The 144,179-nt window shown below is 44.5% G+C and overlaps 3 protein-coding genes and 1 pseudogene across 4 annotated transcripts in view; 2 read left to right on the plus strand and 2 right to left on the minus strand.

Annotated features, from left to right (window-relative positions):
• The first annotated feature begins 8,254 nt into the window (after positions 1-8,254).
• On the plus strand, positions 8,255-8,763 carry LOC117060951 (annotated as a pseudogene).
• Positions 8,764-8,943: 180 nt separating this feature from the next.
• Positions 8,944-89,093, minus strand: WNK3 (WNK lysine deficient protein kinase 3). The gene is given in 40 exon segments (XM_033173878.1): positions 8,944-9,852; positions 11,458-11,660; positions 13,198-13,299; positions 13,758-13,969; positions 16,009-16,469; positions 20,775-20,890; positions 21,277-21,505; positions 22,242-23,092; positions 26,249-26,383; positions 29,370-29,421; positions 29,520-29,669; positions 31,559-31,675; positions 32,999-33,091; positions 34,874-34,884; positions 38,255-38,371; positions 38,374-38,806; positions 38,809-38,876; positions 38,879-38,905; positions 38,908-39,180; positions 39,183-39,230; positions 39,233-39,678; positions 39,743-39,844; positions 39,883-40,229; positions 40,231-40,375; positions 40,377-40,390; positions 40,457-40,483; positions 40,692-40,746; positions 40,748-40,935; positions 40,937-40,977; positions 40,980-41,082; positions 43,193-43,345; positions 45,234-45,427; positions 47,703-47,991; positions 50,319-50,538; positions 51,220-51,308; positions 53,646-53,803; positions 55,771-55,991; positions 58,692-58,864; positions 78,673-79,325; positions 88,802-89,093. Coding segments are annotated over 39 exon segments (7,515 nt in total). The 5' UTR covers positions 79,195-79,325; positions 88,802-89,093; the 3' UTR covers positions 8,944-9,522.
• Positions 89,094-97,184: 8,091 nt separating this feature from the next.
• TSR2 (TSR2 ribosome maturation factor) lies at positions 97,185-108,235 on the plus strand. 2 transcript variants are annotated; one of them, XM_033173322.1, is made up of 5 exons: positions 97,185-97,304; positions 102,680-102,770; positions 103,777-103,868; positions 106,669-106,842; positions 107,363-108,235. In XM_033173322.1, exons 1-5 carry the CDS (start codon positions 97,224-97,226, stop codon positions 107,474-107,476), a joined length of 552 nt encoding a protein of 183 aa, XP_033029213.1. In that variant the 5' UTR covers positions 97,185-97,223; the 3' UTR covers positions 107,477-108,235. The 2 variants fall into 2 exon arrangements, with proteins under 2 accessions (XP_033029213.1, XP_033029214.1); XM_033173323.1 differs by lacking the exon at positions 97,185-97,304 and having other exon boundaries at positions 102,686-102,770; positions 103,743-103,868.
• Positions 108,236-111,326: 3,091 nt separating this feature from the next.
• FGD1 (FYVE, RhoGEF and PH domain containing 1) overlaps positions 111,327-144,179 on the minus strand; it is a 43,729-nt gene continuing 10,876 nt past the window's right edge. The window contains exons 2-18 of the mRNA XM_033173047.1: positions 126,778-126,951; positions 125,848-126,022; positions 124,852-125,311; positions 124,002-124,091; positions 123,262-123,410; positions 121,820-121,976; positions 121,159-121,297; positions 120,017-120,075; positions 119,525-119,671; positions 119,315-119,407; positions 118,106-118,185; positions 117,823-117,853; positions 116,891-116,980; positions 116,503-116,628; positions 115,524-115,682; positions 112,971-113,114; positions 111,327-112,236 (exon numbers count right to left, since the gene is read on the minus strand). Coding sequence (XP_033028938.1) covers positions 111,985-112,236; positions 112,971-113,114; positions 115,524-115,682; positions 116,503-116,628; positions 116,891-116,980; positions 117,823-117,853; positions 118,106-118,185; positions 119,315-119,407; positions 119,525-119,671; positions 120,017-120,075; positions 121,159-121,297; positions 121,820-121,976; positions 123,262-123,410; positions 124,002-124,091; positions 124,852-125,311; positions 125,848-126,022; positions 126,778-126,951 — 2,525 coding nt within the window. The 3' untranslated portion in view covers positions 111,327-111,984. The remainder of the gene's footprint in view (positions 112,237-112,970; positions 113,115-115,523; positions 115,683-116,502; positions 116,629-116,890; positions 116,981-117,822; positions 117,854-118,105; positions 118,186-119,314; positions 119,408-119,524; positions 119,672-120,016; positions 120,076-121,158; positions 121,298-121,819; positions 121,977-123,261; positions 123,411-124,001; positions 124,092-124,851; positions 125,312-125,847; positions 126,023-126,777; positions 126,952-144,179) is intronic.

Raw genomic sequence — 144,179 nt, forward strand, 5'->3', positions numbered from 1 at the left:
AATGTCTATTCAGACCAGGTCTCTCCATAGTTTTAAGTTTGGTAATAAGTTGCAATTCAGCATTTTCTCTTTCAAGTCTATTTCTGAAATTCTTCTGTAATAAGACAGCTACTTTGAGATCTTGTATAGAATGTCCTGGGAGACTGAAGTGTTCTCCAACTGGTTTCTCTGTCTTGAGATTCCTGATGTCAGATTTATGTCCATTTATACTTTGGCTTACCACACCTATCAGCCAATCACCCTTCCCACTGCCCTTCTGAGTCATACCCCTCCCCACCCTCTCACTATATATAGGGTCTGGTGACTTCTGTTTCAGTGTAGCTGAAGAAGTGTGCATGCACATGAAAGCTCTTAGCATGGAGATACTGTAGCAGGCTTAACTGGATGAGGCTCTAACAGGTATTGCGCAGGTTTCAAGTTGCACCCAGTTGATCACCAAGTGGCTAATCCCCATAATGCAGGGATTGCCAGTGTGCCATGGTACCCTCCTCCATGTGTCCCCCTAGTGCCCACAAAGCCTCTTAGCCCCCTGCCCCCTTGCTGCCCTCTTGGGTTGGAAGGAAAGTTTTTCTTCCTTGAGAGCTGAAGAAGTTAGAAGAGTGGCACTATTTTTCAGCTCCTTTCAACTCTGCTTTTCAAGGCTCAAATTAATTCTACTGGATCAAAATTTTACCAAGATCCCTTGGGAAAGTGAGTGCATGTGTGCGCTTTCTTTTCAGTGTATGTGGTAATATTCGGGGGGGGGTTGACTAAATGATGTGATGTCCATGATGCTCACTCAAAAATCGGAATGTGCCCCACAGACCTAAAAGAGTTGGCTACCCTGTTCACATGCTTTGCTTAATGTCCAGTCTGATGAACAGTGCTGAAGAACTCAAAAACTTGTTCACTACTTTCCTAGTAAATATATTGCATAGCCATGGATTTTAGAATATTTTTTTTACCCCACATGACGGTTAAGGGGATTGATGGGGTTGGGGGACAAGATTTACACCGCCTTGTATGAAGGCCAAGATAAAATTATAGATAGTATTGCATAGCTATTCATGCCACAACAAAGTAATAATTTGAATAATAGAATATTAGGGAAGGGGGGTTCTCTTGTGACTGATCAGGACTGGATATAATCCATAACTTACCTTTAATAATTGAAAAATAAAGAATGAATCAGTTTTTTAAACAAAAACTAAAAGCACCTTTATCTAAGATTGTACACTACAGGTAGATAAGAAGGTGCAAACTATTACAGGATAAATTAAATAGATTGTTTTGATGCAAGGGAATGAGACTGCCCTGAATCTTGCTGTTTTCTTTTTCTACCTCTGGAATCTCTCTGGACTGCTGGTGTTTTAAATTTATATACACATTTAACAGATTTTTCTACCATCCTAACAAAAAGTTTACAGAGCACCCTTCAAAGTTACAAAGGAAGAGTGCCTATTCAGGACTTACTTCCTACCCCAAACTTCCATAGCACTTAAAAGTTTTCGCTCCTGGCCTTCTCTCCTGAGGATAGATAGATAGCCCCCTAGCCAATGTATCTAAAATGCAATGTATCAATGAATTAGTAGATGAATAAGTATTGCTAAGAAAGAAGCCACAATGCCCTAATATTTACACTGTATTTTCCAGCAATACTATTTATTTCCTATGGCTTTACCTCACCCCTCTTTAGCAGAAATTGCAGTAACATCCAGACTATATTTAATTTGGTTTTTTTTTTCAACACAGCCTTTATTTTCCTTTATAACAGTTTAAAAAAATATTTGTTAATGGTTGTGTACAAATGAAGTCAACTCACAGCTTGCAAAAATAATTAAAAAACACATGGAAACAACTGCTGATAAAAGACATTCGTTTTCTACCATAAAGTTCTGGGCTATGATTTTTCAAAAACTGAATGGGATGCCTCATCCCTGTTAACAATGAACCGGTCACCTGCATCCTCTATGCAGCCATAAAAATCTCAGCCTTAATGTAAAAAAGTAAAGAAAGGGTTTTTTAAAAAAATAAGTCCTAAGATGCTACATTAAAGTATAATTCACATACATAAAAAATATTTCTGAAATTCAGAAGTTGTTAGCAAGTATGGAAATCTAAGGAGACATTTATTCACAGCATATACCTGAATTAATCATGCTGTTTTATTAGGCCTGCATGCTCCTCAGCAATCTCTAGCAAAAAAAAAAAAAAAAAAAAAAAACAGAATGAAAGACCTTTTTTTTAAATAGAATATAGTAGTTTTAACTGAGAGGTCTTTTGTTTGCTTGTTTGAAGCTGCATTAGGAACCTCAAAGACAATTGCACTTCCAAAATGGCTGCCAAAATGTATGGTTAGGAGTTCTCTAAGGCATAAATGAACCAAAACAACACCCTTCTAGGATGCTTTGAAAATACAAAAACAGAAGTTTGTTCCTAGTCTTGCAAATTAAATCTATGGCCCTGGAAGGGAGAACTAAAGCCTTACTCTTTTGCATTTTCTTCCAAGAATTTATGTATATTTGTGCTTGCCTCTATCTGTGGTACAACTCGGATACTATATATTTTACCACAGATTGCAATAAAAATGTTTTCCTTGCTACTTGACAGGACAGGGACACCTCTTTTTCCCTCCTCTGCAGCCACCATCTTCCTTCTGTCAGATGGAAGTGAGAAAAAAGAGCTTTGTATATAACAAGTGCCCTACAAGGGGTCGGTTGAAGCATAACAGGCCACAACGTGCTCCACAGGACTCTCTGCACTTTCTGCACCATCACTAAGGGCTACTTCATGCATAATATTTTTTCCTACATACAGGTAATCTCACTGTAGGAAATGCATTGTTCATCATCATATGTGAAGTATATGGCAAGTATGCAGGTTCTTACAGGCACTGGCTTCCGAAGTCATGCTTTCTACTGACTTGCAGCAAAGCAGGTGCCCATGGCCATATTCCACGTTTTTCTACATGGAGATTGTCTCTACATAAGAAATACATCCCGTGAAGGAAGCATTTTCTGCAGGAGGACACAAGGCCTCCATTTAGCAGACAGTTTATAAATTCATGCTTGGCCTTTTAAAGATTTATTTATTTTTTTAATTGGAAACCAACTCCTTCCCCACCCCAAAAGAAAAAGATAAATGGTGATTTAAAAAATGGAGGGGATTTGTTCTTACTATATGCAATAATCATTGCTGGTTTACGCTGGATCAGTTCCATTAGCTTCAATGAGAGCTGCAAGGTGGTAAGTAGAAAATGCATAATGCCTTAGGAGCATTTTATTCTCAGGGCTCTAGGGGGAGCTGGGGCAAAATAGCATCCTGTCAGTTGTACCAGGCCCTTGTGAACAACTGTTCACATGCAAGGAGTAGAATTTGGTTTGGTGAACCAATTTTATTGTACCACACTGCTCACAGTTATAGCTTCTTATAGAATAAAATGTGAATAAATTATAGGTGCGGGGTGGAATATTGACACCATAAATATTTACTAAGAAGAATAGTTTTTGAAGACAACCAGAGGGCAGGGGATGACCCAAGTCTGTATAGTGACTCCTTACAGAATCAGTTTTGCTGTTCCACCATCTAATTGCTGTATAAGTATAAAAAAAACACAACCCTCCCCCCCTCGCAAAAAACCCCACAACAATATTCCAGGAGAGATGCTAAACTGGACTTCAGTTGATTAACTGAAACAACTTTGAAATCATACAATTCACCTTTAAAGAGGTACAACCTACAAAAATGACAGCACTTACAATAACAGTGTTGCTGGGTTTCAGAATTAAAAATAACCAGGAATGTATCATTTTATTGCCTAAATGCAACAGAAGGCCCCTGCCTTCCAAAGGTACCCTGCACACCTTGTCCAGAGCCTATGCCAATGTAACACTCCCAACACTTTAAACTTGGTTAAGGCATCAAGCTGCGGGATGAGACTGTGTGTTCCCTCCACATCGGTCTTAATCACAGTTAAAGATAACAGGTTGCATCCAACAGAGTCACTCAGCTGATGGTTAGGCTTCTTTCTGTCAGTGTAATAGGGAAGCAATCAGTTTTCTGTGATTCCCCCTGCAGCACTCCAAATCCCATCCTAACTGCTCCAGAGGATTGGGAGGCCAGAGCAGATTTGGGGGGGTGGGCTGCAGAGGGATGAGGCAGTAGCTGGAAATTGCTTCCTTCCCTGTTCCCACTGGAAGTCTCACCATCAACTGAACAAAAACTCTGGATCCAACCCAATGTCGGTACAAAGCTTAGCTGTGACTAATACAAAGGGGTTTGCTTTTATAATCAGAAATTTGGCTTTAGCTGGGAAACAGCAAACCCTTGTTTTAACATTAACCACTGTTGAGATTGGGGCCAACGCAAACTATAACTGTGAGTCAGGCCAGCAGGAGGGGAGGGTGGGAGGAATTTGCACCCCAAAAAAGTACAGACTGAAGATGGGAGTGAAATTGCACATTCTGCTGTGGATCCCTTGACCATGGTTAAGGGATCAGGAGCATTATGTTGGCACCGCCCTAAGTAGTTTAATTGTCAGCAATAATTCAATGCATATACAAAGGAAGAATTCCTTCCTAAACAAAGCAAGCTTTTTGCACTAATTTTTCCCATTGTCAAATGGAAGACTAATGAGGCAGTGGGTCACACACTTTGCTAAGCTGCCACAACCAGTTGCAACATACAGTAGACAATGCATGGACTTGTTCTCTTCATTCACATGTTGCTGTAAGTTTAACTCAATGTGATGAATAAATCTCTAAAGTCTTCCTTGTGAAAGTTAAATATCCTCCTTAAAACAGTAAACAGCTTGAGTGGCTAGTGCCAAATTACAAGCAGGGAAATGGGCTGGCGGGGATGGGGTGGGGGGAGTGAAGAGCCATGCATGTAAAAACATCTCAAATTTAAAACAGACAAGAAGTATACAGGAATGGTGGTTTAGTTCACAGCCTAGACTGAAACAGCACTAACAAATGAGGTAGATAAGAAAATGAAACTTTAAATGTAACATGGAAAAGCAACTCAGCTGGAATACAACTGAAAAATCCACCCAGTTATTAAAATGATACATTCCATCAATATCATACAAGGTTAGTCTCAAAGCATCACAGCAGAAAAAGTGCCTTTAAAACTCAAAACCAAATTCACAGTTTGATCCTTGTCAGGATTCAGGTTTGAAAGAACAGCAAAATGTAAGCAGGAAGGGGGGGGGGAGTGGATAGTAAATGTTTCGCATTCAATGTAGAGATTGAAAACCCAACATATAAAACATACCAAATATTTTTTCCTGTTTTGTCAAATGTACATTTCAGTGCCTCTCTCCGTTTTCTAGACTGTGGTTCACTCAGGTCTCCCCAGCTGCAGAGATGGGAGTCGGGCCAGGTTTGCCTATTTCCTCCGAAGTTTGACGGTGATGTGAGAAGAAGCATCACTGCCCACTGTGCACTGATTCGCCACCCCCTCTATTGTCACCGATGGTCAAATAGGCTTTGGTTATGTTTCAAAATCCCACAAACACATGTTTAACCAAAGAATTGTGGGACAGGAAAAAAAATCACGCACACTAAGGGCAACAGTGGCTCCATCACATCCTGGTATAGACTTATCCTCCAATTTCTGGCCACATATGGCAGGAAACCAGATGTTACAAAGTACACATGGCAGCTGCTGAAAACAGTAGCCCCACATACTTTTCAAGAAGAATATGTGAGCACAATGATGTCACATCACATGTTCCTTTGCCAGAGGTTATGGGGAAGAGGAGGAGAGGGGTGGCGGTTCTTTGGGGCAACAACCACTCACCCTACATAATCCTTAATTCCACCCTAGCTTTTAATGGCACAGACAGTGGTGCAAGCACTGGCGAACATAGGTTACTTCATGACCACCATTTTCTTTCCATTATCAGAAGTGAGACAGACAAACAAACAAACCATGTCAGGATTTGCAAAAGGGAGCCCCATATTGTCAAATGTGAAGCAATGGCTCTGGGAACTCCGAGCAGCATGGAATGGTCAGATGGCTCAATGCACAAGACACAACATGAGATTTACAACAATAAGCAGGAAACCTTGATTGGACCAATGGAACCCTGACACATGAACACCAGTGTTCAAGGACACATGCTTGCCATTTGCACTGTGCACGTCTGCCACAATAAACACTGGTGTACCACTGGTGTACCCAAGGCACACTCAATTGCTGGGGGGAATAAGGCCCTCTACCATTTCCTAGCAGATTTGTGTTTTCAAGGCTTTCAAGTCGGCTAACTTGGCAACAGTTTTCAAATACAGCACACAATTCCATGCTTTCCTACAAGTTATCCTAACTAGAAAACATGTATTTGTAGTCAAAGTGTCCATTTTAAAAGAGATAGCAGGGGAACATTTTAAAAAAAAACAACCAAACAGAATTGTGTTTCTATTTTGCAAAAAGAAAGAAAAAATACATAACACTGTTCTCTTAGTTCTTCAAACTGAACCCCCACCCCAAAGCATATACAGTATAATTCAGCTGCTGCAGATCCTAATGAGAGATGCAGCAATGCACTGTTTAAACATCATCAAACTTCAAAAGACTAGAACTATTTTTTTTGACTTTCCAGTAAAAATCTGAAAAGATTACTAAAGATTATCTATCACAAGGCACTGCAAATCTTTGCAGGCAGAACAAGGAGGCTGCATAATGCATGGGAAACAGGATCTTTTGTTCATGGTGGGGAGGGAATAGCCACAAAACTTCCAGAGGCTCCCAAATTCACGTGAGCTTCAAGTGTCCCTTTGAGAGGCTGAGTTCAAACAAGTAGCTTGTCTCTGCAGCTACTCCAAAAAAGGGGTGGGTGGGATTACAGGAAGGCCCAAACCAAAGTACTCTGATTTATTTAATCCCATCATTTTAAACAGGATTTATCTAGTTGAAGTCCAAATAACTTTACTGTAGAGAGATACAGCCTCCCTCCTCTTCATTCTCTAAATATTCATCAGCAAAGCAAGCCAGCTTCCATGTTCAACAACACTGCAAATCTCTTACAGCACTCCGAAGACAAACATTTAACTTTGTTAATTCAAAGTGAACCAGAACTTTGAAATATCAGCTCCCTGGCATATCAGTCCAGATATGTCAAGGGAGAAAACAGGTCAAGGTGTGCATCAGGAATATATTTCAAAGATTTTGGGGTCCAAAGAAATCAACTGCTACATGAAATATTACCTTGAAAAAAAGACTATAAGACTCAGTAAATTAAGACCTCCATAGTCTATGGCCCAGTTCGCATGTAACATTAAATAATAGTTTAAAATAAACTATGGTTTAAAGCACAGGACTATATCATGCAGGGGAGGAAACAAGCCAGAGTCTGGTTTGTGATGTGTGAATTCGGTTTGTGGTTTGTTTCCTCCAGACAAATCACGTGGTAAGCCAAGAATAAACCTTGGCTTCTATTCTCTGGGCAGGGAAAAAAAAAACCATAAGTGAGGATTCACATGTCACATCATGACAAATCAGCCTCTGCCTTACTTCCTGGCGCCGCAGTCAGGAATGGGGGAAGAGCAAGGTACTCATGTAGACTAAACCATAGTTTAAACTATAGTGCAACGTTGTGTTGCCCTTGGCCCAATTAGGTCAATGTAATTGACTTAGTCTCCTGCAGAGATGAACTTGCAAGCATGGTCCTTATAGAACAGCTGAAATATAATTTATAAAATAAGGGGGTTACGTGAGGTACAAGACTCCAGCAGGAAATGGCCTTTCATGCATGTAACCTATTCAGCATAGTTTTAGATCTCTTGCTATTTTTGAACACGCACATTTTCCTCTTTAAGTCAGAAAACCAGAAAGCCTGTCACAGCGGACCCTGGCACTACTTTCTTGCCATCATACATGCATGTACAACCTACTCAACTTTCAAAAGTTCTCGGTAAAGATGGGACTTCTTAATCTTGGCAGTAGGTGATCAAAGCACAGCAAAAACTTAGGTATTTTATGCTGCAAGAGACAACACTGATAAAAAGTAGGAGCATCTATCCATTCAAATCCACTGTAAGGCAGTCAACTCGATGCAAAACTCTGTGCACATGACCCTGTTCCAAGCATAACTTTCAGTCCTCAAAACTGTGTGAAGTATGGATCACAAAAGAGAGGCAAAGGGGTGAGATGGGAGATGTTTCTAAATACCCTTTGGCTATTTCCCACTCTGTTCCCACCCTTTCTGCAGCTTCCTCTCCTCCACAACAAATCAACTGCAAAATAAACTTTTAAAAAGCGACATCCCCGGGAGGAGACTGCGGCCAAGATGGCGGAAGTGGAGCAGAAGAAGAAGCATACTTTCTGGAAGTTCACCTATTGGGGTGTTGATCTGGACCAGCTCCTTTGACATGTTCTATGAACAGCTGATGCAGCTGTACAGCGCCCGCCAGCGTCGGCGGCTCAACCGTGGCCTGCGCCGCAAGCAGCACTCCCTCCTCAAGCGGCTGCGCAAGGCCAAGAAAGAGGCCCTGCCCATGGAGAAGCCAGAGGACAGAGGTGGTCAAGACCCACCTGCGAGATATGATTATCCTTCCGGAAATGGTGGGCAGCATGGTTGGCGTGTACAATGGGAAGACCTTCAACCAGGTGGAAATCAAGCCTGAAATGATTGGCCACTACTTGGGAGAGTTCTCCATCACTTACAAGCCCGTTAAGCACGGCCGACCTGGAATCGGGGCCACCCACTCCTCTCGGTTCATTCCTTTGAAGTAAGGGGATTTGGGAAGAGTTGTGTCTCTCGTGTAAATAAAATGGTTTCCCCCCCCAAAAAAAGCGACATCCCCCCAAACTCAAGTACTACGTTTAAGCCAACAGCCCCAAAGGATCCACTGAATGCCATGTGCGTAAGAGGATTGAGCTGCCATTATATAAACAGCTGTACTAAATTGCTCAGGAACAACAAGCCTTTCAGTAATAGGTAATAGGTGGCATTTGTGTCTCTTCCTTCAATGGTCCTCCAACTGTAAAAGGCCTGTCACTTGGGGTAGGAGAGGAGAGAATTTAAGACAGGATCCAGTGGCAGCAAATCTTTCTACAAATAAAATCTGCCCCCCCCCCGTCAATGAAAGCTGCCAATGAAACTAGGCAGAAATATAAAATTAAAAGAGGATCCAAAGTGTCACTTTCTCTGCTGCTCCCACTCCTTCAGTAAATTAACTCAAATTCCAGTATGTGAACAATTTAAAAAGGGTTACTATCAGCCTCAAAAACTCAAGGGACCTGGGGCCAGAATGACAGGGAAGGGTCATTATTAAGCAGCACATGGGCATGCTGTCCATCTCAGGAACAATGAGATGCACAGGCCAAAGCTCTCTCAAGTATGATATTAAAAAAAAAAAAATCCCCCCAAAGAATATTATATCAAGTATTCAAATAAGAGAATGCAAAGGCAATCTCCCACCACATTGCTGCTCTGGGGAATTCACCCCAAAATCCAGGCCGCAGAATGCAAGGCAGAGGAATGGAATCATGAGTTATAGGCACAGTCCCCATATCGATCATCCTTTTAGCCATCCGCCTTCATTTGGGACTTGGGGGGATGGGAGCTGGGTTTTGTACAGGTGATGCTGGAAAGGCTGGCATGCTTATCCCTGGCTGAAATGGTCCCACAGGCTGGGCAGGGACAACAACAGACTGCTGGGCTGTCCCTGAAATGCCCACCCATTGCACTGGGTAAGTTGTCCCTGTCATGGTGTTATACTGGCATACGTGGGGTACTCCATATGGCGATAGTGTGCCAGAAAAGGGGGACAGGGGAAGTCCTTGGGGTAAAGCAGCTGGTACGGTCCCTCGGATCTGGGAAAGCGAGGAAATCCATGTGGACGTGTAGCCCACTGTAGATGTTGTCGTCTTTAAAAACAAAAGAAACAAACTATTATTATTATTATTATTATTATTATTATTATTATTATTATTATTAAAAATTGTATACTGCCCTATACCTGCAGGTCTCAGGGCAGTTACAACAAAAAATCACAATATAAAAACACAAAATACATAATAGCAACAAAAACAACCCAATAACCACCCCGCCCCCGCCCCCCACATTTTAAAAGGGCATTGGACGTCAATCAGCCAAAGGCCTGGTTAAAAAGGAAAGTTTTTGCCTGGCGCCTAAAGGTGTATAATGAAGGTGCCAGCCAAACCTCCATGGGGAAAGCATTGCTCAAATGGGGAGCCACTGCAGAAAAGGCCCGTTCTCATGTTGCCACCCTCTGGAGCTCTTATGGAGGAGGCACATGATGAAAGGCTTCAGAAGATGATCTCAGGGTCCAGGTAGGTTCATATGGAAAGAGGCACTACTTAAAATGAGAGGAAGTCACTGCTTCAGTGGATTCTCTGCTGTATCTTCCTAACAAAGGAGCACAGGAGAGGATTGAAATGTAGGGAGTGAAACAACTCAACCCTGCTAGTGGCTAAGAAGTCAAATGAGGACTAAGGAGACCCAGGTTCAAATCCTCAAGCAGTCATAAAGTTAACTGAGTGGCACTGGGTCAATCATCATCTCTCAGCTGAACTTATTACACAGTGTCATTCTGAGGATAAAATGAGGAGAGCAGCCTGAACTCTGCTGAGCTCCTTAAAGGAAAGGCAGGAGCCAAATATAATAAATCAATCCTCATGATCACCATGAAAACTAAAAGCCTGGATTTTTCCAGTCTAACTGAACTAGAGATGGCTCTCAAGATGGTAACATTTCCAACTGTTGCAGAGACTCTTAAGAGGTGGGTAGACACACAAGGATGTTCCTTTCAGATCTTTATCTCTGTTCCAGGCCTTATAAAAGTTTCTAGGGAGAAGCTACTCTTTTTAGACACCTGCTCCCAGTTCTGCATCCTAGAACTGATTTGGTGCCTGTGTCCCCATTCCTCCATCCGTCCATCCTTCTGCTGCTTCCCAGGTCCATTAATGCAGCGGGGGGCGGAGGGGGGGGGAGAGCTTCTACAAATCTTTGGTTTAGATCATGTGTAGGCAAACTAAGGCCTGGGGGCCGGGTGCGGCCCAATCGCCTTCTAAATCCAGCCCACGGACGGTCTGGGAATCAGCGTGTTTTTACATGAGTAGAATGTGTCCTTTTATTTAAAATGCATCTCTGGGTTATTTGTGCAGCATAGGAATTTGTTCATTCCCCCCCCACACAAGGTCTGAGGGACAGTGGACCAGCCCCCTGCTGAAAACGTTTGCTGACCCCTGGTTTAGATCCACTCTGCTAGTCCTGAGTGAAGTCTTGGAGATTAAACCTAGGAGCAACCCTCTCTCCTCCCCTTCCTGAAGAGGTGATAATCCTGAGTACACATGGACTCTAGCTATTACACATAGTGCCTCCCCATAACGCCTGGGTTGTGAAAATGATTAAGTGGGGGTGGGGAGCAAGGTCACCCCCAGCAGGCCAACCGCTAAGGTATCTCAGCTTGCACAAGTTCACACCTTTATATGAAATTCCACCCCCCTCACCTCATATACTTTGCTCCAGCTGTCGGAGTCCAGCCGATGCTTGTTCTGTTTGATCTGGTTGAGACTTGGCTTGATAAGGGAGTTCCCCACCTTTTCTTTTGTCCAGTCGTCCACCAGTTTGTGCAAGTCATCTGTGAACATCCCTTTCTTACTGGCCGTAGTCTGCTGACAAGAAGCAGTGCTGCTGACGATGCAGAGCTGGTCTAAGGAAGTGGGAAATGTTTTAAAGCACATTACAGAAAGCTGAAACAATCCATAAAAATAGGATGTGCCGTTTGGGTCTCTTCCCACAGGGGCTGGTGTGGGTACATGTGCCCCAGAGTGGAGCGTGCGCGGGGGGAGGGTGAACGAAGCCCTCACCCAGCCTACACCACCAATGCTGCTGGAGTGACCTCCCCCTGCCACCAAGTGGGGCTGCACTGCACCCCTGCCACCTGCAGCCCTTGGCAGGCGCAACACACATGTACCCTAAGGGCGCACTCACACTGCCTTCCAGCTCTGCACCGCTGAGCAATGCTGCAGGGCTCTGTGAGGAGGATGCAACACGCATGCACCCCGAACAGGGAAGGGCACACGTCTGTTGCGTCTTCCTGCCACAGTCCTGCGGCATCGCAAATTGGCGCTGGGCTGGCAGGACGGTGAGAAGCAAAATGCCCGCCCCAATGTGCCCGAGATCACTGCCCCTCTGGCCCTACCCACGCAACGCCACTGGGAGAGGGGAAGAGCAATCATGAGAGGCAGGACCGTGGTGCTGAACTTCAAAAAGTACATATTTCCGTAGCAAAGAAAGTCAGATTTGCACTCTGAGTAAGCCTTGCCACTTCAACAGATTTGCATATATAAGCTTATTTTATTTTATCTCCAAATGTAGGTTGCCGTTTAATTTAGATTTGCTTTTAAATCAATGACAGGAGGAGCAGGGGGAGGGAAAAACAAGGGGATTTAGGTTAGGTGGCCTGGCCATAAAGTTTAGCACAGGAAATGGTAGCTGGTTGTGAAGGAGGGAGCTAGGTAGGTCAGTCCTACCCAATGGTGGGAAGGTTTGCCCACAAGCTCCAGTTTCAGGGCTTCTGAATACATTAAACCTTTAAAGCACGCCCCCCCTCAAATAATTCTGACACTGTAGTTTACCCCTCACAGTTACAATTGACAGCAGCCATTAACAAACTATACTGCTCAGAATTTTTTGAGAAGAAAAACGTGTTTTAAAGGTTTAGCCTGTGTTACTGCCTTGTTATTTCCCAGATTCTCAGCTTCACCATTTACACAGCATCAACACTAGATTGTTTGACAGGATGAGCAGAAACAAATGAACTGGAAAGAGGTGCATCCCCCAAACACTCGAAGATTGGAAGCTACAGAGTTTTGCGATCTTCTGCAATGCCTCTTGGGGGATGCACATGTATTGAAGTATGTGTCCCTTTTCAAACTCTAGATGTTTACGGCAAAGCACTGTATAAAATAAGAATCACCTCTCAGTCATGACAGCTAGAAACTTGTTTTTACAATCTCTCTCTCTCTCTCTCTCTCTCTCTCACACACACACACACACACATATTGAACACAATGCTAGCTATCAGATTCTGTGTTTGCATGGTGAAGTTGCAGAGATGTGAAAATTATTAGCCTGCAAAATATACATCTGCAATCCACAGACCTACAATGGAGTGGTGGTGTCATCTAGCAACAGGAAGGTAAGGCATTGGCATTTCAGAAGAGAAGAATGAAATGTGCAAATACCTTGGCTAGTCTCTGCTTGTGAACAGCTCTGGTGCAGCAAATGGGCCTGAATGCTCAACTGATAGTCTATCACAGAGGCAGCAGTGGTAGCACAACAGCATTCTGTAACAGCGAATGAAAGTTGGGGGCGGGGGGAAGCACACAATTAGAGGTAACAAAACTATGGGGTGGGAATGGAGAAGATGACAAACGAATGGATCTGTACCCAAGGGTAATATTTACAAAGCTGTCTCAGGGATTTGGGCACCCAACTAGTGACTATTGTCAAGAGATTTTTGAAAAGTTCAGCTCACCAGGGCAAAACATACAAAGGAAAGTGGCAATGGGGAAGCTCTCTAGACTTTTGCTGCATCACGTGTAATGAGCCAACAAGGAAATAATATAGAATTCCCATGGCAAAGAATGCAAAGTGAAAAGGAAAACTTATCTTGTGAACCAGACTCTTTCATGCATTCGTGAACTTTGGACTTTTCTTCTACATTAAGAAGGAACCCTTCAGCTTTGACAATTCCCTACTCCGGCACCCATATTCTGAACCACCTCCCACTCCCATCTCTTACCAGGAGCAACAATGCCATTGTCAACATGCGACAGAGACTGTGGCCTGCTACGCAGCTTGCTTTTGAAAGACTTGGGCCGGCGTGGAGACGACAGTTGCAGGGACATGTCAGAGGATTCTGACCTGCTATCTTTGATGGAGCGGAGCCGTTCATACAACTCCTGCAGCTCCCTGTTCTGTTGAGCCTGAAGGTTCACTACCTCCTGAATGTGTCTACACAGAAGAGGAACAGAACAAAGCCTTAGGACAAAGACAAGCCCTGGCCTACTCTATACCCCCTCAGAAGCCACTAGATGCAGGCAAAGGGTGATGGACCAGCTGTGAGACTTTCAGCCCAGGGAACAGGCAGAGACTTTGATTGTGCCAAGGCTCAGGGTTAGCAGCTCATTTACTTTCTCCTCACTCACATGGGTTGCTGTGGGAGGGGTGGGCCAAAAGGACTTCTTGGCACATGCAGTGCTCCTCCTGGTTGGCTCAACAGTTCCTAAGTCTGCCCCCCCCCCACTTGTAGCATTGGATTGTACTCTTTATTGAGACCTGGAACACACAGCATGTGAAACTTAAGCTGCTCCGCAGGGGAGGGGTTTCTCCTGCAGTCCATGTGTTCCTGGTATATATGACTATGGACTCAGCTAGACTGACAAAGAAAAAGCATTTTATATGCATTGTATATGCGATCTGACACTGTGACACCAGATGGCGCTGTGGAGTCCTGTCTTTCCCTACCGGATTTCCCTGTATGAGTTTGCAACGCATTTAACTGAATCGCTTCTTTGACGTGTCTCGATCCAGCATATGTCTTGAAACTGAGGGAAGCCAATGTCCCATAAGGTATCTGCTTCCTGTTTGCTGCTATGGCTAAATAGTTAGGGGACCCTTCTGTGGCGTCTCCAGTATGGGTTCATGTGCATGAGCTCCCTGTCTTTCGCCTCTGCAATGACTATTGCTGGCTCAGGCATACTAAAAGTGCATGGGGGTCATATTCCCTTTGTTGGGGCTTGCTCTTGCATCTCTCGTTTCCCAACCATGTTCCCTACACTGTGAGTTACTGGAGGCTGCTGCTGTCAATGTGTGGGTGTGGCCCCTCTTGGGCCTATCCCCCTCCCCTTTCCCCAAGAGGCAAAATGCTCCTTTTCTCCTTTGGAGGGCTTGATATCTCGTCCCTTTGCAGGCATTCTCCCAAGGCAGCAGTTCGGATGTTGTGTTACATGGCTTCTCTTTCCTTTCTTTTGTGTTGTGAAGAAAAACAGTACTTGTCAGCAGTGTGCAGTGTAAGAGGAAATGGGCGCCTCTGTTTAGGGATGCCCGCGGCTCTTGGTCACTCACACAGCGGAAGGTGCTGGGACATCATTGTATATTTGGCAGACTGCATGTTGCGGGTGGGGCAGGGGTGCCTCTATGTCAGCATGAGTCAGTTGGCTCTGTCTGGTGGCCATAGGGCATTTCCGTGACTTCGCTACATTGGCCACAATTAAATGTTCAAGTGCAGGTGGCGTTGCCATGGCTGCTGGAGGTGGAGCTGCTGCTGTGCCACCCTACTCTTTTCAGAGCCACGTGTCCCCCACCCGCCTTCTGTGGTGGGCAAGGGTTGGATATGGCAAATGTTGTGCCAGTGTAGTGGCAGCATCTCTGTCCCCCTAGGGTACTAGAGGATACGGTTGCTCTGCCCTACTTCTACTTAATATATCACACATCTATAGTAAGGCCTGCAGTGTTTAACAGGTTCACCTAGACTGATGTATTAATTAACTTTTTTGCTTGATTAAAAAGCTGCCCTTTGTTAACAAGGCAAAATATTTTGTAAGGTAATTATTTGTAAAGTAAGTACTTACAACTCTCTGGCTGAAAGTTCCTTCTTAGAAGAGGCATTGCTCCTTCTCTCACCCAGAAGGGAAGGCCACTTCTAAGATTAAGACTACTATGAGGCAAGTATACATAATCTAAAAAGAAGAAATAATGACCCCCCTTTCAGAATTAGTTTCCTTCATATGTAAATTTATGTAGATTCAGTTACATTGATTGGTTGTATGACAGATCACCTGAGAATTCCTTCCTCAAATGGCCATCCAATCTGGCTTGGAATCATCTGGAAGTAGCAGACCCAGACCCAGAAGGTTTGTGATATTATCTAACCTCAAAATCAAAAAATGAACGTAAAGTCTTACTCTGCTCCACCCTTTCCACATTTCAGTCCCTTGTTATAATGAGAACCTTGACGAATATGTTACAAGGCCCCATTTTAGTGCCCTTACTTCTCCCGCAAACGCTGCAGCTCCACCTTCAGGTCCTCATCTTCAATCTCAGACTCATCATCGCTGCTCATTGGGGAAGAGGGGGAGTAAAAGAGTGAACTGCGCCTCTTTATGTGGGTGCCATCCCTCTCCTCTTGTGACTGCTGGCTTCGCTCCCAGCCCTCCAGGCTACCACCCATGGGGGCAGAAAGTTCACTGTCAGAGCTAGGCTGCTTCCGCACAAAACTGCCTTTGGCCCATGGCTCTGAGAAGGACTGCATCCTGCTAGCGATAGCAGAGTTCTCCTCCAGGTCCCGCTGCTCAGGGGTGGTAGGGGATGCATCTGTTTCACCCATGGCACCAGCCAACATAGCAATTTCTCCTTTTCTGGGAGCCTCTTCTTCTGGACCAAGTTCTGAGGAAGGCGGCATCTCACAGGGTTCACTTTCTGAACCACCTGAAGCCTGTGGCACTGTGATGACCTGAAGCACACACAGAGAAAGAGAGAGGCAGAGAGGGAACGTTAGCTGAGTAGGTTCCCTTCTATAGAAAAGTTGGCCTAGTGTGGGGCAGAAAAATGGCCAGGATTTGGTCCCCAATGAATATTTTTTTACAACTGCAAGCCCAGGCAGCAGCTCCCACTTTGATATCTTCAACATGACACACTTGTACAACTGGGCCTCAGATTGTAGTTAAGAGTGGAGGAGGAATGAGAAGGGCAAGGAGCCAGGATTCTTGGGGTTTCATTTCCTTAGTTGGATTTTTAACCTACTTTATATCCAAAAGCTTAACCCGGGGAAAACATACATTTATAACAATATCATTTAAAATAGATTTAAAATATGAAATATTTAAAATATTGCATATATATTTTTAAATGTTCAACCACATCTTGCACAAATAAAAAGGTTTTGTGTATGTCAGCCTAAGAAGCTACTAAATGCACACAAAAGCTTTGACTTACATGACCTAAATAGGAGAGCAAATTCCTATCTTCCATTCAGAAAAAGGGGGAAACAGTGTATCATGTCATGCCAAGAGAGACCTGGACTACAGGGACATAAATGTCATCTGACCCTACTGCTAAAAAAAAACCCACACCAAACAAAGAATAAACTCCCCTCACCCAATGTATTAAATATCTATGAAGAAAGGACTTCAAAGAGAAAATACCAGAAAGACTAAGAAAACTGTCAATTAATATTCAGCTTCATAGATTTCTTTAAAAACTAATTTGAATTAGTATGCATTAATATGCCTTGCAAAGGCCTGCTAGGAGATCCTATAGGAACTGCAGCAAAACTATCCACAGTCAGTAAAAAACTGAGTGGTTTTATAAGGACTGCAACACATTGAGGGGGAAACAGAAAGAATGAGAGACAGACAGGAGAAAAATGTACCGCACAGCCCTTTTCATTATCTGAAAAGAACCCATAGCCACTGGTAACTCCTCTTTCAGACAATTTTTTACTAAGAGCTGTTTATCATAGGTAGTCCCCTCTAGTATTTGGACAACACTCCCTTGACTCATCTGGTCAAGCATTCTGCCACCTCTGAGACTGCTTGTTGCAGGATTTTCTCTAGTCACTGCAGGTAGGCAGACAGTTCCTCTCATCACCTTTGCATGTCGCTATGAAAGCTATAGATAAGTTCCTCAGCACTTTTCATACTCCCAAATGTAGATTCCAAAGCTTCTAAATATTCATGTACCCTGATTTGGGAGGCTACCTCTCTGGTAGGCCGAGTACGATACCTGTTGCAAGCCACACGTATTGCCAGAACACGGCTCAAGGCTCAGGGGAAGCTGACTGTAGCAGACACACTTACTGGTAGCACAGAGTCACAATAGGCAAGTCAGGGGTTTTTCAGGACCCTGGACAGAGCACCACAGATGGTGCTGGCTCATGTGCTCGCATTTACACACAAGGAGAACTGTTGCCTCAGCAGAGTGTAGAGGCTGGCTGATCTGGTATTGTTCACACTCCCTCTGAGGAACAGGAAGTGTTTTCAAAAGGCCACTGCCCAATTCTGCAGCCTTTGCCTCCTACTTTATGCAACAGTGAGGACTGTACTGGGCATGTGTCATCTGAGTCCAAGCAGCGGCGGAGCAAGGAGGCGGGGGGCAGGCCACCCCGGGTACCGCCCGGGGGGGGCGACACTCGGGCCGGCCCCCCGCCCCTGTGATCAGCGCCGCCGGCGCACAGCAACTTTTAAGGCTGCAGTGCATGAACAGCAGCACAGCGTCTGTGCTGTTGTTCGCATGCTGCAGCCCATGGAAGGGGTGCCGGCCGCTCGCGCCCGCCATCTTGGGTGGACATGCACAGTCCACCCGGGATACGGTGCGCGCGCGTTAGGGAGCAGCACCCCGCCCCCAGGGGGGTGCCCCTGCTTTGCCGCCCCAGACGGCAAAGCGGCTTGCTACGCCCCTGAGTACAAGGAGTCTGGCAAGACCTTGCAGCCTGAAAGGTTGTAGAGTGGGAAATGATCCCACCCCAAGTGGTGCCTCCACCTCCTTTATGACTTCCTTTGAGCCTAAGGGTGACTGAGGCAGAGAATGTGATGAGCACCTCCTTTTTTCAATCTCTAGTACTTGTCAGTCCTACATCAGTGCTGTAACATGCTTGAGTCATGCATCAAGTGTCTTCCTCCCCAATCCCTGGGTAACATGTACACAGGGGACCCTCAGTTTTCAATAAAGAGTAGCTTCAGGAAGGTTTTAGCATCCTCCCCAATATCTTCCCCACAATATGTATCATTGCAGCACTGGGAGCACTGGTTTCAAAGTAAAAACTGCCAGACCAGGCTGTAAAGGTCCCTGCATGGCTGCAAGAGTATTCTCCTATTGCTCTAGAAAGTATACAAGGTTTTTCCTCCCAGTAACTACATTTTGTATTGAATATACTTTTAATGACTGCTAAGCGTCCAGATTCAGTTTGGTGTATACACAATTGTCCCGCAGGGTGTGTCATTCAGGCAATGTGCCTTCCCACCTAAAAAGCAACCAACTCAACCTTGTACTGTCTCAAAGTTTCAGAGCCTTGCATAGATTTCCCCCCCCTACACCTGCATCACAATCTTCAGATCTCTGTTGACCAATGTCTATATGGCGCAATGCTTTCTTGGTGTCATGACCCCAATCCCAGACTCTTGCACTACCCTGAGAAAGATACAGATGAGGAAATAATACATGCTGCTCTAATTAGAGGGGCCCTCAGCATCTCTCCCTGGGCTCTCCTGGCCCAACAACGTAGCTCTCAACCTTCCTCAAACAATGGACCTCCAATAATATTGATATCCCTTCCTTGGCACAGGAATCAGTGCTTGCAGAATAGGACGAGGCCCTTTGAGGCCAACTATCTTGCGAGCCTAGTTTACGCCTCGGATGGTCCTAGCTCTCTGCTTTCCAAAACTCAGCCAGCAGGGCTACTGGGGATTTCCCAGGGTCCTGGCTGGCTTAGGCAATCTGTAATTATTTCCCCCCTGCTAGAAAGTTGTAGGAGTTATCTTCATTTACACAACTTTTGGCTCAAGCCCCCACTCAGGAAAATTTGCACCTCAATTTGTCTATTTGGGTAAAGGCTTCCCCCTCTCACAGATCTGAGATGCAGTAAAAATGAAAGTATTTAATCCAATTACAAAAAAGAAAGAAAGAACAGCATGAAAAACTGGCTGCTTTGTCTAATATCCTGTACACTCTGCTTACGGGGTGACCTTTAATGGAAAGCATTGTAAGATACATGGCTTGCTCCACAGTGATGATCTGACTGGTGTGTGGGTTTGTGGGTGGGGAGATGTTTCTCATATCCAGTCAGCAAACTGAACAAGAGTAGATGGAAAGAAAGACCCATGTCAGGTAGGGATTTTAGCTTACTTAGCTCAGCTCAAAGCAGTGATAAAACTAAGATGACAACAGCTTCTTTACTCTTCATGAATCAGATTAGCAAAGCTTGCAATAGTACCAGCCTCTTCCTTTCAGAAGAGTCGCTCACAGTCCTTTAAAAGCTCTCACATCTGGAGGCTTTGCAGCAAAAGATTAGCTCTGAGCAGCAACAAACTATGTCCCTGGAAACCTCAGTAAAAATGATCTCTCCTTATTCTAGTATTTGTTTCTTGCCACTAGGTGGCTCCAATTTGGATACCTCTCATTCCCTGAAGTTTTATACCTCGAAGAGTATGAGTTGAGTCACAATATGAAGCTGTGACAAAGATTTGTTTCATAAATGCAAACTATAGATAAACTTGGCAAAAGCTGAAATTGTGGTTTTCACGATAAATGAAATAGTGGACTGAACATGCATTATATAACTCAAAATTGATGCATTTAGACCAATTATCCAAGCCCTTTACTGCTTTAATGCAACGAACAAGCCACAGCCAGAATGCAAATCTACAACAAAGCTGTGGCTCAAACTTCAGATTAAATCAAATGCTTTATCTAGTTAAAATAAGATGGCTCAAACCTACACCAGCTGCAAAAAAAAAAAAATCCAAATATGGGGGAATGCCAGCAAAACCTGGTCCAGGAGGAATGCCTAATAGTCAACATATCAAAAGAGTTGGCAGGACAATGGTAAAATTTGCCTTCATTTTGCCTCCGTCACTGTCATGTCACACACTCTCCCAGAAGGTTGTCCAGATGGGAATGTGGCCGTCAGCCTGAAGACGGTCCCCCACCCTTGAGCTCTTTTGAGCAAAGCAAGATAGGAATGAAAACAAACAGCGGAAGTAAGGCAATCAATGCATGCATATTTGGATTTACATGATTTTATGGATTGAATTATACACACCTGAAATCGGCCTCGCTGGAATGATCCAGCCACAGATTGACCAGGTGCTTTATTCTGCACTGTTGCATGCTCAGAGAGAGAAATCCAATCAGGAGCAACATCGCCAGTCATCTCCTCTGTTGTGTAATTTATTTTATTTTTGTCGAAGACGAACACAAAGAAAAAGAACACAGTCAGGCAAAGCTGGGACGCTGATAATACTAAAAAGCAACATTGCATTATAAAAAGAATGATTCTATTATACATGTAGGCTTTTTATTTTTTTGTATCTAAAGACCTACACTTCTATGTGGAATGAAAAAACTGGTTAATCAAACTGGAAAACAAAGTGGTGGTGGGTGAAATGTTACACAAATGAGTAAAGTAGCAAAAATGTATAAATGGAAGAGGGCAGGAAATGCTAAAAAAAAAAAAAGTAGGGAGAGAGAAAATAAAACAACCATACTTAAATAAATCAAAACAGATGTTACCTAGTCTAGATCCCTGACTGTAAGCACACTACCTTGCCGGACTTTTGATTTCTTGAAAAAGCTGGTCTGCCGTAGCCTGTATGCCCAGCTTTTTAATTTGCGAGTCCAGGATTTCTTGCTAATAGGGTTTTTGAGACTAGGGCAAGTAAAGCTTAGGCCAAAATATCCACCTCCTGCATGCAGGTGCACAGCTCCACCACTTGATGCTGAAGCAGGACAGGCCACAGGGTTCTCAGGAAATGAAGCCTCCGGGGACATCTCCTGAACAAAAGAAGTGGGTGGGGAAGGGGACAGAAGAAAGTGGTGTCTGAATAATGGCAAGGGGGAGTCTTGTGCTATACAAGTTGAACCTTAAATATTTTAGAGCAGGGGTAGCCAGCATATTGTTGGACTACCAACGCCCATCATCCAGAGCACTGGACACCCTGGCTGGGGTTGGTGGGAGCTGAGAGTCCAACAACATCTGCAGGACTCCTAGTTGGCTATCTCTGTTTTAGAGATTGCTTTCTTGCTGAGGGTTGCACATTCAAATCTGCAAGCTCAATTAAGTGCCTATTTTTAAAAAGATCAATTTGTCAGGTTAAAATAGCCAATGACAGGTTAGGAGGTTATATGTAACTGCTCAACAATTTTACAACGCCTTTCTCCAAATAGGACATTTCCAATTCTTAGCCCAAGTAGGGTCTAGTAAAGTTCAGTTCTGTATTAATATAGGCAAACTGTTGCTGTAAAAATATCATCTAACTCCCACCCTGTGCATCTCTCCCAGCACTGGTAACCCCCAGATACCAGCTCTTCATAAAGAACTCTATTCTAATAAAACAGTGAACCAGGACAAAATGTTGGGATAATATGCCTGAAAAGGAAACTTACCTCTCACTTGCCAGCACCCATTAAGCTAGCAAATAGGTTTGTACAGCCACCTAGCATAGCTACAGATTTCTTGTTTCAGGAAGAAAAGACTTCAACCCCAGCCTATCTCCCTGTCAGTACTCACATGCATACAGAGATCACTGGGAGCAGAGGTGATAGCACTGGGCTCCCTCCTCAGCACTGGCAAACTGTCTGGATGATCTGCAGATGGGATCAGCATAGCCTGGGGGTCTGAAAGCTTGGTGGGGCTTTGCTGGGTCTCTTGGGGGGAGATAGTGTCTGGTGCATCAAGAACTGGGCCAGGAAGAGTTTCTTCAGCAGACGAGGAGAATGGAGACTCCAATGCACTTTGTGTGTCTTTCTGGCTCTCAGGTGAAGTGCCCGACAAGCTGTGTTCCTGATACAGAAGCGTCCGCAGCTTCTCATCCAGAGTTTTGATGTTGTTGTCGACAAAGTCCATCTTAGGGGGGCCCTCACTGTCTGACTCCAGAGTGGATGCAAAGGGGGCACCTTCTTGTCCAGGGGTCTGAGCCAAAGCACTGGTCTGTTCTGTGCTCATCGTGTTATCTGCTTCCTCAGTGGCCGGGATGTGGCAGGTGGTTGGTCTGGGCACAAAGGCCTCAGTGGGCATACTTTGCTCTGCAATGCCAGATGTTGGATGGGGTGTATATGAAGGTAAGTGAGTTTCGTCAGCCTGGGTCTCTGCCTCTAAAGACTCTGGCCAAGCAGAAGAATCAGAAGCAGTAACATCATAATTGTCACCAGCAGTGGCAGACAGCAGCTTATCCATGCTGCCTTCCACTTGGTGAGGAATTGCTGACTGCTCAGTTTCCAATGTTTGGGGTTCAGATACCATACTGTCACTTAGCTCATTTGAGCTGGAAGAGGGGATCGTTCTGTGCTGGCTGCTGAGATTTTCCACAGCCTGTGGACAATCCTGGGGGTGATCTTCTTTGGTACTCTCCTTTATATGGTCTGAAAACACAAAGAGATAAAACTGTTGACAAATAATACCCTAGGGAAAGCTATGTTGCAGTATGGCCCTTTAGAAGGATAAAACCCCTGTTAACTGCGGAGAGTGCCCCTTTTAAAACTTGCAATTTAAGATGGGATAGTTCTCAAAATTATGACTTTAAAAACCAGGGTTGCTGGCTTTAGAGCAGGGGTGGGTAACTTAGGCCAGGGGGCAAATTTGGCCCTCCTATTCAGCCCATGGGGCTCTCCACAGGTCACACCCCTTTCCACCTAAATGGTGCCTTCCTTGAGTGCTTCCTTGATGATGCCTATTGCTTGCCTGGAAGGAGAGAGGTGTGTACACATGTGTGCAGAAACCTACGCCTTTTTGCCTGGCTGGAACGCAGCCTACTGTAAGAATCACATCTGTTGCTCTGCCCACTTTTGCCTCTCACTTCCCTGCCTCCTCTCTTTGCCCGCACCCACCATATGGCACCGGGAAGGTTGCTCACGAGGAAATGCCTTGAGCTGAAAGGTTTCCCACCTCTGCTTCAGCAACAGTTCAGAAAAACAAGCCCAACATATCTGCAGCAAAACAAGCTTTTAGACTATTATAAAATAAATTCACATAATATTTTTATAAAGGAGTGCAATGTATATGATTATATAGATAAAACAAGCTCAAGGAGATGTATGTGTCCTATGAGGGTTTACTTGACAGTGTCAAGAGATTCCATCCTGAACTGCAATACATGAGAGGCCTGTCTATTTCAAGTCCAATATGGATCTTCAGCCCCCTCTTTTTGGGGACAACAATGAGTACTGAAAAATCCACCAGCATGTCAATGCACTTGTACCTAGCTTTACCTACTCTTCTCTCCCTGTGTGTACCCTGCGCTCTTCCCAAATCAGCTCCAGGGGCGTGAAAGAAACCCCGTAACAGGTTTAGGAGGTCCAGGCCATGCAGGGAGAGCAATGGGAGAAGTTCCATGGTGCAGTCAAAAGTCCTTGCACTGATAGAAGTTGAGAACCCAGCTATTTGTAGCCAAGGCCTCCTAACCACCCGAACTGTTGTCTGTTGCTTTTTGTAGCTGGTGGAAGAAGAAGAAGAAGAAGAAGAAGAAGAAGAAGAAGAAGAAGAAGAAGAAGAAGAAGAAGAGGAGTTTGGATTTGATATCCTGCTTTATCACTACCCGAAGGAGTCTCAAAGCAGCTAACATTCTCCTTTCCCTTCCTCCCCCACAACAAACACTCTGTGAGGTGAGTGGTGCTGAGAGACTTCAGAGACGTGTGACTAGCCCAAGGTCACCCAGCAGCTGCATGTGGAGGAGCGGAGACATGAACCCGGTTCCCCAGATTACGAGTCTACCACTCTTAACCACTACACCACACTGGCTCTCTACACCAGGGCTGTCTGCTGGAGGAACTTTGAGATCTAGTGGAGAAATGGGAACTAGACTACACTAGCTTAGGAATTCTATACAGCCTTGGTCAAAGGAGGTCCTATTGGGCTGAAAAGAGTAAGGTTGCTTCCTTTTCGTATGTGTGCCAAGGGTCTCTTTTTATCTTTTTTTCTCTACAAGGAGCACTTTGAGGAGTTCTTCATTAAATAGACAAGTCCCTCTGAAGTGGGCTTCTCACTGATTTGACCAGGAAGTTCACATTCCAGTGGCAGAGCCACAGGGACCTTCTAGCTACTGTGAATGTCACAGTGATCCTTAAAGAAGGCTGAACAGCACCTAGGTTGACACGGGAGTGAATGCTGGTGCCCTGGTAAGTCTGACCAATATTGTTGTCCCGATCCTTATTTTGCAGTATATCCTCCAGCCAAAGAACCGTAGCTATAGCAGCATTTAAAGAGGTAAAGACAGCAGCCAGAACAGGAGCCTCATGGGACTTTTTTTTTAAAAAAAAAATGTGGTCTGCCTTCTTTCCACTGGTTTCTCGGGAAAATGCGTCATTGCGCCTAGGGAGGATAGAGTCCAATAAAAGGGCTTCCACTGCAGCAACCACAACTGGGACTTTTAACTGTTCTATTGCCTGAGGGGAAACAGTATACAATCCTCCGAGCTAGTCTGGTGGCTTTTTGTTTGGTTGGCTTGGTGTTCTGAAGTGGGCTAGCCCATTTCAAATATTTTTATTTTTATTTTTATTTTTTTAACAAAGCGGATGGAAAGGGTACTTCTTTGGAGGCTGATCTGGTCTCCAAGGAGACAAATGCTGCCTGGGATGTCCGCTGAGCTGGCTCAGGAGGTGAGAGTTGCAAATCTACAGGTGATTTAGCTCTTGCTAATAAAGGTCTCAGTGGGAGGCTCCATAGTAGCTGCGGTGGGCTTCTTTTTAATTTTTGCTTCCTTAACTAGCCTAATATGTTGCATTTTCCCCTTTGTTTCTTGTTGGCTTTCTGCCTGCCTGAAGGAGCCATAAATGAGGAAGGGAAAGTCAAGAAAAAGAGACTGGTTTTTTTAAATTTTCTTTTTTAAGAAGAAAGAGGAAGTGGGTAGCAAAGGAACATCTGTTTGGGAGGAGCACGAAGTGTAAAGGTATGGAGTTGAGATTATTAGAAGGGAACAATGAAGCAATGCTCTCTGCTGGGTGAAGGCAGGGAATCAACTGGGGAGGGTTCAAGAGCATCGTATGCAGTAAGGAAGTTTGTCATATGTTACACATAAGAACAAGCCTACTGGAACAAGACCAAAGGCATCCTGTTCCAGCATCTTGTTCTCACAGTAACTAATCAGATGCCGAAGGGAAGTCCACAAGTAGAACATGAGTGCAACAGGACTTTTACTCTTGTGTTCTCCACCAACTGGTACTTTTGGTCCCTTCCAACTCTGCCATTCTGTGATTCTATTATTCTATTACCATGATTTATTCTATTACCACGATTTCTGTACTAGACAGGAGTTGCTATGCCAAAGGATAGAGAATGACTTCTTGCCTTCATGGGGGAAATGTTGAAGGGGAGGGGATTTTCCCCCACAAAGAGATTTCTGATCTTCAGCAGCATTAAAGACTTAAACCTGGAAACTTCCACTCTGAAACTTTGAGCCATTCTTACTTGAGACACAAAGCCTGAACTCAGTGCTGGCTACAGTTCCAAAACTGTACGGATGCTACACTTTACCACAAACAAGTCAAAATTGAGTCAGGCTTTCTACTGCATCACATGTTCACCTGTTATCTGACACCCCGGGGCAGCTGTAGTTGACTGTAGAAGAGTGCAAGGTGTCTGGGTTTCTCTGTTCCTTATTGTTTGATTGATGCAAAATCTCCAGCGGCCAACAGGGGATGACTGAGGAGCGGATTCACCTGTGAGGAAAGAAAGAAGTACAGGGGATGATCATTCCTCTACCATCTTTCATGTGCACAACAAGAAAACAAAATCCAGATGTGCTTAAACAGGACTAAGAGAACATCACTGCTGCTGTGAGCAGAAGCCATAGGGACAACAAGGCCTAGCAATCAGGATTCTGGAATTGGCCTTAAGGCACCAAGGCTGCAATTCTAATAGACTTAAGGAGGAGTAAACTCAATTGATCAGAGTGGGATTGTTGCCATGGACCCATGTGATCTGACTTTCTCCAGTTTCCATGGATCAGTGTACTTGCACAGGAAAAAATGAATGCTGCCGGTGAAGCCATCCTTCCTTGGCTTTGCCTGAGTTCTGCTGCTTTCCCCTTTTGATTTATAGGGACTACCAGAGCTTTCCAAACTTTTCATGTTGGTGACACATTTTCGCAACACAGTAATTCAGTTTTACTAGCAAACCAGAAGTTAAACTAACCCCTTTCCAGCCCTGGGAGGAGCACGGGGAGCATTTGTGCGACACACCTACACACTGCAGCCGACACACTAACGTGTCATGACACACACAGTTTGGAAAGCTCTGCTTTAGAGCCTGCATTGTGCCACACATGTACCTCCTTTCCCACCCCTGTCTTCACTGAAGCCAGTGTGGTGGTTAGAATGTCAGACTAGGGCCTGAGAGACCAGGCCTCAAATCCCCACATGGCCATGAAGATCACTGGGTGACCTTGGGCCAGTCACTGCCTCTCAGCCTAACCTACCTCACAGGGTTGTTGTGGGGGTTAAATGAGGATGAGGAGAACCATCTACACCACTTTGAGCTCCTTGGAGAAAAAAGTGGGATATAAATGCAATAAATAAATAAAGTCAGGGTCAGGCGTGTGTTGGTGCACTTGTTGCAGGTTTTGCCATGTCAAATTGTTCAGACGACAATAGGAATATTCTGTTACACTACTATTTCTCACAAACAGTACCACCAAATTACCAGAAACTAGCCTGTGACTTTAGGCTGCAAGTTAAGAAGCTCAAATCATTTTAACAAGAACATATGATTCAAAAATTATCCATGAAATAATAGGGCCATTATCCAGTTTCAGTACATTTACTTTTAATCCAGTATTTCCTTCTGGCTCAAGAAGAGAGGACTCTCGAATTTGGACCTGCATGGCACTGTACATCTCATTTTTATCACAGTGCTTATTCTGCTTATACCATACTGTATTAAGAACACTTGTTGGTATGAGACAAAAACCTGTAACACTCTGCCATTGGGAACAGTATCTACATTTATCGCTTGAGCAACGTTTGCCACCTTGAACACCATTTGGTGGGACACAAATTTAACAAACAAGTAACTGTAATATGTACTTCTTATTAGTAGTCTGAATAAACATTTATCAATGTGTTCAGCACAATAGCTTCAGGCTCTAAACATTCTTGATTTAAATATATATACTGTATATTCTGGCATATAAGACTACTTTTTAATCCAGGAAAATCTTCTCAAAAGTAGGGGGTCGTCTTATACGCCGGGTGGAGAATCTGCGGTCGAGTATATCTCAAACTCTATATTTTAACTGGAAAAGTTGGGGGTCGTCTTATACGCCCAGTCGTCTTATATGCCAGAAAATACGGTATATACATATCTTTGAGCAGCTGATCCCTATGCTATATCACAGTCTGCTTTTGAAAGGTTCTCCTCAGTTCCAGAATTGGCTCTGACAAGCAGTAAGGAAGACTTTTCTTTCAGAAACACACCCAAAGTTCCCCTTAATTGCACGGAACTATGGTTTGTTGGATCCTTGCCAAAGTGTTCCAGTCCTCCAGGGACACAAAAATATATATGCACTGGAGCAGGAAGAAATGACAAATCAAGAGCAGACAGCTGCTCAGCTTGTGGGTAAAAAAAAACAACATACCACTGGCATTGTTCTGTTGATACAAAGGTCATACCAGAATCAGAGAAAAAGAGATCATTCAGTGTTAATGGAACAAAGAGTAGCCAAGTAAAATGTTGGACTCTTCTGATCCGCTTGAAAAGTAGTCCATCATGGTAAGTAACTGCCTTCGTATCACATATAGGAACACAGTTGACGGTGTGCATTTCACTTTCCACTAAGAAAAATCCCATACATGAGAGAGCATCTTTCCCTCTTTCAACCATTGCTTCTGTATTTCTTAAATGGAAACTCAGCCTTTTAAATGTGCATGCCACATTCCACAACTGATGACACCACACGTGATATTTGCTACATAAACATGGGGGTATTTTTGTAGTCAACCTCAAAAAGTAAATTTTGAACTGGCTAGATTTTCAGCCACTTCAAACCACATCACCAACTGTAAGTTAGGAGTAGACAGCATGACGCCCTCTAGTTATTATCCTACTCCAGTCCCATCAGCCCCAAGCAACCTGGCCATGTAGTCCAACGACATCTGGATGGTACCTGATTGGCTATCCTTCTATAAGTATGGAAGCTGGCTTGTAACTTCACCTGCTTTAGGATAATGTAAGGAGTCACTACCAACCACAATGAAGGAATTTGGATTCTAGTTTCCTAAAGGTAAAATCCAGACCTTTTTCATTGCTCAGCTACATCAAACCACCCTCAGAATTGATACTAATTTGGCTATACTCATTAAGAACTTGTTTGTTTGTTTGTTTTAAATGTATATACTGCTTCTATCACACTTCTAAATGTCTTATTTCAGCCTTGAATAATGTCACTCAAAATCTTTAGAATCTTCCCAGTTATCAGGACCATTGCAGAGAATTAATTATATGTGCCAAGATGACTCCACCTAAGACGTGAACTACCATATAAAGATTTGAGAGACAAAAGTAAGCCTAACTGACAAGGAACAAAGCTTCTTTAGTTCCTGCCAAAATGTCCACTATTTTCATCACTTTCACCTTTAAGGAGGGTGGTTTTGTTTTGTTTTGTTTTGTTTGACCTTCAATGTTAAATGTTTTAAAATAGTTACTTACTGCCAGTTTGAGTAGATGCTGGGTTTATCTGAACTTGTTCAGAAGATCCTGTCTGAATTAAAAACGAATAGATAAATATAAAAAGGGAATTTCCCAATACAAGCACACACTTTCCCAGAAAAGTGGTATCACTAAACAAACATAACTTACTTGGGTAAGATCAGAAGGTGTAGACTCTGTGCCAGTAGTTCGCTCTTCAACCGGAAGACTGCGGATGATGTCCTGGGCCTGGCAAACAATAGCCTTCAGTTCATCAACAAATTTCTCTTTCTCATTTTCCAACACAAAGTCATCTTCAACCTAACATGGGAAGGAAAAAACAGGGTAGAAGATGTAAATGCATCTTCTATCACATTTTATACAATCAGAGAAATCTTAGCTTTCCAAAGGAATAAAATTGTTTGGCAGAAGGAAAACTCATATATAGCCAAAACAATTGAAATTGTGCCAGTGTAGCAAGAAGCCGTCTCAAGTTTCCCCAGTAATAGGGAAGGAACATACTCATTCTAAAATTGTATTGCTATACTTAAGTATTCCTTTTTCTAAACATATTATTTTGCAAAATGCCAAAATCAGGGGCCAGACCTCTTAATTATAATCCAGAAGCAGACCACAGGAAGAAAGTTTCCCCCCAAATCTGCTCACAGGTCCTGGCCTCACCCCCAGAAGCACCCAATGGCTCCCTGGGTGGGGTTTAGCCTCAGTGCATCCAATGGAATCCATTACCTGAGTGATGCCTGCCATCTGCAAAAAGGATAAAGTCTGCTATCACCCCTCACCCCTGCATAGTACTAGAAATCATGACTGTAGGGGGATCCAAGTCTTCAACAAACATCCCATTCTTACATGGGGTCTCCATCCAAGGAATGCTCAAATCCACACCTACTTAGTTCAAGGTGTGCTCCTGCATCAGGTGTCAAACCAGATTGAAACGACAGCCCCCTGCACCACATCCTCATAGGAGATCAATGTGCTCCATTCAGTATTTTCTGTAGTATTAATCTAAGGTTTTAATCCTATCATAGGTACCTGGAAACAGCTCCCAGTATTCTTGATCACTGGCCATGCTGCCTTGAACTGATGAGAGGTGGAAGCCACAACTCCATCAGACCCATCCTGCATGGCCAGTGATAAAGGATCAGGTTTGATGGGATTTGTAATCCACAACACCTTGAGCGGGGCTATACAAACCCCCTACCCCAGTTAAAAGATGTACAGGATCAGGCAGCAAATTTTATGTCCAAAGAAGAAATATGTACTATTGTCAAAGTCTTCAGCCACTTATTTTTTTAAAAAATTAAATTTTACTGAACAACAAAAGCAGACAATACACCCAAGAGAAAAACAAACATTAACAACAAAATAATATAAGTTTAATACAAGGAGCTTTTGATGATAAAGTCAAAAGAAAAATCAAAAATTCAGAAGTGAATGAAATGGATAAAACTATAAATGAGATATAAAAACACAACTTGTGCAATGAAGGAAATAGGAAGGGGGGGGGAGTGTCTATAAGGAGGCAAGACTTTATTCCAGGCTTTCTCAACCTCAGCCCTTCAGATGTTTTTGGCCTACAACTCCCATGATCCCTAGCTAGCAGGACCAGTGGTCAGGGATGATGGGAATTGTAGTCTCAAAATATCTGGAGGGCCGAGGTTGAGGAAGCCTGCTTTATTCCATTGAATTAAATGAATTTATCCAACCTGCACTCCCCCCCCCCCATTAGTTTCTAGTGTTTAGGACTAAAACACCATTTGAATCTTATTAACCCAAGGAACAACAGATGGACCTGCAGGAGTCTGCAGCAAACCTGAAATAATAACTTAGAAGGTTATTTCAAATGGTTTAAGGATTTTTAAAACATATGTCTTGAAGTCCTTACACGCGACGTTTCCAAAGGTGACAGTGCCTGGGAGGGTGAGTTTAGTCAGACCTCCATGCCCAGTTTTCATTGATTCCTCTAGCAGCCCCATTTTTAGGATCTTGCCCCAAAGCCTCTCAAAGTTAGTTCTCAAAATAATCTGTGGAAGTCAAGGGCATGTCAAGTGGAAGACTAAGGTTAGACCTCAGGGGTTTCCATATCTTGAGAAATGCTATGAATAAGACACAAGGCTATTGCACATTGTCCTGAACAACCCAAGCATCTGAACAAGAAATCTCTAGTGGAAAGCAGGCTCTATGAAACTTGCCATGTAGTCAGCAATGTCTTCCGGAGCATCTCCATCAACATCAAATTTAAATGTGACCATCTTGTTGTTATGAGTCTCGAGCTGGCACTCCACAGTGTTGTCCCCCGATGTTGACACCTGATTGAAAGGGGGGGGGGAGATTGTGTAATTAGATAAGAGTCAGAACCTGCCTCTTCTTTTCCTGACTGGTGTGACACCAATCCTGTAAAATGACAGCACTTGTCCAAAGGCTGAAGCAGCAAAGCACCAATAACTAAAAAGGTTCAACACTACCTATTATCTTTGCTGTTGTTTTAAATAGATAATTATGTGCACATTATATGTTGTCCTATAGTAGAATAATGAATAGATACGGATTCATTTCTGTGGAATTTGGCATCTGTTGAAAATGCCAGCACTTGATGGTCTTTGGGATTCAGTGACCTCAGTTTCAAATATTCCATTATAAGACTTTATAAGCATTTGGTGGAGGCTTGAAAATATACTTCTTCCCCCAAAGACTATATTCAATTTTTTCCCTCCAGTTATGACCTGATTCCAAATACCTTGCCTTCAATAACATTTGGAATGGATTCTAGATCCTGTTCACACATTACGTTGTTTTAAAAGCAACTGACCTGAACCCATTCCTTTCTGATCGTGTGAAGCTGCAAGAATAAACTTAAGCTAAAAAGATACACAAAAAAACAGTGAAGTATCTGCTATCTCTGACACTGGACAAACAAACCAGAGTATAAACATTAATTGTGTACAACATTGGATAAATCAATTGTTTTAATCAGTCCATTTTGCAAGTCTCAAAATTCATCCCACAATTTACCATTTGATTACCAAAGACTGATTCTAGGCAAATCTGATATTATAGAAGTCATAAAGGTGCTCTTTCTGCTCAAAAATGGTGTAAAGAACAATTTGCTATTCTGTTTCCCCATATTGAGGTGCCCCCTGAAATATGATCTGTGAATATAGAACTGACTGAGCCAAAGAGCTTCTTCTTAACATATATTAACCAGATAAACAAATGATATCTGGAGTCCAAGGGCAGGATTCAACTAAGTTGTTGCATGTGCAGAATGATAAGTCCCCGTACAATGGAACTTTCCATCCTCTTCTACCCCTGGCACGCCACCATTAAATCTGCTCTGGAGGGTTGGGGAAAAACCCAGAAAAGGTTTAGGGGGAATGCAGGGTGAGGAGAGGGTGGAAAAGTCTCATCGCATTAGGGGATCTCATTCTCTGGACACATACTCCAATTGAATTCCACACATAGTTGCAGAATTTATACTCATTATAGCATTGCTTACAATGGGAATTTGTAAAACGGTGGTAGTAGAGCCCAGATAAACAACCTCAATATATTTTCCAGACAGATATTATTCCATTGAAGTCTATTCTAGAGCTTATACATGTTTTTAGCCTAGATTTTTAAAACATACACACCTGCAGCACAGTGAGCTGAAATTTTGTTCCCTTCTCTGTTCGGGCGCAGGAAGCTCTCCGCTGCTTGCTTTTGTCTGTTTGGCCAATTTTCCACTTGGAAGGTCACATCCATTGCCACCTTCCTTCTGAATGGCTACATCAGGAATCAGTCTTAAAAGATAGGAAAGTGGTGAGCACTCTTAGAAGGAGCACACTGAGACACTTCTGAGGGGAACCTGCTCTCTGTACTTCTGAACATTAATTTAAGTAAATTTTCCTTTCCTTTTATCAACTAGCCCAAATGAGGGCTTGCATTACCTCATAGCAAGCAAACCTATTCAATATTTGAATAGGGAAATAGATCAAAGTAGGGCTGGCGACAAACGCTACTTTTATGTGAGTTGAAGGTGGCTAGGTACCATAGGCAGACATTGCTGTCCATGGTATAGGATATGCATTTATTTTGTCACACTACCATTGATGGTTAAACACTTAAATTCACATGGGTACAATTCACATGGGTGCCTTGGACTAAACCACATTTCTCCCAAGTCTCAACTACACAGAGAGAGACAGACACACATGCATCTGTAATGGGAGAATATTAGCTTAGCTTACAGGGTGTTGATGGTCCCCCTAATTGTATACATTACCCTATCCGTGGGGCAGTGGGATTTCCCTGGCTTCTTTCTAGGCCACTGTGGTCATGTTCAACATCCCAGTGCCACATAGATGGGACCAACAATCCCCACCCCTTCCATCAGCTGTCCTCTAGGCAATGATCAGGTGAGAAAGGCCCAGATTACTGCACTCAAGGTTACCTGCACACAAAGTAGGGAAGTAGGGAAGCCATGGAGAACTGGCTCCCTCACAACTTTCTATTTGTGTACGAAGTGTCTTCTAAAGTACTGCAAACACTCAGGAAAAAGCACTTCACAAACATTTTCTTACTATTGTTCTCTAACTTTGTCATAGTGATGCTTGGAGTGGCATGCAGAGCAATCTAATGCATAGATGGCACCTTGCCTCGATGCCAATCCTAGAGGATGCAGCCAATAGGCAGCCTGCTGGCATTTCACTTCTACTGCTGGTTTTGGTACATGTGGTGAACAGGATCCAGTCACGACGGGCTATATACTGCAGAACACACCCTAGCAACCCCAGTAAACAGTTTTCAACATACTACAAACTGCAAAAATAGCCAGCTAAAGCAGGGCCATGGCTGTACAAGAGCACAGAAAACTTCAGGAAACAGATGTGCAGAAGGGGGGGTTATGGGGAGACCAGGACTAGTGCTTACCTTAAGGTAATAAGGCACAGGGCTGACCCTGCAGCAAGTGGGTGGGTAACATGACCAGGGAGGAGGGAGAGATGGATGTAGCAAACCTTAGTTCTGTGAGGTGGGCCTAGGGAAGGTGCCATTAGCCCACATCTCATTTAGCAAAAGGTTTGGCACTGGCATTGAGGACTAGCAATCGCTGGGAATCCGAAACCTAAAGTCTTCCAGTGAAATCCATAAATTAAACTTTCTAGCACACTACTGCTTTGATCAGAAAATTCCTAATAGTTATCCTAAGTATTTACTTCCCTAAATTTAACTGAAGTCTTAGCAGGTAGAGAATGATGAGAGTTCCTATCTTTGTGTACATATGGTTTCAATAATGTTTCTTCCTACCACAACTCCGCCAGCTTTCTCTGGTTGAAGTGAACTCCACCCTTCTCACCCCTCTGCAAGCCTTGAGCTTGTCTTCACGGTATAGAAAATGGAGATGTTCACTAGTTTTGATCTCCATTGCACTAGCATTGCTGCCTTCCACAGGCCAAAAAAATTAACCTTGGAGCAGACTCACCCTTGAACAAATCTGCTTTTGAAACTGATGGCTGTTGTTCTGGTACCAAGAGGAAGCCTAGAAATAGGGAGGGAGAAAATTAATTATGTTGGTTCTGCATTTGCCATCCTCAATTGGATGCAGCGATACTAAGCAAGTTAAGTAATTACACAAAATGCAAACGATTTGTGTGCTTGAAATGGAACACAATCATACTTTTCCAGACTGACATCCTCAGGACTGGATCTGCTTTTTTTCTTCTTCTTCTTCTTCTACTTTTCTTCTAGTAGCATTCAGCACCAGTTCTAAAGATAACCTTGAATAATATCTAGCTCTCGAGATTCTATTCCAAGCTTTGCATTTGCTTTGAAAATATTTCCCATCCATGGTTAGGAAATATTTACAGTCTCAGAAATGTATGCTTGCTATTTGCAATCCCAGGAGAAAAAGTGAAAATAAAAGTCATTAAAGTGGAAGGCTGAGGCAAGTTACCCTACAGTTTAAGACATACATTCTCTAAAGATCATTAGCATGACCATAGTGGAAGGATAAAACACTCTAAGGAGGTTTATCCATAACATTTTTCCTTTGCTTAGTGCACTTTTTATGGAATAGACACAGCATTGTGCTAGATCACTAGATTACAGTCTATAATCCAGTACCCAGTTTGAAGGTGTCACAAATAGCTACAAATGACATTGGTGGCATGATTAGATATGCAGGAGAATGGAGAAACCTTTATCCACCGACACAACTGCAACAAGGAAAGTGCTGAGAACACAAATAAGCAACAGGGGATGCTCACAGATAGTTTCTCCTCAGAAATGAGAAAACAGGTTGTCTAGAACTGAAACTGTGTTGCTAACCCTAAGGACAAGAAGAGTTATTTTGTCAAGGTAAGCAAGAAGAGGTCTCGGGAGACGATGAAGCTAAGGAACAAGGGGCTCAGGTAGCCAAAAGAATGGGGAAGAGTCTGCAATGAACAGAGATAAAGTGCTTCCAGGTATGGATGATTTAGCAATCCCTTATCATTTGGTTCTGCTTTCAGCTGAAAGTTGAAGAGCAACTCAGCCTCCACAATTCTTGAAGGCAGACCCTAACACTTTGTTCTGCAGCCAGGTTCTGAGTCCCTCTTTTTCCCAACTCCAGTTACTGAGAGGGGGGGTCATTGGGACCAGGGGGGAGGGAAGACTATCTCCTCCTTCATGGTACTCCTTATCATGTTCCCCCAGTGCTGCAATGTAAGAAGGAGTGGGAGAAAGAATGCAACACTTTTTGGAAAGAGAAAGGTCAAACTGATAGAACTAATTCCTAGAGAGGAGAAACAAACCAGAGAGAGAGAAAGTAGCTACAAGAATCTAGAAAAAGGGTGGAACAATCATAGACCAGAATAACAGCACAGTAGCCCACCAATGCGCTGCTACTGCATGCAGCTACGGAAAGAGTTGAGAAAAACGTTGCCTAAGCTCATAAAAAGGAAGTGGAACAGAGAAAGGTGAGAGGAAGATGTTTTGTTCATGCCACCTTGCATGAGTAAGGGAGCAGTACATGTCAGTGTGGAAGCAGTCACAGAAACCTAAAAGAACAGCAGATGGTAGAAGCAGACGAAAAGAGACAGGGAATTAAGGAAGAAAGTGACCAACAAAAGGAGAGGAATATTCAAACAAGGCAGTCAAAGCTGTATTAAAGGGGGTGAAGAAGACTGCTGGGTGAACACTGCTGGTTGAAAGAAAGTGTAGCTGGACAAAGCAGGGCCAGCTAAGAGGAAGCAGGAAGAAAATAATAGAACCATAGAATTGGGACCACAAGGGTCATCTAGTCCAACCCCCTGCAATGCAGGAATCTTTTGCCAAATGTGGGGCACAACCCCAAGATTTAAGAGTCTCGTGCTCTGCTGACTGAGGTACAAGGCAACCATCAGCTTGGCAGAGGTGTGACTATAGTCAAGAAAGGAGGGACTAGGGTTGCCTTCTTTTTTCCTGACAGGACTTACTGGATTAGGAACAATTTTCCATTGTTTAAATCCAGTCTTGCAGTAGCACTCACGGAAGGCTATGCCTGCCAGTGATCTAAACCTTTGTCAAAAATACCACTTGTGAAGCAGATTAGAAGCACGCAAATCTGATTAGCAAGAAATTTAAACACAAACAGGAAACACTTTCGGTTAACTCTGCACCCTCTAGAAAGAACAAGAGTTTCTGGTTGAGTCTTGTTTGCGCTGAAGAAAATGTCACCACCATCCCATGCTAAACAAACCCAAGCTATTGGGGACTGTGTAGGGGAGAGAAAGTTTTTTTCTGCCGGAGAGCTGCATTTCCTCCTGGGCTGCCTTCCAGGGCCTGTGTGCCAGAAGTGGGATGGGCAAAACGCGGGCAGAAGCACAGATGCAACTCTTGCCTTGGTACACAGGAGGCTACACTCTGGGTTTCAAACCCACAACCTCAGGAAGCAAGGGGCAATCTGTCAGGGCTGGAGTCAGGCGTAGGGCAGCAACAAAACAATAAATCAATGGAGCTTTTATTCAAGGAAAGAAACCACAAGTCCGGCCTGTCGGTCTCTGCAACTCTTTCGAGGTCTTGCCCCAATGAAGCAGTTGCGAGGGCTGAAGATCCATGCCTTCCCAGTGCCCACTGGGGGACTCCTCCTCTCCAGCGTCTTTCCCACTCAGTCTCAGGCGGTGTCTGCACACAACCCGGCTCTGCCCTGCCCTCTTGATTTCTCTGCGTGTTCTAGGAGACCAGCGGGGAGATGAGCTGGTCGCACCAGGAGGGGGAGACTCTCTGGCTTCTTCCGCAGCCAGCCCCTCTGCCTTCTGGCCCCATTCCTCCCCAGCCCCATTTCTGTCTGTACCTCTGGACTGCTCTCTGCCACAGTCTCTCCCTTCTCACTAAACCCTGTCACCTCTTCTGCTTTACCCCCTTCTCTCTCTGACCACCCACCACCAAGTCCCTGGCTCTGAGCCCTCTTCCCTTGAGGGGTTCCTCGGCTGGTGCGCCTCCCACCATTGCTCTGCATCCAGCCAATCCATGATCGTATCACAGCTCAAAGGCGCTTCCCAGCCCAGATAACACACTCAAGCAAGCCAGGCAAGTGTGGAGGGGCACGACCTGGGGAGAGCCCTGACAGCCAGATACAGAAGCATGGAACAATCTCATCCAGTTTGGCCCTAAAGTATGCAATCACCATTAAAAAGTCAAAATACTTAGCCATTTTGTTGTGACTCTCTTTTCTTTTGAAGGTGGGGGGGGGGGAATCTGGGAAACAATATTCTTTTTAAACGAATGATATACCTGTGAAATGTCTGTCCTTGAACCGTGTTCTTGGTTGTGACTGTGTCCCCGCGCTAAGTGATGCTTGCTGGTTCAGGGCTGCTGCTGCTGCTCCAGAACTCTTTGAAGGGACCTGATTCTGGGCCACTGGCTCTGCAGGCAACACGGAGCCCTGGCACATTGGCGGCTGCTGCTGCACATATGCTGACTGTTACTGAGGAAGCTGTAAATGGTTGGTATTGTCAGGCCTGGCTGAAATGCTGGAGGTTGCTGGAGGAGGCTAGGACCATGCAAGTGCCGGGCAGTTCTGGCGGCTGTTGCCTTGCATAAGCTGGCTCTGACTGTTCTGGCATGGAAGACACCGTCTGTGGTGCGTTTGGGGCAGACTGTGGACTGTGGCGTTGAGGGGCTGAGGAATAGCATGCTGGTTTGAAGTCTTGATACGGAGCCTGTGGCTGCATTTGTGGGATAAAAGATGGCTGAGATGGGACAAAAGGGGCTTGCGATCCTGGCTGTTGGCCTTCTGAAAACTTGTGTCTCGCCTGAGGAGGCTGCAGCTGCTGGTGCCCTATGCCGGAATCCTGCTGGATCAGATATGTTGATGGCTCAGGCCGGAGCTGCTCAGAGGGATAAGCATGGGCCTCCACTGGTTGCCCTCGGCAAACTTGCTGCTCCATGCAGCCAGTGCCACTATCCTGCACCGTATATAACGATTTCTCAGGACCGAGCGCATGGCAAAACTCCGTTGATCTGCGACGTGTACTGCTAAGTGAGCCTGCTGGATCTCCGAGGCGGAACTAGATATGGTGCTGGTTGGGTTACGAAAGCGCCTGTCCTTGGTAAAAAGACTGCATCGGATATGTCGGTTGGTCCAAGGGCTGTCCTGGATACACTCCAGGGACTGCATAGACCATTTGCTCTGTGCACGGAGGCTGATCAGGCCTTGCATTGTGTAAGCGGACATGCATCTGACATGCTGCTTGCTCTGGTGCCTGGAGCTGGTTGGTGGGCTGCACTTGAGGTGTCAGCTGCTCTGAAGCGGGGAGTTGGTGGGGGGCCTGTGTTTGATATATTAGCTGTTCTGGTGCTTGCACGTGGTACTGGATGGATAAGCCACCTGCTCTGGAGTTGAACCCGAGAGCTCGGCTGCTGCGGCTTTTCTACAACTTGTTGAGCAACAGCTGCCAACTGCTCTGTAGAGCTGCCCTGGAAAGAAACTGCTCTTTGTTTCTGCTGCTGTAGAGGCAGGTGGTATAACATCTGTTGCCTTACACAAGGATGCTGATCTGTGGATTGGTGCATCTGAATAGCTTGCTGCTCTTGCTGCACCAGGGAAGGCTGTGCAGAAGCATCGAGGGCAGCGTGGGATACTGTGGGCACTGTGGAAGTGCAATCGGCTGTGGCACGGCAGAGACCTGATGTACTGGCACAACCTGCTGGGACTGCTGAATGAACCAACCTGCTGGGGAATTTGTGGAGATTGCTGAATGGAGCCCACTTGTGGGGGAATATGCTGAGACTGCTGTATTACTGCTGCCTGCTGAAGCTGTTGAATAGAGGACACTTGCTGGGGCTGCTGCATGGGTGCCACCTGCTGGGGAACTTGCTGGGGCTGCTGCATGGGTGCCACTGCTGTGGAACTTGCTGGGGCTGCTGCATGGGTGCACTTGCTGGGGCTGTTGCATAGCCACCAACTGCTGAGGAACATGCTGGGACTGCATGGATGTTGCTTGCTGAGGAACATGCTGGGGCTGCTGCATGGACATTGCCTGCTGGGAACTTGCTGGGGCTGCTGCATGGACATCACCTGCTGGGGAACTTGCTGGGGCTGCTGCATGGGTGCCACTTGCTGGGCAATTGCGGGGGCTGCTGCATGGATACCACCTGCTGGGGAACTTGCTGCATTGTCACCTGCTGGGGCTGCTGCATGGATACCACCTGCTGGGGAACTTGCTGGGGCTGCTGCATGGATACCACCTGCTGGGGAACTTGCTGGGACTTGCTGCATGGGTGCCACCTGCTGGGGAACTTGCTGGGCTGCTGCATGGGTGCCACCTGCTGGGGAACTTGCGGGACTGCTGCATGGATACCACCTGCTGGGGAACTTGCTGGGACTGGCTGCATGGGTGCCACCTGCTGGGGAAATTGCTGGGGACTGCTGCATGGGTGCCACCTGCTGGGGAACTTGCTGGGACTGCTGCATGGGTGCCACCTGCTGGGGAACTTGCTGGGGCTGCTGCATGGATGCCACCTGCTGGGGAACTTGCTGGGGCTGCTGCATGGGTGCCACCTGCTGGGGGAACTTGCTGGGACTGCTGCATGGATACCACCTGCTGGGGAACTTGCTGGGGCTGCTGCATGGATACCACTTGCTGGGGAACTTGCTGGGGCTGCTGCATGGATGCCACCTGCTGAGCAGTTTGCTGGGACTGCTTGCATGGATACCACCTGCTGGGGAACTTGCTGCATTGATACCAATGTGTTGAGGTGCCTGCTGTGTAGATGCCACCTGCTGAGCAGTTTGCTGGGACTGCTGCATGATGCCACCTGCTGGGGAACTTGCTGGGGCATCTGTTGAACTGACACCACCTGCTGGGGCTGCTGTGCAGCTGATACCTGCTGGGGAACTTGCTGGGGTTGTTGAATGGATGTAACTCCCTGTGGAACTGACGGCCACAGCTGATGGGTTAGGAAGAGCCTGTGCTAAACTTGGCATATTGTTGACAAACTGAACTGAAGGCTGCCCCTGCAGCACAGGTGAATGACCAGCAGGCACAAAGCTGGCAGAAGCATGTTCCAGTTCCATTGATCCTGCAGCAGCTGGAGCCTGACTACTGATTCTAGCAGCAGAGGTCAACGGTTATGTTAGCTGGCAGGTGTTGGTTCACCATCTGTGGAGCAGGATAGTCTGAGGGGAAGTGGCGGTCAAGATCTGCTGGGGGACTCCCATGATGGATCCATCCAATGTCTGCCCTTCTGCACTGTAGGATCCCTGTGCATCTGGAGCCTGGTGAGAAGAAGATATTTTAAAAAGTGGTTAAACGGATCGTCCTTTCTCCAAATCTTACTATAAGGAACCTCATCATCACCACCAAGACTTTAACAAAAAAGAACTTGTAGAAGGAACATCAACATTCGGGGATTTTGTATAAGTTAATAAACAGCCACTTGTAAAATTCCATCACCTTGGCAACACACATTCAGTGCTCCAAAATAACCACCTTATCTATAAGCTATATGAAGGGTAGCAAAAAACCACTAGCACTTCTATGCAATTTCAAGTGTTTCAGTAGCTGGACAACCCGTATTTAACTTAGCTATGTTCCAACTAGAATGAAGGAGTGGGATGATGGATGAATTCTTATGTTTAGGGTGCCTGAGGAAGAAACTATTTTTCATGAAGGTTGGTCCATTCCATGAATACATTCTACAGGGAGCCGACTGCCACTGCTTCATTCTACAAGCCTTTCCTAGCGTGCATTCAGTTCTGCTTAAAACAGAGCTCATAATTTATCATTCAAGCTTCTGCCTCCACTGCATCATATAAAAACTCATACAACTCTGTCACGGGATCAGATATTCAGAGCAAAGCATGCCTGCTCAGGCAGCTGCCGTAAGAAAAGGAGGGCAGCATCAATTCCAGACAAACCCAAAAATTACAAAGTGGTTTATCCCACAAGATGGTAAAGTAATGGTATAATTTATTTACAAAAGCGCCCATTTTGGGGTTAATTGTGACTAATGCATCTCAAGTGTGAGAACTCCTCGAGGCAAGAGTCACTTCTTGATGCTGGAATGTGGAGTTCTTCCATCCTCTCCCAAAGCAGTGCTTTTGTAAATAAAGTATAGCACCTTGTGAGGTCCACTATGACCAAACCACCACAGCCCCACCTATCAAGCTGTTTCCTCATCCTTGTGCAAGAGCCTTTCTGCACAATTAATTTTTATGCAACGTGCGTTTCTCCACCGTTAACTACAAATGTATGAAAGCAATGGGCAGAGAAAGGGTTGAGCACTGTCTTTCTTCTACCGCTTTTCCCTCCTAAAGCAGTTAGTTCAGCGTACCATTGCACACATTTGCATGTAATGCATACTTTGAGATAAAAGAGCAATACTCTGTACTTGAAAATGTTTGCACCACCACCACTGCTCCTGATGCAGACAGAACAGGGCCACAACTCAGGGGCAGAGCATCTCCTTTGCATGCAGAAGAAGGTCCTGAGTTCAATCTCTGTCATCTCCAGGCAGAGGCAGGAGAGACACCCGCCTGAAACTCTGGAGAGTCACCATATACACTACTGAGCTGGAGGGACCAATGATCTGACTCTGCATAAGTCAGCTTCCTATGTTCCAGTGATATTCTTTGTTATTATGACCACTGAATGGGGTATGGGTGCCGGAGTGCCATGGCACCTACTAGGTGTCATTGTGTGATGCCTTAAGACCAAACCCCCTGTTAAAATGCAAGCAGATGAAACATTAGATCAGTGTCTCCTCTTCCACTGCAGTGTTCATAAGGCAGGACAGTTTATAAACAGAAGCGGGGGGGGGGGGTGTATTTAACCCTTCCCTCGCCAAGCACTTTTCTTCTGCCAGTTTTCCAGACCAAGTTTATTTCAGAAAAATGCCTGTGAAATCCCCTGGGGGGGGGGGGTGAGCAGGCTGAAGTAAAAGTTTCAGAAGAAAAGTGACACTCTTTCTCCCCTGTCATTTCTTCATTGCAAATTGCCCCCTCTTGAGAATCCTTTGCAGTGAAGAAATGACCATCAGGCTTGTGTTACATACGGACATGTTGCAATGTGCAGTTTAACTTTGACTGTGAAGCAAACTCCAACACCTGCTCAACATTTGCTATCATTTGGGGGATGTTCCCCTCCACCACAACCCAGAGGCTGCGCAAGTGCCCCATGCAACTTCTCCATAGCGGACAGATTTCTTTTTCAACAGCAAGAACGTCTGCTACTTTATCTCCCACTTTACGTGATTGCCTGCTCTCGTCAGAGTGAAGTCACTTGTAGGCGTATGGCTCAGTGTCCAAGATGCCCTTGTGAGATGCTATTTTAATGATGGTTTGAAAGGACCATCAGGTCAGTCAGACTATCCCTGGAAGCCCTTACCAGCCTCGGTGTGAACTGCTGAAGTGCAATAGGAGACGCCTGGGCTTGAGGAACCACAGGGGGGGCCAAGCTGTGGGTGGGTAGGGTTGAAGGCTGACTCTGGATTAGTGGTAAAGCGCTGGGGTGGGCCACATTTGCTGGCTGCTGTTGCACCTAACAAAAAGATAATTAAATGGACCGTTCATAGAAAAACTAACTGATTGCCTGTGCTTCAGCTCTCCTGGTCTCAGCTGCCCTGCCTGCATTCTCCGGCAACACATTCTCCTGGGGAAATGATACATCATCCTGAGACATGTTACCCGCAGCACAGATTGTGAACCTATACCATCAGTGAGCCACACAAAACTCTGTTGTAACATTACTTACATTACTGCAGAATCCAACAGCTTAACAGAATGTATGGAAGGGCCCCTATGCATCTCTTACACCTTTCACTACCATTCTTAGGAAAACATTCCTCCTGCAAGGCGTCCCTTGGGATCACTTCCAACTCTACAATTCTATGATTCTACGAAAAGGCAAACTCAATGGATGATAAAGGGTGCCTCTGGATACACATGGTTGAACAAAGTTCAGGATTCCTCCCATTCTAGACTATCTTAATTCTACTACAGGCATAGACTAGAGAAACCTAGGACCTTTAAACGGTTGACTTCTATATATTTTTTAAAAAGACAAAGGCCTGGTCTATACACAGGATATATAGAAATAACGTAAACCGTGAAACCATTCAATCATGTATATATGTGCAACCGGAGGGGATGAAATACATAGCAAATGCAAATGTCTCTGCAGACATTGAGGTGTGTGAGCGTTTCAGCCTTGTTAAGTTTAGTATATGAACATGTTGATTAAGTCCATCCCTTGAAGAAACTACACTAGTGAAACGGTGATAACATAAGCTAGCCACCCGTCGGAGGACAAACGAGGACGCTTGAAAAACTTTAGCACTTTATTACATTGGACTCTTTGCACATTGCATGTTGCACTTTTTGAGCCTATCTGGCTCTTCAGAGACATTTGCATTTGCTACCGTATATCGCGGCGTATAAGACGACTTTTTAAGCCCGAAAAATCTTCTCTGAAGTCGGGGGTCGTCTTGTACGCCGGCAACATCATGCGATGTGACCCGGAGTTCCGCCCCACCACTGGCTGCATGGAGCCTCTCCCCGGCGCTCCAGCCGCAACCGCTGCCTCAGCCACCATGGAGCCCGGGCTGGGCGTGGGCGGCAAGCGCGGAGGCTTCCTGTGCGGCGACAGGGAGGTTCTTCCCGCTGCCCCAGGCGTCGCTGCCGCCGCCTCAGCAGCCGTGGAGGCCGTCCTGCGCTTCAGCGGCAAGCGCGGAGGCCTCCTTTGGGGCGACGGGGAGCTTCTCCCCGCTGCCCCAGGCGTCGCTGCCGCCGCCTCAGCAGCCATGGGGGCCGCTGTGCGCTTGGGCGGCAAGCGCGGAGATCTCCTGTGTGGCGCGGGGGACGCTCTCCCCGCCGCTGCCGCCGCCTCAGCAGCCATGGATCCCGGGCTGGGTGAGTATACCCCAAACTCTGTTTTTTCACATAAAAAGTTGGGGGGTCGTCTTATACGCCGAGTCGCCTTATACACCGCGATATACGGTATGTATTTCATCCCCTCCAGTTGCACATATATACAGGATTGAATGGTTTCACGGTTTATGTTATTTCTATATATCCTGTTATATTACCGTGTTGTCTGTTGTTGCTGCTGGTCTATACACAGAGCAGAAAAGGAAGGTAGATTGGTGGTAAATCATGCTCCTCTATCTGAAAAATCCATACAAGTAAATTTTATTTATATCCTTTTAACTTATATCCTACCATTAAGCTCAGGAAGTTTTATAATTGTCAGAGAATTCTGCATAGCTCTCAATTCTGTGTATCCTGAATCAACAGAGGCCGACTGTTGATACTGCCTTAGCTATCTTACTTTATTCCTTCTCTAAGACTAGCACAGTCACGACAACATTTCCGGAAACTCGATACAAGTAGTTCTCTTACCATATTTAAGAAAATGATAGGTCACTTACCCCTGCCATCGACTGGTAATGTCCCACCAGCTGCTGGGAAGCGTAGATGTGTCCTTGAACACTGTTTTCAGCTTGTGAGAGATTGGGGGCCTGCTGGGGGCCCATAATCTGTTCCGAGGAGAAAGCCAGGCTATGTTGGCTGGAGGCATCCGAAAGTATAACTGAACCTGCTCCTCTCTCAGATAAACTGTCAGCTGTGTCAGTGTAAGAGGAGGGAAAGGACAAAAGAAAATAGTTTCAGAAGAATCCATAACAATTCCCATCCTTCTCCCTAACACTGCCTCATGCAGACAAACCACTTGGACTTAATGAACTGGACCCACTGGTGGAATCCCACAAAAGGATGTCCACTAGTGCCATGAAGCTTCCCCACCCTTCTCCTCCCTCCATACCCCACCTCCCAAAATTGGGAACACTGCATGGGGGTAGGAGAGGAGACATCTTTCTGTCTGGTAAGCTGAAACGCTTGTGCTGATGGAACTACTGCTACAGCACTACACTGAATTCGTGGGGCATAACAGGAGCTGTCTAGAAATGCCTCATCTACAAGGATCAAATATTTACTTGAGAAAAGAATACAAGAAAATGCAAGCCTGCATTCTTGTTGAGGGCAAGGAAAGGTGATCCAATCTTTTTTATAAAAAAAAAATCAACCCTGTGCTTTTAGCTGGCATCAGAAAGTTTTCTACATGGAACACAGGAAGTTGCTTTAAATCAAGCAAGAACACTGGTCCACCTCATTCAGTTTGGTCTATGTTGTCTATACTTGCTAGCAGAAACTCTCCAAAGTTTCAGACAAGAATGAGAATTCAGGTCTATGTGGAGATGTCATGGCTTGAACCTGGAACATTACGCATGCAAACCAGGTACTCTGCCATTGAACTGTATGCTTCAGGTACATATGCCCCAAATCTATTTGGAATATTATCTCCTGCTTCTACTAGGAGCCAGTCTGGAGCAGTGGATAGAGTGCTGAGCTTAAGCTAGGGTTCGCAGAAGCCCATGAGGTTCAGGGGTTTAGGCTCCCATAACCTAACCTACACCACAAGATGGTTGTGAAAACAAAAGAGAATAAAGCTATTTATCAGAACGTAATCCTAAACATAATCCTATGCAGGCATAAACATGACAAACTTGCATTCCATGTAAATTCTGAAATCCAGGCCTTTTGATCAGGCAACAAAGGCTTTTTCATTGAATTCTTCTCAGCTCTGCCAATGACACCAACCTATGACCATGCCTTGTTTTGGGAACTTTATGCTTTTTGGCAAGGACTAACTCCTGACCTTTAAGCCAGCATCCTTATCAGAAATATTCAACACTCATGGAGCTGTTTATGAAGGAACCAAGCAATAATATCACATCTTTATGCCAAACAAATGGTGACGAGGAAACAGAGCACCAAATAAGGTCTGATTTGTAATGGAACATTACTCTGGGTTGGGAATAATCAAATGTCTTATTGTACAGTAACTGGAATTGTACTTAGTTTTGACCCTCTTGTTTTAATGTTATGTTTTCATTGTTGTAACCTGCCAGGGACTTTAAGGTAAAGGGTGGGTAAGTAACAACAACAACAACAACAACAACATTTGAAAAAATGTTTTTTAAAAACCCTGCTGGATCAGGCCAAAGGCTCATCTTGTCCAGCATCCTTTTCTCACAGTGGCCAACCAGATGCCTATGGGAAGCCCACAAGCAGGACATGAGTTCAAGAGAACTCTCCCCACTTAGGATACCCAGCAAATGGTATTCATATTCTATAATTTTTTAATCAGTTGCTTCACTTGTGGCTCTGCCTGGCCAACAGTGCCATGGAGGTACGATCAACCTGCTGTTCTAATTTCACTACTCCAGTGTGGCACATCTATCAATTGAACATCATGGGTTTATCATGACCTCAGATGTTTTTACTGGGCAATGTGGCTGCAAGGAGGTGGCTCTATATTGTGTGAAGGGTTGAAGCATAAAAGAGGAGGGAAAGGCTCAAAACGGTCACACAACTTGGCTACCCCCAAGCTGCCTTTCCCCTCTGAGAAAAAAAACAGTGCAAGGCTTTGTATCAGTAAAGGAGAAAGAAACTGGGCTGAGCTGCAATTTTGAGTAGGCAAATGGTTATGAGCAAAAAGCTCCCACCAGGTCATCATGGCTGTGCTGGCTGAGGCTGATTGGAGATTCAGACCAAAATATCTAATGGGAGTTCTAGTCCAAAACATCTGGAGGGCATCAGATTGGTAAAGATCGATGTACATGATATTAGCCAACAATTCAAACTGTGGGCAAGTGCCACAGATACAAGTCACAGTTTACATGCTAACTGACCTCCAATAAAGCAGAAAAGTGCCAGGAGTTCAATAAATGCCTCGTGGCAATGCATCTGGATGAACAAAATGACGCTCTGATTCACTCTTTATAACCTTAGTTCAGGATAGCATTTGGGAGGACAGGCTGCCTTTGGTTGCTCATTACCTGCAATGGAGGAGCTGTGCTGCATTTGTTGAAAGATTTGCTGTCGGACATGTTGGTCCACCTCTGTTTCCTCGCACTCCGTCCTGCTCTGTTGGGAAGGAGTGGTGAATGATGAGCCCTGTGGCTGGAGTAATGGTAGCCCACTTGGCAGCTTGCTTTGAGAGTCTCTTCTCTCCTCCAGGTAGCCCACCTGCCTCCTCTCCCTTGTCTTCTTGATTAGGGAGACACGATCCCGGATGGACTTAGCCACAGCTTTAGAGTCACTTTCGTGGAAGAATCCTGACTTCACCTGGACATCAAAAAAAAAGAACAGTTCTGTTAAGTATCACTCTGTTCCTCTGAACTGGTATCCATTGGTGTTTAGCAATGCTTTTCTGTAATTTCACATTAACTCTGGGTTCCATTACAACAGAATGTGCATTGACCACATACCAGATCAATCTTGGACCGATTGTATGGAGTGCCAAACAATACAGCAAGCAAGATACAGACCCACAAACTCAAGTGCTGCTACACTTTGACTATGGGTTAGAGTCAAGTACATTGGCTGGATCAATACAATTAGTATTTATGTGACTGTCTTCAACATTAATATACTGTGATGAAAATCCACCTTTCAAAACTCTCTTTCTTTCCCCCTTTTAGATAGTTATTTAATCATACAATAGTTATTTTCAAATAGCCATTTATATAATTCAGGGGTGAAAAACCTTTTAAGCTTGAGGGCTGCATTCCCTTCTGAGTGACCTGTCAGTGATGGGTAGAGACAGAAGCAAAAGTGGACGGAGCAACAGATCTGTCTTTTACCTTTGGATAGTACACTATGTTCTAGGTATGCAAAAGCCACACCTCGCCAGAAAACAAGAGACATCATTGCAGCTCAAGGACACATTCCAACCAAGCAAGAACACTCAAGTAAGGTCCAAGGCCGTGCCAGTGAGAGGCACGGCCTAGGGGAATCTCAAGGGATGTAGAGAGGCCTAGTGGGCCACATTTGGCTCATGGGCCAGATATTCCCCACCTCTGATATTTATCTTACTTGATTAGAACAAGTTAATTAGAACAAGATAAATATAACCACAATACTGTCCATCCTACTCCAGAAAAGGAATTATTATGAAAACAGTCATGTAATAAGTGGCTCTTGCTAAATCCTTGAACTATCCATAACAGACTTGTACCGACGGGACGTACAGTTATATTTTCAAGTTGTGATCCAGTTTAAAAGACAAGGAATTCAAGCACAGATGTTGCATTAAAATGGAACAGTCAAAGGGGAGGTTCTTAGCTGCCAACTGTTAGCAAAGTCACTATCCAAACCTAGCCGAAAAATAAAGGGAAAACAGACCAAAACAACAGCTTTAGAGCACAACATCACAGAGCCATTCATAAGACACAGAAAAAAGCATCCTGAAACAACAATTTAGGAGACTCCATAGGCTGGTGGGTGATGCTTAAGCAGGAGTCACTTGTGCGCATATACCGGTACATATGAGCAGATGCACTGCTATGATTCCTTGCAGTATCATTAGCCATAAGCTGTTACTTGTCAGGTTGCTGTGTAGCCAAATGTTTTGTGAAAACAAAACCAAGGCAACAGTGAGGCAGAATGAAGAATCTGCAGTCTAAACAGATAACTTGGGCAAAGGAGACTAAATGAAACAAAACCATTAAGAGGAAAGGAGGGAGAAAGAGACTTGTTTACACTACTGCAAAAACTTCATCAGCTCTTGGCTGGAGCTTACCATTCACATACTGTAAATGAGTATAAAGACAAAGCTTCAGCAATCATGCTAGGGAAAATACTCTCCCATTGGCAAGATGCTGACCAGTCCTTAGGTGACCTTATGCCTTGTACGTAAAATGCACCACTACCTGCCCAAATGTCTCCCTGCTCACAGAAAACTAAGACAAACTAGACTTGCAGCTCTGAGAAGGGTGGAGTGCACTATTAAGCTAAAGTTAAGTGGGAGATCTGTGACTGGAACCCCACTTTCCCCCACAGACTTTTTTTGATTCTTGAAAAGCAGCTGGGTAAATGGGTGGAGAGAGAATTTTGGATCAAAGCTATGGAATAGAGATGGGTTGTATACCCCTTTGCTCCTGTGCAGTTTCTTTTAAAAAATGGTAGGGAGTTCCAGGCACAGAACTCCCACTTAACTTGTAGCTTGGCTCCATGGAGAAAGTTCTAGCCTAGCCTAGATCTCTGGGAGACATTCCTATACATTTGCTTCTGTGTCATCCTCTTTAGGATTGGGTTGCAAAAATATTTCTCCTTGTAAACCAAATTTTTGAACCATGTGCAACAAACAAGTCAAGATTTACCCCCACGGAAGACATTTGGTCCTATGTTGCCCATGGCAATAGTCTTGTTTTATGGTTTTAACCGTCCTATAAATTGCCCAGAGAACATCAGTTACTGGGCAACATACAGTAAAAGCGCAGCAAGGAAATAAAGAATAAAAATGCAACACTCTCTAAAGGAAAGTGTAAAAGTGGGAATAAAAAAAAATGGTGCAGTAAAACCCCATGTCTGAAATGAATCAAATAAGAAGCAGCTGGAGATGCTGTCACCTCAAAAAGAAAAAGGGTAAGGGAAGCAATGGTAATACATACCATTTCACAAGCCACCTCCTCTGGGACATCTGTTTCCAGGTTGAAACTGAACTCAAGGGCTTCATTATCTTTGTGCTTGCCTTTCAGCTTCTTGGGATCCTCTACCCAAAGTCTCAAAGCCAGGGAGGAATTCAGTCCATCATCATCCTCTGCCAGCTCCACTCTAAGTCCAGTGTCCTCAGCAAAGAAGGCATGATTCAAAAGGTCTTTGATGGATAGCCTGGCAACAAAAAAGGGGGCAATCACAGAGTGTCTTATGATACCCACACCAGTGGTATAACTGACAAGTGGTGAGATGCTTTTATCCCATATTAAAGTTCCCTGAGGGACTTTTGTGATAGGCGTTACTTTTATTTATCCAATAAATTTATAACTCACCTATTCAGCACACACACAAAAACCAAAATTTAAAAACAAGAACAATTGCTTGAAAATCGACAAACCGCATTAAAAACAACAAAAATTGGACAGCCAGCATTTATGACACATCAATAAAATAGTAAACAAAAAGTTTTTAAGATCCCATTAAAGGCAGATACAGGCTTCTTTGGGACAGAATTGCATCAACATCTTGCTATATGCACCATGTGGGCACTGTCTTACAGTTTAAGCACTTAGCAGTATTTCAGGGGAAATCAAGCAGACACCTGAATTTCCCAAGACCATGCTGTTGCGGGGTGGGGGTGGGGAGAGAAACAGTAAAAGCTTCCCAGTTTTCTTTCACTTTGGAAGGAGTTATGCAGGTGCTTAAAAGTGCTATGCAAAGCTGGAATGCTTTGCTTAATCAGGTCTTTTGTTGCCCGTACCAACAACTCCCTAGTTAAACTCACAATGACCACCCCTTAAATTTAGGGTGCACAACCTGCAGTGAGGAAGAGCACAATAAAATGGACCTGCTCACCTTTCAGATTTGTTTTGTCGAATGCAGCCTTCAATGATCTCTTTCACTTCTGGATCAATAACCTTGTTAAAACTGGCAGGTTTAATGCCCTAGGAAAGAAGTGATGCATAGAAGTGATGTTAACAGGTAATACCCAGCAGGAGTTCTCTCCGTTACTGCTACACAGAATTATGGAAAATCACCAACTGATCTTCCAAGCAGCCTAAGTTAGTTGATCTTAACCATATAAACCCTTATCCTGAAGACAGTCACTTGGAAATAAATCACAGTGAATACCACCCAACTGACCTGCAAACTGCACCCATTATTCCTTTTCTTAAAATCCCAGCTTTTGCTTCTAAACAAAATCATGCTGGATATCCAGGCTTTATGTAATATGCATTGTGAAAGGGGTCAAAAATCATTCTAATTCATTTGACTAATCTCTTCTCTTACCCTTATCTGGCCATTCACAGCCAGAAATAAGAACTTAACTGTGTATGAAATTAACCTAATAAAGAATAAGCTACACCCCAATGTTGCTTTCTTTGTGGACACAAAACACACAAGTGTCCTGCAAAATGTTTTTGTCACAAAGCTGAGAATCTTAAGTCTTCTATACCTCTAAAGTGTCTTTCCAGGATGTATCCTCAACTCCTGGATATTATAATGTAGTGTATAATCAAGGAAAGAAACAGTTTCATCATGGATAAACATAAATATCATCAAAACTATCTGAGTACTCTGGCTAGTATGCTAAAATAATATTGTACTCTGAATGTACATATAGAAAAACTACATTAGGCAATACCCAGAAGCAGTTCCCCTACCATGAGACAAAGTGAAGCAACTGCTTCAAATGTTGGGTTTTTGGATGGCATTACAGGCAGCAGAGTGGGAAATGAGAGCTCAGGCCCACAGGGCACAATTCGACAGGAAGAGCAGAGCACTGTAGAAATAAACAACTGTGCAAAAGCATAGTAGCTCCTGTTCATGTCAATACAGTTTGCACAGGACAATGTCTCAATAAACTGTGTCCATATTAATTAGTAGAAAGAGAGTTCCATTTGGATATTCCTTCTGTCCTACCATTGTGTTTTGAACTAGTTCTGGCTAACCTTTATTGCCAAGTGGGAAAATACCATAATATGGTAAGTGTGAAAACTGCAACTAACTTGAGGGAGCACCTTCAGCAATGACAGACAGAATCCTTGTGATTTTGCTATTAAATACTTCCACAAAATCCTGCTCCTCTGATCTGTATTCTCTCTCTCTCTCTCTCTCTCTCTCACACACACACACACCCACACACACACACACACAAACACGATGCCCCGACCTTCAATGTGACTAGTTCATTACTGCTACAGAACAAGCCACACACATTAGCCAGAGAATAAATGTACGGAAGTTATTTTTGATGTATGAATGAACACATCATTTGAGTTGCCAGTCTGACTATGAAGCTGGGAGGAAAAGATTATGCAGGGACTGACACTTATTCAGCTCAATATTGTTAACTGCCCTGTGATCCTCAGGTGAAGGGTGGTGTAGAAATTAAATAAATAAATAGATAGATATACAAGGTTGGTTAAGAAACCATCCATTCAATTTCTGGCCTAAAATAAGCAAGCTTACCCTTGCATATTGTGCCATCTGAACACCAAACAGTAGTTAAACTCAGGGGCGTCGCAGGGGGGGGCGGGGGGCGGGCCGCCCATAGGTCAAGGGGAGGTGGGGTGACACTTTGGCCGCCCCCTCTCACCCTGCCCCGCCGAAAGGAAGCAGAACAGGCGCATTGAAGCGCTTGCTCTGCTTCTTTTTGCCCTTTCCTCCGCTTTTTTCGGCGGGGGGGCCCCAACCAGCGAGGGGGGGTGTCAAACCTGTCACCCCTTCCTCGCTAGCCACCACCCCCCGCCGAAAAAAAACCGCTGGGGGCGGGAAAAGGAAGCAGAACAGGCACATTCAAGCGCTTGCTCTGCTTCTTTTTGCCCTTTCCTCCGCTTTTTTTCCGGCGGGGGGGGCGACCAGCGAGGAGGGGGTGTCACGCTTGCCCCCCCCTCCTTGCTGGCCACCACCCCCCGCCGAAAAAAAGCCTCGGAAAGGGGGAAAGTCCCCCTTTCTGCATACACGTGCATCGTGACGTCATGATGACGTCACGACGCACGCGTCGTGCCCCTCCCCCAGGGGGGTGCCTCTGCGCTGCCGCCGCCCCCAGCAGCACTGAGGCTAGCTACGCCACTGGTTAAACTTCTTCTGCAGATGACACACCTGAAACTATCAGTCACTCTAGAAAGAACTCAGCAATGTCTAGATAAGTCCACGCTAAGTTTAGCAGCTGCTTTGCAGGGCAACAGGACTAGCGTTAGTTCTGAATAATTGGCTTAGTTGCCTTAAGCTCCCAATACACAAGTTTACCCTAACAAAGAAGTTACATTTACACCTACACTGGTGACTTTTCGGTAGATTTGAGCTGCGTTTTGGCATTCAGAATATGGGTATTCAGAGGTCGCCATCTCCAGCATACACATTCCAAAAGCATAGACATCAACAGACTCATCGTAATGTTCTTCATACATCTCAGGAGCCATAAATTCAGGAGTTCCTGGAGAAAAAGTAAAAAGAAGCCAATGTTTTTTCCACATTTTGGACTGCTGCAGTCCATCAAAAAGCATTTTGCAAGTGCTGCTGCTTTCCATGCAGTAGCATCCTATATACTGTTATAGATTTGGTGGGGGGACCCCCCCCTAAACCCTAGGAATTAATAAATGGTAGGATTTTGATTAATGGGGATATGCATGAAAGTACAAACTGCAGAACTGTGCCAGACAAGGAATCCCTGGGCTGGCTTATGCAAACCAGCCTGGCAAAGAGCAAATCTGTTAACATGGCAAAATGGGTTGATGGGCCATATGAGAGGGGTCCGTTGGCCTGGGGAGATAGAAGCTGCCAAAGTGATGGGGTGTGTATTTGAAGTGACAGGAAAAGGGAGTCTTTAGCAAGGTGTTCAGGGAAGAAGGAGGAAGAAAGACAGGGATCTATCTTGGTCAGGTTGGCTGAAGGCTGGCTGGGAGAGATGCCTTAGATTCCATGGCTGCACTGCTGTGGGGGACAAGCCCCTCCTGAAATGACCATGGTGTAAGATCTGGACTCCCTCCATGCAGACTGAAGCTGTAAATAGCTGGATATGTTTTAAAGCTACGACAGTCTCCGCCGTGGCTCAATTCTCCAAAGGAACACAGACCCTAGGTGAGTGCCTGGAATCCTATGGACTCTCGCTACTGCTCAGCACAGAGAGGGCGAGGCACCCGACTTTTGTAAAAATACAAAATAGTGAACGTAATCTCTGAATATGGATCCTTAGATAGCCAAACTGCTGCATTTCACACAAAAGAGGGAGATATTAGCTATGGGGAAACCGCAAGTTTGGAAAACAATAAAAAAAACCTAATAACAAAAATATATGAGGAGGTGAAATCAGTTGACATAGAATGCTAACTGACCATTAGGAGGAGGAACCAAAAAATTGCAGGAGAAACATGGAACAGAACATCCCGAAAGACAATATGACTGCCTAGAAAAATTTGCTGCAGATCCCACCTGTCCACCCTAATTCTGCATATTCTGACTTCCTAAAAAAAAAAACCAAGGAGAAGAAAATAAAAAGAAACAATCATACTTCTATTCTATCAGAACCTCTAGCATTTGAATTAGGCATTTGATGAGCAAGTATCAGAAACAGGAGCCTTTCATTCATGGTATCCTTACTTTGGAATGTTCTACATAGCAAGGCCCAGATGGCTCCATCTATGGTGAAGGATCAAAGCTCAATGGTAGAGCATCTGGTTTGAATGCAGAAGGCCCTAGGTTCAATCCCCAGTATCTCCAGGAACGACTGGGAAAGATTTATTTCTGAAATGCAGGAAAGCAACTGCCAGTCAGTGTAGACAACACTGAGCAATATGGAACAATGGTCTGACTCAGTATAGGGCAGCTTCCTATGTTCCTTCCTATGTTTCACAGTACGGAACTTTGGGGACTACGCCACGTGAATCATGGTTAAGGGCTCTGTTATTAGTGTGCTTAGTCTTGTTATTTGTTTGGATTTATGTTTTCACATGTATTTAAACTTTTGTTAGCTGCCTTTGATTGTGTGAACAAGCCAAGGAGCTTCAACCTAGCAAACGGCCCATTAATGAATTCATGCAGATGAGTAACCATAATATGGCAGCTCATGTATTAGGGTCCACCCTTCAATCTCTAGATTTCAGTTATGAGGCAGCAGAATTTGAGTACTGAGTTTAGGACCTAAAAACATAAAAAACATTACACTGGAGTGTGCTAGAAATGTTTTTCATTCATGGTCTAAATCTTCCAGTGGATCAGAAACATTACACTGGAACCAGTCAAGAGGCAGACTTTAGGAAGCCTGATCTTGAATTCTTTATGCACTATAGCAGTAGCACTGCTTGGATACAATTGCAGATTACAGTCTCTACTGAGGACAAAGAGAGACACACCACAAGACTACAAGTGGCTCTCCAGTGGAGTACACAAACACACTATATTTACCAATGACACTCTTAGCGAACGATGTGCGCATTAAGGTGGCCAGTCCCAGGTCGCCAATCTTCACTGAACCAGTGGGCCCCGTGATGAAGATGTTATCACATTTCAAATCACGGTGGATGATAGGAGGGGTCCTCGTGTGCAGAAAATGCAGCCCTTTCAAGATCTGTCGGCACCAGCTCCTTAACACCTTTGGCTTCATGACTTTGAAACGCTTTAAGTACCTATGAGAGAGAACACCACACCGCAGATGTTAACCACACCGTCAAGTTAATCCACTTGCATAGTGCTTTCAATCAAGTTTCTGTGGCGTTTTGTGGAATTTTACACTGATGCTTCAGTGATTCTGAAAAATATTCCAATAATATTAATAAATTTTTGTGATGTTTGGATTCTGCAGGATATCACAACATGAGCAGGGGTTCCATAAATGAAAAATAATCACTGGGTTAGAATACCAAAAGATAAAGAGGGAGTCAGCATACTACAAGGGAATCTGTCTCAACTGTTTATAACAATCACATCTAATGTGCTATATGTGGGCCTTAGAATCATAGAATTGTAGAGTTGGAAGGGACACCAAGGGCCATATAGTCCAACCCCCTGTAATGCAGGAATCCTGCCAACAGCTGTCCCTGAATGGGCATTGTCAGGGAACTGCCCTCAGCAGGATGGGAGGTGTCGTTGATGTACCAACAGCCCCAACACCTCCTTGACGAAGTGTAGCGACACTTCGTCAAGCGGGAAAAGCGGGAAGAGCGGTACCGGTACCTCCTCCAGCGGGGAGGAGCAAGCTGCAGGCAGCCCGATGAGGCAGGGGCTCAAGGATGTTACTGAGAGCCCCAGCACGCCTCGTGAGTTTCGCCTCAGTATGCCTAAATTCCTATGTTGGGGTCACAGCCGGAAACCGGCACTCCCGGATTCTGCAAGCAACTAAGACGGTCATGTTTTCTTGTTCTCTGCACTGTAAATTGTCTGCACCAATAAACTGTTTAAAAGATGTTGGGACTCATGCTTGGTCACTCGTGAGCAACTGCCAGCAGATCTGACAGGCATGAACCAACAACAACCAGACAGTGACCTATGGCACCACTGTCTTGTGGAAATCTCAAGTGATCCATAATTTGACTGCCCAATTATTAATTTGGACATGCAGGTGTTATTGTATTAATACAGTGCTTACAAGCAGAAATCTGTGCTTACAAGCAAAAACTGGAGTTTTTGGAGGACTATCTGCTCTCTTACATATAAATCCACCTCTGCATTATCATCATCTGCAGGCCCTGCTTCCAGGGCCCTCCCCTCACTCCTGCCCCAGCTCAGAAGGAAGGTGAGTGGCTACTCAAGTCAGGACCTTTTCTGCTGTGGCACCTAGACTTTGGAATTCCCTGCCCAGCTATAAGTAGTTGACAAGCACCCACTTTATGACATTTTCAGTGCCAATTGAAAATGTCTTTCATGCCTTTGACGTCTATTAAGCATGATTTAATTTTGTTTGTTCTCTAGCTATCAGCAGCACTCTTGGTTTTTGCTTCTATTGCAACTTGTGCCTTTGATTGTTACATCCTGAGCCATTCAGTTCTCTTGGAGCTTGAAAGATTTATACATCTCATACAGTAACTTACTGATGAGCTATAGGCCTTTTCATAAGGGAGACCCAACGTAAGTTTGAATATCTCACAAGTTCTCTCTTGAGGGGGGGATCTTATAAATTCAAGTAGTAGCATCAATGTAAAAATAAAGTTATCTGACATTTTTAATTTATCTTAACGGCCTTAATTTTTGCTGAGCAGTTTTCTACACCTGGGGGTGGGAAAGTAGTGGTAGAAATTAGAGAAGGACTAGACCAAAATTACAGAATAGGCTTCCGTCCCTCAATCATACATTCCATCTTTCTTGTTGCCCTGTGTATTCCACAATATTCTTTTACACAAAATTTCTACATAGTCAGCAATGCTTTCTCAGCCCCAGTACAAAAATCCCAGGACATTTTCTTTCTTTCCTGATCATAACCAACTCACATAACATATATGATCTGCCAGCTTGAAATCAGTAATCCCTAAAAATCAGTTAACTGCAGCAATCTTGCAATTTAGTTTATCTTCACTGCTGCCATGGAACACTGACTCAAGAGACTTCTCAGTATGCTCTCCTATTTCTACCCCCATCCCACTCCAAAGAAAACATAACCATCAATGCTAACCAGAGGCATAGGAAGCCTCTTGGGCGCCCAAGGCAGTGTTCCCGCGCGGAGGCACCCCCTGGGGGCGGGGCATCCTGATGCATGCGTCAGGACAGACTGACAGGGCAGCCCCATGAGCCGCCGATTGCGCGGGGCAGCCCCATAGCGGCGCTGGTGGGCAGACCCCAGACGGGCCGCAGGGTGGAGCGGCTTCGCTCCGTGGCTTGCTCGGGGCCTGCCGGCGGGGCGGGGCTGGCCCAAGTGTCACCCCCCTCCCCTGGAACCCGGGGCTGCCCGCCCCCCCTCGCAACACCCGTGATGCTAACTACATTGGTTATAATTTCTATAGAACTTTAAAAGGCTTATTTGTATTCAGTTTTTGTTTCCTTTATTCCACCTATCATATAAGGGTTTACCCAAGGGCAACCAATGAGTCTTGTGACTTTACAGGTCTGTGAATATGATTGCCTCCTATTCAAGTTTAGTGCACTGTACTGACACGAAGCAGATTTCAACCATACAGATTAATCAGCAAACCACCATGCTGCAGATGGGTAGCAAGATATTTTCATATATCCCATATATGCCACAATACAGCTCTGGTGCCAAGTTCCTGAACTTTGATGTGGCTGGCCTACAATACAACCACATAATGGGGAGTGGGTGAAAACAGTCTTAGCAGGTGTGAATGTACATTTAAAAAAAGCCACACTATATCAAATTTTTGAAAGAAAAAACATACGTCTTCAGTGTTCCAGATGTCATCAGCTCAGTTACCAATACAATGCACTTTTTCCCTTTAACAGTTGATTCCCAAGAATCATAAAATCGGACAATGTTAGGATGTTGCAATCCCTTGAGCATCTCAGCTTCTTCTTTAAACCTCTGCTGCTCAGCTTTGGTCAGCTTCCTGTCCTAAAATGAAGAAAAGACGTACAAAGAATCACTACATTATGTTGTGTAAGCATTATCATGCATCTAATTAAACTTATGCCATAACACATTTGTTAGTACTGTATATCGGGTTCCATAAGACTCTTTCTTGGTTTTGGTGTAGCTGTTATTCCTGGTCTAGGTTGGTGAAGTATGGGTCACACTGCTGTTTTAAACACACAATGAGAGAGAACCAAACACAAGTGATAAAAGCAATGGGCAGTATCCAACAAAGCAGTTCAATAAACAGAAGGTCTTCCCTTTGTGAAACAGAAGGGGATCTCGTCCCCCTCCCCTCTCCCCCTACACACATACACCTATGACCTCCCCTTCCTCTGTTCTGGATGGTGTGAGGAAATCTAGAACAGGTTTAGGGAGTGCATGGGAAGAGGAGAGGAAGGGGGAACTTAAAATGCACCAGTAGAAGGCCTGCAGGGATGTGGGTGGCGCTGTGGTCTAAACCACAGAGCCTAGGGCTTGCCGATCAGAAGGTTAGCGGTTTGAATCCCCGTGACTGGGTGAGCTCCCATTGTTCGGTCCCTGCTCCTGCCCACCTAGCAGTTCAAAAGCACGTCAAGTGCAAGTAGATAAGTGGGTACCACTCCAGCAGGAAGGTAAACGGCGTTTCCGTGCGCTGCACTGATTCGCCAGAAGCAGCTTAGTCATACTGGCCACATGACCCGGAAGCTGTCTGTGGACAAATGCCGGCTCCCTCGGCCTATAAAGCGAGACGAGTGCTGCAACCCCAGAGTCGTCCGCGACTGGACCTAATGGTCAGGGGTACCTTCACCTTTACCTTTAGAAGTCCTACAGTACTTAGTTGGATACTGCCCAATGAATGGATATAGCCATAGTCAGCAAAAAGAATGAAAAGTGCTGCTTACAGAAATTCTAGACTTCTATAAATTTGTTCATGGGGAGCAGTAAAGTAAGAAAAACATTAAAGAAAGTTTTCCCGGGTGCCTTTGGTTTTTATACACTTGCAGATTATATATACTAAGCAGGACCCAACTGGCTCCTTGATATCCTAAAAAACTGAAGGCCGTGACAAAGCTTGGAAGCTGATTTGAATGTACATGGCAGAAGACTCCCCGCAAGTCTGAGCGATTTCAGGTACAAGCTCCTTTTTCGGTTTACTCAATAGTGGCAGTGATGGCAAAGAAACATTATTTCTCCAACACTGCTGCATCCTCACAGTGTCATCCAGTGGAGGTCCTTCTGGTGGCCTAAGGCCTTCTCCAGCTTGGCCAGGGAGATGTGAAGAAATCCTCAGGAGGCTCATTCTGACACATTGTGGTGCCTGTCATCTGAGGCCTTCCCTAGCTCCCCCCCCCCGCCAAAGTTTGAAGGGTGGCAACAAGAGAATGGGCCTTTTCTGTGGTGGCTCCGATTGTGGAATGCTCTCCCCAGAAAGGTTCTCCTGGTGCCATCATTATATGTCTTTAGACACCAGGCAAAAGCATTCCTCTTTACCCAGGCCTATGGCTATTAAATGATTTATGGCTTGTAAACATGTAGGGAAGAGGAGTGTTATTATTATGATTGTTTTACAATTAGGCTGTCTGTATGCTTTTTACTATGTTTTTATTATTTTTTACCATTGATGTTTTGTAGTGTATTTCTGGTGTTCTGCACCATCCTGGGATCTTTTGATAAATAATAATAATAATAATAATAATAATAATAATAATAATAATAATAATAGTTGTTGTTGTTGTTGTTTTGAAAATAGAAACCACTCACATTTGCCTTGACTTGGTCACCAGTGTCAGAACACCAATCTGGGCAGGTAACCAGAGCACATGTAAGCCTGTTTCATTGGATGAATTTCAGTTGCTGGACACACAACCTATATACTTAACGTTTTACTTTCCTTGGCTCATAATATCAAGCCAGGAAGAGACTGGACCAACACTTCCTTGAAAGAAGGGCTGCTCCAGCCACCCTAAATGAAGAAGTTTTGCAACTCATCCTGAAAAATTCCCCTCTAGTTGCAAATATTCCCCTCCTAGCCCAAGTGCTTGAGTGGTAGGTTGCTGTGCAATCAGTTTCCTGGATGAGACTATCTATCTAGGTCCATTTCAGTCCTGCTTTGTTCTAACAGAGAGCTTGTCGGTCATTTTGGTGAATGAACTATGGAGGGAGAGGGAAAGGGAGGTGTGACCTTATAGACTCTCCTATACCTCTCATCAGCTTTTAGCACCATTTACCATGGTATCATTCTAGACAGGCTATCATTGCAAACTAGGAGCACTGCACTGGTTTCATTTGTACTTTGACAGCTGACGGCAGAAGGTGGTACAGGTAACTCCCAACCTATGTGCATTTAACTTGTGTGCATTCAGATTTATGCAATTGGTAAATTAGAAAATTAAGATGGGGACAAGTGTCCACTCACCATTGAACCCAATATGTCTGGACCATGTGTGATTTTGGCTTTATGTGTTATCCCTGGAGCATAACCCCCACATAAATTGAGAGTTGCTTGTACTTTGGAATTACTGCTTAGCTCCATGGTATCTGTATTATGGGTTCCCACAGCATTCTATTTTGTCCCCCAAGCTTTTTAACAAATGAGTTCATATGGGGTTTTGATTCGGTGACATCCATATGCTGACAACATCTAGTTTTCTCTTTCCTTTATATCAGATTCAGGTCTGGCAGTGGAAGCGCTCAACCAATGTCTAGATTTGGTAATATATTTGATGAGGGCCAATAAACTGAAGTTGATTTAGACAAGGTGGAGTTGCTGTTGGTTGGTAGGTAGTCTTTTGTATAGGATGGGCCTGGTCATACTGTAGACAGGGTTGTAATCCCTGAGTGATCAGGTTTGAGCTTGAGGGCGATCAGTGATCCTCTAGTGTCATTAAAATATCCTAACCACAGTGATCCATGCTCTACCAGATTAATATCATGAATTGTGTGAGGAGTCGCCTTTGAAGACCAAAAGCTGTAGTTCAAAATATAGTTGTTACAATGCTAACTGGTATCTGGGGATGAGATCACATCTCACTATTTGGTACTAATCTTTTCCCAAGTACAATGTATATTACTGGTGCAAATCTTCAAAGCCCTATACAGTTTGGTTTTGGAATGGGGTACCTAAAGGATTGCTTGACTCTATATCAACTTTTCTGCACATTAAGTTCTTCTTTGGGGTGTGTGGGGTTCTTCTGGGTGCTATACAGCATCTGAAACAAGGGGGGTGGTGAAGCAAGACAGGGTGGAAACATGAGAGAAGACACTTTCAGTGGTGGCACCCTGGTTGCAGTATGCTTTTCTCCAGAAAGTGTACCTGGCACCTACTTTATGATATTTTGCTACCTTTATATTTTTAACACTTGTAGTGTTTTCTCTTTTAAAATAGATATACTTTTAATGTAGTATTTTTTATTAATTGTAAAAGGAGGAACACTTTTTTCAAAAGCAGGGCATGCAACAGAGTGCATGTGTCGTCATGTTCTGTCCAGTGCCTGCCATTCCACAAACAACATTTTGCCAGAGAGGGAGGAAATTCAAGGGCAAGGGCATGAAGGACCCAGTGGGATAGGTGCAGAGGGGACAGCATAGTGTGGTAGGAAATACTACAACAGCATGAAAGCAAAGTCAGAGAGATCAGATGCATATCAGCAAAGCTTATGACAAGTTGTTGAAATATTGCCAAATGCAGCAAGGCAACTAATATCCCAAGGAGATCTCTTGAGAAGACAAACCTCTGTCATGATGAACCCTTAAATCCCCACCCCATCACAAAACTCATATAAATAGGCCCTTTCCAATTTTCCCAGCTCCTTGTCAGCCAAAAGTTGTTTTGTCAGGAGAAGGAAGTCCCCTCAAGACATGAGAGTAAGGTTGTGCATAGATTAGCTATTACTCTGGCTCCTGTGTGTTCCTACTGCTCGAACTCAAGTGCCCACCCAGTTAATGATGCAGGTTCATGTTGCAATAGGTCATTCATGCTCAATATTTTCTGAAAACTTTTAAGGGTTGTGGCATTTAATGTGCTCATAGGTATGTATACAATCTATTACGATCCAGTTTTTGAACACACACACCTCCCATTTAAACACTTAAAGCTTGATTTATTCCTCTCTGTATCTCAGTGATGGTATCTACATTGTATTTTGTATGCTGCCTTGAGCAATTCTAATTGGAGGGACAGTTGATAGATCCTCTAAATCTGCAACAGGAAACCCTTTTCAGTCTGAGGGCCACAGTCCCTCCTGAGCAACCTTCCAGGTACTGCATGCCAGATGGTGGGTGAGGATCTAAGACAAAAAAGTGGGCAGAACAATGAGTGCAATTGTTACCTTTGTTTAGTAGATTACATTCCAGCCATGCAAAACGTATAGGTTTCTACACATATCTCCCCATCCTGCATCCAGGCAAGCAAGAGGCACTATCACAGTTATTATTATTATTTATTAAATATGTATACCACCTTTCATCTGAAGATCCTAGGGCAGTTCACAGCAGAAAAATACAAAACACAAACACATTTAAAAAGACATAGAATGTTAATCAGCCCAACGCCTGGCTGAAGAGAAAATTTTCACCCTGCTCTAAAGATATGTAATGAACACACCTGGCAAGCCTTCCTGAGGAGAGCATTCCCCACCCCCAGCCAGCACTTTCTAACAGAGACCTGCTGTTCCATAGGCACACAGGGAAAACGAAAACTAGTGAAAGAAAAAGGCAGCTAACACTCATTAGAATCCATGCAAAATATGTCAAGACTGGCAAGCCAGAGGTCTGCCAAAAGAAAAGCTCTGTACCTCAACAAGGAAGTATAATGCCATCAGAGATGGGGCACTTGAAATTCCCTGGGTAGGTAGTTCCATAACCTATGCACAGTGTCCAAAGACGACACTAGATGTCAGCTACTGACAGGAGGTAGAGGAAAGCCTCTCTGACAACCTTAGAGTGAGACTTTCCTTTAGATATCCTATAGCTGCAGCTAAGATGGTAGTTAGAAGAGGTCAGAGTAGGAAGGCACTCAATCCGTCTCAACTCATCCTTTGAGGCACCATCCTAAAGGCATGCACCAAGTGTAGAACCCCTACAGGGGAAGGAATGAGAATACCAGTCCTGGAACTAGAAAGCTGTAGTGGTTTTGTAGGCAGAATGCTGGACTAGGACCTAGGAGATCAGGGTTCAAATCCCCACATAGCTGTGCAATTCACTGGGTGACCTTGGGCCAGTCACTGTCTCTCAGCCTAACCGACTTCACAGGGTTTTGGTGTAAAGATAAAATGGAGAGGGGGAGAGCCACATATGCCACCTTAAATTCCTTGGAGGAAAGGTGGGATATAAATGTGACAAGAAGAAGAAGTGTGGGACCACAAAGAATGAAGTCAATATTTCAAGTTGTAGTAGTTGCAAGGACTACTAATAATTTTGCATCTTAACAGGAGTAGTGGGTGTTAACATCTTCAATAACAGCATGAAATAAGATGTACTGTATGTGATTTAACAAACAAGTGATGCCACTCATCTGGAAGTCAAAATAAATGATTTTAATACTTGCTGAGTTCAGAACACTTTATATCAGTACCAGGCTTCTGATGATCTCTAACCTCCTTCAAGGACAAATGCAGCAAACTCAGCTCAACAGAACAAAACAAAACACTAACTCAACAGAGGATTCTGTGTTTAAGAGGAGGCTAAAAGTGTAAGGTGTGCCTTGGGCTAGGTTTCAACCTACTTATGCCTTTATGGTCTACGTGGTCTAAATATTGAATCAAATGAATGCTGACCTAAGTTATACATAGGCAAATTATTTCCTTTTTCCTGCTACCAAAACTTCCAACTTGCCTTAAACCCAAACCAAACATTCAGGCAAAGAGGACAGGCATGTACAACACACACACACACACACACACACACACACACACACACACTTTTAAGAGAATACTTTATACAAATAAAATACCACAAAATGCATCAGCCCTACTCAACATGATGGCAAATGAGTGATTGTAAGTTAAAAATCCCCTTTAATTCTTTTGGCTGATGCTCAGCTAGCATAAATTTGGCAGCACATACAAGCAGCAAAGCCAGGAAACACAATGAGAAAGGGAAGGAGCAATAATGAAAGGGACAGATGCCAAGAGGATGCAGTCTTCCCTCCATCCTCAACAGCCCAAGGAGAAGTGGGCACTGCTGGCCTCTTCACATCTGATGGGGCTCTGAACAGCCACTTCGCTCAACACAGTTCTACAGGAAAGACAAATCAAGGACCTCTGAACAACTCAATTGTTTTATGTGCCTACGTTCAAGTGATCAGCAAGTGACAATTTGCAAAATTAATGATGATGGGTGATTTTGCAAAGCTGCAAACATTTTATTGTTTGCTTCAGGCTGGCTGAAATGCAACTGATTATAGAGTAATTGTTTTTGATGTTATTGACTTAATGCAATCAATTAAGTCATGCAACTTAACAGCTTGCAGTAAGAGCTGTTTGACAGTGGAACGGACTCTCTCAGAAAGTGGTGGACTCTCCTTCCTTGTACGTTTTAAAGCAGAGGTTGGCTGGCCATCTGTCAGGGATGCTTTGGTTGAGATTCCTGCATTCTTTGGGGGGTTGTACTAGATGACCTTCAGCATCCCTCCTACAATTCTATAAAGAAATACTGTTGCCACAGAAACTTGATCTCATGACATATGTAATGCACCCAAAAATTATTTCCCACACTCTCACACACACATTTAGCTTGGGGAGGAGAAAGAATACATTTGCACTTGCCATTTATTTTCCATTGACAATAATGAGTTTTGAATAGCATTCAGAAATTGGACACCATCCTTTTCCCATTGGTTCACACAAACTGAACTGGCATCACAGACCCACCTAGAACTGCACTCCAAATTCATGCTAGGTTAATTTACAACAAGCAAGCTTTGTTTCAAATGGAACCTTTTGTTAATTGGTCAATTGCTGACTGTCAACAATTCAGTTCCTGGTTAAACAGTTAGCTGATTATCCAGAATAAGTCAAAAGTTAGGATGCAAAAGACAAATGCAATTTTTGGCTATGCGATCAGCAGAACCTTCAAGCGAGTGCAATGTAGTGCTAAGTGACTGTTGAACTAGCAGAATGATCCTATTTAATAGTGAGCCTATGTTTATGTTCTTCTGTATGAGTCCCTTGGAGACCTGCTAGGTGACAAGCGACTAAGATAGGGGTAGGCAACCTAAGGCCCAAGGGCCGGATGTGGGCCAATCACCTTCTCAATCCGACCCATTGACAGTCCGGGAATCAGTGTGTTTTTTAGATGAGTAGAATGTGTCCTTTTATTTAAAATGCATCTCTGGGTTATTTGTGGGGCCTACCTGGTGTTTTTAGATGAGTAGAATGTGTGCTTTTATTTAAAATGCATCTCTGGGTTATTTGTGGGGCATAGGAATTTGTTCATATATTTTTTTCAAAATATAGTCCGGCCCACCACAAGGTCTGAGGGACGGTGGACCGGCCCATAGCTGAAAAAGGTTGCTGACCCCTGGACTAAGAAGCCAAATAAATTAAATAAATAAATGGGAAGGTGCAGGAGGCCAGCATGGTTCTTGTGACTGGTTGCACAACAGATGGCTATAGCACAAATACTTCCTGTTGCACAACCAGTTTCACCAACTGTAATAGTTAGTGTAGTAGTTAGTGTAATAGTGTAATAGTTGCAATGGATTTCATTTTGCCAAACCATTATTCTCACCTTTATGCTAGCACAACAGCCCTTGTACTAGTGGTCAGAGAATGTTAAATCTGGGCTATCATTTGCAAGACTCAGGAAACGTACATAAGAACGGCCTGCTGGATCAGGCCAATCTGTCTAGTCCAAGATTATGTTTTCAGTGACCAACCAGAAAGACCTGAGCACGATAGCATTCCCCAGTTGTGATTCCCAGCAAGTGGCCTTCAGGGGCATACTGCCTCCAACTGAGGAGATAGAACATAGCTAGTAGCATTCCACTGAGCACTAATAAGACCTCACATACAGTGCTATGTTCAGTTCTGGGCATTTCTGTTCCATGAAACATTAAGCTGGAAATAATTTAGAAAACAGTAGGTTTAGGTTAGAAAGCACACAGCATGAATAAAGTTTGAAACAGCTCAAGAAAAGGAGGCGGGGAGCTAATATGAGAGTTTTACAAATATATCTCAAAAAAGAAAAAGAAAAACAGGGGATTGTTCATCCTGCCCAGAAGACAGGACAAGAAATAACCTAATGTAGAGTAGAATAAAGTTACATATTAGAAACCGCTTGCCAATTTGAAGAGCAGTTATCCTATGGCAGGCACATCCAACAGGTAGGCAAAGAAGCTCAACAACTGTGGCTCCCCTAAAAATGCTCAGCATTTTTGCCCTGAAACCCAAAAAGCGGGGCTTTCCTCCTCCCTAAAAATAGCTCAACAACACTGACTGAACCCCCAAAACTGGGATTTCCTTCCTAAAAGAAGCTCAACAACTTTGACCTGAACCCCCCAAAATGGGGTAGATCACTGCCAGTTTTAAACTCTGAGTTTAACTCACAATCTCCTGGGAGTTGGCCACCCCTGTCCTATGGCATGAGGTACAGAAAGAAGATATGCTGTCTCCTACCTTAGAAATTAAGGCAGGCATCAGCTGGAGATGGTTGGACTATAATGTCCTCACTTAGTTATAGAAAGGAGTGTATATGTTAGTGGGTGTCATGCAACATGCCTTGCTGAGACTATTCACTATAAGCTAAATATCCCCACTAATGCACTCCAAGCAAGCAGTTAAGCAGGTTTATCCATCCATAAACATAAAAATGGTTAATTGGCCCACCAAGAAATCAAGCCATTAGCAAAACAGGCACTGGAACAGGAAACCTTTCTGCTTCACTGAACTATATAATATGCTAATTTATTTCCATCCCTAACAACAGCATAGATTTTAAAGCCTTTTTTTTGTTTTGTTGTTCTTTTTAAAAAGGTGACAAGTTAAAATTACAATGGCAAATTACCTGTTTGTACTATTTAGATACAGCTTTATGCATAATCTATTAAATTATGCAATGGTCTTATGCTTCCCTTCCTTAACTTATGCAATTGTCATTTTTTACAGTAGGTTTTAATCCCAAAGTCTCTTCTGAAGTTTAGCTGTCCAGGGTCATCTGTTATTTTCCATGACTAAATAAAAGAAACATATGCTTACTTAACAAAAGCAGTCTCTCGTTCACTTCTATAAGCACACCGAGCTACAACCTCTTTGGAACATGGACCAGTGTTTGCATTTACACAGCATGTGCAATAATTAACATGATGGTTCTAACCATTAGAAACTAAAAACAATCACATACACTTTCAGCACTCACTAACCCCAGTATGCAGATCAAAGCTTCACAAGAGTTTTACAGAATTTTTCTCTCCAATTTTTGCAGAAAGGGCTGCAAATGGTTAAAGAATGCCACCCATGCTAATATAGATTTCTGCAGAAAGTGGGAAGTCAGTCTAGATCTTTCAATTTCTTTCATACATCATCTTCTCTTAGAAGATGGTCCCAAGAAATAGTACAGAAACTACAACATAGCCAGTCAGTTTAGGCTTATGTCATCAAGCCTAGCCTTTCTACTGCAAAGCTGTGCAATCCAAGCTAAAAACAGAAAACCCCTGGGTGGCTTCGCACATGTAACCATAAAGGTAAAGGTAAAGGGACCCCTGACCATTAGGTCCAGTCGCAGACGACTCTGGAGTTGAGGCGCTCATCTCACTTTATTGGCCAAGGGATACATACAGCTTCCGTGTCATGTGGTCAGCATGACTAAGCCACTTCTGACGAACCAGAGCAGTGCACGGAAACACCATTTACCTTCCCGCCGGAACGGTACCTATTTATCTACAAACACTTTGACATGCTTTCGAGCTGCTAGGTTGGCAGGAGCAAGGACCAAGCAATGGGAGCTCACCCCGTCGCAGGGATTCGAACCGCCGACCTTCTGATTGGCAAGCCTTAGGCTCTGTGGTTTAACCCACAGCGCCACCCGCATCCTTACATGTAACCATATAGCACCATAAATCCTGGCTGTATCGGCTGACCGGTCAACAGAATATCTTCCCATAAATCACTCCATGTCTGCCAGCAATTACAATCCATACAGATATTAAAATCTGTAGGGAGCAGCTACATACATTGTTCTACTCTTGATAACTACTCTTGATAACTACCATTACTGCTTTAATCAGCTTATCTGAGAATTAGAGCAGATCTCTGTCACCAAATTTTCTTTTCCTTCCACATACCGGTAAGTGTCTGATGCTTTGTAAGACATCCCAATGTCAGTCACTCTTTGCAGCTGCAAAGGCAAAACTTTTCCAACAGCTTTGGAACAAATACAAAGAGTCATTGTTTACTTAAGTACTGATCACCTGCCTATGAAGCCAATTTCCATGACTAGTTCAGTTTCTATGTTTCCTTTTTGTTGATTACCTTTTAAAATGACTGATGTTCCAACATAATCTCTTACCTTTTAATAAGCCAAAATAAACAATAGTCTAAATGGCACTCAGATGATCTGATAGCTGCTTAATATTGGAGGGCAGAAGGGCAAACATTTTGCCTGGCTTAAAAAATATAAGTAATGGAAGAGGGGGTCATACAGGCAACTGATGAAAAGCAGAAGGTACTTATGATTGTAAAGTCTTCCTTTCATCTTCATTTGCTAAAATTAAAGGTTTGCTTTCCTTATTCCATGTGGTCAAATATCTCTTTAAATGTAGAAAAATAATGAATTTATGGCCTTGTTGGTATTAAATGATCTACCCTTACTGAATCCATGTTTTGAGACCATATATATTTTTTGAATCAATTTTTTATACAAGCAACTCTCAACTTACACGGGGGTTATGCTCCAGGGATATTGCCTAAAGCCAAAATTGTGTATGGTCAAAACACGTTGGGTTCCAATTGGATTCAGTGGTGGATGGGACTGCTAAAATCTCTTTCCACCTCTTTTTGGGTTTTTTTGTCCAGTTTGTAAAGCTGAACGTGCACAAGTTAAATGTGCATAAATTGCAAGTAACCTGTACATGCAAAATAGAAAAGAGAACACTTTTAATTCATCTGATCTTTTATTGAACCAACTTCTTGTTGATAAAGAGCTCTGTGTAACTGAAGGTATGCATGTGTCTTCAACCACAGAAGAGAATCTACCGGTAATTAAAAGAATCATTTTACCTGTTTTGCATTTCTCATTTTACAGTGCCAGAACAGTGAAGGGCTTCAAGAAACTAATGTTTTCACATAAAACCATATCACATCTATTTCAACGAGTCTTCACTCGGGGATAAAAATTACCAGACACAGGAACCAATATTGGATACTTCTGTTTAGCAAAACCAAAACCAGTTAAATCTGCCATTATGCAGAAGGCAGAGGTTTTGTTTTTTTGTTTTTAAGTGAAAGCAAGGATTCCATGCTAAACAGATTGCAAAAAAACCATGTGAGCATAGTGGTCAGCTGCAAACTTGCACCAGAATTACACATTTAGCTGTTAGTGCTGCTGCTAACTAAAGCTTTCAGAGGAGAGAGCAACCTTCATGCTGTTCCTACATGACTTTTTTTTTCTTATTTAATTTCCAATCAACAGGGAGGTAATTTCCTTTTGAAAAGAGACGCACATGCTGGAAAGAAGCACTAAGAATTTGTTCCAATGGACTGGCACTCAGTTCCAATACTTATGGCAGTCATTCAGAAAGGGAGACAATAAGGTCAAGGAGAGGACTTGTTTTTCATTGCACAAAGATAGACACAAACACCATACATTTCTGCATAAAATAAAGTTGCTGAATATTTAAAAGAACTATTTACTATAAAAATACGTAGCATTTTGCCTCACAGCAAGCTTCTTCATAATTGGTATGACAAATCACTACTGCTGCAATCCTACACAACCTTAGGTTGCTTAACTCACTTTTGCTTCAAAGCAACTAAGTAGCTTAAAATGTGTTCTACCAACTGATCTACAACAACTTGGTGAGAGTCTTTGTCAAAAGTTTTCTGAATGTCCAGGAGTACAATCTGATGTCTTAATAGCTTAGGAATATAAAGTATCATCAAAGCATGGATAATACAAGCACTTCTCAATGGCGGGGGGGGGGGGGGAGAATATAAAATCTTAATAAATTTAGGAGCATTTAGATTAAGAATGCAGCTGAATCATGACCGCTACCTGAAAATACTGTTGTACGACTGGAGATTTGGACAGGAAATGGTTAACGTGGCTGGAAGTACTGTTGGATACTGCCTTAATGAAGACTCATAGACTTGTAGAGTTGGAAGGGACCCCAAGGGCCATCTAGTCCAACCCCCTGCAATGCAGGAAACTCAGCTAAAGCATCCCATGACAGATGACCATCCAGCCTCTGCATAGAAACCTCCAAGGAAGGAGAGTCCACAACCTCCCGAGGAACTCTGTCGCACCGTCAAAAAGATCTTACTGTCAGAAAGTTCTTCCTGATGTTTAGTCAGAATATCCTTTATTGTAACTTGAATCCATTGGTTCAGCTCCAACCCTCCAGAGCAGGAGAAAACAAGCTTGCTCCATCCTCCATTCACAACTGTACAAATCCCTTACATATAATGCTCCTCCTACTCCCTTCCTGTTTGAGCTATTCCTTTTAAGCAGGTTGTACCCCTCAATTTCTACATTCTAGTCATGAGCCTCATCCCACCAAGTTTCAGTAATGCCTATTAGGTTATATCTGACATCCTCTATTAAGAGCTCGTTTTCTTCTTGCTTATTTCCCATACTCTGTGCATTCGTGTAGAGACAACTGCAACCATGAGCCATTCCTCCTCACACTGCTGCCTCTGTCCCCCTCCGTAGGGAGTCACCTGCCGCCACCACACGTCTCTTCCTTTCTGGGAAGCAGCAGCAATTCTGTACACTGTACTTTTCACTGCCACCTCAGTGTCTTCTGAGATCTGCAACCACTGTTCTTGCTCCTCTTGCCAAGAATCAGTGTCTGAGGTGAGGGCATGAAATTGATTTTGTAGTTCTGGAGATACAGTATGGCTCCTGACAGTCAATTTAAATAAGGCATGAGTGATCGTGCCCAGGGGTTGTATTCAACAAATTTTCACTCAGAGTAGACCCACCATGACTAACTTAGGTCCATTAATTTATTGTGCCTACTTCATATAAATGTTAGATGAATACAGCCCCAGGTTTCCCTCCCACAAATGAGGCACCATTGGCATATCGGCTTAAATTGGGCAAACTCTGCCACCTGACCATCCAGAATCAAAGCCAGATCCAGGAACATTCGCAGGCTGTGGACCTCATTTTTCATGAGTCTAATGCCATCCCAAACAAGCTGCATCACTATCCCAGGATTACTAGTCCTATCAACCAAAAACACCTCTATCTTGTCTGGATTAAATCTCACTTAGTCAGCTACCATCCAGAAGTGGATTAAATCCCAATTTGTTAGCTGATGTTTGATCCTACACACCAGCTGAAGACTCTCTCCTTCATAGAAAAGGACATTTAGCTTATTGGTGACTCCATGCCCCCAACTCTCCAGACAATCCCTTCCAGTTATGTAGATGCTATACAGCAAGATGGAAATCTGTGGAATGCCATAAACCAAGCTGCCTTGAGGGTCTTGTTGTAAGGTGTGTGTGTGTTTATTCTTTTATTTATAAATACATATATAAATAAACCAGTAGAGGTTAGTGCTACTGAGACTGATAGGGCAGAAGGTAGGGAGGTATACATTACGTGGAGCCACCACAGAAAAGTCCCACCCATGTACCACCACCCTCTGAACTTTTTCAGGTTGACATAATTACCGTATTTTTTGCTCCGTAAGACTCACTTTTTTCCTACTAAAAAGTAAGGGGAAATGTCTGTGTGTCTTATAGAGCGAATGTGTGGCCGATCTCTGGCTCCCTTTCTGGCCCCACCCCCTTTCCCAGGCCTCCATTGTTGAATGTTCTGCAGACGGAGGCAGTTTGTTTTCCCCAGCGACATGTGACTGGCTGATTAGATTATCTGTCTGGAAACTGTAGAAATGGCTGCCTTTCCTTTCCTAAAGAAGCTGCAGAACTGTGAGTTGAACCCCATAAAAACAGGATTTTTCCCCTTTGCAAAGTAAGCTCAACAACTTTGAGCTGATCCTCAAAAAAGGGGCTTTTCCCCTTTGAGAAGAAGCTGCACAACTGAGCTGATTCCCCAAGAAATGGGGCTTTCCCCCTTTCCTCCTCTAAAAACTGGGTGCGTCTTATGGGCAGGTGCATTGTATGGAGCGAAAAATACGTTAATCAGAAAGTAATGAATTAAGCGGAATGTGTGAAGCAAGGATGGATGGAACACGCAATTCATTCTACCTCCCTCTCATGTGCTGTGGTCCCGGGTCCTGATCATGTTGATACAGTGATGGGGGGGGGGTGAGCCGGAACTCAACGGAACTCCGCTCCAGCATCTCTTAGGTGGGTGCCATTGCCATTGTAATAATAATAGCCATTGTAATAATAATAATAATAATAATAATAATAATAATAATAATAATAAAAAATTTTTATTTATACCCTGCCCTTCCCAGCCAAAAAGCGGGCTCAGGGCGGCTAACACTAATTAAAATCACAGCAAAAACATAAAAACAATTTAAAATACAGATTAAAATACAAATTTAAAAATTCAAAATTAAAACTGCAGTCTCCCTTGTAAGAGAACAAGGGAGGCATTCATGGTGAGTTCCAGCACCTCTTTTTCTAGAAAAATAGCACTATTTGACATTTTTTCATGCAATCACAAGTAATGTATTTAGATTGAGAATCAAGCAGAGCAGCCTATATAAATATAAATACTAGAAAATATGGAAGCATAGCACAGGGGTGGGGAGCGTATTATTATTTATTAAAATTGTATATTGCAAAATACTTAATAAAAAAGAACAAAAACAAACCAATAATCCCTACTCCCACAACACATTTAAAAGCGCATCAGATATCAATCAGCCAAAGGTCTGGTTGAAGAGGAACATTTTCACCTGGCGCTTAAAGGTGTATAATGACTTAAAAAGTAAGCCAATCATTGAAATGCAGGTATGAAGTGTTATAAATGAATAAATTCATGAGAACAAACATCTTTAAGGCAAATAGGTGTTTGACAGTTTATTATGTTTTGTATATTCTGCTGGATGCCGCCCAAATGGGCAGGGTATAAATAAAATAAAATAATAATAAATGAAGGCACCAGCTGAACCTTCCTGGGGAGAGCATTCCACAAATGGGGAGCCACTGCAGAAAAAGCCCGTTCTCATGTTACCACCCTCCAGACCTCTCCTGGAAAAGGCACACTTAAGAAGGGCCTCAGAGTATGATTTCAGGGTCCAACTAACTTAAATGATCCTCCAGATATTGTTGAACTCCCAAGTCCCATCCAGTTCCTATCAGCCCAAAAAACTCACTCAGAGATCAGGAAGTTATATATATATTTCAGAAAATGAAACTCCATTCAATCACAGTTGTCTCTAAGTGACTGTGGTTGTGTGCATCCAAAAAATAACAGTTGCTATGGTGACCTGTCCTTGGGATCACAAAGGACAGGAAGAGCTTAAAAAAAGCTTATTTTAATATATCTTGCTTATTGAGAAACTTCCTCCACAAAACAGCTTATTATCTCCAATAAAAACCAACTCCGTCTTTTAATAAAATATAAAAATACAATGCAACTAAAAAAAGTGATGGGAAAATGCACTGAAAAGTGTGGGACAGCAATTGTTTAATGCAATGTCATATAACCTCTATGCAAATCAATCATTCAAAACGAATGCTCAATAAACAGCCCATCTCATCTAACCCCCCCCCAAAAATGTGCAAACAAATCAGGACAAATGCTCAATAAACAGGCTATCTGGAAGCGTTCTAGGTCTGACATTCATGTATAATACATCTTTTAATCTTGTCAGTGCTGGGGTGTATATTTGACTTAATTACTTACTTACCTGTAATGCACACAAGGAAAGAGGAATTAGCATGGAAAGTTTCTGGGGCAAACTTTGAGATGGATTTAAAATAGATTCTGACAGTAAAGTGGGCAATGAGTTATTACGGCTGATAAAGTTAAAGCAACCCCAGCAAATGCTGAGCAGATGCAGTCTAGCATTAATCATCTCTAAGCCCTAGAATGATCACAAGTACCAAACGATTTGACTAAAGATTATGCAGCACTTCTCATATTGCACTTTTCAAGAAGCCTTACATCTTCTTGCAAATATGCCATCTACTTTTTATTGATGGGACACAGAAAAAGGATACATTCCAGTCACACAGCAAAGTAATAGCAAGTCCAAGAATAAAACCCAGGTCTCCTGACAATGTTCTATCCTCAAACAATTTGGGCAGGGATAGCAAAAGCATTATTCACAGAGAGGTGGCCAGCTATGGAATCTGCTACCACAGCAAGAGTTCAGAGTTAAAATGCCTTCATCTATATTTTAAGGAAAGAGCCTATAAATTCTGCAGACCAACAATACTTGGGAGTTGATTCACAACCAAGATCTGGGGTCAAACACGTTCCTTAAGCTTGAGGAGCAAAAATTACTTTCATTCAGTAATTAATGAGTTAAAAATATAGCTAGTAACATTTTTCATAAGCACAGTAAGTTTAATTCTGCTGCTTCCAATAGGACTTACTTTGAAATAAATATAAAAGTAGGTCTAAGTAACAAACATACCAACTGAAATTCTCACATATTGTATTTATTGTTTTGATATTGTATCCAAACAAACAGCCCTGCTAAATTACTCTCAGGATAATGCTGGAGGAAAGAATATAGATTGTGGTGCTGGATCAATGAGTGTTGTAACTGATAAAGCTACAAATATGGCACAGCATAAGCTTTGCTTTAAACTCAGCCAGCACTGCAGAGGAGCTGTTTAGATGCATGGCATGGAAAATTCTGATGATCTTAGGCTAAACTAGCTGTGGAGGAGATTAAACCAATTATTAGGCATTCAGTAGTTATTCCACCACCCACTGATGGGTATGTGGAGGCGGGTGAGGGAACAACCACACACTGTTTTTTGAATCATAGCTACTCAAATCAATTTTCCATTACAAAGAAAATGCAAGCAATGACCTGGCTTGCTTTAAAATGGTACTTTCCCTCTGAATGGTCTTTCTAATGCATTCACCTGCCATTCACACAATATGCTTAGTCCTCTATTACAGTCTATCTGTTCCAAATCAGGACAACTATGGGGACACAATAGAATCACAGAGTTGTAAAGTTGGAAGGGACCCCAGGGTCATCTGGTCCAACCCCATATCCAATTTATTATTACAGAACAAGTAAATAAACTACTGTACCTTTGACAACAGATATGCCAAACAGGCTGAAGGCCCACCTAGTCAAGCAGCCTGTTTCCCAGAGTGGCCAAGTATCTGTTTCCAAGAAATCTGCTAGCGGGCAACAGCTCTCCTACTTTCCTTCAGCAACAGGTTTTTGAACCTGGAAGTTCCTTTAAGCTATCCTGGCACATTCACCAGGAATTTGTCTAATCCCCTTTTAATACCCTCACCCCAAAATCTATTTGTGTCTGTTTGCCGCCTCTTCCAGAACGCTTTGCTAGCATAAGTGAGTAGAGTGGCAAGATATAAATAGAATTTCTGCATCTTTCATTGTTTTGAGTTTCTGTCATCTGCTAGACAGAGGAGGGTGGCAGATAGGTGTCCTGCCCCCCACCCAATAAATCCTGACTACGCCCATGGTTACAGGAACCTTTCCCTTTTTTAAAAACTGGCCATCCTGTGGCAGGAATATTGTCTGAAAATTGGTAAAGAGCACTACAAATGAACTGCACACAAAAGGTTTCACCTGCATTTGGAAAAAAGCATCTTGTGACACTCACAGCAGCCATAACACCACGGCCCACTTGCAGCTCTATCCTGTTGGCAAGCAAAGCAACCAAGGGGCAAAAGTGGTGGTGCTTAACAGACCTGGAAGGAAGCAAAGACTTAAGAATGAATGTGGACACATAGGCATGAGCAACATCAGCAGAACTACTGGCTTTAAAGAGAAGTGAGTGACAACACTATACCTGGAGAAGCGGAAGCATATTTTCAAAAAACCCAGATGTAGCTAAGAGTGCTCCCCTTATGTTGATGGACTTCAACTCCCATCTGCCTCAGCCAGCACAGCTAATGGTTGGAAATGATAGGGGTTGTAGTCCAACAACACCTGGAGCACACCAATTTGGCTACTTCTGCATCATTATTCATCCATCCCTCAGCAATGTTTCCATACACATGATGCCAACATTTGACGAGGCCTTTTCCTAAAATAATCTTAGGGACAAGTTCTATCTGAATAGGACTGAACAGAAGTGGAGGAGGAGGCAGGAGCCTAAAGTAAGGGTCAATATATAGCAACGGACAGAAGCTATGGAACCAAGAGATGGACAGAGGGCAAAAGCAAAGAGGGGCAATGGAAAGAAATGTAGGCAATGTCTAGTTGAGAATGGAAATTGAGGCAAGCACTTTCCTGAGCAATGCAGTTAGTGTATACAACTATATGGCCACATTTTGACATATACTTCCATCACTGGGAGAACATCCCACTAAGAAAATAGTTTGAAGGTACATGATACTTCAACTGCTAAATTAGAGGAAACCAACCATTAATAGTGTCTGCTTAGGAAACCACTCAGAAACCATATGTAAACCATGTATTTATAAGCAATTACAGTATTTCCCGTGCTTAAGGTAAAGGGACCCCTGACCATTAGGTCCAGTCGCAGACAAATCTGAGGTTACAGGGCTCATCTCGCTTTACTGGCCGAGGGAACCAGCGTACAGCTTCCAAGTCATGTGGCCAGCATGACTAAGCCGCTTCTGGCGAACCAGAGCAGCGCACGGAAACGCCGTTTACCTTCCCGCCGGAGTGGTACCTATTTATCTAGTTGCACTTTGACATGCTTTCAAACTGCTAGGTGGGCAGGAGCTGGGACCAAACAACTGGAGTTCACCCCATCGCGGGGATTCGAACCGCCGACCTTCTGATCGGCAAGCCCTAGGCTCTGTGGTTTAACCCACAGTGCCACCCACGTCCTGTGCTTACTTATAAATAAATATTGATTAGTCAGTTAGTTTGTGAACTGGTGAAAAAAGAAATTCCTTGCTATTTGAGATACTCTCAATATTATACATTATAAAAGTCTGTATGAAGTACTACCAACTCAGGTGAGATCCTATCATAGGCAAGGAATGTAGCCAAGGGGTGTCGAAATTCAGTGCTTTAAAAAATGTACTGAAGCCACCACAAAACCCAGTTCTGTTGACAATTTGCATTAATTTACTTAACATGTGTACTTTATCTGGTGCAGTTTATTTATTTAGGAGGGGGTAAGCACTGCATGATTGGATGTTTTCCCAGTTTGTGACATGAACTGAGTAAAAGGTGTCAAAACTGTTAATGCTTCAGAAGTGGCAAAGAAGTGCAGGAGGCAGAAGTAGTGGTGGAAAGACCTGTGGCCCAACAATTGCAGATTTCTCTGGCTTCTAAAAATTTAGCAGAAATTGCAACTTATTTTTATCTGTAACAATGAAGACTAGTAACTTGTTCTTTTAAAAAATGCAAATCAGGTTTCTCAAGATTCCATACAAGTTGCTAGTTCCTGCATTAGAAGCCTCTGTAGTATGACCACTCTAGTGATGTAGGTTTCTGGATATCCCAAAATGTACCTCTCAAAAGCTGGACAAAGTTAGCCCTTCTGAACACCAGACAGACACATGAATGACTGATGGAACTCATCTACACTAACCTGCAATTCACACCAAGCGACTTCTACCCAGGTTTCTGTGTCCAGGCCCTTGAACACTGTTTTGAAGGCCCCTCTCCCCAGCTCAATGTCAAATTTCAGAAACCTTCCTCCAGGCGATGTAGCCACAGCCTTCATCTCGGCCTCCTCTTCTATTTCTTTCTTGGTTCTTTCCTTTGAAGCTTCCAAATTCACCTTCGAGCCATGCTCACATCTGGCCTCCTGGCCTGCCACCAGACTGCTGGAAGAAAGATGAGCCACCCTCTGGTCACCCATCACAAACTGGTCCTGTTCATCCTTTGGAGTGGGTTCCAAGGCTTTTTCATCCTCCATTATCTCCACACTCTTTCGGAAAAACCTTTTCCTCTCTGTAGTTGCTCCAGAGGCAGGTGTGTTGACATCCTCTTTGGTCCTGGTCTCCATGGTCAAAGGGGCAACAGCCGAGGAGTCCCTACCTTCCAAAGAGACTCCATCAGGTTTCTCTGATTCCTCTGTGCTGGCTGATTCACCAGAGTCCGTAGCCATGACACAGCAGAGCCTTGGCACTTGGATATGTTAAGTGTTTCCCTTCCTCTTCACTTCAGGCACATCATGAGTAATGGCAATGTTACCAGGACTTATTTCCTCTCAGATTATCATAAGATTCCCATGGCAACCTGTAACAAGAAGGAGGGGAGGGAAAACAGGATCATTTTAGAAAGTGAAATACGAAGCAGCCAACCACCAAAAATGCAGCTTTCACTTAATTAATCTGGTCTTCCTTAATCCCAACAACACAAACCTGTTTGCTTTTCTTTCTTTTTTTGCTGAAACTTTATTATTGCTTTAAACTCAATGAGAGTTACATGCAATATAAATCAAATCATACACAATAATGGCTTCAATATACCGGTATTCTGTTACATCAAGTATACTGTATACAAAAGCACTGGCTGTTTGACATACAAAAAGAACTTGCTGACCTAGGTATCTCTCCTCCCCTCCTACTCAACTATTGTAAATTAGTTTACCCAGTTGCCAAAGCTGAACTAATGCTAACATTCTCAAATGCACCTTTCCTGTTGGTCTTCTAAATGCGGCCCGCAGACAGTCCGGGAATCAGTGTGTTTTTACATGAGTAGAATGTGTGCTTTTATTTAAAATGCATCTCTGGGTTATTTGTGGGGCCTGCCTGATGTTTTTACATGAGTAGAAAGTGTGCTTTTATTTAAAATGCATCTCTGGGTTATTTGTGGGGCATAGGAATTTGTTCAATTCCTCCCCCCCAAAAAAAATATAGTCCAGCCACCCACAAGGTCTGAGGGACAGTGGACCAGCCCATGGCTGAAAAGGTTTGACGACCCCCTGATCTAAACTGACATATGCTGCCTCAGAACAACAGAAACCAGCTAACAGTTTTTCTTAGACACCACTCCCCTTATGTCCTGCCCTTACCACAATTGCTCCGTATAAATTAACTGAAAGAAGTACTTCTATTCTCAAGTTATGAATGTGCATTGTGGATGCTTAATAATTAAGTCCAGATAAACTGGTATTTCCTGCTAGCATGTTGTATTATGAAGGTAGCACTGCTGGCCACAATGCTTGGGATTTTGAATGCGGTTTTGAGGCTTTTTTTAACAGCTTTCAAATGTAAAAAAGGAAAAAAAATCAATTGTTCAATGGAAATGCATTTAATCAGCTAGCATACAACAACAAGAAAGCTTCAAGCAAATGGATGAGTTAATGGACTCCCTTTAAAACCCTCTAGATACCGGTACTTGCAGTCATATGCCAAGTTTATTTACAAATACGTACTCTACTGCTACAAAGGCACATCTACTTGGCTTCCCTGTGGAAGCCAAGATCCTTCACCTTACTTTGAAACCAACTAATCAAAGGCTTTTAAATATATAATTTGTTTCTGAAATAATTCGGTCCAACCCATGCTGTTTTATCAAAGTTTAATCTTGGGGAAGTAGGGAAGACTTAAGGTATTCATTTTGAAAAGAGCAAACTGAAACCTCAAGGTTCATTCAGCAGCTAAGTAGAATGCACATGACAGAAGGCTTCTATGAAGCTACGCTATTATCACAGCATGTCCATGGGAAACAATTTTGCAGTTCTCCTGAGCATCTTTTGAAGACAAAAAGTATCTGGTCCCTGCTAGATAAATAGTTCATTGAGAAAGCGTATTTTGAATGTGAGCTTTTAATATGGGAAGAAATATAACACAAAGGGAAAAAAGAAAATACTGGTAAATATTTGAACTATCTCACAAAGCAACTGTGGGTTAAAGCATTCTTTTCTTTCAACAACCTCAATTCATTTTTGAGCAACATTTCATAATTACAGACCAGGTAGAAATATTCCGTTGAAGTATATTTCAAAGACTCAGAAATAAAAAGCAACCTTCCTTTTTAGTAATCTCATAAATAGTACTAGAGGACACCAGGCTGGGGAAGTCTGGTTTATCCCAAGCAGGAAACTAGGGACAGTAAAATCATCAAATGACAAGCCATTAAAAGGAGCCAGTGGTGCACTGATTAACAGTGGTGGACTAGGACTGGGGGACACGGGTTCAAATTCCCACTCAACCAGAAAGTTTACTGGGTGATCAGGGGTTTGTCACCATCTCTCAGTTTAATCTATCTCACAGGGTTGCTGTGAGGATAAAATGGGGAGGAGGGAACCATGTGTGCCTCCTTGAGCTCCTCTGAGAATAATGAGATATAAATGTCATAAATAAATAAGTTACAGGTAGGTAGCCGTGATGGTCTGCCATAGTCAAAACAAAATTAAAAATTAAAAAAATTCCTTCCAGTAGCACCTTAGAGACCAACTAAGTTTGTCTTGGTATGAGCTTTCATGTGCATGCACACGAAAGCTCATACCAAGAACAAACTTAGTTGGTCTCTAAGGTGCTACTGGAAGGATATATGTATATGTATATGTGTGTGTGTGTGTGCTGAAGATGGATAAGAAAATTGTACTGGAGTCTAAATGAATTCTGTCTTTACTGAAGAAACTTTTGGAGAGCTACCTGTACCTGAACAACTGTGTTGGCAGATTGCATCAGAATAACTATGTCAAATATTTTTAGATGTGGTTTTAGTACTGATTGTCAAATTCAAAACTGGAAACTTATTGAAGCTGGATGGCATTCACCCAGAGTTGAAAGGAACTCAAGTATGAAATTGCTGATCTTTTACAAAAAGTATGTGACTTATCACTAAGTTATATATTTGAACTGGAAGGTAGTCAAAGCAATACCAGTTTTTTTAAAGGTAGACCCAGGATATTGCAGACTTGTCAGTCTATTTCTGTCTTAGATGGCTGATAAACAGCATTATTAAAGACAGTGTTATTAAGCTACAGCAGAACATACAATACAAAAAGAAATGTTTGTAAAAAAAAAAAAGTATTTGCTTCACCAAATATTGAGAAGTCTTTCAGCTTGTTGCTAAACATGTAGCTAGAATTATGATCAAGCCATTATTAAATTAGATTTTCAAAAATCATCTGACAAAATATCTCAAAATAACTAGGATGTGTGGCAACCTTTACCAGCAGGTCCACCACCACCGCGTTATGGCTAGGAAATGATTACTGATATTCATCCCAACACAGCGGATACATTATACCAAAGAAGCCAGTGAAATTCTAGCAATATCTCATTTATGTAGCTCTGCTCTCTTTATGCAATGAAAAGGCTAAAAGAAATTCTAAATTCAAATATGCTATGAAAATTAATCATAACAACCTGCCCACTCTGTAACAATAAATGTTATTAATAGCTACCCCAGCACCACCAAAAAGACAAGATGGGGCAAAATGTGAATGAATTCACAGGTGCAACTTTGCTGCCAAGGTCATTAGCAAAAATGGTACTAAGCGTATATGCTAACAGGTGCAGACATATGACATATGATCAACAGTTCACCCTTGAGGCCAAAAGCCAGCTGAGCCAGTGACATTCCCATGGTGACTCTTAACTGCAGAGAAGCCCCAGCCTACACAAATGCTAGTTTTTAAAAAGTTCATTGTTTTTGTTCTTTTTTTAAATCAACTACTGGGTACTTCATTTGTTCACAATGTCATTTTAGAAAACAGAGACTACGTGATCATGGAAATGTTGGGGGCAATTTAATGTTTTTACTTATTTGGGGTTCAATTTTGTTTTACGTTTTAGTCATCCCAACCCTGGAGACTGTGGTTGGGTTACAATGCACTGAGCCCACAAACTAGCTGGACTACAACTAGTAGAACAGATAAAAAAATACTGAGAGAAAGCACTGGCTATCTGTCTTGTCTTACAAGTAATAAAATGCAATTTAACAGCTACTTGGGAGGAAAATACTTAAAACAAAATTGAAGAAAGTGTCTAGGCTTGAATACAGTGGAGAATGGCCAAGGTTATAATTGGCCACAACGGAAAGCAAGTCAGCAGTACACAGGATTGCCAAAAAAAAAACCCAACACATCCACTATGCCATTTTGGGTTCATCTCCATTAACAGAATACTATATTTAAGCCATAGGAAGCAGCAACACTGACCTTGTTTAGCACTGCTTTAGCACTCAGCTAATAATAATAATAATACAGTAATATTTACAGGTAGGTAGCCATGTTGGTCTGCCATAGTCAAAACAAAACAAAAAATAAAATAAAATCCTTCCAGTAGCACCTTAGAGACCAACTATGTTTGTTCTTCGTATGAGCAAGTGTGCATGCACACGAAAGCTCATACCAAGAACAAACTTAGTTGGTCTCTAAGGTGCTACTGGAAGGAATTTTTTTATTTTTTATTTTGTTTTGAATAATAATAATAATAGTAATTTTATTATTTGTATGCCACCCATCTGACTGGGTTGCCCCAGCCACTCTAGGCAGCTCCCAACAGAGTATTAAAAACATGATAAAACATCAAACATTAAAAACTTCCCTAAACAGGGCTAAAGTAATGCTTTCTAGTATTGGTCAACATATTTTATAAAATATGCCAATAAACATATATTTTAAATATTGTTGCCACTGAGAAGAGGGAGTAGCAGGCTTGAGTTGCAGTAGGCTGAAGGTGGATTATCAGAAAACTCTTCCATACTACAGTATAAAAATAGTTGGGCACTAGAATGAGTCGTCCAGACAAGTTATGCAATCATCTTCCTTAACCTTAAAAAAATGGCAGAATAATGGAAACCTACTATTGCAAAGATTTCAACTGGGTGATCTTCAAGGTCCCATTCAACTCTATACAGGAAAACAATAATAATGCTGTTTCCACCTATGACTATCTAATCCATCATATCTCTTCTGGCACTGAATGCTTCTGGATTAACTTCTGATTCACATTAAAGAAACCTGGGCAGGGTAACAATGGCCTGATAGTAGATCCCCCTCCCCTGATCCATGATTCTTCAAAACTTTAGCCATCTAATAGAACAGATTCAGTTATAAGATTAATCATAACTGTAATCTGAATAATGCACATAAATATTTTGGAACAGAGTCTCTAGCTATCCTGGGTATAAAACTTTGCAGGGTGGAGGAAGGGTTGCAATAAAGAGATCTGAGTCCTCTATGACAGATGGGAAAGGCTTTTGCTAAACAGTCCAGAAAATTTTCTTTTGAAGAAGTTTGATGGGTGGGCTTGGCCATACAATTATAATACAAATGACCAACACATTCAGTGTCAGAAACGAATCTCTAACAACCACAGTCACTGAAATTGCCTTAGTGTCAAAATGATTTCTGTTGACCCCATCATTATTTTGCTGAAGTGGTCCTTAGTATGACATTGGTTCCTACTAATAAGTCTCCGATGTGGAAACAACAATCATAGTTGATGCTGAACTTTGTTTCAAAACAGCATTCATAGATGGAAGAGGTTACAGTTTTACCGACAGAGAAAAATACAGATTCTGGTTAACAAATCAGGACATCTATAAAATTAAAAAGAGCTGGCTCACAAGTTTTGGCTACCTTCCACAATCAGACAAGCTATGAACATAGATGTATAGTAGCTGTTAGCCAGAAATTAGATGTAGGATTGGTTTTTGGCTATGTCAAAAAGTGATTGAAGCTTACTGGTAAGCCACTTTAAATAAGCTGTCCAGCATGAATGAGAGCAGCAGCAGCAGCAGCACAGGAACAGGAACAGGAACTAAGGGGTTTAGATGCAAGCCAGGAGCTCACCTTAGCCATGAATTCACTGGGTGGCTGCTGAGAAGACACTCTCAACTTCTTTATTAGAATTACTTTGATAACATATAGAAAGAAGGCTCAACACTAAGAAAGCACTATCTAAATGACTATTAATATTTTATGGGAAGAAGAAGAAGAAGAAGAATATGAAACCACAGGGTATTTTGTTCTTTAAAAACTCCATTATCATCAACATTTCTAAAAACAAAGGGTGAAATCAAATGTTGCCATTTTGCTTACAGAATGGCTTTTGACCCACCTGAGGTGTCTACTAATATTAGGCAAGGAGAGGTGATTTTGACAATTTGCCCTTCCCACCATGCCTGTTGAAAATCTGTTCCAAACTTTTGGGTGACCCTCCAGAATAGTGTGGAAGGTGGTGCAGGAGGCTGCAGCGGGAAGGAGAAAATCAGCAAAAACCACCTTCCCTTCTCTTATGTTAGCAGACTCCTCAGCTGGATCAAAAGCTGTTCCGCTTGAACTGGATTTCACCCAAAAGATTTTTCTCCAGTATGCTTTCTTCACAATATGCAAAAGCTACTCTTCCCAAGTGTTCATTCTTAAAGACTACATTGAAAACCCTAGACAAGGCATAGGCAGAGCCAGAAGTGTTACAAATGCTGCATCTGCCAGAATATCAACTCCTGAACATAACATACACTTCAGAAATGTCAAGGAAATGTCTCAACCTCACCTATGCAGGGGGAAAAATGATTTAACATTTAAAATGTCTGCTACTCTTGGAATATAGAACAGATGTGACTTTGTAGCTGACCATTTGAGAAAGCACCATATTCAGGACTGGGAAAAGTTCTCCTACAAATTAGGAAAAAGCTGTTTGAGGCATTTAGGAGAGTTTAAACAGATAGTACCGTATTCATTATGATCAGTAAACAAGCATTGTAACTATGCTAAATCTACATATTCTAGCCAGTAGAAAAGAAACATAAGACAAACCAGGAACCCTGATTTAAAAGCAATGCTTTCTCTATCTGTACTATCAGAAGTGTGATTTGGTCCTCCATATTTGATCACAATGTTCACAGAACTCAAAATTTCTACCATGCTCCAATTCAGTCCTTGACAGTCTCTTTTACTCAATGTTCCTCCACATTTTAGGCAAAATAAAAACTGCTAGCATCATCTACTACGGCTCAGAAGGCAGGTATATCAAAAAAAGGAAGAATCCATATCATGTTGGATGTTGAGAAGTGACTATAGGAAGCAGAAAGGCAACATACAAAACTAAAACAATAATCCCAAAGCAATCTCCTGCCCAACACTCGATGAGAAGTCCAGAACTAATCAAGCCTATGGAGAGAAGGAATGCCCACCTCTTATTCTGAGAGAGGTACAAAGTCTAGTGTTAGGGTTTACTACTAGGTCCAAGAAACAGAACAGTTCTCTTGAATTTTACACAAAATCCAAGCTTGTCAAGCCTAATAGGGCTGATAAAGGGAGCTCTGGTCCACCTGTTCTAACTGCCTCAGGTTTCAATAGGAGTCATTTGCTGCCACTTTTTAAAGGTCACCCACCAACAAATTAAAAAGATGGATAAGATACTAAATTAGGTAAAATTGTTGTTAACTCTACCAAATAACTCTACCTTGTAAAGAAATCCACAAAAACTATAAGAATGCAAAAAAAGGAGAAATGTATACTAACCTACTTGGGGCTAGCTGAGGAGTGATGATGAGTTTGATCCCTTCTGCAGTCTGTTGCGTTTCTATGCTGGCTGCAGAAAAAGGACAAAGCACTCCATCTCACTCACCTACATGGAATTCCTTGTTGCCCATGGCTACCAGGCTAGTGCTGAAATGCATAGGCTCTGATGCTGAAACTATTCAGTAAGGGACCCAATCTCTTTTAAGGAGTCTTGGTCTTTGGCCAACAGCAGTGTTTGGGTTCAGCTACAAGTCAAAACTGTCATCTATGCTCCTGAAAGATATGCACACAAATAACAGCTGGCTAATATATTTTTTTAGAACTGTTAGAACTCTCCATGAACTTTTATTTAAAATGTACATTTCAACAGTAACTTAAAATAATCTGAATTGCTTCTGCTTTCAGGTTCTGTTCTAAGTAGCCTTGTATTTTTTTTATCATAATTGCAGACACTAGTAATAAACTCATGGACAGGAGACAGAGGGCTCCTTCTTATGACTGGTATGAATAAATCACAGCATTCTGCAAGAGCAACACCCTCCCAAAGAAACCCAGCACCCAACCAGAATGTCAAACACCAACAACTACGATGAAGCACTGTATTTTTCCCATTATTTTTTAATTCTACTATGAAGAAAAATTATTTTTCTTTTCTTTTCCTTCTTTCCCATTCTGAGGGACCCCACCACCACCACCCTATTGCCAGAGATCCTTCCATACTGCCAAAGCAACAAGAGCTTAATGGAATCTTGATCTATGCATTGCACCTTTCTGAGACAAATGAATATCTAGTAGCCAAAATTCCAGGTCACGGGGGACTTTATTTCCACTTTCATGACCCAGATACTAAAATCTGCTGCTCAGCTCCCAAGTTCTTACCTTTCTGCCGGCAACAGGAACTAAACCAGGAACCTAGATAGCTGCAGGATATATTTAAATGCCTTTTTTTACAGTCGCAAACAATGAGCAAAATTTCAAAATACAACTAGGAAACCTTATATCACGTCTGATTGATACTTTTTAATGCACAACAAAAGTATGCAGAAAGCACCCACAAACCTATTTGTCCCTACTATTACATGACTTTCATTTCAAATGCAACCTAAAGGCAGCTGGATATTAAAGTATCAAAAAATAACATGATATAAGGTACAAAACAGACACACAGCTGCAATGGTTCTAAAGAACAATTAATAAAAATTCATCTAAGGAAAGCAAAGGAACTACTGTATATATTTAATTTGGGTGATCCGACAAGGAGAGATGCCCCAGAAGGAAGTGCTGATCATACCCCCCACCCATCCCAATTAAAATGTTTAACCAACAAAGCTAAATTACTCAAACAGCACAATCCTATGCATGTTTACTCGGAAGAAAGTCCCACGATGTCCCGTGGACTGGAGGATATTCCCCCAGGAAGTGTGTTTAGTATTGTAGCCACAGTTATTTTAAAACAAACACAACCTACATATACACTCTCCCCTCTATAAGGAAAAAAAACCCACTGATGAATCCAGTCTGCAAAATTCCTAGGGGTGGAGGAACTACACAGCCACACACAAAAGGTTTTTTTAAAAAAAAATCCCGCAGAATGAGGTTGATACCACAACACATGAGGGTAGATGCAAACAAACAATAATAGAAACCACATACGAAAGGGAAAACAGAGGTTTTTTTAGGCATGTGGTTAATAGGACATTGTGGAACAATGAGAGTAAAAGCCACAAATAATTTAAGAAGAGGCTTTCTTCTCTTCCCCTATCTAGTCCATTGGAATTCTATACACACGTACTCTGCCTCTTTCCTCCACATGCTAAATAAAATATCAGTATAAAATTCCAGCTCTATCGTTCCTCCCTGCCTCATCATTTTTGAGCACATGACTCACCCAACAAAGAAATTCCATCCATCGTGTCCCCCCACACACCTGTCTTTTGAACACCAAACACCACTCACAGATTAAATCACCCCCAGCCTGGGGGGGAAACTAATTGATACCTCAAGGCTGCACATATTTTCTAGGAACTAAGTCGTGTTGATTTCAAATAAATTTATTTCTAAGTATTGCTACTTTAGGTAATAACATAAATCCCCGCCCGAATCCATTTTCTACTCCAACCACCAATACTCCAATAGTGCTCAGCACGGCGATTCATCCAGACATACTGTAGTCACATGCACAAAAGCCGCCCAGACCCCCTCCTCCTCTGTTTGCGATCCCTCTTCTTACTACCCACCCATCCTTCAGGGAACAAAAACCATCCCCAGACCACCCCCTTCTTACCCAAGTGTATAAGGTTTGGGCTAGAGCCCGCGGGGAGGCATCTCTCCATCTCTGTGGACTCCTCTCAAACAAACCCCATGGAAGCAGTAAAAAGGAGGTGGGGGATGCTTACTGCATCAAGGGGAAAAAGACCCCCACCTCCTTACAAGGAAGAACTTCCGGGTGATGGTGAACCTCGTCTGATAAGCAGGTGAAGAGCAATCCTCTCTCTTCTACCTTCTGTCTGGGCTGTACTATTCGGAGGAAACCCCTCCATATATACACAGAGAGCAGGAGGAGGAGGAGATGGAAGCAGAGGCAGCCCTCGTACAGCTTGACATGCCAACAAAGTCTCAATGAAGCAAACTACATGGGGTAAACCATCTGCCCTATAAAAGAGAGGGGGAGAAAGACACACGGAGATGGATGGTGTATAAAGGCAGAACACCCGGATGTCAAACGAGTATGTTCTTTCCCATCTTCAGCAGTGGAGATTTCCACTCTCTGTGAGAGCATAAGTAGGCAGAATTAAGACATGGTGATAGTATTAGCTCACTTCTGCAGACACATGTCATTTAATTTAGTCGGTTTAAAGATGTGCTAGCGTGACTATGCCAAGCTCAATAAAACGTGCGTGCGCACACACAGACAGCCTCATGTTCTCAGCATCTCTTGTACTGGAACTGAACAACCACAAATTTACAAATGCAACCATAACATACATAGCAACCACAAATTTTCACATTTTAATCAGAAGTAAATCACATTTGATGCCCATACAATTTTCCAAAACACACACACTACCAAACTCAGTTCAATGTGAAAATAAAAACATGAAAATTACACCAATTTCCACAACCCTTATCTTTCTAACATACACTTCATTGAAAATACTCTCTCATCTTCCAACACCTGAAACAAAACTGAAAAGATCACAATACTTCCACATTTATTCTAGAGCTTCAATCAATTTTAAAACTTTTGATTAATTAAAATGGCATACTGATTAATCAGGATTTTAAATTGTTTTAAATACAAGTAATTATAAAAACTAACACAAATTATAAAAACAAGCATGGCAAACACCATTTTAAAAGAGGTGGCACCTGCTGCAGTACATGTGTGTATCATCAGAACACAAAGTACAGTAATAGTCAATTACATTTTACTCAGAGTAGACCTATTGAAATTAATGGACAGGTCTTAATCATGTTCATTCATTTCAGTGGTTCTATTCTAAGTAAAACTTAGTTGAATACCACTCAAGAGTCTGTGACTGAGGGGGTACGAGTTCTGATGTAGCAGAATGGATTGTACCACTTCAGACTAGAGGTTGGGCAACAAAGTTTTGAATGCTCTATTAAAAGCTAAAGCAGCAGACAAAAATGTTGTGGTAGATCATGGGTAGGCAAACTAAGCCCTGGGGGCTAGATCCGGCCCAATCACCTTCTAAATTCAGCCCACAGACGGTTCGGGCATCAGTGTAGAATGTGTCCTTTTATTTAAAATGCATCTCTGGGTTATTTGTGGGGCATAGGAATTTGTTCTTTTTCCCTCCCTCAAAATATTGTCTGGCCCCCCACAAGGCCTGAGGGACAGTGGACCAGACCCCTGCTGAAAAAGTTTGCTGACCCCTGTGGTAGATAGTAGTCCCTTTCTTCTCAACATGCTGGTGTTCTTCTTGCAGGGAGCATTTTTACATGTGGGAGCATAAAAATGGCAACCCCACCTGCAGTCTGAAGTGATAAAATACAATTTCTAGCACCCCTTTCTGTTCCATGAGTAAAGCAAGCCTGAGGAGAAATCTGTGCCCCACCCTTTCCAAAATCCACTGCAACACTCAAGGGCTCACCAGCAAAAAAAATCAATGGGAAAGGGGTTTCTCAAATAAAGGAACATTTAAAGCCACAGAACTAATGGAACAGCAGGGATACTAGAGCCTAATCACCAAAAGCTGGCTTTCATGGTTTTTGAATAGACCCACTCCGTTTCAACTACTGTACCGGTATTCTGCTGAGACAATTGCTTTTGGCTCTTACTGAAATACATTCACAGAAAAAACACCCTTAGTACTACTTGCTTCAATAAAAAATCAGGGCTCCTAAACCTTGTAAAAAGAAGTATTCCAAACAGTGCACTTCCTCCCATCACAGTATAGTAGGAAAACCTGCATGTGCTGAAATTCCCTTTTCTGTTAGGAACGTAAGACGCTGCCATATACTGAGTCAGACCATTGGTTCACCTATCTCAGTATTGCCTGCACTGACTAGCAGCAGCTCCCAAAGGTTTCAGGCAGGAGTCTCTCTCGCCTCTATCTGGAGATGCCAGGGATTGAACCTGAAACCTTCTGTATGCAAAGCAGATGTTCTACCACTGACCTAGTGAAGGCACGGGAATTTATAACTATTGCCAGTTGATCCAATCATAATCCTTATCCGTCTTCAGAGACTGGTCGATGTACCGGTACAACCCCTGGTGTGCTGGAAGATATATCCCATAAATCTTGAGGTCAGCATTGCTGTGTAAAAAAAACCACTCGTGGAGAGCCATAGCTCAGTGGTGGAGCATCGACTTTATATGCAGTGTTCAATCCCTTGGTTCAATCCCTAGCATCTCCAGGGATAAACACACACACAATCTCAGTCCCACAAAGAATATGCCTCCGATTACAGGGGCCATTTTTATAGCACTGCTTTGTTTGACCATCCATTCAAAAATGTGTTGTTGTTTTTAATTGAAAGCCTATAAGAAACACCAGGCAAATATCCCAAAAGCTACCTGCTTTCCTGCAAGCAGAAAGTCTGCTGGAAAACCTTGGACAGAGATATAAACTGTATCCGGGAGCAGCAACTAGCACACTGCAGATGACCAATAAAAGCATAGTTGGGAACCTTATACTGTATCCTCGAAATATGAACTAGGGAATGCATTCATGTAATGTGTTACTGCCAGGGTGAAGGAATGGCATGCTTTAGTTATTATCAAAATTAAAAAGAATGGACCTTTCAGTTCTTTCATGCAAAAGTACTCATAGCTAATGCCCCCCTTCTTACTCCATATTATCACATCTTTATTCTTATCCAGTATCTGCTTCATTCAGATTAGCTCCAGTAGCCCAATAAGCATATTGCCTCCTGAATTAAGGACGTGTGTTTGGAGGGGAGTGAGGGAAATCTACCGAGGACCAGAGGCAAAAACAAAACGCTGCAGGGCTCAGAAACTCCAGCTTGACCGATGCACACAAACATATTACCATCCCGTTTGAGACCCAGCCTAGGCTACGGTGGTTACCGTGCCAAGGAAGGCGATGCCCGCCAAGACACCGCTTTAAATCCCTTCTCAGCCACGAAGCTCACGGGGCGGCCTCAGGCCAGTCCCCCTCTCTCAGCCTGTCCTACCTCACAGGGTTATTGTGATGAGGAAAGCGGCTGGAGCCACGGAGGCTACCTTGAGCCGCTTGCAAGAAAGCAGGACACATATGTGAGCTTTCGAAAAGGTGATTCGCAGGACTTTTGCACTGAGGAGCGGACCGCCTCGGGAGTCGGGACCACGCCGCTTCCCAAGACCTTCTCAGACGGAACCTCCATTTTAGTTCACTGACCTTTCTTCTTTGGGGGCGGGTAAGGCGCCCCCCCCTCACTCTTGGGCAACTACTTCTCCACAGCCACTGAAACTACCCCCAGAAAAGACCCAGCTGCTGAAAACTCCGTTTCCTCACCATCGCCCGCTAAGATGAGGCGAGGCGGGGAAGGAGGGCGGAGGGGCAGCGCGCGCCAGTGGAGAGAGAGAGAGAGAGAGAGAGAGAGGATAATCCCCATTGACTTGACTGCGTCTGCCAGCAGCAGCTCCCCCCCCCCCCGCAAGCCCTGGCATCGGACTATTTGCGCGCGGGGTTTCTTGGGAATTGTAGTTTCTTCTTGTGGGAAGAAAGCGGGCGGGCGGGGAATGTGGCGGGAGAGTAGCGGCGGGTGAGATTCCACGTCGGCCATTTTGCTTTGCCTCCTGTAATGGGAAGGGATGGGGGGTCGTTGCGTTGCCGCGCATTTTAACGGGAGTTACTTCAGTGTTGACAAGAGAACGCGTTAAGGCCATGCATTGAGTTGTAAGAATTCTAAGGTCTGAAATGTAGAATAAAGGTTCATGAATGTACACGGCAAACACAAAAACATAAGTATATAAACTAGGTGTCTGAAGCAATCCTGAAGCCATTTTGACTCCTAGAGTGACCTCAAATATTTCTCTGCAAGGAGGAAGGAAATGGGAAAAACTTTCTATTATCTTTGGACTGTAGGAGCTTGCACCTCCTTGCAAATATAGTCTGCCAAGTATCAGGCTGAGCAAACTATCAATATGCGTAAGAGATCAAGGAACTAAAGTATTTACCATCTAAAAGGAATGGCCAGGCTACCCAGAAAATGCAACCAAGTAAGGGTGGTGCTGTGGGTTAAACCATAGAGCCTAGGGCTTGCTGATCAGAAGTTCGGCGGTTCAAATCCCCGCGACGGGGTGAGCTCCCGTTGCACAGTCCCTGCTGCCAACCTAGCAGTTCGAAAGCACGTCAGTGCAAGTAGATAAATAGGTACCGCTCCAGTGGGAAGGTAAATGCCGTTTCTGTGCTCTGCTCTGGTTTCGCCAGAAGCAGCTTAGTCATGCTGGCCACATGACTCAGAAGCTATATGTTGGCTCCCTCGTACAGTAAAGCGAGATGAGCGTCGCAACCCCAGAGTTATCCGCGACTGGACCTAATGGTCAGGGGTCCCTTTACCTTTACCTTTTAAGGCATCATCAGATATCCTGGCAGACAGGAGAGAAGCAACACTCTCCATTTTTTGCTGGAGACTGCCTCCTTCTGTGATGTATGTATGATATTTTGGAGGGTGGTCTTTGGCTGTCCTTATAGGGGCTTGTGCGTCATTGTTCTGGCTCTCTCCTACCTCCTTGCAAGGAGAGGAGGCAGCTCTGTTGCAACAAAGATCTGCCTTGCTTTCTATGGATGTTGCCTCCATCCATTCATCTCTGACCAATCATGGCCAACACCCCTATTTTTTCTATAACAATTGTTATACTGGGACAAGTTTAAAAAAAAATCCACGACATGCTATCTTCTGCTGCCCTGTGTTCCCCCTTTTTTTCCAACAAAGCAGCAGAAAACAAATGTTATCAACTTCAAACAATATGTGCATCTTTCTGGAAAAAAACTACAGATATAGATTATATTCCTGCACTCCTATATACCCATTCCCTGGGAGTAAATCCCATTGAATACAGTGGAGCTTACTTCTGAGTGGACATGTATCAGTTTGTGTTGCAAGTCACTAGAGGAAAATGCCGATTTGTGCTCTTGTGGGTTTTGTGCCACAAGGCACCTGATCCATAATTTTCCTGATGGGATTCAGCAAAGATGTGAGATGTGTTCAGAGAGTCAGGTATTAGTGTCTGGCTGTAAAAAAAAAAAAAATCAATAAAGATCCCCTACCCGGGATTTTGCACCATTGCAGGGCAAATCTACTCATAATCTCACATTGGGTCCTGAGGTGTGTTTTTTGGCTGGAATGTGAGGAGAATCTGCACTGGGAAATAATAATTGAAATAAATACTGAGAATACTGTCAGGATCAGAAATTCAAGGATCCGTAACTTTGTGAAAGGGAGGAAGGAGGCACCCAAATACCTGTGACTGGTTTTATTTTGCCATCATGCATGATGTTATCAGTCCACATTCTTCCCCTTGCTTCCTGCAGTTCTCTTAAGGTGCTCCCAGACTGTCACTATTTTCGTGTGATTTTCAGTCACTTGCAGGCAAATTCGATTGTATCGTTATACTTGTTTGGGAGCTATTGCACAACAAATCCTCTTCCCCAAAAGACTGGACTTTTTGTGATAAGGATAGTGATAGGGAAATGCACTTGAATGTGGGATAAAATTTGCTTGATGCAACATTATCTAACCTCCCCACAAACAAATCTGAATGAATTCTCAATAAATAGCCAACATTGTCTTCTCTCCCTGAAAACAAATCAGAATAAACAGGTCATCTGGAAGCATTGTTGACTTCATTTGGTCCTCAGGTTTGACCTGAGAAAGATCTTATATCTGCTTGCTCTTGGTAGGAAAGGTTTTCCCCAGATAAATGGCTTCCTGCCATTCACAGAGAGAAGATAAATTAGTGTTTGTGATATGTTTCTCAGGTCTGCCAGCTAAGTCAGGCACTGACCAAAGGTCAGATGACCACACCACCACTCATTGGCCCCCCTGGGCATGGGTGCAGCCATGATTTATTTTAGGGGGGCAGGCTTTATGTTGGGAGGGGGCAGAACCGAGTTATCTGTTATGCAATTGGTCAGTTAAGTATTTTTATTTATTTACTTTAATTGGGGGGCAGGTGCCCCCCAGCTCTGCCCATGCCCCAGGGTAGCTATTTTAGGGTTTGTCAGGCAACAGTGCTGCTTTTGAATGGAAGCAAAGCTCAGTTCCCATCTATGGTGGCTGTTGGCCATCTTAGGTAAAGGTAAAGGGACCCCTGACCATTAGGTCCAGTAGTGTCTGACTCTAGGGTTGCGGCGCTCATCTCGTGTTACTGGCCGAGGCAGCCGGCATACAGGTTCCGGCTCATGTGGCCAGCATGACTAAGCCACTTCTGGTGAACCAGAGCAGCGCACGGAAATACCGTTTACCTTCCCGCTGGAGCGGTCCCTATTTATCTACTTGCACTTTGACATGCTTTCAAACTGCTAGGTTGGCAGGAGCAGGGACTGAGCAACGGGAGCTCACCCCATCGCGGGGATTCGAACCACCGACCTTCTGATTAGCAAGCCCTAGGCTCTGTGGTTTAACCCACAGCGCCACCCGTGTCCCTTACATCGGCCATCTTAGTTTACCCCAAATGAAATCCCCGAGCCAGTTTATAGAGCTATAAAATCAATTTTTAAAAATAATCCTATAGTGTTATTAAATCTATAGTTATAAAATTTTAGATTTTATAAATCAATAGGGTGGGTAGGACTATAGATATGTTGTAAGAATTTATGGGAATTATCCCAGTAAAGGGTCCGATTCTGGGTGGAATCCTGAACCCCAGCAGGACGTTGTTTGAAACTCCTGCTGGCATACAAATAACAAGAGACCAGACCAGAGTTCTAATGAAAAGCAAGGAGTGTGCATGCACACGAAAGCTCATACCAAAACAAACTTAGTTGGTCTCTAAGGTGCTACTGGAAGGAATTTTTTATTTTATTCAGTTTATTTTAAAGTATAGAACTGTTGGCAACAGGGTTCTTGCTCACAGGACAGACGATGGAGAAGAACCAAGAACAAAAGAACAGGCAAACTTTTATACACTTTTGACACCGTACAGAACAAAAGAGAAAATAGCATTAGGTGGGTGAGGTAAGGGATTTGACCAGGTATCTGAAGGGAGGAGGTCCTTCTGGTGGAGAGTCACATTTAGATACAACAGGTGTTTTCCAGGTGGTCGTTGTCCTTGGGAGTGTCCATTAACGATGATGTCCCTTCCCTTTATCTACAGGGAATTTTGTGTGTGCATTTGCCCTACAGCTTTATTTGCTTAATAAAGATCCCTACTCCTCACTTGGATAGGTTTGTGTGTTCTTAGGCAAACACGGTGGTCACAAAAAGCTTAACACACAGTTTGAGATACAAGGGTTACAAAGGAGAAAGGAGGAGGGCTGTGGGGTGCAGATACAGTCGTGTTTTTCAGGAACAAGTGCATTTCTTCCATTAATAAGCGCCCCCCAACAGATATATGAAATGAAATGGCTAGGGCATTGCATATGGGGGGTAAATTAAGGTGGTGATTGGCTACCACAGATGTTAACTCATTCAAAAGCTGTCCCCCCTTAAAATGCTGCCAGTGGGAGCGGGCAGTAGGTGGAGGGGAGCGGTGTTGCTTCTAGTGCCGCTGCGATGAGAGCAGAAGGGTGGGTGGGGGGACTGCAGGATCATGGCTGGGTTCCGAGCTGTGGCATCCTGCCAGACACCCACTGAAGTCTTCTGAAAGTCAGCCTGTCCAGTGACTTTCTGCGATTCCACCTGAGATTGCCTAGCTTTCCACGATGATGCCTGAATCGTAGCTGTATGGATGGCGGATGTCTGCCAAGTTAATGTTCCCACAAGCGTGGTTACTCGGAAGCCCCGAGTTTCAAACGCCGTCCAGTGGCATTTGGCAACAAGCACCGGAGCAAGACCAGCAACATATCGCCTTGTGTTTAGATGGCGTCCAGGAATATTGTACTGCTTTCGGGCTCTGCCTTTTGTACTGCTCGAAGCGGCTCTGCTCTCGGATTCTGCCTTTGTTGACAAAGGAGACTCGCGATCGCGGGCTCCGCGCTCGGCTCCTTCTGCCTGCCCGCCTGCCATTTCCTCTGCTCATCGATAGCTCGGCGATTGGCCTCGTGACTGCCTGCCTGCCTGCCTGCCGCTTGGTGATGGCGACTCCGAGGGCGGAGGCACGTGGCCTCTTCCGAAAAGGGGTCGAGGCTGTCCTGGGCAGCTGGCCTGCTCTGCAGGTAGGATTCGTTCGCCACAGGCAGGTAGCAGGGCGGGGAGAGGAGCGGGAGGCGCAGGCTGTCAGCAAAAGAGCCTGCGTGGAGGGCGAGCATGTGCAAAGTGCATTTCCTTCATGTAGCCGCAGGTTCAAAGAATGCGGAGTTGGCTTAAGAACATAAGAAGAGCCCCCTGGATCAGGCGGACGGCGCATCTCGTCCAGCATCCTGCTCTCATACAAGCAGGACATGAGCAAAGCAATAAACTCTCCCCTCCTGCACTTCCAGCACGTGGCATTCAGATGCATCCTTCAGGGGAGGCAGAATAAAGCTGTTTTGGCTCATAGCCATCGATAGCCCTCTGTTCCATGGATTCTGTCAGGAGTTTGGGTGTAACCTTAGACCAAGGCCGTCTTAACCATTGAGCCTACTGGCGCAAGGCGCTAGGGCGCAATGGCCTGGAGGGCGCCTCCGCCCTCCAGCCCCGCTGGCAGCACCCGCCGGCTGCCCAGCGGAGCGCAGGAGCGGGAGCTGGCCAGCCGCGCCCTCCGGCTGCCCGGCAGAGCACGGGAGCGCGAGCCAGCCGGCTGCACCACACCCTCCCGCTGCCTGGCGGAGCGCGAGCTGCCTGGCCGTGCTGCGCCCTCCAGCTGCCTGGCAGAGTGCGGGAGCGCGAGCTGGCCAGCCGCGCCGCACCCTCTGGCTGTCCGGCGGAGTGCAAGTTCGCTGGCCGCGCCAGGGCGCCTGATATGCTTAAGACGGCCCTGCCTTTGACGCCTCCCTTTCTTTGAAGGCGCAGGTTGCAGCTACAGCAAAGGTGGCATTTTTTCCATCTCCGCCATATTAAGCAGTTGGTCCCTTACCTTTCTCGCCCTGACCTGGCCACAGTGATCCATGCGACGGTCACCTCCAGGCTTGATTATTGTAACTTGCTCTACGTGGGGCTCCCCTTGAAGCTGACCCAGAAACTCCAGCGGGTGCAGAATGCTGGGGCGAGGGTCCTTGCCCCGGGATCACATTCATCCATTGCTTTACCAGCTGCACTGGCTCCCAGTGGAGTACAGGGTTAGGTTTAAGGTGCTGGTTTTGACCTTTAAAGCCCTATGCGGCCTAGGACCCTCATACCTACGGGACCGCCTCTCCTGGTATGCCCTGTGGAGGACCTTAAGGTCCATAAATACAGTGGTACCCCGGGTTGCGTACATAATTGATTCCGGGTTACAGTTCATAACCTGAAAAGTACACAACCCGAACAAGCGTGCAAAAAACCCGGAAGTAGTGGTCTGTGCAAACTGCGCAGAATGTTTCTGCGCATCCACGCATCGCGTGTGCTCTGGGTTGCGCTTCCGGGTTACCAGAGTTCGTAACCCAAAAGGTGCGTAACCTGAGGTATGACTGTAACAACACTTTGGAGGTCCCGAGCCTCAAGGAGGTTAGATTGGTTTCAACTAGGGCCTTTTCAGCACTGGCCCCGACCTGGTGGAATGTTCTGTCACAAGAGACTAGGGCCCTACCGGATTTGACATCTTTCCACAGGGCCTGCAAGATGGAGCTGTTCCGCCTGGCCTTAGACTCACTCTGACCCCTTATATGGGATTTGGTATATAAATTTTCCCTTGGCTTTTTTGCTGGCCCATGTAGAACCAGCATGGATAGCTGGCTCGGGTGAATATCTGATGTTTCCTCCCTTGATTTATGGGCTACTACTAAAATGAGGCTGCATTTTAAGCTGTATTTTAATTAACTGTTTGTTTGTTTGTTTGTTTGTTTGTTTGTTGTTGTTTTCCCCCTATTACATTTTCTTGTAATTTATATTTGGTGTTTTCCGCCCTGAGCCCGGCCCTGGCCGGGGAGGGCGAGGTATAAATAAATTATTATTATTATTATTATTATTATTATTATTATTATTAGTCTCATCGTCCTTTAAATCCATCCAAATTGTTGGCCATCGCTGCCTCATGGTGTTTCCCATGAGCTCAGATAATAGTAGAAAGGCGAAATGTGCTCTTAAAGCAAGTTGTGAGGCGGATGGAAGTGGACTTCACACTTTACTGTGCACTTTGGTTGCTGGTGTGTAGGGTTGCCACCTTTGTTCTGGCAAAATACAGGCCAGGACTTAAGGGTAAAAATGCACTGGGTGAGGCTGTAAATGTATCTTCTCTGCATCTATTTTTGTACATGTGTGAAAGCTGGTAACTTTTCTCTGCAACCATGACATCATTTTAAGCATTACTTTTTAACTTTATTAGATCAGCTCCTGCTAGACGTATTTCTAAGTCATGATGTGGGTTTTCTGGAAAACTGGAAAATGTTTAAGTTGGCATTGGAAAATTTTATGATGCCTAGATTGTGATCTAATTTAACATACCGTATTTATTTTACAAAGCTAAAAACTTTGAAACTGCCAAGCTTGCTCAGTACCATATTTGCAACTGGCATTCATTCATTATTACTAATGAGCTTATGAAACTGAAAGATATCCATAGAAAAAATTTGAACTGGAAATTTTCCACCTCCCATCATTGTTTTTAAGCATGGTCCCTGTTCTGCATGTGTTCAGAGCAAGAATGGAAGAAATTCAAACAAATAAACCAATTTCTTAGGGACTGAGTAAAGTAAAGGTACCCCTGACCATTAGGTCCAGTGGCGAACGACTGGGGTTGTGGCGCTCATCTTGCTTTACTGGCCGAGGGAGCCGGCGTTTGTCTGCAGACAGCTTCTGGGTCATGTGGCCAGCATGACTAAGCCGCTTCTGGCAAACCAGAGCAGCGCACGGAAACGCCGTTTACCTTCCTGGCAGAGCGGTACCTCTACTTGCACTTTGACGTGCTTTCAAACTGCTAGGTTGGCAGGAGCAGGGACCGAGCAACGGGAGCTCACCCCGTCGCGGGGATTCAAACCGCCGACCTTCCAATCAGCAAGCCCTAGGCTCAGTGGTTTAGACCACAGCGCCACCCGCGTCCCACAGGGACTGAGTAGCTATCACAAAAATTGAATTCCCAACTTCAAAAATAGAACTAGAAAAGTACCGTATATACTCGAGTATAAGCTGACCCAAATATAAGCCGAGGCACCTAATTTCCCTACAAAAACCTGGGAAAGCTTATTGACTCGAGTATAAGCCGGTTCACCTTTGCCGCTGCGGAGGAGGAGGAGGAACGAGCAGACCGAAAGCAGCCCTTTAGGCTGCTCCTTCCTCTTCCTCCTTTGCTGCTGTGGAGCTCATCCCATCGCGGGGTTTCGAACCGCCATTCTTCTGATCGGCAAGCCCTAGGGCTCTGTGGTTTAACCCACAGCGCAATGTTCCCTTGTGTTATACAGAGAAGGCTGGGATCCTGTCCTGTTTAAGCAGGAGCCAGGGAAAGTGAGCACCTGTGGGGTTTTAATACTTCCTTAACTGATAGGCTTTCTGCCTTCTGGGGTCTAAAGTTTGCATTTATGTGAGCAGTTCAGGAATGGAACAAGGTGCCTGGGGAGAGTAAAGAACTGCCGTTCTTGTACACTTCTTAAGGAATGGTTGACTGGGGTGAGCGGGCGGCGGCGCGAGCAGAGAGAAAGGGCTTCTTTCTCGCCACCCCCGCCACGCCACGCCTCACTCGAGTATAAGCCGAGGGCAGCTTTTTCAGCACAAAAAATGTGCTGAAAAACTAGGCTTATACTCAAGTATATACAGTACTCCTTTTTCCTATATAGAAGCCACAGATCTGTAAAAGTTTTAATATGGCATACAAATATACCTCCTAAATAAGTATAATTTTCAGAACTTTGAACTCTGTGCCTACCCACAAAGGGGTTCAATATGGTACCTACATGCACAACTGGTGTTGAGCCAATGAATAGCTACAGTTGGTTAGCATGCTCTGCTGTTGAACAGGAACTCGTTACAGGTGGAAACTATGGCTATAATCCAAAGAACACTCACCAAGGCATAAGCACTGTGCGACTGACATCTGAATAAACACACCAGACAAAAGGCAGCTTCATAATCAAGCAGTGCAGTTAACCTGTAGAATTTGCTTCCCCAAGATGTAGTGATGACTACCAACTTAGATGGCCTTGAAAGGGATTACTGTAGACTTATTCATGGAGGGTAAGGCTATCAGTGACTACCAGCCGTCATGGCAGCATGCCGTCTCTGAACACCAGCTGTCAGGAAACAGCAGTGGGAAAGTGCATTTGCCCTTCTCTCCTGGCTGTGGGCTTCTGGTTGGGCACTAGGGAACTGGATCCTGGACTAAGGAGGCCTTAGGCCTGGTGTTCTCAATGTTGCATGACGTTGAAGAACCCAGAGATTTTGAATGGTTGCTAAAATTAATGGACTTAGCTGAGATGACAAAATTGACATGTTTAGTCAGAGAAAAGTCACTGTTAATATTTACTAAAGATTGGAAACCTCTCATGGGCTTTGTGTGGAAAAAAAAAAGAAATAATGACATTTGGATTTGAGGATTGAAGGTTATGATTAATAGAAAGTGGCTTTATTAGGTGTTAAAACTGGAGTGAATGAAGTGAAAAATGTTTGTATATAGCGGTCAGATGAAGAATCAGAAGTTCTTTAGCTTCTTAATTTCTCTCTCAAATCTTTTTCTATTCCTTTTTTCTACCTCTTTCTCTTTTTTGCTTTTATATTAATGTTTCAGCTTGGACAAAAAATGATATTTGATAATCATCTTTGTATTTTTCTTTATAAGCCCCATTAAAATGAGATTTGAAATACCGTAACCAGGGGTGACAATGTAGTTCACTTCTTTATTTTTAGTTATTATACGTAGATCTTCATCTGCAGTTTGAAGTGGTACAAACAGGAAAATGGAAGGCTGTGTCACTGAACATGTGGGCTCTCACTCATGCCCCCTCCTTTGTGCTTAGGGCAGACTATTTTGACACACATTTATGTTTCTCTTTCATCTTAAATGAAAAAATGAAGGCTCCAAAGATTGTTGGAGGTGGTGTTGGTGATGGCACTGACGCTACCCAGTAGATGCCCTGCCCATCATAGCCATAACACATCTGTGACAAAGGGAGGAGGTGGCTTTCCCCCAATTCATCTTCTGAAACACAGCTGAAAACCCCCAAAACTGTTTTGTTACATTATTGTAGTGCAAACCAGGACTGAAAACGTGGGTGGTATCAGCTAAGTCATATGTAGAGTTGGCCCATTAAAATCCATGGAGTTAGGTTACTTAAGTCATTTGATTTTCAATGGATCTACTCTGACTATATGACTATATTAACATTGGATATCACCTTGTGTGAATATATTATTAAACCAGCCCCAGCACTCTTAAAATATCCGTCTTCACTCTAAGCAACCTCAACTCATTAGCTTGGAGTTCATTCCTGCAGAACTGCCTAACTACTCTCCTTTATCAACGTAGCTTTGTCTTTTTCTGATGCAGGTTGCAGTTGAAAATGGCTTTGGAGGAGCATACAGCCAAGAGAAAGCTGAATGGATGGTGGAGGCTGTGGAGCAATACTTTCAAAGCAACGGTGAGGGTACCTAAACAGGATAATGTTCTGTTGAACCAGATAGCCGACTCCATGGAAGATAAACCTATTATTGTTACTATTATATGTGCTCATAGCTGTTAACAAAATGTCTCAAAGCAACTTAAGAAATACTAAATTACAGAGCTACTTATCAAACATGTAAAATACACAACAGAAAACTATAATAAAAGTACCGGTATTCATCTGTGAACATCAGTGACAGGACAAATACTAACCCAGTCCACTAAAAGGCAGAACATCAAACAGGAGACCTGCAGACTTTGGGTCTGCCCTGTGTTTGGCACAACATGATGGGTGCCTCATTTTATTTTGTGTTGTGGTGGGCAGCTCAAGTCAAGCTGGTCTCACAGCTACCTAGAAGTAGCAGCCAGAGAGGTGCTTGCAGGAATGAGCAGAGCATCTTGCTCATTCAGTGCTGCTCTAAGTCAGGGTCCTCACTGTCACAGTGAACATTGGTAGGTCAAGAAACCCCCTCTCAATGTTCTAAGATGGAATGGAGACAAAACAAACATGGTAGAATCATTTTATTACAATTCTGAAAAACTCAGCCATGTACGGAAGTGTCACTCAGCTGATCACAACTGTTTTGGAGACCAGGAGAGACATGTTGTCTGAGGTCAAGAGTTCCTGTCTTGTGCATCCAGCTCTGGCAAGAGAGTTAGGTTGAATGATTACAGCTGGGGGCTTTGGGGTTCAGTTGGGCAGGGTATCTGTGAGCCTGAATCTCCACCTTTATGGTTGGGATGGAGGAACCTGTGCACACACCCCCTCCCAATCTGATGTTGTTGGACTTGCAACTCCCATCATCCCCAGCCAGCAAGGCCAATGGTCAAGAATGATGGAAGCTGCTGTGCCTGAGAGGGCCAAAGGGTCCCCATGCCTGTTTTCTGGCATCTCTTACGGAGTTCCTGGCCACTTGAATCACTGAATTCTTCCCTCTTTTCTACACAGACTTTTAACTCCTTGTCTACCTTCTTCTCTGTAGCCGACTTGGAGCTGGAGGAGATAGAAGATTTCCTTGCCGAGTTGATGAACAATGAATTTGACACGATGATAGAAGATGGAAGCTTAGCTCAGGTATATGCAAGGCCCTCTCTTCCCTACACCTGGGTTCCAAGTCCTTGGTCACACACACTCACCCTCTGTTGGGATGGAAGCATCTAGTGCTCCAAGGGACTGTATAGGTCTTTCCCAGGCTGTGTTACATTTGCTTCCTTCCTGCAAACCTGCACTGGCTGGTTTTCCCACTGAGGATTAGCATCATCTCTTGTCTTGGATCTCCTGTCTCCCTATTTCTTAGGACTCGTTTCTCACAAACAGCAGGTGAGAAAAACTAGCCTGTACCACTTCAAACTGCAAATAAGGGCTTATGTGACTGAATGTTGCTTGGTGTAAAAAGAAAAAAGTACACTTCCAAAATTATCATGTTGGGGAGAAAGCTACACTTGAACTTTTCTCCCTTGCATCTAGTTTTGTACATCTATAATTTTTTTTTAAAAGGTACAAAGGAGCATTCAGTCGTATGAGCAATCCCCTCTTTATAGTCTGAAGCAGATTGACTCTGTCTGCTGGTTGTGAAGCTTTGATGTCAGAAATTATTCCTCCTGCAGCTCACAGAGCTCCCCAAACCATTGCTTTCCTCTAGACCGAAATGGGACTCGGCACCACCTTCTCGTTCTCCCCATTCTGTACCTAGCCAGAGCCAGTCTCAGTTGTGCCCAGTTTACCATGCTTCAGTATTTGATGACACCTCAAGTGGGGTTGGCTTAGACAGTCTGCTAGACTGGTCTGCAAGTCACCAGGGCACGTGGTAGGTCATGAACGGCTTGATTTCTCATTGCTGATGATTGGATGCTTTTAAAAATCAGAAGGCCAGAAAGTCACCAAGTCCAAATGCAGGGCAGGACATAACATGTCAGTGTCCCATTGCATGAAGTGTCACAACTGGAGAGCAAAAGCAAGCCAAGGATGTAAATCACAAAGAGAGCTCCAGGATTGTTAGCCAATCTGAGCTGAAACCATTTTCCCCCAGTCCCCTCAATATGAAGGAAAACCCATAAAAAACCCAAATATTTGGGTAGGAATGTTAGCTTATTATAAGGCAGACCCCAAACTTCAGCCATTGAGATGAATTCTGCTAGTTCACAGCAAGCCGATTTTTTTTTAAAAAAATGCACTTGAGACTTTGCCTTTACAAAGCCTTTCTGCAAATACGAATAGAACTTTCTTTTTTTAACCCTCAAATTCTCAGCCCTCATATAGATGCCTTTGATGCCTTGCAGGAAGCTGAACTTTGGACCTTGCAGCACAAACACATCAAACTAGTTACTCCTTTTTTTGTTTTTGGATAGATTCTTCTGCCCTTAGAGTAAAGGTTTGCTTTCTTTGTCACACCTTCCACTCCAGCTGTATCCACTTCTCCCTCATTTGTGCAATCCAGCCAGGACCTAGACATTTTAACTGCCTCTTTCCTCCCTGATCTGACTGCCATTTACCACTATGGGGCACTCTTGCACTGTACATTGAGGCACTGCAGCTACAGAACAGTGGAGAAGGAAAATGTCAGATGAAGTTGCCTTCTAAATCTGGGGAGCCAATTTTTTCCAAATGCTGCTTCTCACCTTTTGCACTGCAGAGGGTAGTGTAACAGAGAAAAGGCAGGGTTTTTGTCAGTTTTCTGCAAGGCAAGAAATCCCATCTTAAAACTGGTGGCTAGAACAACCACACACACAAAATTACTCTTGCTTTTTGAGTAGGATCAGTTTATCCAGTCAACTGAAAGTTAGCACAGCATAGCAGCAAACTAGTGCCTTATACCAGGGAGACTTGCTTAGCTACAGTATTTACTGGGTGACCTTTGGTCAATCACTGCCTCTTGGCCTAGGCATTCCTTGAACATAAAGATAAAATTAGGAGGAGGAAGAGAGGGGAACCTCATAACAGCCATCATTGTTGATATTTCATCACATATCTAATGTTGATGTGCCTAAACAACACGCCTGAATTACAAAGACAAATGTGGAACTTGAGACTGAATTTCAGATTGTTCCTCTGGTTCCGAATAGCTACTAAACTGCCATTGCCTTAAAAGCCATTTCAACAGACCTGCCTTCTGGAAAACCCAAGACTGGCCTCTTGCCAGATTTCCAGGCCACGACACTGGAGGGATGCTTATATCAAGAAGCTGCGGTTCAGACACTAACTTCCTAGAATGCTCTCAGTCTGAAGGTCAGGCAGCAGCTGGTGGCACCCGTTTTGGACAAATTCCTTTATGGCACCCTCATTTAGAAAATGGAAGTGTTACCAAAGAAGAGGGAGAAATGTGTAAATTACTCATAAAGCAATCTCAACCCACCCTGTTGCTTGACTTGGTGGGAGGTCTAGCTTCCCAAGCTGGAAAAAAAATTGGCAGACACTTCTCCCAGCGAAAAAAGTCGGGGGGGGGGGGGGCTTTTAAGGCAATGTCTCTTTTCTCATTAGGACGGGTTCATGTCAAGGCCTTGTGACTTGCACACTAGCATTTTGGCCCCACAGCCACTTCTGACCCTGGCTCAGCCCTCTTCAAGTGTGCTTGCAGATGGATGGAAAGAACTCTCCTCAATATAAATGGTATTATTTTTCCTGTATCTTGCTGCTATTTTTATTAGTATGAATAGAAGTATAATGAGATGGCTGCCAACTTCAGCAGTAAACATGCAGATACGTTGAGAACAGGAGCCTCTGGCTTCCGTTCTCTGCTCTAGGAGCTGTGTGTGTGGTCTGATGGAAGATGCAGTTCTAGAGCCAGCTCTGGAGGAGGCCTTGCTGCAGTGGTTAGCCCTGTGGAAGTTCTTGCTCTGGTCGCTGAGAGAGACTTGACCCTCTTCCCGCACTGTAGGTAAGCCAGCAATTGCGCCTGTTCTTTGGTCAGTGCCAGCAGGGAGAGGGAGCAGCAGTGCATGAAGCCATTGTCCGGCTGGCTCAGAAGAAGCAAGAGGCAAAGGTGGCAGCTGCAAAATCAAAGCCAGCAGAGGAAAGCAGCAGTGAGGAGGAACAGGGGACTGAGGAAGAGGTATGACAAATAAACCGCACTGAAAATGAAAATAGCCAGCCAGCCTGTTCACTTGTTTTGCATAACCTCTGAGCTGCTGGCTTTATTCAGAACCAGATTTCAAGTCTCTTCATAACTCAGTAGGCTGACACAAGGACGGAGGGAAGAGGAGGGAAGCATGGCTGAATGTCATGAAGGAAGGAGAAATAACAGTTATGGCACATAACCAAGGTCCAGATGACCGGAGCCGTTTGCTCCAGTCTAAACTTGTCAGATGATAAGGAACTGGCTATTTAATTCAGCAGATTTAGACTGCAATTGGTTGGTGAGAACCATGGCTCCTTGGACTTGCCCAGAGACAGGCTTCTGTGGAGCATGTTCCCTTGTAAATCCTACAGACTACTGCCTTTGTGTTTTTCAAACAGTGAAGGCTACAAACTGGGTTTTGGCCCAGAATGTTAAAAACAGAAATTATGTGAACCAGAAAACAGCAATTAAATCCAGTCTCTGATATAATTGTCTCATTTTCTCCCCTACCCAGGCTATGGACTGCAGTGCTGCTCCCAGCATGAATGGACCACAGCCCAGCCCACCTCCTTCCTCCAACGCAGATCCTGAAGATGGCTGGACCTTGGTGAGGAAGAAAAAGAAATGAAGAACAAGGGGCAGCTACCACGACTGCAGGAGTTCTGGTTGAGCTGGTGCGGCAGGGACATGTGTGATTCCCCTCACCCCCAGCTGCAAGAGACTTAATATTTATTTTTAAAGCATCAAAAGGAGCAGCTTGGATGACAGAGATGTTTTTGGTCTCTGCGTGTGAGGCTTCTGCACAGGCCTAAGTGTGTTGTGCAGACACAGCTACATGGTCCCTCTGCTCCTGACTTGGTAGAGGCTCTCCTGCGCTGAAGGGGATACAGGTTCAGCTGCACAAAGGGCTGAGGATCCTTGAAGTGGTTTTCTTTTCAATGCACTGGAGGCCATCTTCCACCTCTGCCACCTCCTTGTGCTTAAAAATGGCTGTTTTAGCAGCAGGGTGGATTCTTTTGCAAGGAAATACCTTCCTCCATGGCAAGGCACTGATTTCAACATCTCCACTGCCTCCTCTTCAACTCCCAGAAGACTAAATCAGGCCAATATCTTTCCCCCCCCCCAACCCCACCCCGAAGGGAAAGATTGCATTCTAGACAATATTGAAACAGACAGATAAGCATAACAGAAAAACAAAATTCTGTATTTATAAAAAAAAAGACGACAATGGAAAACCAAATACAATAATGAAACTAGAAAGTAACATGGACAATACACAAATCCTTGGTTGTGGGACAGGGCACTTCTCTCAATAGAAGCCCCCTTCCCTGTTCTCTGTAGTGGCCAGCCACTGTACATGAGCAACAATAAAATATTATTTTGGTAAGATTTTGTATATCCCTTAATACTGACTTTTTTAATATAAAAGTTACATGCACTAGCTCTACACCACGATGGGGACGGGGGTGGTAAGAGGGTGGCAAATAATTTGGACAGGCACCAACAGCCCCCACCAGGAGCCTCTCATAAAACAGGGCAACCAAGTTGGGTGTTGCTTTTTAGAACACCCACCCCCCAACCTGCTCACATGTAAGTTGAGATAGTAGAAGCAAGGGAAGGGGGAGAGAAATGTTGGAGGGTTTATAGGAAGCTCCTGTGACAGTCCAATAAAGGATTGGAACAGAACGGAGGAACACCGACTCATGTTTAAGTGCACTGCAGAGGGGAAGCAACTGCATTTGAGAAAAGGCTGTGCGAGAGAGGTTTCTCTCCCCATTGTAATGACCCCCTTCCTCTGCAAAATCCGATAGGAGCATCTGCTGCACAAGCACCCTATTTTATATGGCATGGGGCTTGCCTGCTCAAAGGTTGCTGTGACCTCATCTTATTTTTAAAGTTTTATCACTGGCTTTATATTAGCTAGGGTAGGTAAATGGAACTTCCATGTGTCACTCAGAACAGCAGGTGCAAAGAACAGGAGAATGGCTATTGCTGTCGTACCCTGCTGGTGAAGAGCTCTAGAGACAAAATAATGTGTGGTAGTTACACCTTGTTTTGATTGAGCAAGGCAGTTCTTAACAATACTAAAATGAATGCAACATGGGGGGGGGTGCATAAAATTGGGGCTTAAAATTGTAAACCGGTCATTTGCAACTGGTTTTTCTACCTTAATAGATTTCACCCAGAAAGGATAAGCCCTAAGGGGTGGTATGGGATCCTGGCTGGCATTTTGGTGACAGTATCAGGCGGGCACCACAAAAATCCCCACAACTTTGTGCAAAATTAACTGGTAGCCATCCAGGCTCTTGGGTAACGTCTTGCCTGTGTTCAGATTCAGCTTATGGAAAAATAGTAAATTCAGGGAATACCAGGTTTGCAAATACTAGGAAAAAATCCTGAATCCCAAGGCCTGGGTTTTTTGTTTGTATAAAACCAAGGTTGCAAACCTACCCAAACCAAACTCAGTGGTGCTTAGTTCTCAGTAGGCATAGGATTCTACACCGCATGGCATTTATACTTTTGAAGCTCCAATTACCTGGGAGTAGGCTCTACTCATCAGCGTGGGTTTAAAAATCCACAGGATTGCTCTAAGTTCCATTCAGATGCCAAATAGTACAATCTTATATGCTAAAGAAGTTGTAAATTACCGGTAGGCACATCATGTTGTTGAAAAAGTAAAATAGTTTTAGGTTTGACAAATATATTCCTGCGGAGAAGCTTGTAAGATGTGGGCTGGATGAGGTAACTGGTTAGCTGGGTTTGTAGCTGGTTGACTGACCGAACCCAAAGAGTGCTCGCTAATAGTTCCTCATCACCCTGGGGAAAAAATGGCAAGTAAGGTGCTGCAGGGTTCGGCCTTCAGCCTGTTGTTGCTCAACATCTTTATAAATAACTTGAATAATTTGAGGGGATGCTCGTCAAATTTGCAGATGACACCCAACTGAGATGGGTAGCCAATGCTGCTGAAGCCAAAATCGGGATTCAAGATAACCTTAACATATTGGAGAACTGGGCCCAAGCTAACAAAATTATTTTCAATAGGGACACATTTAAGGTTCTATTCCCTTAGGCAGGAATAACCAGCTGAACAACTATAAGATGGGGAGACACCCGGCTTGCCAGCAGTATATATGAAAAGTATCTAGGGGTCTTACTAGACCACAAGCTGAACATGATTCATCAGCAAGAAAAAAAGCTCATGCTGTTCTAGGCAGCCTCAACAGTAGTGTTCTGATCAAGGGAAGTAATAATTCTGCTCTATTCTGCCTTGGTCAGACTACACTTGAAATCCTGTGTTGCTCTGGGCACCACAATTTAATAAGGGTATTGACAAGCTGGAACGTGTGCAGAGAAGAGCAACCACGCCTTATGAAGAACAGTTGAGGGAGTTGGGTATGTTTAGCCTGGAAAAGAGGAGGCTGAGAGGAGATATGATAGGCATCTTCAAATATCTCAAGGCTTGTCACATGGAAGATGGAGCAAGCTTTCTTTCTCCTGCTCTGGAGGGCTGGACCCAAACTAATGGCTTCAAGTTACAAGGAAGTAGATTCCAACTAAGCATCAGCAAAAACTTTCTTGTTGTAAGAGTTGTTTGACAGTGGAACAGACTTCACTGGAGGTTTTTAGCAGAGGTTGGATTCATTATTTGAGATTCCTGCATTTTAGGCAGTTGAACTAGATGACACTTGGGGTCCCTTCCAACTTTATAATTCTATTATTCTTTTGGGGGGGGATATGTATCACATATTCAGTTTCTCCCAAATTTGTTTTCCCCCAGAAAAAGGGAAGATTTTTCTTCCATAGCTTAAAAGGAAATTTTATAACTTTAACCTGTTTTTAGGCATACATTCCCTTTTCAGGAGGCAACGCTTTGACAGGCTGCTCTCACCATGCCGTAGGTTTTTGCTGCTCACTTAGAAAAATCAACTGTAGATTACATTTTCCCAGGAATCTTTTACATGATCAATTTTCGGCAGCTTATTTCTGTCACCCACCCCCCACCTTTTTATTGTTGGATTTATCTTGACTTCTACGTGATTTTATTGCATTCTTTCACGTGTTGAAAGCACCTTGGAGCAGATTTGCAACATGTAAGATTTCAAGCACAAACTGGAAGAGCAATTGTTACAAAGATGTCACCTATAGCCTTGTGCAGCTCCACCCACTTTAGCAAGGCTTGCACAGGAGAGCTTTCGTGGGGGGGCCATGCCTTTGGACCCCTTGGCAGAGGCAGGAAGATTGGATGGTGGCAGGTGGCAGGCACCACAGTCCAATTGCTGGGAGGGAGAGGCCGCCTTATCAGTAAGAGGGGACCCTGCATGCTATAGCAAGGGCAAGGACCCTGGCTCATTCTTCTTCTAACTAGCTCTCATGTCCCAGCTTGCTTGTTCAAAGCTTGTTTTGTTCAAGGGGGTACGGGGAGAGAGAGAGACTTCAAGTCATCATAATCCATCTGCTAAGGCAGCCTCAAATCAGCCTTTCCAGGTCCAAAAATGGTCAGTATTGTGTGAGGAAACATCACAAGACAAAACGCCACCCAGTCTCACACAAATACAGGGAGGAGGGTAACAAGCAAGGGAAATAAATGCTCAAGAGAGGAAAACTCCCATGCCCCTGTTTGCGTTCCACTGAAAGAATTGTTTCAACTCTCTCCCTATGCTGCCCCAATTCCCCCCAAACCACTGCAGAGAACATATGTTCGGTAAGTGCTAAGTAAGCAGTGGGGACTGAAAGAACAGATCTTGGTCCAAGATGCAAAGAAGGGGGGAAGCACGTGTTGGAAGGAAGACATCCACCCGCTCGGATCCATTTCTTCCTGCATAGAGGATGGGACGAAAGGAAGAAAGTGGAGATGCTCCGATTACTACGTGCTACAGCTAGGAGCAGGAACCGGCCTGGAGCAAACCGTCAGAACGTGTGACGTGCATCGCCTCTGCAGCTGGGGGTGGCTGGGAATGCTGCCATCACAGAGCGGCAGGGGCAGGGTGGCTGTGCTGATGCGGACTAAAAGGAAGGGGAGAAAGTGCCAGAGAGAGAGAGGGAGAAAGGAACGTTCAAGTATACTGGTCAGAGAATGGTGAGCAAGTTCCCAAAGTGGGCAGAATCCGCAATTCCCAGCTGCCCAGCCCTCTGCCTCTAGGTTCTCTCTGCCTCCGTATCCTCATCTGCCTCCTGGATGGAGGGCGGCCCTCTGCCTTCTTCTCCGCGGCCTGCCCTGCTCAGCACCTCCATCCACCGCTGCCGCAGCTCTTCAGTCTCAGGGCTGAAATACCAGCACAGGTGGCTCTGGCTGATCCGGAAGGCATGACGCCGGTCCACCCGCTCGCCGGGTTCAGGCAGGCTCACTTCGAAACCGATCAGAGGCATCGAGCGCTGGGCCTTGACATCCTGCAGGACAGGCAGGGAGAGAGGTCAGAAGCCCACAAACATGTCCAGGCTGCCGACTGCCTGCCTAGCGTAGCATTCTGCCTCCCCAACACCAGGCCGAAGCGTGCTCTGAAGTCAGGCAAGGGATGTTCTGCAGCTCCTATCTCTGCTGACCACTGGGCCATGCTGGCTGGAGCTGATGGGAGCTGGAGTCCTGCAACCTCTAGAGGGCCATGCAGAATCAGAAGAATCTTTATTTGCATCAGCCACTAGCCATAGCAATAAAATAAAATGCACTGAAGATAGGGGTAAAAACTTAACTACACAAAATACATTCTGCAGTCAAAACAAAATAAAAAATAAAAAAATTCCTTCCAGTAGCACCTTAGAGACCAACTAAGTTTGTTCTTGGTATGAGCTTTCATGTGCAACTTAGTTGGTCTCAACGGTGCAACAGGAAGGATTTTTTTTTATTTTTTATTTTTTTTTTACTATGGCAGACCAACACGGCTACCTACCTGTACATTCTGCAGGTTTATAGCAATAATCTAATAATAGATCTTATTCTAATTGCCCCTGCTAATTTTTATTTTATTTTTTTGCAGTTTTTGCTGTCACCTGATTATCTTGATGTGCCACGCAGCTTCCCCACCCCTGCTTCAAATGTGATTTGTGGCCTCGCCCTCTCCTTTCCCTCCAGAATAATATATTGGGCAAGAAGCAGCATGCAGGAGAACCAAGTGCTGTTGCCTTACCTGTGGGGCTCCATAGATGTACAGCACCAGGGGCTCATTTTCGGGGATGACAAACCAGCCTTTGTGCCAGGCCTTCCCTCCTTTTTCCATGTAGTGCAAGAAGCTGCAGATCACACTGTTCTCTGCCACCACGGAAGCCTGTTTCTGCAGAGGGGCCAGAAAAGTGTCCTTGTGAGATCCACACAGTCCTAACCACCAACAGCCAGCAGCCCATCAGCAAAGAGCATCACTTTGCAATTCCGAGAGCTGGAAAGGGACATCTGAGAACATCCAGACCAGCCCCAAACCCTGAGGCAGGAATTACACTACCATTTATTCACTTATTTCATAAAATTTATGCACGGCTTGACTGTAAAATACAACAACCTCTAAGTGGCTTTACAGCATCTCCCAGCTGCTCTTGTGGGTTGATCACTGAGTAATGGGAGGTCAGTGGAAATTATTTTTTAAAATACAGATTTTTTTTAAAGTCCAATGCAGGCAAGAGGCACACTTTGAGTAGCTCTGGAAATATGAAAGCAGCTTAGAAATTTGCACCAGTAGGTGAACCACAGTTGACTCATTTGCCACAAACTCCATTCTGTAGTAGTAGAGTAGGAGGAGTAAAAGAATATTTAAAATATTTAAGAATATTTAAAATAATCCTATATGTGTAAGGGAAGACTGTGACCAGCATGGGCTGAGTGAGATGCAGGAACTCAGCCTCACTCCCTTGCCCCCAGAGTGTTTTGGGGGGAGCCACACCAGAGAGAAACGAAGAGGAGGAGGAGGAGGAGGAGGGCAGGAAATGCTGCATGAATAATCCTGGCTCCTCAGTATGGACAGCCTGCAATTTCTACTCTTGCACTAGGTTTGAGTGCAGTTTTATTTTGCAAGCCACTCTGAGAGCTTCTCAGGGCCGTAAAGGACTGAGCTTCAACCATATGCCATTAAAGGTTTGAGAATCTGAGAATCTGCACTGGACTTCAACTGGTGGATCAGTAGCCGGGACCGGGATCTAAGGTGGGTTCTCAAAAGCACCTCTGCCACCACCGCAAAAAAGTGTGTGTTTGCGTTGAATGTGCATCCTGGCTCAGTAAAGGTGGAAGACTGCTGCTCCAGAGCAAGTGATCAGTATAACTATTGGGTTGTTGTTGTTTATTTTTATTATGTATTTTGTGGTTTTATATCTTGATTTTATTCTGTGAACCACCCTGAGACCCCCGGGTAGAGGGCAGTACATAAATTCAAATTTAAATTATGATGATGATGATTTAAAAAAAAACAACACTAAGTAATTAGACATGTAGGATAATGAGCAGGACACAGGGAAGGACAGAGAGCTGCAAGGAAAGCCTCTCCTAGAGTTTCCATACCTTCAGCAAACTCTTTTTAAAAGAAATTAATGAACATAAGTTAGTCAAGTCCGTTAACTTGAGTGGGTCTACTCGGAGTGAAAAAAGTGCTAAATACCACCATAGATTTTTAAAAGTTGCATTATCTGCAACTTTAGCACACGCTTTCTTTGCATGGAGGAGGTCCCAGGTCAGTCCCTCAGATCTCCTGAGCTAAAGCATCTCAGACTGCAGGGCTGGAAGAAAGCTCCGCTCAAGATCTTGGAGAGGCCCACCCAGCCTGAGACAACAGGAGGAGGGATCTGATTCAGTTATAAGACCGCTCCATATACTCAACCAAGAGGAGTAGACACTTTAAAACAGCATGATTTCCAAAGAATCCGATCCCTATGCTGGAAGGTAAGATGATCAGGAAGGTGAACTCTACAACCAATATTACATGATGTGGCTTTTTCACACTTCCACAACTCTGGCGTTGTGTTTGTGGAAAGGAAACGGAGAGGGAAAGGAAATGCAGGCAGGTTCGTCTCCCATTTTGCAGTGCTGCATTCATGTTGTTGTTTAGTCATTCAGTCGTGTCCGACTCTTCGTGACCCCATGGACCAGAGCACGCCAGGCACGCCTGTCTTCCACTGCCTCCCGCAGTTTGGTCAGACTCATGGGAACAGTTTGGTCAGCTTCGAGAACACCATCCAACCGTCTTGTCCTCTGTCGTCCCCTTCTCCTTGTGCCCTCCATCTTTCCCAACACCAGGGTCTTTTCCAGGGAGTCTTCTCTTCTCATGAGGTGGCCAAAGTATTGGAGCCTCAGCTTCAGGATCTGTCCTTCCAGTGAGCACTCAGGCCCGATTTCCTTAAGAATGGATAGGTTTGATCTACTTGCAGTCCATGGGACTCTCAAGAGTCTCCTGCAGCACCATAATTCAAAAGCATCAGTTCTTCGGCGATCAGCCTTCTTTATGGTCCAGCTGCATTCATAGAATCATAGAATTGCAGTGTTGGAAGAGACCCTGAGGGTCATCTGGTCCAACCCCTTGCAATTCCAAGGAGGCGGAGAAATGTTAGAGGAAGCACAGATAAAACTGCCAAGACTCTGCACAAGAAGCTGCAAGCGGCAGGCTAAAGCAAGGGGGAATCATCCAGGAAGTGTCCCATGGAAGGAAGTCAGCTAGTGCTTTGTGGCCAACGGGGCTTCCCACGGCCCAGAGAGCCAATCTCACCTCCAGAATGGACCTCCGGCGCTGAGGTGTGTTGGGGTGTGGGGCAGGGCTGGCGGGGGAGCCCTGTAGCGTTGCGTAGCAGTCAGTGCAGACACGGTTGGGCCGGTTGTTGTCATACACCAGGCGGGCCCGGAACTCTGAACATTTCCCACAGACAACCTGCAGCGAGTGGGCGAGAGGAGAGGAGCTGGTCACTGGCTGCAGAACCAGTTTATGCACCCAGCAGAATGGAGGGTTAGAAAGCTTTTCCTGGACAGGAGCTTCTTGGGCTGGCTGCGGAGAGTGGCTTGTCTGAATTTAAAACAAATCCCTGCAGGCTAAAAGCCAGCGTGTTCAGGGAGAAGAGCCTAGCCCCTTAACCTTCATCCTGGAAACATTTTTCCTTAAGTACAAGATTCCCCATGCCCCAGTCGGGAAGCAGGTAAAAAGTAACACCCACAACAAGCAAACCTAGGCCTGCAAAAGAACTTGACCATCTGAGTTTCCTGAATGTGTAAACTAGCCAAGACAGAGTTTTCAGGCCTCTTGGGGGAGGGAGTTGGCATACAGAGAAGGGTCGTGCCATCGTGCCACATTAATTAACCTTCCCCATGAAAGAGAGTGTGTACATGTGTCCACCACCAACTCTGGCAATGCCCAGTGGCATGAGGAACTGCCTCATGTGGCCCTTGAGGTTTCTCTGCCTCAGACCTCTCTCCAAATGCACCGAGACCTCGTGGCTAAAACAGGAGATGAGTCAGAGTGGGGGAAATTCCCTACAGGGAGGCAGCTTTTTTTTTTAAAAAAAAAAAAACCCACACATTCTATACTCTGGAAAAAAGACTGCAGGGGAGACACCGGCATTTAGACCAGACTGGCTTATTATGGGTTGCGTACCTCACCCTCCCTCCAAGGGGGCTGCTCTCAGTAAAAGTGGAAGGAAACAGGGGTGGCACTTGGGAGTGGGAAAGAGACAACCCCACTGCTGGAAAACACTCACATGGCCACAGGCCCGGCAATGGTGCCTCCGCTTGGTGAGGGCATTGAAGGGCTCCTTGCACTGCATACACAGGGTGACCTCTTTTTCCCGGATTGGCGTGGGGGCCCGTCGCCCCAGCTCACACCCCTGTGGGGGGGACAGGACGGAAGTTAATATGTTTGCCCCATGAAGCAGAGTCAAGTCATGCAAAATTACAGAGAGCATGCTAGTGAGCACAAAATATACACAGGACAGAATTCTGAGGTTTTTTGTCGCAGGAATTGGGTTATCTTTGTGGTAGTTCCCCCTCCCCTCCATTATCTGTCAACTGAACCACATTCAGTCACATAGTAAAGCACACGGTCTCATCAGACTCTTGCAGAGAGGCACACACAAAGGTGGGACTTACAGGCGAATTGGGTGGAGTTTCATCCTCACTGACCAGCTGCTTGCACGTCTCCAGAGTCTGCTCGTGTTTCTGAATTGTTGCCTGTATTGCCTGATGGTTTTAACAAGACAGTGTTAGTGGCCACAGATAAACAGGCCTCTGAACTGGGAAGTGAAGCAGAACCCCAGCCTGCTTCAACGAGGAAAAGGACAAGAAGGCAAGGACCAGCAGGCGCCCACACTTCTCTCCAATCCCAGTTTCAGTCTGGCGCATACTGGCAGGCAGCTCAGGGAGGAAATAGCTACCCAAATCTCTCACAGCGCTATTTAGTATGGACCTCCTATTTCCCCTGTCATGCAGGGGCGCAGGCACTGGTGCAAAAGCACAGATGTGTCACGCCACCGGAGGCATCGCAATGTGTGTGTCCAGGGCCGTGGTCTGCTGCATCCTCAAATGCACACCATGTGATCCCATAGGCAAGTGGGTCTTGCTGGCCCACACAGCATTGTCAAGAAGGCTGACTCAGCACAGTCATTCTGTACCACATTATTCTTAATTGAAGAAGCCTGGTCAGCCCTGTGACCCCTAACTTTTCTGTTGGATCTATGAAAGCCATCCATAAAAGCACCAGCCAGAAATCCCACCCTCTCCATTGTTAATTAAAAGAAGGATCTCTCCCCCTCCTCCCAGTCCCCCAAACCAGCATCAGAAGGATTTTGCAGAATGGGAAATGTAACCGCATGAGATAAGGAGCCAGATCCTCTATTTCAGAGGCAAGGAAGCTCGAAATGGTGTTGACTTCAACCACCTACAAGTCCCAGGCAGTGTGGTCAACTGCCAGGGCTGATGGGAGCTGTAGTACAACCACCTCTGGAATGCTCCAGATTCCCCATCCCTGACCTACGCCCATCTTTCACAGTGATAAAAGGTAGGTGAGAAAGACCAGCATTTACCTGGATCCAGTCTCGCTTCTCCTCTTCAGTCCTAAGGAAAAATGGCAAACGTTGGAAGGCATGTTAAGGAGTTATTTTTCAGCAGACTTAGGGGAGGATACCCCAATTAACTTGATCTGGGATGGTGGGCAAACAAGGAAGGAGATGAATGGATTCAGGGCTCCCAACGGAAGAAGCAGCAGAGGAGAGTTACTGGGATGGGCAAAGCCGTGTCACCAGATGAGGGACAATTCTTTCAGCTTTGAGAAAGGAGAAGCTAAGTGACTAGCTTTGCTGGCTGTACCTGGCCTGAAGTTCTAGGGATCGCTGCTTCCCTGATACAAGGAAGGTCCTGGGCACATTGAGGCTGCTGGTCTCCTTCAGCTGCAGGGTAAGGAAGAAGGAGGACACAAGGTTATTCAAAGACACACGCTTAACCTTCAATCAGCTACAGCATCAAGAGTAACTTCCCTGTGCAAACAACTAATCGTATCATCACACATCAAACCCTGCTGTGAGAACTTCCCCCAGCTATCTCTAGATTCAGACACAATTTCTTGGAAAAATTGTTTCCATTCTTAAATACCATTGACTCAGCTAATTAGAAATATAAAAGAACACTCGGATTTTCCTCAGTGTTTAAGAATACGCTTCTGTTATTTCTGGGTGTTTCTTTTTAAATTAAGCAAATGATTGTATTGCTCATTATTGCAGATTTACCTGGCTTCTTGCCCACCCTAGTGGTTTTAGGTTGTTTTTGCATATTCTTGCTATTTAGAAAGCTGATTCTAATTGTTTTATAAAAAGCAGAAAGGATGATTGGTGGAGAACATAATGGGGAGAAAAATCAGAAAGAATGATTAATCAAAAAATTAAGAACTCCCATCACCACTGTGAGCAAACGCATTCCAAGTGCAGTCAGTTCACCTATTCAAATCAAGACATAAGCACACAAGACTGTGTGGTCCAGATGACAGTACTGACTTCTGTTCGCTGTAACCACAGTCTGACGCAAACATATCATGGTGGTTTAATTCCCCCTTCCTAAGTCAGGAAGATAAATTACCCTGGCCTGGAGGGCAAGTCCTGTCCTTCTCTCTACCCATCCTGTTCCATGTCCCTCCAAGAGCTTGCTGGTCATCCAGAGACTGAGATTTGCGTGGTTCTCTTCTCCCCTTGGGGACGTGGGTGGCTTGCCGATCAGAAGGTCGGCGGTTCAAATCCCCGCAACGGGGTGAGCTCCCATTGCTCGGTCCCACGTCAAAGTGCAAGTAGATAAATAGGTACCGCTCTGGCGGGAAGGTAAAGGGCGTTTCCGTGTGCTGCTCTGGTTTGCCAGAAGCGGCTTAGTCATGCTGGCCACATGACCCGGAAGCTGTCTGCAGACAAACACCTGCTTCCTCGGCCTATAGAGCAAGATGAGCACGCAACCCGAGAGTCGTCCACGACTGGACCTAACAGTCCAGGGGTACCTTTACCTTTACCTTCTCCCCTTACTACCTTCCCCTCTCACCTCCATCCCCTCCACGTCTATGCGAGCACGGACTCCGAATTTCTGGCCTATGAGGCGCAGCTTGGGCACGCAGTACAGCAACCAGTCATTGAACTGGAGAAAGAAAAGGAGTTAATGGTGACATCATATGGTGCAGAGGGCTTCTTGCTGTGCCCTCTCCCGAGATGGGTCAGGTGGAAAAGGGCAAAAAACCCCAACACCTCTTCTCACCAGGATCAGGTACCGGTCTTGTGTGGTACCGTTCTTGGCAGAAAGCTTCAGGATGTGCCCTTCCTTGATGAGCTCATTGGTGGGATTCACTATGTCTTCCTCACCTCCAAGCAGCTCGTACACCTTCAGCAACGAGTGCATCCTCTCCTGGAAAGGGATACAGATCACTGGCAAATAACTCATTTATGGCACCCAGCTCTACTTGTTAAAACAGACAGGCAGGGAGAGGGTTGGACCTGAAGCAGGTAAACTCAGGTTCAAATCCCCAGTTGGTAATGAAACTCAGTGGGTGATCTTAAGGCAAGTCAGCTATTCACTCTCTCTGTTTAACCCACTTCTGTCCAAATGGCCCACAGGGGTTGAAGGGGATATGGATCCCTCCCCTAGGCTGAATAAAGTTCCCCCCAACCAATTTGTGGCAACCTCCTGCTTCAGAGAAAAGAGGACCCAAGCGTCCTGGCTTTCATTACCTACAAAACCTCCAACACTTACCATTTTGCGGATGGCTGCATTTGAGTGCTCTGCTGCTGTTGCAATAAGTTCTAGGGATTCTGGCCATGAGGTGGGAGAAAAAGAAGAAAAGGAGAGTCTAAATGGCTAGGCTGGCCTTACTCAACACAGTGCCTCCAACTGAACTGAAAGCAGAAATAATGCTGAAATGTGTGTAAAAATAAAGCCACACAGGCGGGTTACCAGGATTTGCTGAACACTGAAGGGGCTACAGGTTCACCATTTAGGTCAGGAATTTGCAACTGGAGAACACAAAGTGAGATCCAGCTCGCTGAGGTGTACTGCGGAGTCTAACCAGCAGGCAACCATAGCTGACCTGGGTTGGGGGGCTGTGGCTTAGTCACCTACCTCTTATTCCAGGGGGTGGGGAACATTTTTTTCAAATTGAGAGTGGCCAAAGTTCTGGGGCCACATGCCGCAACACACACACACACACACCGCTCTTCACAGCTCCTCAGCTGTTTCCCAAGCAGCTGGGCAGCAAAGGGAGGGGAAGATTGCTCCCCCTCATCCGGCTCAGCAGAGCAGCAGTGAAAAGTGAGCTGCTCCTTCAGAAACTGGCATGTCAAGGTGCTTTGAGGCAGAGGCAGCTCTCAGCGGGCGAGGGAAGTCCTTGAGTGACAGCTGGAGAGGAAAGGTGGGAAGAACACTGCAAGCCTTGGAAGAGAGCAGAGAGCATTGGAAAGGTGCTCCGATTCTCCTCCAATGTCTGCACTGCTTTCCGCCACCCTTCAAAACATCAGTTCCCAAAGAGGGAAAGTTAGGCTGCTGCCAAGGGAGGGCTGGCTGGTCCAAAACGCTTTGTGGCCCAGATCTGGTCTGTGAGCCACTGGTTCCTCACCACTGTCTTACTCAAATTTCCAGAGAAAATATCCCACTGACTAGGGTTTTTGATACTCTGGGAAATGCTGGGGTTAGTAAATCTCTGCTAACAAACAAGACTATGGTTTTACAGGCTATGTGTGCTGTGGCTCTCTCCACGACCACCCTTTTTCTTGTATTTTTTATGCTGCTTTTATTCTGTTTTTCTTGTCTATTTATGCCATGGACAAAAGGTGGTATACAAATTCAAACAAACAAACAAACACACACACCCCACAATTATTCCCTGCAGCTCTACTCACTCTGGGCATCCTTGCAATCGGGCGAGTCCTGAGGCAATTTGAGGAGATAGTCCTTCAGCAGCAGCTCGTAGCGAGGGATTCTCTGGACAGGTTCCAGCATGTGGTGCTGCAGGGTCAGGTTCCCACATATCTCTTCCCGCTGCAAAAGAGAGTGATCTCTAGAGAGCTGTCTGCCTGGCTCTCCTCCAATGGCAGCCCGCCTGCTCCCATAGGGAGCCGAGACTCAGGGAACCAGAGGCAGAGTTTTCAGAGTACGGGGCAAGTCTTCATACAGAGGTGTGAGCAGCTGCTGAGACACGAGCTTCTTCCCCAACAATTCCTTCCAAACACTCCAATTTTGTTTAGATCTTGATTAGACCCAAAAGCCCCTTGCTCCACATCCATGTTGAACAACAGGGCTGGGAGGAGGGAAGGGCAATCAGTGAAGGAATTTCCTACCCTTTTGCAAGCGATTTATTCCTCTTTCCTGTGCCGGTACTTAAAACATGCTTGATTAATAACATTTTAAAGTGCTTTTGAACTCTTAAGAAAAATTGCTGAATAGGGAATAATACATCTGGAATGATAACTTAATTGTGCCACCTGGGTAGCTCCAATGATGAGGCTGTGTTGTTCCCCTTGCTGCAAGGCTGAGTTTGGGATCCCCCTGAACTAAGCTGACCTGCACTTCATGGATGATGCTCTTGAACTGTGCTGAGCGCTCCATCCAGGTGCTGACAAGCTCCATGGCACGGTCAAAGTTCTTTACGTATTCACCATACATCTTGAGGAAAGGAGCCAGTTTCTGCAGGATATCCCCGATGCGCGGGTGCTGGTCCCTAGGGAACCGAAGCAAAAAGTGTTAGGAAGAGGAGAAAGGTCCGAGACAGAAACTCACGGGGTGGGAAAGCATCCAGATTCTATCTGCAGGACCAACTGCAGCCAGAAACCCAGCCATCTGGGCAGGGTATTAATAATAATAATAATAATAATAATAATAATAATAATAATAATAATAATAATAATAATAAATCATCACAAGGACTTGGAGTCAAGGACAAACACCCAAGCAGAGCTCAGGAATCCCAGCATGAGGAGATTCATAGCTCTTAACATTCTCAAATGGGTGCAAATCAGGGACAAGACATAAGTGAGTCATAGACACAAAACTTTATTAAGTTACGGGCTTGCATCTTTACAGTTCTATGGTTCCCTGCAAAGGGTGAAGTAAAGTGGTACCTCGGGTTAAGAACTTAATTCGTTCTGGAGGTCCGTTCTTAGCCTGAAGCTGTTCTTAACCTGAAGCACCACTTTAGCTAATGGGGCCTCCCGCTGCCACTGCGCCGCCAGAGCACGATTTCTGTTCTTATCCTGAAGCAAAGTTCTAACCTGAAGCGTTATTTCTGGGTTAGTGGAGTCTGTAACCTGAAGCATCTCTAACCTGAAGCGTCTGTAACCCGAGGTACCGCTGTATTTAGGAGAACAGGACATGGGTGGGCAACCCTCCAGATGTTGTTTGACTCCCACTCCCATCGGCCCCAACCAGCCAGGCCAAGATTGAGAGAAGGGCAGTGAAGCAAGAAGGAAAACAAGCACTAAGCTTTGCATGCAGAAGTTCCCAGGCTCAATCCTGGCATCTCCAGGTAGGGCTTGGAAGGACTCCTATCTAAAGCAACATTTCTCAACCTTTTTCCAACCGTGGCTCCCTTCCGACCTTGTTTCCTTCCTGTGGTCCCCTGTCCTACCGGACTGCTTACGGACAGCTTGGTGCGCGGAAGTGGGAGGGAGAAGGAATTGGAAGCGACATTGCTGCAGAGTGCGCATGGAGATTCATCCACTGGGAAGCATGGCCACTTCTCTGTTCCCTCTGCTTCTCTGTTTTCTTTTCTTGGTCACCTCTCTGTTTTCTTCACTTTTCACTTCCAATTTATGGCTCTCTAGTCTCATGCCGCGGCCCCCCATTTACAAGATTTTCATATGTGGCCCCCTTGGAATATCCTGAGGGCCCCCAGTTGAGAAACACTGGTCCAAAAGGTCGCAGAGAGTCACACAAACAAACCTAAAGCTATACCTTTGTAGGCACTTGGACCAAAATGTTAAGCCAATTAAATAAAATGTCCTCACCATTCCTCCATACGTTTCTCCAATTCTGGGAGCAAGAACTGCTGGTGGAAGCAGTAGATTGAGCAGATGTTGGCAAAAATACCCATCACCACGTCCACCGGGAAAGAGTTCCGGCTGCGTGCTTCTTCCAGCAGACGTGCGCAGAAGACCTAGGAGGTGGAAACGCATTTCAGCAACATAGGAGAAAGTCCCATCAGGCCCAGTCACCACAGCCAGTCAACAGGAATGATGGGAATTGAAGGCCAGCAACACTTTGGCCAACGGATACCATTCTGCCCTGTAAGAAGGCTGAGAGTAAGGGAGGCAGGCGGAGACATCACCAGAGTCCGCGCCAGTCAAGGTGTCCCCTCCCCCTGCCGGGCCAATTAGCATCATCTGCCCTGCGAAAAGGACAAAGGGCCTGCTTGGGTTTGTATTTTATCTGTTGGTGAGTGGGTGGGAGAAAGGTAAAACTGTAAACCACCTTCGGTTCCTTGGCAAAAAGGTGGTGTATAAATCAAAAGGGAAGGGAAGGGAAAATCCATGCTGATGCTAGGCCGAAATCCCTTTTCTAGTATCTGAAGCTTGGATGAGCAGATCCACAATCCAAAGAGCAGGGCTGTGTGTTCCAGCAGGTTTTCCCGCTGATGCAGTAGGGCATGGCTTGCAGCACAGATGCGACATTTCCCCTGAAAAGGCTTCAGGACGGAAAACTGCGCACTCAATAGCTGTTTTGGGATATTCCGTTGTATCGTAGGTACCTGGTCCAGCAGATACAGGCGAGACACATAGGCCTTTTCTGTTTGGAGAAGCTCGTTGGCAATTCGGAAAACCTTTTGTGGAACTGTCATCTGTCAAGGGGAGAAATTAAAATCTCTATGGGGAACTTAACAAAATCCAAAGTTCACCCATCTGCCCTGTACTTCATGCACCCATGAAACTAGACATGAGATCAGCCCACTTTCCCCCTCCTCTCTCCAAAACACTTTCGTATCTTCCATGGCCCCCACTCCTCAGCTGCTGGCCTAGAAATGACTGTGAAATACACTAATTTCTTGGTTCACTTTCTCACAACCACTCAAGGTGGATAAGAATCCCCGCTTCCCATAGAATCGTAGAGTTGGAAGGGATCCCTGAGGGCCATCTAGTCCAACCCCCTGCAATGCAGGAAGCTCAACACGCAGTCTCCCATCCCATCTGAAACCATACTGGACTCTGCTTAGCTTTGCACATGAGCTAGCAGTGTTTTACCAACCTGTGAGTGAATCTAACCAGGCAGTGAAAATATTCTAAGGAGTAAGTAGTCACCATTAAGTGAATTTCAGTCCATCAGAAACAATCCTACCCTCAGCACCTGAGCTGCCATTACCAGACAAGGATATGACCCAGCTCATATTCACTAACCATTCCTGAATCACAATACAACAATGGATAAGGCTGCTCATGAATCGATGTGTAACCCCAACCCACCCCAGTTCCCTGTTATTTATCCCCCCCGTTTTGCTTCTGACCTCAGTAAAGAGCATCGTATTCAGGAAAAGGCTTGACAGGAGCCATGAGCTGTGTGGGTGATCACACTAACACCAGGGCATGCCAGTCCAAGTCTCTCACCTCCTCTGAGTCCTGTCTTTCTGCTGGTGGGGGAGGGAGCTCCGGTAGCAGCTCAGCCTCATCCCCGCTGCCATCGTCCATGTCACTGTCCACTTCAGAATCACGGGTTGAGCGACGCTTGATGACAGCAGCAGGCACGGGTGGCCCCGCTCCCTCTCCTGTGCCCTCGTCGGCCCCAAAGCAGATCTCCTCACTGTTAGATGGGGAGCTGATGCTATCAATGCCACTGTCTCGGTTAGCCAGCTTCCCACCATCGTGAGACGGCAAGCAGGCAGCACCAACGGAAGGCTCTTGCCCTCCCTCCAGAGCCAGGAGGTCCAGGAGTTTGTGAGCCAGCTCTGCCGATTCCAGTGAAGTTGGGCAGTCTAGCGAGGGCTCCATGGAACCTGTCTCAGGGGTCTGGAGATCTGGACTGGGGCACGGCGACGGGGCCTGCTCGACAGCCAGGATTACAGGTTCCCTGCAGCAACAACAACAACAAATCAAAACACGGACAGTCAGGACAGCCGGGCTCTCTGGGAAGAAAGTCTCCAGGAGGTCACTAAAGCAAGACCTGCTGCTTGTTCTAGTCTCACCTTGGAAAGGGAAGTAGAATCTAGTGAGTTTGAAGTAAGAGAAGTAGCAGCCCTTGACTAAAAATAGAGTTGAGAACTGGCACACGCCATCAGTCCAACAATCCGTCTAGCTTGGCATTCTGTCTTCTGACTCAAAGGCTAGCCAGGGGCCTTAGGAAATTAACATGTAGGACAGGGTGCCATAGCTCCCTGCTGTTCATCTGGAAGTGAAGTGTTCCAGCGCACTTTTCCAGTTTGGCTGTACTGCCAAACTGATGGGACTCCCTCACAATGGCTGTATGTGGAGAGTGCACCCACTCTGTTCTTCACACTGGAATCCTTCAGAAGTCTCTGCAGCCCATGGCAGGAAGCATACCATCAGAAGGGAGCACCAGCTACATTCCCAGGGAAGCAGGGCCTTGCAAGCTACTAAAGCACCCACCTCTCAAACTTCTCAATGAGGCAGGAGACGGCAGATAATGGTCCCAATCCATCCTTAGGCAGGGGGCTGCGGCTTAAGCGGGGATCAGCAGGGAGTGGTCGCGATGGAGGTGGGGGGATGGATTCAGGGAGACGCAGTGGCTGGATATTCTGCAGATGGGCTGGTTTAGGAGGGACTGGAAAAGCAATAAAAGTTATTTTTAAAAGGCAGACATAATATATGGATACTATACATAAATCCCCAGCAAAGACAACTGACAGAAGGGCTACTTCTGTGGACTGGCATCATTACCATCTGGTAACAAAAAAATAAATACCCAACAGCACCCTATACCCAGCCCATCTCTTTCTGCCACCCTTCCTCTGGAGAAAAGAGCCTGGATCCTGCCCTGCCTCTGGTAGTGGAATCTGCCATACACAAATATGAACATGTCCTGCACTGGATTTTATTGCCAGCTGCTCTTAGAGCCAAACTTGACTGAAAAACAAGTCTAAATATATACTACTGTATATTTTGAAAAATTGTTTGCTTGTCTGCATGCTTTGCACATGCTGTAACCAAATTTTGCATGATGGTTCTTGAGATCAAGGAGTATGTTTTCGTCATTTGGACACCATTTTGAATCAAGATGGCGGACCAAACCTTTCCAAAACTGCACCACCAATTTGGAAACTGCACTGTTTTCGTTGTTGTTGTTGTTCTTAGAATTCCCAAGCAACGCCAGGCACAAGGCTGTTAGTAATGAACAAATAAATCAGAACCTCCCTCTTCTAACAACTGTGTCTCACCCCACTTCCTCCGCAGAGCCTGATGCAGCGAATGGAAAAGCCAGGTGCTCTGTTGCTCTGCTTGCAGACTTTCTTCCCGGGAAGTTCCACAAAGCGCCTCGTTGTGATGGGCTCACTGGGGGGGGGGGACTCGCCTATTTACCTTGTGGTTTTGGTCCTGGGGGTCGTTTGAGTGGCCGGAGTTTGGCCACTTCTCCTTCGCTGCTGTCAGGTCCTGGATCAGAGATGAGTCGCTGGGGGGCTTCTGGAGAGCGATGTTCTGGATTAGGCTCCAAGGAGAGGCTCTTGACCAGGAGCCGTGGGGGCTGAGCAGGACCTAGGAGGAAGAAAAAAACACACAAGACAAGATAGTGAAACAAAGCCAACCCTGCAGTATCCACTCTGTTGGGATGAAGTGGTTAGAGTACTGGCTGATGACCAGGGAGACCAAAGTTAAAATCCTCACTCAGCCATGATTTCAGCCAGTCACTAATTCTCTGTCTAACCTACCCCAGTAGTAATGTACGGAAGTGAGAGCTGGACCATAAAGAAGGCTGATCGCCGAACAATTGATGCTTTTGAATTATGGTGCTGGAGGAGACTCTTGAGAGTCCCATGGACTGCAAGAAGATCAAACCTATCCATTCTCAAAGAAATCAGCCCTGAGTGCTCACTAGAAGGACAGGTCCTGAAGTTGAGGCTCCAGTACTTTGGCCACCTCATGAGAAGAGAAGACTCCCTGGAAAAGTCCCTGATGTTGGGAAAGATGGAGGGCACAAGGAGAAGGGGACGGCAGAGGATGAGATGGTTGGACAGTGTTCTCGAAGCTACTAACATGAGTTTGGCCAAACTGTGAGAGGCAGTGAAGGATAGGCGTGCCTGGCGTGCTCTGGTCCATGGGGTCACAAAGAGTCGGACACGACTGAACGACTGAACAACAACAACAACCTACCCCACAGGGTAACAACCTACAGACGAAATGAAGCACGGGAACCATGTACACCGTCTCAAGTTCCTTGGAGGAAAGGTAGGATATTAAATGTGGAAAACAAACAAACAAATAGTAGCCTCAAGGTTTCCTCAAAAAGTGTTAGCCCAGGAGAGAACTGGGGCGCCTTCAACAAGGGTGGAAGCAAGGGTTGGTAGCCTGGAGCAGCTTTGGCTTATTACATATAATAAGCCAAGTCGTATAATGCCCAAGACAGAAGTCTCTAGATGTTTAACTCTTTATATTGAAAGCAGAATAATGATTTCATAACCCTGTTTTGCAGAACAGACCTGCGAGCCCATCATAATGACTGATATGACACTTCTTCAGAGATCAGAATTAGTTTCCTGGCCTAGTTGCATCACATAGAAAAGCTGCAACTACTAGTTTAAATAAATAAATAAGCAAACACACACACACACACACACTTGTGATTAAGTGCCTTTCCATAGCAAGCTCAGAGTGACTATTAAGCAAATTTAAATCACAAAGCAGCAGAAGAAAAATGCATGGCTTTACTTTTTAAGAAATAAAGTCATGTCAAAAGCAAATATGTAAGTAAAAGCTGCAATAAAATATATGCAGTCTTAGAAGCCAAAACAAGTTAAGAGATGCCAATTAAAAACTAAGAAGGCTTTTTTCTCCACAGACAATAAAGCATTTACCTTGCCATAAAAGAGGAGCGGTGGGGGCTGGCAATTCTCCCAAGTGAGATGGTTTCACAGAAGAGTTTGCCAACCACTGAGAATGTCACCTCCCCCCAAGCACTACTGGAAAATACTGCCCTAAAGAACACAGAAAGAGTATCACCTGGCAGTCTCAGAGCTTGAGGAAGACTGTATGGTTGAAAGGGTTTCTCAACGTATCTTAGACCATGGAATTTTAAAGCTTTACTGCTAATAAACTGCAATTGAACTCAGAAACTTAATGGTAACCAGTGCAGGCAATGCCCCTTCATGCTCTGGCCTGATCCAGTTAACGCCCAGTTCACAAGCCATGGGACTTTTGATACCCCACCTACTTCAGAGGTGCCAGCTGATGCAGATGTCAGCGCCCAACACAGCAATAGCAGAGCTTATTGTGAGACAGAGCTATAGGGCCAAAAAGGTGGAAGGAGGCTGAGGCTGTGGATCCCAGTCCAGAGGACCTCCTCAATATACATATTGGGTGTCCCAAGAGCAAAACTGACCCTTTTGCAAGGTAAGGTGAATGGTCACCTCGTGGCAATTTCGGGTTCCATTAAGAGAGAGATACAGAGATTCTAAGAATGTAAGAAAAACCCTCCTGGACCAGACCAAAGGCCCATCTAGACCAGCATCCTGATCTCATGGTGACCAACAAGTTGACTATGAGAAGCCCCCAAGCAAGACCTCAGTGCAAGAGCCCTCTCCCCACTTGGGATTCTTAGTAACTTATATGCAGAGACATATTGCCTCCAACAGTGGAGGTAAAATATAGGAATCATGGCTAGTAGTCATTAATAGCTTCATCCTCCATAAATTTACTTAAAGCCATCCAACTTGGTGGCCATCATGTTATCGTCTGGGAGCAAATTACGGACCCTCCAGTGTCCCTATTTTCCAGGGACAGTCCAGGATTTACAGAAGCCATCCCAGTTTCTGACTTGATCCTGGAATGTCCCGCTTTTCCTTAGGATGTCCCGGTTTTCATCAGAGAGATGTTAGAGGGGATGGTAGGACGTCCCTATTTACATCGGACAAATGCTGGAGGATGTGAATTCTATAATTTAACTGGGTGGAGAAGTAATTTATTTTGTTTGTTCTGAATCTCCCAGCATTCAGCTTCATTGGATGGCTCTGATTTCTAGTAACAGGAAATAGGGAGTAAAATGTCTCTCCAACCACATCACACGATTTTTATACACATCTCTCATACGGTACACAGTATTCCAAGTGTGTACGCACCATATATTTGCACAACAGCATTATGATATAGGTAACATTATTTTCAGTGTGGCATAATGGTTAAGAGTGTTAACCTGGAAGACCAGGGCTTGAATCCCCACTCAGCTATGAAGCTCACTGAACGACCTTGGGCCAATCACAATCTCTTAGCCTAACCTACTTCCCAGGCTTGTTATGAGGATGAAATGGGAGGGGCAGAGAGAGAACTATGTATATCACTTTGAGCTCCTCGGGAGAAAAAAGGTGGTATATAAATGTAATAATTAAAATAAAATCCCTAACCCAGAATTGCCTGTTTTCCCAGCTAGCTCAATACCTTCATCAAGCTATCCACTATAACCCCAAGGTCTCATTCCTGGTCAGTCACTACCAGTTGAGATCCCACGAGTATATATGTAAAATTATATTCCCACCCCCACCCCCCCACCATGTGCACTGCTTGACATTTGCTTACGTTGAATTGCATTTGCCATTTTTTCTGTGTATTCCAGGGGCAGTGTGTCCCAATTTTCCGGTTGGGGTAAAACAGGAAGTGCTGCCTTGCCCTGCCACCACACCGCCACTGCTGAAGTGTCCCTTACCTAGGGTGCGCAGCAGTGGTGGGAAGCTACAGCGGCAGGTTCCAGCGAGATCTCTCAGGTAACTACCGGTAGTGCTGAGACCGGGGCTGCATTGCTGCCCCCAGTGGAGGTGGCAGGGTAGCTGTTTCACACTGACACATTCATTTAGTCTTGAGAGATTCTCTTGCAGCTCATCACCATCCCTCTTTGCTTCAATGACCCTGAACAATTTGGTTTCATCAGCAAACTTGGCTACCTCACTGTTCACCCCTAACTCTAGATAATAAATGAGCCAATTTTAAAGTAGCGGTCCCAATCCCCGTCCTCAGGGCACTCCACTTTCTACATCCCTCCACTGGGACTCTGTTTCTTCTCTAGGCTTCCAGTTTCTTAACCTGTTCCTGATCCTTGAGAGGCCCTCTCCTATTAGTCCATGACTGCCAAGCTTACTCAGGAGTGGCTTTGATGAGAGACTTTATCTTAAAAACAATCATAAATTGAGAGTTCAGGTACACAATATACCAATGGAGAACAATCCAGAAGGGGGTTCTCTTACTCAAGCTCCAAAGTGTCTTGATCCAGCCCTGGTCAGGAGAAACAGTTCCTACCCGCTTTCTCACAGAATAGTATACACACCATCATTTGCGACGATTCTGAGAGGTGCACCTTTTACATGCTAGAATTGCTACCCTCGGCTCCGATGTCTTTTTATTAGAGAATGTTTGATAAGAAATCAATTCACAGATAATGAAGCAGTATACTGGTATATCCTTTCCATTGGAATCATGTCTGCATAAACTCCCTTCCTTTCTTTTCATGCCTGCCTGAGGATAAGGCTAATGGCAAGCTAACAGAAGTTTTCATCACACGAAACTCTCACCGTGAGGTGGGGTATGTTTGTAATTTGTCATATTTATCTTCTTTTGAGCTAACCTTCTGAGTGTGGTGAAAAAATGAAAAAAAACAGACCATGTTCATTTTGCATCAAAGGGCTGTCTAAAGGCATCTCAAGGCAAAGCTAGGCATTATATCAATTTTTGTTACGTAAAATGGCAGCTATGGCAAAGCCTCAGGACTCTGGGGGGTGGGAAGAGGAAGTTTCTGTCTCTCTCTCTCTGTCTGTCTGTCTCCCACTTCTGTGATCACACCAAAACTCCCTGAAGCTGCTATTTGCATTTCAAGTGGCTTTTTGCATTTCACTTGAAATTCAAACAGCATGGATTTTATCTGGACCATGGGTAGGCAAACTAAGGCCCAGGAATCACCTTCTCAATCCGGACCATAGATGGTCCAGGAATCAGCTTGTTTTTACATGAGTAGAATGTGTCCTTTTATTTAAAATGCATCTCTGGGTTATTTGTGGGGCCTACCTGGTGTTTTTACATAAGTAGAATGTGAGCTTTTATTTAAAATGCATCTCTGGGTTATTTGTGGGGCATAGGAATTTGTCCTTTCTTTATCTTCAAAATATAGTCTGTCCCCCACAAGGTCTGAGGGACAGTGGACCGGCCCCCTGCTGAAAAAAGTCTGCTGACCCCTGATCTGGACCATGAAAGGGTGGGGGGAGAGATAGGATGTCAAACTGCCTCTCCCCCACCCCCATGATCCTGTGGCTGCTCAAGTTTCCCCACAAACACACCCCAAAATGCACTTGAACATGCAATTCACACCACATCTTATTAGGCCCTCAATTTCACTGCAAGGAGCATGCTCACAGGAACACATAAGGAAGAATGTCACCTTGTAACATGAGCTACATGTTAAGATCAGAAAATGATGATGATGATGATGGTGATGCAAACATGGCTGTCTAAACAACATCAGCATCAAAGCCAGGGCGGAGTGTGTTTGTATGAATCTAGATCAGAGCAGTAGCAAGGTTAGATGGGAGCTTTGGAACTGTGTCCCCATCATGGTCCTATCAGAACTGGGCCTCCTGCACCTGCTATTTGCCGTGGGGAAAGTCCCCCTTGGTGCCAATGGGAGTTTTCCACCCACTGCAAACAATGAGGGATCAGGTTTTATTATTTCTTTATTAAATTTGTATGCGCCCCTTCATCTAAATATCGTAAGGTGGTTCTGATCAAGATCAAAACAGGGGGGAGGATTAAAGCCAACACCCCCACCATGACCTCAGTCTGGCTCCACACAAACCATTTACCGGTACTTATTTTAAAAGTCACACAAGGGCTGAAGACATGAATAACATCATGACTAGTTTGATTCCAAGCTCTTTGTAATATTCCAAATCCTTCACGAGTTGGAAGCCTAGAGATGCAATTCCACTTAGATGTCTTGCCAGGGCTTGTCCCAGGGAGAAGTTCCCAACAGGATTTTAAATAGATCATCTCAGTGTTTCTTCTCCGTGCAGCCTACCTTGGAAAACCAGGTAAGCCACTGGAAATTAAGCTTTCTAAAAGGTTAAGAAATTGCACCTCTGGGCACCCTCCCCGTTCTATATAATCTTCTGTAGGGTGTGAAATATACAAACAACCTCAACTTCAGCTTGCCTCCTCCAAGCCCCAAAGGCTAAGTAAGGGAAGGATTTCTAGGCAACACCTCCACGACTCAAATACACCAGCTACTCCAAGAGCAAGGAACTGCTTTCTTCTATTTAGGAAGATCTGAATAACGTCGTGGGAGAACCCCTGGTCAAAAGGAGAAGCAGAGATTATGGAGTTATGGCTAGGAACAAAAAAAGATGGTCTCCATGTTGGCACCCTGTGGCTTAAGTCACTGTCCTAGAAGGCTTAGTGGACACACCAATCAAAATGCCAAACTTCAGAAACTTTATTGCCTCTTTAAGCAAGAACAGAACAGCAATAGGAAATGCTTGACACCACCCAGATGCCCCCTCATGACATTCACTGGGGTGGAAGAGAAGGGTGGAGAAAGAAGCTTGTCAAGAGAGACAAAGGTTAGTTTTCCCATTTGTCCACTACAATTTATTAGTTTTTCAGGACTACACTGAAAGCCTGTGAAGACACACAAAAGGCTTCGGATGGATTCAGATGAATATTTTGCCACACATCTGTACCAGGTGTGCAGTTTTTTAAAAAAATCCATGCCACTTGGCAGGATGATACAGGCAACCATCTTCCACATGGCTATTGACACAGTGTGGTGCATTTATCATGGATAATGTTCATTTCTATCCACCTGGAGTGTGTTTAGTCACACAATTCTGGATAGAAGAAAACATTCATATACATGCGTACAGACTTTGGCTCAGCCAAACTGGATTTGGAATTGGCAGTGTGGCTTCTCAAACAGAACTCACAAACATGTACAGGCATATAACAGAGAGAGGAGAGAGCAAAAAAATTGGGTTGTATCCAGTTAAGCTATACCAAGAACAGACTCACTGAAATTAATAGACCTAAGATAGTAATGTCCATTAATTTAAGTGGGTTTACTCTGATTACAGCTAACGTTAGATACAACCCATTTATATGTATAGATTTAAAGGTGGTTATTTAAAAAGCAGCTGGCACAGATTTGTGAAAGATAGATCCTATTAACCCACAATAGCTGTACACCTCTGCTGGAAGGCAACGGGTGGGGATCTGGTCCCACACAGCTCTTCATCTAAGCAACACAAAAGCAACCACCTGATATCACTTGGCACATGAGACCCAACTGCTGCTCCTGAGTGCTGTCTCCTCCCTCTTCTGCCCTAAGATAATAACAAGCTCCACCGGAAGACCTTGCAGATTATATTCCATACCCAAAAGGTATAGCTTCAGGTCAAAAATTAAAACAGGTGGTTATGAAATGTAACACAGTCCATCACTGTTGCCTAGGAATTCTTGGGAGACAAGTTACCACCCAGATGACTAAAGAGGAAGAGGCCTGTGTGTCTGGCAGGATAGTTACACATACTGTACACCGGAGGCTAATGAACAAATCAAAATGAAACAACCAAAATCTAAAACCAAGTAATGAAACAAAGTTACAATTATAAAATAAATTACTTTTAAGTACAATCATCCCACTGCCTCTAGCCAGAAATCTGCAGTGTTGGGAATAGGTTTGCTTCTAACTGAGGAATTGGGCCAGAATACTGTCTACGTGTTTTTCCCTGATATCGCCATATCTTAAATGAGCTAAAGAAGATAATGACTATGACTACGACTTCTTCGGCTCCTCCTCTTTTAAATAAAAGTTAACCATTCAATGAAGGAACTCTGAACTCATATCCATGAAAGAGCTGGCCCCCTCCCCCAATGACTTAGAAAGTATTAACAGAATATTTAATACAAAATGAGTCATGTCAAATTACGAGCTATGTTCCAACGAGCTGATTAAAACAAATTAAAGAGACAGTTCTGAAACACCTAAAGGAAACCTTTATGCTTACTGGTTGCTTGTGTTAATGCAATAAAATTCCTTTTTTTAATGGTGTAACTGACAGTAGTTAAGACAAGAGATGTATTACCTGTATATTGGTGGATGTAGGAGGTGCACTCCTGTTTATTTTATTTATTTTTTATTTTAACACAGCAAGTTGTTTGACATGGTCCCACATAATATCTCATATATAAACTAGGGGGAGCGGACACAGAATGAGTTCACTATTGGCTGAAAAACTGCAACCCTAGAGCGATTATGAATGAAGCTCTTGGCTCTCAAATTGTTCAGCATTTTTTTAAAATAGCAGGGATGGTATCCATGCTATTATAACAGAAATGACACAACTATGGAAAATAGGACTGGAATGAAAAGCGGTCCTTTAAAAAAATGAAGAACTGGGCCAAACATATACACACATGATTAAAGCAGAGATAAAAAAATGTAAAGTACCAGTTCAAAACTGTGGTTTTTCAGATCTCAAAAAGGGAGCTCAACCTTTCAGAAAGGAGGGAAGGCCTGGCAGTATGTCCTTTATTGCTTCAAGAAGGATTTCTCAGACTATGATATGCTCCTAGTGTCTTGATTGTCTTAGAAATCCTTCAGGAGCAGACCCACCCCATGCCCATTTGTGGTTTGCAGCTAGCAACCCAGCATCGCCCTGCCTGCCTACCCCCACCCCCACCCCCACCCAAATGCCTCTATACCTATTCTTCCTTGCCTGTAGTCTGGCAATTCCATCCTTGGGCACTTTGACACAGGTTCACCAAAAGAAAATATTCACCGGCAGCTCCACGATGTTGCAAAATGAATGAACAATTCCAGTATTGCGAGCCTAACTGGGCTAGATAACCAAGACCAATTACTGGATTTTCCATCAGGAGTGGGGAATCCATGGCTCTCCAGATGTGGCTAGACTACAGCTCCCATAAACTGGCCTTGCTGACTGAGGCCAATGAGAGTTGGAATCCAGTAACATGTGGAGGGGTTCCTGCTTTACATGTTAGCAAAAGGCAGTTAGTTGATAGTGTACGGGTTCAAACTGGGACTGTGGCGCAGGTGTGTGGTTGTGAATGCTTTTCCTCAGTGCTGTTTTTCAGATTAAAATGCTTCCCACCCATCCGCAGCTGGAAACTTACATATCCAGCCTGGCCTAGATCAAAAAACATACTGTATTAAGCAAGCAAGGAGCACAGTTACACAATAAAGACTCAATGCTTCTTCCAAGGGGACACAGCAACATCTCCCTACATCCTGAGATCTTAAGTTAAACATATTCAAAATTCCTGCAGCTTCTAAAACTTTTCCTAGACAGCCTGTATGATTAAATTTATTGCAAATAATTAAAAACACTCCCTGTATGTAGAAAAGCAGCCTATCAGGGAGAAGTCTAACCAGAACCATTCTCACTGACACATTAGTTTTCTATGTGAACGTTCCGCTCACAAATGGTCAAGAGATATATTTCCTGCCTCTTCAAGCAAGGCAGAACAACACCCACCTGGCGGTGTCCTAGAACCCACTTGGGAAATCCATTTCTCCCTTCCTTTCCTTGCATGCTCTTGAAGTAGCACCCACCCAAGAAAAGCTTTACGATGTGATTTGGCGGGTTGCTGGAAGTGGCCCCAAGATCTCCATCAGAAACCTCCTTAAAAGTCTCATCTCCACATTAAGGCCTAAGAAGGGATCATTGCAACCAGTGACGAATACACTGTTTAAGAAGGCCTTGTCGTCCCTGCCAATTCTGTGGTGGTAACTCGACTGAAGGGCATCGTGATGGCAGCATGGGGGCCTAGAACACTACTCTTGGCTGCGAGGTATAAAGGAACTAAAGTATGAACACCCTACATAAGAACAGAAGGCCATTTCCTTATCCAGCCCATGCATTCTGCAGATAGTTGCTTATACTGTACAGGACAAGATTAGTCATGCCTTCTATGGTAAATGGTTACCAAAGAAAGTTTCTGTTTACACAGAGAAGAACCTCCTCTATTGAGTAAAACAGAGTTGGCACTAACATGCAAACTTTAGGCAGCTTAGGCCTCAGCCGAAGCACCACTGACTGGGGCATCACGTTTTAAGGAACCAGATCACACCACAGCAACAAAGAGGACAAAATGATTTAGGTGGCAGGCTTGTAAGGACAGGAACTGGGACCAAAGGTCAAGCAAATTAAAGAAGAGCAAGATCTAAGCGGGGATAGCAGTCCTCAACTATGTTTAAAGCCTCTGCCATTACAAAAAAAAAAGATAAGAGGATAATCCTCCTCCATTAATACAGATGGAAGGAAGCGGGGTAGATTTTTTTTAAGACACTTTGAGATAGAGTGAAGATAGCTATTGAGACAATCTTAACTGTTAGCATAGACTTAGGCCCTGAAAAAGGGGGAAGGGTCTTTAAAATCTCATTCCTTTGAAGGAAAATAAATAAATAACCCCATGTACTTGGCTGTAGGCAGTCCAAGAGCAGAAGGTGAAAGTCTGTCAGGAGGACTGAAGCCAGGCCAGAATGGTAAACCCCCAAGGCCGAGAGCAGCCTTCACCAACTTGGTGCCCTTCAGAGGCATCAGTTTGGGGGAAGGCTAGCCTAGAGGCAGCATAAGAAGTCCCGGTAGGTCTTCCTCAAGGAAGCATGCAAAGTTCATGCAGAAGCAGATCTGAGGATTAGCAAAAAGCCCAAACTGATAAATCTCCCACATGAAGGCCTGGGACAAGAGAAGACCAGTGTCAGAAACTCCACCAGAACATGGCGCATTTTGAGACTGGCGCGGGTCCAGCTGCGACCACGGGAGATCTCCGCCGGGTTGACAACGGACATCTCCATCTGGCTGGCCCTTCCAACTTTCTTTATTGCATGTATAGCCCACCTTTTTCTCCAAGGAGTACATGGTCCACTGCTCAGTTAATCCTCACAACAACCCTGTGAGGTAGGTTTAAAAGACTGTGGCTAGCCCAAGGTCACCTAGTGAGCTTCATGTCTGAGTGGGGATTTGAACTCTGATCTCCCAGGTCCTAGTCTGACACTCTAACCACTACACCACACCGGCTTCCTAGAGTACTTCTGCTATGGGGCAGTGACATAAAATAAAGTAGGTAAATAGATATGGGGAAAGCCAAATGTCCCTTAGAGACGAATCTGAAATATTTTCCTTGAAGCTTAAATTTGTTTTATTCTGAATTGTATGATGTTTTAACGTGTTGTATACTGCTTTGATTTTTTTCTTTAAAATATAAAGTGGTATAGAAATGAAAATTATTATCATTATCATTAATAATGATAATAATAATAATAATCGCCACAACAGAACGTCTAGGCACCATTTTTATGGGGGTAACAACAACAACAACCCCCATTAAAAATGGCACCTAGACATTCTGTTGTGGCGAACACAACCAAGGTTTAGGGTTCCATTTGGCGATTAGCGATGTGAGTTTCTAATACAGTCAAACCTCGGTTCCCGAACAGCTCAATTTTGGAACATTTCAGCTCCCAAACACCAAAAACCCGGAAGTAAATGCTGCGTTTTTCAAATGTTTTTTGGAAGCCGAACATCCGACGTGGCTTCCTCTGGAGTGCTAAAAGCTCCTGCAACCAATCAGAAGCAGCGCATCGGTTGTCGAACATCTCAGAAGCCGAATGGGGTTCCAGAACGGATTACGTTTGATAACTGAGGTTTGACTGTACTGTACTGGGGAAGACCCAAACCAGATGGCTGGCAGATGGGTCAGGAGGCTGGGAGACCGCAAGGGTGTGAGGCAAACAGGGAAATTATAGAGGACAAGCAAGGAGAGCTATCTAGACAGCAGTAAGGAGCAAGGAAGTAACATGGAAAAGTCCAAAGTCTGGAACATTGACCAGGCAAATATGCATATACCGCCTAAAAGCATTTATAGCCAGGTCAGGCCTGGAGGAACGATTGGGCCTGTCTAGGAAGAAGCTGTAAAGCTGCTTGGGGGTTCCTGAAAACAGTTCTGTAGCCTACCTTCCTCCTCTGCTTTACTAGTTTTCAACAGGTGGAGAGAAACCCACAAGTAGACCACACCTCAGCCTACAATCATATTCTTTAAGATATTTTGAGGGAAAGAAAGAGCAGTTTATCTCAGACACAATATGTGTGTTAACATGGATTCCACAACCGGTTGAGGGCTTTAGGCAAGTGATGATCAGACCAATTCAGAAAAAAAGGTTGGCTGTACTTAAGACCCACTGAAATCAAATAGATTTAAATCGGTAGCAGCTCATTTGTTCCTTTAGATTTCAATGGCATTCCCAAGGATGAATAACTTTCTCTGAACTGGAACTTCAGTTCTGCTTACTTATCTAAATTAACAGACATTGACTAGCAAGGAGCTGCACATTTTTGTAATGGTCCAGGACCCCATCATCTCTGCTCAAATTAGTGGTTTTTCTATTTCACGAGGTTATGAACTTCTAATTGCCAGGAAATAGGAAATGATCTAAAATAATGCTATAACCTATTCTCTCTCTTACTAATTCTGGGTGACCAACTGACAAGAGTTGATATTGAACTACCAAATTGATAGTAGCCTCAGTGCAATGAAAGGGTGAAGGTTCTGTTTTCTCCATTATCAACAAGCACACACACATATACCCACAAAATGGAGAGAAATAACTAGGCCCACCAACTTCCAAGCGGGTCTGGCCTGGGACATTTTGGTGCCCAAGACAGAAAACAGAAATGGCAGCAGCTTCCGTAGGGCACAATCCACTCCCATAGCTGTCACCTTTTCCCTTTTCTTGCGAGGAATCCTATTCGGAATAAGGGAATTTCCCTTAAAAAAGGGGAAAGTTGACAGCTATACCTCAGACCTTCTCTTGCACAAGATCCACTGAAATGTGTGGAAACTTTTATCCAGCTACTACTGATTTCAAAAGAGCTTCCGCAGAATTCCCTGGTGGATTATGTCCAAGGACCAGAACTTTCCGGCTCTACCTTTCTTAACTATAGGCAAAGCCTGTTGCTTGAGGAAGCAGCCCCTGCTTCCAAGATCTTCTCTCCCCCACTAGTATTATCCCCAGAAGAAAAGGCTGAAGCCCACAAACTTGGGTTTCACTCACCCCTGTGGAAGGGAAGCCCGTGCAAACACTTCTTTGCTTTCCAGGTCCTTCTGAAGCTCCTAAGAACCCGCGGAGGAAGTCAAAAATCCTCCTGCTGCCTCTATTCCTAGCAACGGCCAGTCCAAACAGTTTCAAACAGCACTGCCCAAACAGGAACCTACCTGCCTCTTTAAGGTGGCGGAATCTAGAAGTGGAACACAGGCTATGGAGCAATTTGTGTGTGTGGCTGGGGAAGGCAGGAGGGGGAATCTAGTTGTGAGCTAGATCAGAGTCTGAAATGAAGTCTAGGTCAGTGAGGAATGGGGTGCAAAGAACTGAGTGCAAAGAACTGCGCACATGGAACAATAGTTGTCAGCTTATCCCAAATGTTGGTGTTTGTATAGTTTCCGAAGGGGGGCAGGGAGGCATAACATGGATTAGATTGTATATTTTATTAGGAAAACCAGTACCCAGTAAAAAAAAATTAATGGTTCACACAAGTTTAGAATTTTACACCAAACTGGTTTAATGATCATTATGTGTGACAAAGCGTTGGGTGAAGCCTAGAAGTTCACACACCATCATTAAACTGAGGGTACTAAACTGATAGAAGGCACACAAATATTTAAAATGAATGCATAAGGTCTGGGTTTGTGGTAGATGTTACTACTTCAGACAAATCATTATGATTCCATTCCTCTGTTCCTGAGGCTGTAAACTAGGAGTAGCCAATGCTCCATTCCTTGCAATCTCTACTTGAAGGCAACGCATGACATGATATAGCCTCACCGTGTAGCCACACCGTGCGCTCCCTGCCATGACAGCTAATGATGCGAGGTGAAGGTGGGGTAATGCACAGCACCATGCGATCACATCATGGATCTTATTCAATGGCACATTACAAGGAACAGCTGTGGAGCAGAACCCCTCTGTCCTTTTGCACCATTAAATGTTCATGCCTATTCTTTGTTCAGACAGATGCACAATGGTGGCACGACCAGGTGCTAGAACAGGGACAGCCAATGTGGAGCCCATCATCCCCAACCACAGGCCATGCCGGCTGAGGGGTGGGAGTTGGAGCTGAAAAACAACACCTAGAGAGAGGGCGCCCTACTGACTGCCCCTGTGCTAGAAGATTGGCCATGCTGAATTCAAAGAAAGCGAAGCAGGAAATTTACAGTGCACAGGCAGCAAGCAGGTGTTGAAACTTGCCCTCACCTGACATTTTCCTCTTCTCCCCATCCCCCACCCACACAGGGGGCTTTAGTTCCAGTTTCAGAGCCCCACTGAAAGAAAAAAATAACTGAGGGAGGAGGCTGTGTGAGAAAAGCAGCAGGCAAAAGTTCCTCAATCCCTCCCTATTGCTTCCCCAGCTTAAATCCCAGCACATTTCAGATGATTTCAACAGCAACCCATATTCTAATGCATGAGTTTATGGCCATCAGATGCAGTTAGTCCACCATCTATAAAATGGAGGCAACTATTCTCTGCTTCAGAAAATTATTGTGAAGGTGGAACAAAGCACTGTAAAGCATTTTACACATTAAAAATGATATGTGCATGGATATATAACTCCTCTGAAAATCTTTAACAGGGGGACCTATTAAAGCAATTTTTCTTGGGACTATCACAGTTGTCACCCACAGATTGGAAAACCATATTCTCTGTAACGGCGTTTAACAGGTTTTCTTCAACATATAACAAACCCTCCCAAGTTCAGGCTTTCCTCACACAGTACGATCAGTCCCTCCCCTGCGCTGGAGCCATTTCCAGCCATTAATGGACCTATCACTGCAGAATTTAGCTAAACAAAAATGCAGCACTTTTTAGCAACCCACGGGAAAGTGTTCCAGTGTTTTAACAGCACCTGACATGATTCTAAATGCAACCCCCTTTCATGTGTGCTTTGCCCTTCCATGCAATCTGTAGCTGTACACACAGATACCGGTAATAGAGCTTGCAGGCAAAACGGAGCCTTCCCTCCCTGCTCCCAAGGTTCACGCTTCCACCTTAACCTGGCCGGTGACCTCACCTGTAGGGCTCAGCCCTGCCAGCTCTGACACGCCTGCTGCACTTCCGGAGCCTGCCGCACCCGAGTCAGGAGTGAGCCTCCAGGCTGCTCCGTGTACCTTCTGGGAGGGGCAGGGTGTCATTTGAGCCCAGGTTCAGTAGGGCTTAGCCTCAGCTGCAGAGTTCACTGACTTCTGGAGCAGCCCAAGGTGAGTGCCTTGCGCTGGCAGCTGAGTAACTACACTCTGCTCCATGCACCAAGGAAGGGGAACAGGAAGGTTTCCAAGAAGAAAACAGGTATTCCAAGCAGGCTTTAGCCTTTATCCCCAACTGACGCTTAAGGTAAAGGTAAAGGGACCCCTGACCATTAGGTCCAGTCATGTCCGACTCTGGGGTTGCTGCGCTCATCTTGCGTTACTGGCTGAGGGAGCCGGCATACAGCTTCCGGGTCATGTGGCCAGCATGACTAAGCCCCTTCTGGTGAACCAGAGCAGTGCACGAAAACACCATTTACCTTCCCGCTGGAGCGGTACCTATTTATCTACTTGCACTTTGACGTGTTTTCGAACTGCTAGGTGGGTAGGAGCTGGGACCGAGCAATGGGAGCTCACCCCATCGCGGGGATTTGAACCACCAACCTTCTGATCAGCAAGCCCTAGGCTCAGTAGTTTAACCCACAGTGACACTTAAATCCATCTAAATCCTTCTTAACACCACTGTGTCCAAACTTTTTTCAAAGATGGCCAGATTTGATGAAGTGAAGGGCCGTGAGGGCCAACCAAAGTTGTTGACCTTTTTAAGGATTGAAGTTGTTCAGGTTTTTTTTTTAAAGGATTTTACCCCCAGGAAATAAACTGCCATAGGGGCCGGATTAAACCGACCGGCAGGCCAGATTAGGCCCCCGAAACAGACTTTGGACATGCCTGATCTAACTGCATTGCTCTAAGTCAGGGGTAGGCAACCTAAAGCCCGGGGGCCGGATCTGGCCCACCTTCTAAATCCGGCCTGCGGGCAGTCCAGGAATCAGCATGTTTTTACATGAGTAGAATGTGTGCTTTTATTTAAAATGCATCTCTGGGTTATTTGTGGGGCTTGCCTGGTGTTTTTACATGAGTAGGTTGTGTGCTTTTATTTAAAATGCATCTCTGGATTATTTGCAGGGCATAGGAATTCATTCATTTCCCCCCAAAAAATATAGTCCGGCCCACCACATGGTCTGAGGGATGGTGGACTGGCCCATGGCTGAAAAAGGTTGCTGACCCCTGCTCTAAGTCATCCTAAGTCAATCCTTTGTTACCCACAACTCTCCCTTTGTGTTCTCTTCCACTTTCAAAATTTAGGATGTAAGCTCCTTAGGGACAGGGACCTTCCATTCCTTTCTATATATAGTGACATGGGCACTGACAGGGCTATATAATAATGAAAGTTAAGCACTGTTAGCAGGGAGCGGAGGGAAGGAGAAAGTCGCCATGTTCTCTCCACACAAATCTGAGCTCTGGCGATGTGGGGCAGCTGGTCAAGAGCCAAATGGCAAACCCACGCGCCTTCCTACTCTCCCCTTGCTCCAAGGAAAGAGGAAACCCATCAAGCGCTCTATTCCCCAGGGGGTTACCTGTTCCGCAAATGTGCTGACGCCATCTGCACTGTGGAGTGAAAGGAGCAGATGGCACGGGGGTCCCGTCTGCATCAGGGTCCCAACCCCCCCACTGCTATTCCTGCCTGAGGCTCTGCTTGCAGGTCCCACAGGGCTTTAAAGATCCTCCCCCCCCCAGTCACAGCCTACCCCTGTAATGCAAGCCAGGCTGGGTCAAATGGATTAATCAGTCTCAAAGCAGGGATTAGACACTGATATGGATAAGGCAAAGGTGGGGACTGAGATATGGAGGTGGGGGTGTCAAGAGAACCCAGAAGGCATGCACAGAGGGAGGGGGGTCATCGGGGGTCACGAGGAAAATCCCTCAGACCACTTATGTACGAAAGTGCTTGGGACACAATTAAGCTCCATTTTCCATTAACAAAACTGGAGGCTGGAAGGGCTTTTAAAAAACCATTAAGCCTGTGTGTCCGTGAAAGAAACCCTTTTGTAATATCTTTAACGTTTCCCATGGAGAGATGGACTTGACAGAGAAGTGCCATTCCCAGCCTGTCTTAGGGCTGCGAGGGCTTTGAGGCTTCTCAGAAGCAGACAGCCTCCCTGCCAATCCAAGGCCACGTGCGTCTGGCAGTATTTGTGTCAAATCTGTCCAGGAGTCACCTACATAAGGCTGTCACCTGCAGGGGGTGGGGGAGAGGAAAAGAGCAAAACCCTGCCACACAAAGGATTCTGGGTAAAACAAAAATGCAAATCGCAGCCTTTGCTGGTGAAAGCAGGTTCCCAGCGCCACCGCCCCCCTTGACGAATTAATCCCTTCCCACAAATTGCAGCAATCACAGTGCGGGGACAAAACAGCTCCAAGTCTACCTTTATATGCACACAGATGCACACACACAGCAGCAGTGTTACTTAGTGGGAGTATTTGAAGAAACCTGTGAAGAGAACATCCTTTGCAGTCTCTCGTACTGTTCTTCCTGGCTTTCACTCTGGCATTCTCAGGGTCAATTAACTTTGTGCCCCACTGTTTCCGTCAGTGGGGTGGCACCATAATGCACACCCCCAGCCTTTCTGCCAGCCAGA

Source organism: Lacerta agilis, chromosome 16 (genome assembly GCF_009819535.1).
Source record: "Lacerta agilis isolate rLacAgi1 chromosome 16, rLacAgi1.pri, whole genome shotgun sequence".
NCBI lineage: Eukaryota > Metazoa > Chordata > Lepidosauria > Squamata > Lacertidae > Lacerta > Lacerta agilis.

What these genes read in the sequence shown, in the direction of transcription:
- TSR2 (XM_033173322.1), top strand. Translation starts at nt 97,224, where the DNA reads ATGGCGACTCCGAGGGCGGAGGCACGTGGCCTCTTCCGAAAAGGGGTC. An exon ending in GCAATACTTTCAAAGCAACG is followed by an intron (nt 102,771 to 103,776) that starts GTGAGGGTACCT and finishes TCTTCTCTGTAG; the next exon opens with CCGACTTGGAGCTGGAGGAG. An exon ending in AAGATGGAAGCTTAGCTCAG is followed by an intron (nt 103,869 to 106,668) that starts GTATATGCAAGG and finishes CCCGCACTGTAG; the next exon opens with GTAAGCCAGCAATTGCGCCT.